This window comes from Ixodes scapularis, unplaced genomic scaffold, assembly GCF_016920785.2.
Source record: "Ixodes scapularis isolate PalLabHiFi unplaced genomic scaffold, ASM1692078v2 PGA_scaffold7__128_contigs__length_106722199, whole genome shotgun sequence".
Classification (NCBI taxonomy): domain Eukaryota; kingdom Metazoa; phylum Arthropoda; class Arachnida; order Ixodida; family Ixodidae; genus Ixodes; species Ixodes scapularis.
This window is the reverse complement of record NW_024609882.1, coordinates 74,028,215-74,172,393: the sequence shown is the minus strand read 5'-3', so window position 1 is coordinate 74,172,393 and position 144,179 is coordinate 74,028,215. Positions and strand designations below refer to the sequence as shown.

General features: G+C 44.9%; 1 protein-coding gene and 1 pseudogene across 1 annotated transcript; both read left to right on the top strand.

Moving 5' to 3' along the window:
• Positions 1 to 47,233: 47,233 nt before the first annotated feature.
• On the top strand, positions 47,234 to 94,297 carry LOC120842854. The gene is made up of 5 exons (XM_042286276.1): positions 47,234 to 47,288; positions 53,765 to 53,859; positions 76,011 to 76,112; positions 93,818 to 93,874; positions 94,223 to 94,297. Exons 1-5 carry the CDS (start codon positions 47,237 to 47,239, stop codon positions 94,295 to 94,297), a joined length of 381 nt encoding a protein of 126 aa, XP_042142210.1. The 5' UTR covers positions 47,234 to 47,236.
• A 33,187-nt stretch (positions 94,298 to 127,484) lies between these two features.
• LOC121833164 lies at positions 127,485 to 128,039 on the top strand (annotated as a pseudogene).
• The last annotated feature ends 16,140 nt before the right edge of the window (positions 128,040 to 144,179 follow it).

Genomic DNA, 144,179 nt, shown 5'->3' with positions numbered 1-144,179 from the left:
CTTGTGGGCCGCATCGTGTTGAAACTTCCAAGAAGCCGTTCCCTCTCATTTGTGTTTGTGTGGTTGTCATGCTTTGACCGTGTCGACAAATATCACGGATTACATCTTTCAAGTCCGCTATTTTTATGGTAAGTGCACTGCAACCTTACTTCTTGGCAACGATTGACCGTTCTTCTACTCGTACTCTTCCAGATTATCTATATAATTATGCAGCCACTATTCTCGCGGCAGCCGGGCGAATAATTTCCCGAAAGTCTACCTTCATAGTCTAGAATTACCTCGGTTCTTGTTTGGTTTGCTATCTTCTCAGTTGTATAAAAGCTTAGAGTGCCTCTCACATTTCACAGATCGCTTGCACGTTTGTACTTGTCTACAGAAGACGTAATAAGCTTTGACGAGAATTGAAAACAATCTATTGTGTCTGTTTTCCTGTCCATTTGCAAGCACCTACGTGAGCACATTTGTTCTACGTGTTTCCTCTATGTTATAAATAGGTTTATGAGTTTCGGAACGGCTTACTTAAGTTTAAGATAACCAACCTACCAGACGATCCCCGTTTAGGGCTAGCGCATAATTTCCCGATTCGAATGGCACGTTCAAACCTGTGGTCACGTGCAAGGTCGAACGGGCACCTGTATCAAACGGGCACCTGTATCAAATGGGTACCGTTTCGAGCGGGTACCGTTTCAAACGGCTACCCGTATCCCATAATCACGTTTGATCCAAACGGGTCGACAAGTTTGCACCCGTTTGATTTACCAGTTTGCCACCCGTTTGAATTTCAAATGGTTTTTTTCAGTAGGAGTGGCCTTTTCTTCTACTATCCCCTCTTTCTATTTTTTCTCCCCTTCCCTCTCCCTCACTTTCACCTTCTTTGGCGGCAAGGGCCAACCTTGTGTGGTAGCAGATACCCTTATCCTAACCACTCTTGGGTATAGCACCTGGGCAAGTGCTAGTAGATCAGCGGTTCCAGCAAAGCCCATTTTGTTATGGGCTGCTGACTACTCCCTAAGTTGGGCTCGATGGTGGGCGGCACACCGCAGGTGCCGAAATCCTTTTCCCATTCTCTAAAAACACTGACCCTGCCATATACATCCTTAATGATATACCATTAGATGCTGTTGCTTCATACAAGTATCTTGGTATTCACATAACTCATAACCTTTCCTGGAACATGCACGTCGACTATGTCTCTAATAATGCTAATCGTATGCTTGGGTTTTTGCGGCGCCATTTTCGTTCCGCTAATCTTCCCGTCAAACTGCAATTATATAAAGCCTTAGTCAGGCCAAAACTCGAATACGCCTGTTCCGTTTGGGATCCGGGTCATGTAACATTATCACACATTCTCGAATCAGTCCAGAACCGAGCAGCCCGTTTTATCCTTTCTAATTATTCTCGTACTGCTAGTGTTTCATCAATGAAGACAACTTTGGACTTACCTGACCTTGCTTTACGCCGTAAATACTTTCGTCTTTGTCTTTTCCATAAAGTCTATTATTCTAATCCAATTCTAAAAGATCAACTACTTTTTCATCCGTCATATGTGTCACCTCGCCACGATCACCAGTGTAAGGTTGGCACGCCGACATGTCATACGAACATCTATTTTGACTCTTTTATTCCAAGAACATCTAGCGAATGGAACCACCTCCCTGCCTCCATCGTGTCCATCCAGGACGTCACATACTTCAAAAAGCTTGCCAACAATTTCATCTGTACCACCCACTCCTCTCTGTAGAGCCTCCGGGCATTGAGAGTATGAAAATAAATAAATAAATAAATATTGGTACTAAAGCTAAATCTTTCCTTGATCGGGCCCCGAAAAGGGTCCGCACCGAAGAGACAACATCAACAAGCCTAACCTTGCCAGTCATGAATTTTCCCAAATTTATACTAATGCACTCGGAGAACGAAGATCAACCACTTGAAAAGCTTTCCCCGTTCTTAGTCGCAAAGACCCTAGAAACTGTAATTGGAAAATCTTTTAAAGCCAAAAAACTTCCATCTGGCGACCTGCTTGTGGAGGTCACAAATGCCGAACAAAGCAAAGCACTTCTTGCACTCAACCAAGTAAGAGACTACAAAGTAACAGTGACTCCACATCGCTCACTGAACAGCACGCAGGGTGTCATCTCTGAAGATGATCTACTTGGAATATCTAGCGACGAGATACTTGAGGGACTTCGAGATCAAGGGGTGGTCGCTGTGCGACGTATCACTATCCGTTGCGACGGTGAAGAACGGGACACAAAGCACATTGTACTAACGTTCAACTCGACAACGCTTCCCCCCACAGTTAAAGCCGGGTATCTCAACTGCAAAGTTCGCCCCTACATCCCCAATCCAAGGCGTTGCTTCCGCAGCCAGCGCTTTGGACATGGGTCACTAACCTGCAGAGGAAAAGCCACCTGTGCAAAATGTGCAAGCACTGACCACCCTTCCGACAACTGTGGCAACAATACCCATCTTTGCGTCAACTGCCGAGGAACACACCCAGCATATTCTCGCAGCTGTCCCCTGTGGAAGAGAGAGAAGGAAATTCTCTCGCTAAAGGCCAAAGAAAATATTTCTTACTCAGAAGCACGGAAAAGATATTCTTTTATTTCCAAAGGCTCTTATGCCGAGGCCGCGCGCAGGGGACCGGCGCGGTCGACGGCGTCAACGGGAACGCAGACGTCAACGGACGACCTGCGTCCCCCCCCCCCCCCCACCCCTCAGTCCCCCTAAACCTCATCTGGAGTGGCACAAACCCGTTCAACCCCAAAGCGAAAGGTAGATCCTATCGCTTCGGGGTCCATTGAAGCGCAGGGTTCTTCAATCCCTGCGCCATCCAAAATCCAGGCGCCTCGAGGTCGGGGACTTCCTTCTCGTCCCTCTGAAGGCGCCCGAAAACCTGGTGAGCCGTCGGGGTCACAGGCCGTTAGGGGTCAGCCAGAGGCGGCCCCCGATGAGCCGATGGACGAGAGCGGGCCCAAGTCCAAGGACGACAGGCCATTCTCAAGCTCGGAGTCCTTACCTTCGACTTCCTCTGGTAACACAGATAGGCCGAAGAACACATCTAAAAAGAAACCTGCACCCCGCATCAAAATTGATTTTTAGGTCTTGATGAATGGTCTTTCTTCTAATTCATGCATAATGGCAGCATTCCTGCAGTGGAACTGTCGAGGGTTGCTTCGAAACTACGATGACGTGCACTCTCTGTTAGACCAGCATCACCCTATAGCATTTTGTCTTCAGGAAACAAACTTAAACAATAGTCACTCTAATATCCTAAGGCGCTTTCAGGTTTTTCGCAAGGACAGACCTCTTTTGTCGCACAATTCTGGTGGAGTAGCTATAGTTGTCCAGCCGTCTACCCTATGTATTGAGTTTCCTTTGAATACCACTCTGGAAGCCGTGGCAGTTCGTGTTTTGTTGGACCGTTTAATAACCGTCTGCTCACTTTACATTCCCCCAAGCTATCCTGTATCCCGCGAAGAGCTTGAATCACTTCACGACCAATTACCCCAACCTGCCCTAATTCTCGGTGACTTCAACGCTCATAATCCTCTTTGGGGTAGTAGAAGACGAGATACACGTGGCTCGATGATAGAACGTTTTCTTTCCTCAACAGCTATATGCTTGCTGAACAAAGCAGAGTCTACGTATTTCAGTGCCTCAACTCATTCTTTTACATCTATTGATCTTTCTCTTTGCGATCCGACATTATTTCCTTTGTTTTCCTGGGCTGTCGATCCCAACCCCTATGGGAGCGATCACTCTCCTATCATTCTGAACCGGCTAAATCCACCTGTTACAGTGCCTACACGAACTCCCCGTTGGAAGTTTGAGGAAGCAAACTGGTCTGTCTTCAGCCAGGCAACCCAGCTCGCTTGTACTCCGCTTAACAAACTCTCTATCGATGAAGTCACCAATTTGCTTAGCGCCCACATCCTCAATGCTGACATTTTAGCAATCCCTATGACTTCATCGCTTACCACGCCGCCCTAAACCATGGTGGAATGCCGACTGTGAAAAATCAAGAAAAAATCAGAACAGAGCATGGGGCATATTTAGACGTTACCCAACAGTGACTAATCTCATCAGTTTCAAGCGGATGAAGGCTCATGCGAGATACATCCGCCGCGTCTCACAGCGTCAAAGTTTCCAAGGTTATGCTTCCTCTATTAACAGCACCGCCACCACCAAGGAAGTATGGGATAGAGTACATAAAGTCAATGGGCATTACCGGGCTTACTCAGTACCGCTTCTTTCCGAAAACGGACTGTGCCCTGAGGGCCTAGAAGAACAGGCAGATCTCCTTAGGAAACACTTTGAACGTGTTTCTAGCTCTCAGAATTGTTCATCTGCCTTTCTGAAACACAAGAGACAAGCAGAACTCCAATCCGTGCGGACATCCGGCGGAGCTCGAGAAGCATACAACTTACCTCTCACACTGAATGAACTGGAACGGGTACTTCATGAAACTAAACCTTCGTCTGCTGGACCAGATGGAATTAACTACCATATGCTTACTCACCTTCACAATTCCACACTCGACATAATTTTGTATTTGTTTAATCGCATTTGGCAGGAAAGCACATTTCCATCGTCTTGGAGAGTGGCAACCGTCATTCCTTTCCTAAAGCCTGGAAAGGATGCATCGTGTGCATCCAGTTACTGCCCAATAGCGCTAACAAGCTGTCTTAGCAAAACTCTGGAGAGAATGCTTAACAAACGACTTATGTACTTTTTAGAAAAATAAAATATTCTTGATAAATATCAGTGTGGCTTCCGTTCATCACGATCTACATTGGACCACCTTGTCAGCTTGGAGTCTACCATCCGTGAGGCCTTCGTAAATAAACAGTACTGCCTCTCTGTCCTTTTCGATTTAGAAAAGGCTTACCACACTGCCTGGCGGCATGGCATCTTACAAGATATGTATAACTATGGCCTTCGAGGCAGGATGCTAGCATTCGTAAAGAGCTATTCGGCGATACGTACCTTTCGTGTCAAATTAGGCACTACCTACTCTCGAGAGTTCTGCCAGGAAAACGGTGTTCCCCAGGGAGGCGTATTGAGTGTCACCCTTTTTATAATAAAAATAAACTCGATAGCCCGGGCCATCCCATCATCCGTACAGTATTCACTTTATGTTGATGATCTTCAGATATCCGTCTCATCCTGTAACATTGCTTTCTGTGAACGTAGGATCCAATTAGCAGTAAACAATCTGCTCAAGTGGGCTGATCAAAACGGCTTTAGGTTTTCACAAGAGAAAACAGTTTCTGTTTGCTTTTCTCGCTTATGGGGAGCTACAGTAGATCTATCGGTGACCATGCACTCAATTCCAATTCCAACAAAACCGGAACAGAGGTTCCTAGGGCTTATTTTTGATAGTAAACTGTCCTTTTTTTCTCATATTAAGTATCTTAAGGTAAAATGCCAGAAAGCACTAAACATTCTTAAAGTCCTTTCTCATACCTCATGGGGCTCTGACCGTCTCTGCCTTCTCCGAATTTACAGTTCGGTGGTTCGCTCATGCCTCGACTATGGTAGCTGTGTATATGTATCGGCAAGGCCCTCAGCTCTTCGAATGCTTGATCCCATTCATCACCAGGGATTGCAACTGTCTACAGGTGCACTTCGCACGTCGCCTATTCCCAGCCTTTATGCAGAGACAAATGAATGGTCTCTGGAAAAGCGAAGGTTTGCTTTGGGGTTTATGTATCCCCTTAGAATACGTTCATTCACCCTACATCCTGCACGCGAGGCTGTAGAAGAAACAAGGTATAAGCGCACCTTTGACAACAAGCCCTCTGTAATCCCGCCTTTTAGTATAAGAAATGCAGCTGCAGCAGATTCGGTTGGACTGAGCACTACAATGCCCGCGACCCCCGTACCTCAAGCAATAGCTCCGTGGGAATATAGCCTCATTTTGTGTGACTTTTCACTGACTAAGTACAGAAAGAAAGACACCCCACCAGAATGCATCAAACAGGAATTTTATGAAATCCAAAGTAGATACGCTGCACACATCTCGTATTACACAGATGGCACCAAGACAGAAACGTTCGTTGGATGTGCTGTGGTTGGCCCCTCTGTTCGCTATGTTCAACGAATTGCATATACAGCCAATATTTTAACAGCTGAACTATGTGGTATCCGCCTGGCAGTTAATCATATTATAGAAACGAAGAGCATGAAGTCAGTTGTGTATACTGATTCACTTAGTTCACTGAGAGCGCTCTCATCATTAGATACTTCTAAACATCCAATAATCATAGAGTTGCAGAATAAAATCATCGATGCTTCCAAAAAGAACATTAAAATAGTCTTTTGCTGGGTCCCTAGCCATGTTAGTATACCGGGTAATGAGGAAGCAGACCTTGCAGCCAGTTCTGCTGGTGACAAAGAAGTTGAACTGCATGACATTCCATATAAAGACTATCACAGACTTTAAGGCATCGTATAAGAGAAAAGTGGCAGCAAGAATGGAATGAAGAAGTAAATAACAAGCTGCATACTGTAAAGCCACTGCTTAGTGAGTGGGAGAGTGCAAGACACCGTGAACGCTTTTATGAGGTTGTCCTGTGTCGGCTAAGGATAGGGAATACGCACCTCACCCATGGCCACCTTCTGCGCAGTCTGGAAGCCCCAGAGTGCGAGCACTGCAATAATCCTTTAACTGTCGCACACATATTACTAGAATGCCCTGCTTATGACCTAGACCGACGGAAACATTTTTCTCAGCTATATAAAGAGCATACGCCTTTAAACCTCCCTATTTTGCTTGACAACGAACCATTAGTTCCGAATCACTGCGTTTTTAGCTCCTTGAAAACTATCGGCCTTTTACACCGACTATGATTTTACACGCAACGTCATGCCCATAACTATTTACAAGTCATACACATAGCTTTAACCTATCATCAACTACTAAAGTCCTATCCTCTTCGAAACCCTATCTGCCATAGTGTATGTACCTGGCGCATCATAGCCTAAGATGCTTTTGCGCCATAAAAACCCCAACCAACCAACCAACCAACCGTTTGATTCAAACGGGTCAACCAGTTTGCCACCCGTTTGAATTTCAAATTGTTTTTTTTTTCAGTAGGGATGTGGGACACGTGGGCTGTCCACTGGGGACCAACCTCGGCATCCTTTTCAGAGTCACTTTGAAAATGTCCCTAAACAAGAGTGTAGGGGGGCTGACCATGTAGGCCCCCCTGCATGCTCCACGAGGGGTTGGCCGTTCCCAAGTAGCAAATAGAGAGCTTCAAAATACGGGTAGATGAGGATTTCACGTGGGCAGACTACGGGGGTCGCACGTCGGTTTTGCAACTCGAACTCAAATCGGCGCAACTTCGGCTGCCTACCGGGAATCCCTTGTGAGGCCCAGAGCGGGCCTACTTCGGCAGTCCACCTTGGAATAACTCGTGAGACCTACACGGGGCATACTTGGTAAGCCCACATGTGTTTCCCTCGCGGTTCCCATGGGGGCCTACTTGGGAAGACCACATGGGGGTTCCCTCGGGGGACCTGCAGGTGGCATACTAGGGCAGTTCACCAAGGCTAATGTTTTGGGACCGCTAGCACAAAGTGGGTTCTAAAAAGGCGGCCGACGTCGACCCAACTTGGCAAGCCCACGTGGGTGCCACGCCTGGTATGCAAGCCGGGCCTTAGTGGGGCTCGCTTGGGCAGCCCGATTAGGCTGCCTTGGGGGACCTACAGTGGGCCTTCTTGGGCAGCCCACATGGGCTCCTTTTTTGGGACCTATAGTGGACCTACTTTGGCGGCCGACAAGGGCTTTTTTTGTGGGGCCCAAAAGGGGCCCACAGGAGGCCTAGGTGGGCAGCACACATTGGTCCTCATCATGGGGCTCACAATGGGCCTACGTAGGCAGCCCACATGAGATCGCCTCGGAAACCTAATTTATGTCGTGGTCATTTCCTAATTTTTTTAACGGGGGGAGGGGGAAGGTTTGTTTAGTGCATACCAAATGTTACATGCCTCGCTTTCCCCGTGCGCCTAGTGGAAATATTTACATTTGTATTCAGCAATAAATTGTGTTGAGGAATTCAAAGTAAAATCGAGTTTTTCAAAAATGCAAAATGGAAAAAATACTGTGCATTTTTGAATACAAAATCTTCATTCATTCGGCTATTCGGAGTACATAGCCAGCTTGACTCGTTAATGACACCGAATTTGAGAACAGATATGTTATTCTGAGGAGAGTTTTTTTAAATTCACGCACAAATACAATACCCTGTGCAAAAAAATGCCATCCTACGAAAAACGGCCTTCTCGATGAACACACTGTATAGCAAGTTAGTAAAAAGTTTAACAGGGCTACAGATTCGCACTCACACTTAGAATTACAATTCTGGGTGATTTGGTAATAACTTAATTCGATCTTCTAAATTTGATATCCAGAACATGCTGTAAATATTTTCAATATTAGCGGAAAGAGCCGTTTTTTTAGTTCCACGGGTATGCATAGTTGGTGATGCCTACGCTTTACCCCTCTTGGAGCTTACATCTATGTTAACCATGCCCCCATAGAACCGAGGTGGTAGCCAGGGGGCATCGCATGCACCTCCCAAGTTAGGTATGACTATGCGGTGCCCTCGGGGAGCCTATCTTTGTGGTAACTCCGCTCGCGAATCAACGAGGTGGGACCAACGGCGGCATCAAACGGGCGGCGCAAGTTGGTTATGCCCACGATTTGCCAATGTGGAGCCCACACTATTTCTAACGTGGCCCTCGCACAACCTAAGTAGGACCCACGGCAGTTTTACATTGGCAGCCCAAGTCGGGCATGTCCATGCTCTGTCACTGTGGAGGCAGCACATTACTAACATGGCCCACGCACAACCTAGGTGAGATCTATATGGATTTTACATGGAGAGCTCTTGTTAGGCATGCCTACGTGTTTCCGTCATCGAGCACCCAACTTCGTTATCTTGAGACCTGCACTGTCGAGGTTGGACCCACAGGGGTTTTACAAGTGCCAAACAAGGTAGGAATGCCCGCACTTTACCGAAATGAAGCCCCGAACTTCATAAACTTGCACCCCCCCCCCCCCCCCCCCCCCGCGAGCCGACCCCACAGAAAAACCCAGTGAAGCATTTCGGTATCTGGAATATGAAACTGTAAATATATCTAAACCCTATCTGCATTTCGTGTTTTTGTATTTTTTTCTTCTTTTGTATGCGACGTGAATTTCAGGTTCCAGCCAAGTTTTTAGTTATATTTCCAGTTCCGCAATCCACATAGTAAAACGTTATACTGGGTTTTTCGTTAAGAAAAATGGAACCCACGTTTTCTTTCGTTTTTTTTTTTTATTATGGACAGCCCATTTCGGGAAAGCTCCCTCTAAGCCACCGTGGAGCCCACAGTGGTAAAACCATCTACGGTGGAATTACATGGATCGCCGAGTGCGGGCATGCCTACGCTTCGCCATCGTGCAACTTACATCATACCAACTTCGCCCCCGCTGAACCGAGGAGGGCCACAGGCAGCCCAATTTGGGCACGCACACGGTTTCGCTGCCGTAGAACACCATCTTTGTAAACTTGGCCCCTGCAAGGGCGAGGTGGGACCCACTGGGGGATTACATAGGCTGCCCAGCTCGGGCACGAAAGCGCTTTGCCGCCGTGGAGCCCTCATATCACATTTGGGCCCCGAAGAGTCAAAAAGGCCCTCATGATGGTTTTACATAAACAGCCAAGTCTGACATGCACAAGCTTCGCCGCACTGGAACCTTCATGTCGCATGTGGTCCCGTAGAGTAAAGGTAATCCACATGGGAGTTATCCACGAGCACGCCATGGGGGCATATCCACGCTCAGTGGCGTTGGCAAGGGGGCGGGGTTCGTGGGCCGTTCCCCCCCCCCCCCCCCCCATGAAAGGCCGAAGCACCCCCCCCCCCCCCGCCCCCTGCTCCCGCAGTCGGTCTTGCACGTAGCAAAGAGGGAGCGCGGATTATCTCCAATTTTTATGCTTGCGGGAGGAACGTTTGTGAGGTAGAAAATGTTTGAATAATTAAATTAGTAAATATGTCTTCATTCATGCCTATTTGATGAGATGCGGAATTTGATCTCAGATATTTAGAGAACGGATATTTTGAAACATTCGTGCGATGAAGGATGGCAATTTCAAGGCAAAGCATAACGAACTATCCTCACTGAAATACATAGTTAAACCAAACTAAACTAGACATAAAAAAACGAGTACATGGGGCTAATATAAAACAATGTCAGTGATGTAAGGAATATTAAATTAATTGTAAGTGCCATTGCACTGTAAGCAACAGGTGGCGCTGCGCTCAGGCACACCTTGTGTACTGAGTAGAATTACGTGCTTTGGACTAAAAATTACCGCGAATAAAAAAGTAGCTGTGGCTACCTATTTCAGAAAGCAATTTACAGTCTCTCTTGATCATTTTATTAATGCCAAGCGCCTACATTTTAAGATTCAGCTGCCTGCGTTTTCGGCAAAAAATATCCAGGATGTCCACCACTTGAACTTCAATGTCGCGGTGAACATTCAAAAGCACTAGACTAAGCAGTCGCTCATTCGAAGTGAACTCTTGCAGGTATGTTTTCAACCGTCGTAGTGAAGAGAACCAGCGCTTACCTTCCGCTGTTGTTACGAGCAGATTCGTTAGGATTTTGAGGAGACGATAGACGTTTAGGAAGAGGGCCTGCGGACAGAGGGCGTCCGCCTGTAGCGCAGACACGACGGGCGTTTCATGTTTTTCCCTCGGTCATTGGATGCCTAATATTGTCACGGGTGGTGACCAGAATAACAATAAATAAACATAAAGAACTAAACGTTTAATGTGGCGAACTTGTGCCAAAACAAAAAGAGAATAGAAAATAATAACAAAGCGTCGCGAGCGTCGAGGTCGGCGAGACAGCAGAGTCGAGTGCTGGGGCGAAACTGACTCGACAAGGTCGTGGGCGGCCTCTTATCTTGAGTGAGTCACTATCTCGAAGATTCGGCGGAGGTTCTAGCGTAGCGCGCTCGGGGCGAGAATGAACAAGCACTTTCTAGAACAACAAAAGCAGGGATAAACGATAGTTATGTCCGCAGCAAGAATAAACGAGAACTTTCTACAAGTCTGTGACCCTGCGCGCGGCATTATCCCTCCCTTTTAAAAAAGTGCATCGTCCCGATGCAGCACAAAACGAAAAAAAGAACAAACAAAAACAAATCCAAAACAAAAAGGCAGCAGAATCGCGAGCCGCAGTTCACCGTTCACAGTTTACCCGTCGACGAGAGTGGAAAGTTCTATCGTTCGTAATACGGCTCCAGCCGGACGACGTGCACCACCTCGGGTAGCGGCTGACGTCTTGCAGATGGGCGCGTTCCGTCGGGAAGGACTTCGTAGTTAAGATCGCCGAGGCGTCGGATGATCTTGTAGGGTCCGAAGTAGCGTTTCAGAAGTTTCTCGCTGAGACCGCGGCGCCGTATTGGTGTCCAAACCCATACCCGGTCTCCGGGTTGAAAGTGGACGTCCCGGCGACGAAGGTTATACCGGCGTGCGTCGACTCGCTGTTGGTCTTGAATCTTGACTCTTGCCAGTTGACGAGCTTCCTCCGCGCGCTGGGAGATCAGTTAAGCGTCGTCGTTGCCATCACCGGTTGGCACGTGAGGCAGCATGGCGTCGAGCGTCGTGGTAACCGTCCGGCCGTGTACCAGTTGGAACGGTGTCATTCCCGTGGTTTCTTGAACCGCTGTGTTGTACGCAAACGTGGCGTACGGCAGCACCTCGTCCCATGTCTTGTGCTCTACGTCGACGTACATGGAAATCATGTCGGCGATGGTTTTGTTGAGTCTCTCCGTCAGCCCGTTGGTCTGCGGGTGGTACGCCGTGGTGCGACGATGGCTGGTGTGACTGAGACGAAGGACTTCTTGCGTCAGCTGGGCCATGAAGGATGACCCGCGACCTGTAATCAGTACTTCAGGTGCGCCGTGTCGAAGGAGAATGGACTCGACGAAAAATTTGGCGACTTCCACGGCTGTTCCCAATGGCAGGGCTTTCGTCTCGGCGTATCCGTGTAACATAATCGGTCGCGACGATAATCCACCGATTTCCTTGCGTAGATGTTGGGAACGGCCCAAGCAAATCCATTCCGACCTGCTGGAAAGGCCTAGTCGGGGCAGGTATCGGCTGCAGGAGTCCTGCTGGCTTCGTCGGAGGCCTCTTACGTCGTTGGCACTCATGGCACGACCTTGTGTACAGATGGACTGATTTCGGGAGTCTCGGCCAGTAGTACTTGTCACGAATCCGGGCGAGCGTCCGGCTGCAGACAAGGTGTCCAGCCGTCGGGTCGTCGTGGCATGCTTGAACGATTTCTTCTCACAGGCTGGCCGGAACAACCAGAAGCCAAGCAGGGTTACTCGTTCCGAAGTTCTTCTTGAAGAGCACGCCTCGCCGCAGAACGAAGCTTGACAAGTCTCGGGCCAAGACTCGCGGAACTGAACTTCCTTGGCCTTCGAGGTGTTCGATCACGGCGCGAAGTTCCCGGTCGTCTCGTTGAAGTGCTCCCATGTCGGCATCTGTCACTGCACCGAGAAAACGGGCGTCGTCGTCGTCGTCAGTGCTTTCGGGAGGAGATTCGACTGGGGCCCTAGACAAACAGTCGGCGTCGTTATGCTTGCGGCCAGACTTATGCACAATGGTCACGTCGAATTCTTGCAGTCGCAGACTCCAGCGAGCGAGGCGTCCTGACGGGTCCTTGAGGTTGGCGAGCCAACAGAGAGCGTGGTGGTCCGCGACAACGCGAAACGGGATCCCGTACAGGTACGGGCGGAACTTGGTTAACGCCCAGATGACAGCGAGACATTCCTTGTCGGTCATCGAGTAATTTTTCTCTGCCTTGGACAGTGCCCGGCTTGCGTAAGCGATCACCCTCTCTGCTCCGTCTTGTCTTTGGACGAGTACCGCGCCGAGTCCGGCGTTGCTATAGTCCGTGTGAACTTCCGTTTCCGCTGATGGATCGAAGTGTCCGAGGATAGGGGGCGACTGAAGTTTTTCCCTCAGTTCGTTGAACGCTTGTTCTTGCTCCTCCCCCCACTGGAAGTTCACGTCGTCCTTGGTCAGATGCGTGAGTGGTGCAGAAATCTTGGCAAAATCGCGAACAAAACGCCTGTAGTAAGCGCACAGTCAAAGAAATCTTCTTACGGCTTTCTTGTCTGATGGCTTGGGAAATTCTGCAACAGCAGATGTCTTGGAAGGATCAGGGCTTACACCTTGTGCACTCACGACATGGCCCAGGAATTTGAGCTCGCCGTAAGCGAACCGACATTTTGACGGCTTTAGTGTCAGTCCAGCATTCTGGATAGCCTGTAGCGCGGCTCGCAAACGTCTCAGGTGCTCGTCGAAGTTGCTTGCGAATACCACGACGTCGTCGAGATGGACGAGGCAGCTTTGCCATTTCAAGCCGGAAAGAACGGTGTCCATTACGCGCTGGAACGTCGCCGGTGCTGTGCACAGTCCGAATGGCATCACTTTAAATTCGTACAGTCCGTCCGGCGTGACGAAGGCAGTCTTCTCTCGATCCCGTTCGTCGACCTCGATCTGCCTATACCCACACTTCAGGTCCATCGACGAAAAGTATCGGGCATGGCGCAGCCGGTCCAGAGTGTCGTCGATGCGTGGCAGCGGTTAGACGTCCTTTTTTGTTACGGCGTTTAGTCGGCGATAGTCCACGCAGAACCGAAAAGTCCCGTCTTTCTTTTTCACCAGGACTACCGGTGAAGCCCACGGGCTGCTTGAGGGCTGGACAATGTCGTCACCGAGCATTTCTTGGACCTGCTTCTGGATGACTTTTCTTTCTTTCACGGAAAGACGGTACGGCGACCGATGCACAGGAAGCGCGTTGTCTTCAGTGACAATTCGATGTTTCGCAACGGTCGTTTGGCGCACCTTTGACGACGTGAAGAAGCACTCATTGAACTCGGCGAGAAGGTCACTGAGTTGTCGTCGTTGTGGGGTAGGCAGGGTTGGGTCGATGTCAAACTGCGAAGGCGGCGTTGTCTTAGGTGGCCACGAAGAGAGGTCTTATGTCCGTCTTGCTTTCTGCTTTGCATGTCTAGGTACCCTATGGAAAATTCCGTTAAGGTACGTAATTTGGGACATTGACTGCCAGTCAGCAGTCTTGGTGGAACGTGATGGACCATCAGACGTCATCTGATGGTCCATCAGATGACGTCTGACTGCCACTGCCAAGGGAATTTCATCAACAAGGGCAGCATTTATATAAGAGTAAAGCTATACGCACTCATAAATATCGCCAAATGCCTCGATAAAACAAAATGTTCGAGAAAAAAAAAGAAAAAAAAAGCAGATTACCGCGCATCGAACCCGCGACCGCTTGCGTACAAGTCGGGCACCTTAACAACTATGCTATGCCTCCGCTTTGGAAATTCGATTTGACTATCCAATTTATACGAGATGCTTCGGCTGCAAATGCAGTTAAGTCGTCAGCGTGTTATGCAAAGCACTCGTACATCACTCGCCGTACTTCAGTTCCACTCACCTGCCATGTAGAGTACTTTCGCGTCGTAGAACGATCCTTTTGTTCGCGCGTCACCGGCCCAGTAGACCTGGTACACCTTGTCGTCTTCAACTACACCGCTAAAGTCCCTTACATCGTCGGAACTCACAACAGGCTGGGTCTTGTCGAGTAGAAATTCTACTAAAACATAAGACATTGTAGAGCCCGGGCCGGATCGACAGGTTGGAGCAAGCGGGCAAACAAAACGAGTCGAGAGCGATCGTTCATGAAAGCTCGGCGAAGTCTATATGGGCGAAGCGAAGTGTCGTGTTCGGCGCTTCGGCGGGCTTCTGATCAAGGTTGTCGGTCGGTTGCGTGTCATATCTCTAACGTCAGCGGTTTTATGGGCTCACGTCCCGAAATCGTTTTCTCGTGCATAGATTACTTTTTGTATTCATAGATTTGACGAAATAGTGGTATCCGTACGAACTTTACGTCCTTTGACCGAACGTCTGTCTGCACGTCAAAGCTTTTTGACGTACAGTCAGAGACAATCGATGTACAGTCAGAATCGCCACCAAGACATCCTGATGGCATTTCGCGGCGGCCGACTGCCACCAGGAAACCATCAGAAAGCCGACAAGCGGAGTCTGACTGGAGTTTGACTGTCGGTCAGAGTAACTTGTTGGCCAATCAGACATGCTTGACGTACAGTCAGGCACAGTCAGCGGTCCACTAGAAAACATTGACTGCCAAACAGGGTTACATAGATGGATGTTTCCTTCGGGTAACATTCGATGCAATTCGTTTAAGGTTAATCTTTTTGTTGCACGCAACATCAGAAACTCTGAAGAGCCTTCATGTTCTCACTGCGCATACGCGCAAGAGCATTCAAGTTCGTTGCCACGTTCGGCGTGTCGTTTGCGTGTTTGTGGGTGATGTGCGATGTCATTTCTCCGAGTGACGGAGTGACGAGTTCGGACTGACGACTCCTCAAGGCCCCAAAGACATGACGCTGCTGCCTTTGGACCACACTGCAAGGTAAAGCGTCCAAGCAAAAATAAGACTCTCTTTCCTTCGGCATCTTGTTCTGTAGCCCGAATTTGTTAAAGCTTTAATAGATAATATATTTTGGTGTTGTATTAGTTTAGAATTACCCTCGCCCTATATGTAGGCCCCTATGTATTTGTGCAGAACGATTGCTCTAATTTCTCATGGTCGATATTTTTTTTTATGCCGCTTAATTTCTTGTGACTGTATTTCCTTCCGGTAACATCCAGGTGATGCCAGTACAGTGAGAGCTCAAGGTTATACCCTGCCTCGCAGTAACTTGGCAAAGAGTGAACGATAAGCCTCCCATTGCGTGCTGACGGATTCGATATCCGCTACGTATACGATCGCAACGCGCCCATATTGGAGCATGACACAGCGAAAAGCCTGATACTTCGCAGTAAAAGCGCACTGCGGTGATGCTCAGTCACATTCCGATTGGCCCGCCAGGCCGTAGCTTCCGCCGTGCTTGCATTTTATGCGATCACGGCTTCCTGGCCTACCCAGTATTTCTCGCTTCAGAGACTAGGCATTAGCGGCGCCACCGGAGTAATAGCTCAGGTTTGAACAATGCAGCTGCCACCTCCCTGGCATACATGTTTCTTGCTTCAGCCGCTAGATAGAGCCAAACACAACAGCATTGCAGGTTGCCTATAGACCATTGTCCAAAATCCTCGCCACCAGCGATAAAATTGTGAAACACTCATCTCAAGCGCAGGCTCTTGTGAAGAGACGGCTGCGCATAAAACAAGGTTTTTGACCGTTATAGCACTCTTGGCGTTGGTGTTGCTCTTGGAGCTTCGTGACTATGCCTCTCCGACGTTCTTGCACTACGGTATGCGCGAAGGTTTCTAAAAAAACGGAGTCTCGCGAAAAGCACAGCCGCCGCCCCCCCCCCCCCCCCCCCCCCGCCCATCTTTACCGTGTCATTTCGTCAGCATAAACAAACATGGTGGCGCCCATGGAACAGAGCAGACACTGGTGCATAGGTATCCTTGTATTTTCTCTGGCCTTCACGCGATGGTAATGCAGTGCTACCTCAAAAAACGTGGGAATGTTCTAATTGGGACCATGCGTCTATTTTCGCTAACTAAATATTTAATCAAAACTTTTTTTCGCAGCAGACTGATCGTTACAGTTAGCCCTCTATACTATGTCACCCTGGCCGTATACTTACTTACGCAAACGGCATAAAGGTAGTTTCACGGCTCTTAAAAAACAAGGCTCTTACGTTTAAGAGTTCATCGTGTACTTAAGATAGCAGGCAGGAATATATTCGCAGTAAGGGTAACAAGAGTAAATGAAGTGTCGATACTAAAAAGTGTATGCGCCCTACTAAAAGACGGTATCAGTGACAAAATTTCATGAATTAAGGAAATACCTGAGAGATGTACCAGGTGATTCAAGGAGACGGCAGGTGGCAGGCTATTTAAATCGACCGGATAATTTGGTTTCCTAACCTATCGCGCTACGACTTTGTGCAACGCTGCCCACAGATGGTGCATTTTTTTTTTTTTTTGTAAAATTTTCAAAGAGCGAATTTACCTGAGGAAAAAGTAAAAAAAAGAAAAAGGCATAGCTCCTATGGAAACGCAGCGACGCCACCGGTCTTCAAACAACACGGCGCCGTTTCGCACGGGACACAAGAGATGGCGCAACGAACGCCGCCAGTGAACGAGCATATGGCGCCGAGAGCCAGCGTCTTTAGCAGACAATCTTTTCGACTCAAAAGCGGAGCGCGTTCCGCGGGCGGCGACATTTGCAGAAACAAAAGCAGGCGCGGTAACAACAAGGAACTGCAGTTCCTTGTCTGCTAAATACGCCGGCTCTCGGCGTCGTCTGCTCGTTCGTTGGCGGCAGTTGGCGTCGCGACCGCTTGCGCCATCTCTTGTCTCCCGTGCGAAACGGCGCCGTGTTGTTTGCAGACCGGTGGCGTCGCTGCGTTTTCATAGGAGCTAAGGCTTTTTCTTTCTTTACTTTTTCCTCAGGTAAGTTCGCACTTTGCAAATTTTACAAAAAAAAAAAAAAAAATGCACCATTTGTGAGCAACGCTGCACAAAGTCGTAACGCGATAGGTTAAGAAACCGAATTTCGCGGTCGATTTAAAGAGCCTGCCGTCTCCTTGAATCACCCGGTAGAACGCTTCCGTATATAATATTAGTCGCTTTCAAAGAAAAAAACGCATTGAATGAGAAGGAACCAGACGAAAGGAGTGATACTTTTGTACATTTTCGCCCACAGGTGAAGGTTCATTATTTGAGGGGGTACTCCGACTGAATTCCCTGGGCTACACCAGCCAACCATATTTTTGAGTCACAGGCCTTTACCCTCTTTGGTATCTTATATTGTATCGCAAATTTAAAAATAGGGTTCTTATGCATTGCATGTTAAAGGCTGCCAGGCTTCGTAAGTATCGAGGAGGCAATGGTTCTGCCGTACAACGCTTAAAAACAGCGACCTCAAAATATCGCGGTGTTGGGCATTGGCTGCAGTTTCAGCTCCAGGGCCCTTCTGCAACGTGCATTCTACATCATCGAGTTCGCCGTTCTTTACAGAATTAGGTAGGAGCTTCACAGGAAGATGAGGGGATCTCTGCCAGGACAGTAAGATGCCATTGGTGTGTACTGACGTCTACTTCTACTTACTGGTTCTCTCGAGCCACTACTACGGCATGAAAAAAACACAGTGAAGCGAACGCTCGTGGCACACAAAGTCCCGGCATGTTAGAAAATAATGTTACGGCCAAGCAAGGTATAGGTCCTAGGGTGTACAGTCCTCGGACATTACTACGAGGCGAGATTGTGACGCCTTGACGCCACCAAGCGATAAGGCTCGCAACTGCAGTACTCTTGACCGTGCATGAACTATTGACGTCACGAGCGCTATACGCAGTGAGCTCCACGCTGGCCGTTTTCGAATCGAGGGGAAAAAAGCTCGCGCTCACGTTATTTCATTTCCGTAGCCTTTTAAGAAAATGAATCGCCTGCGTGAAACATAAACAAAAAATTTTGAAATCACTTGAAGCATCTTTACAGCCAAATCGTTTTACAGGAAGAACGCATTTTTAGTGCAATATTTACGCCGATACCCGCAATTCCGCTGGGGGTAGCTCTTCTCGATGACGCGCCCAAGAGCAGCAGGTGCTTTTTTATAGAAAAAAAACGTCTCTCATTGTCGAAAAAAAAAATGGCATGTGGAATGTCAGTTTTAAAATAGTGCGTCTATTCCGCGATAGAATTTGTTTTAAATATATTTTTATATTTGTGGAACAAAAGATGCAGATTAAGTAATGTGTCTCTATTTATAAAACTAATTGTCACTTCCACTTCTTTTACCCTTTACTCCAAACCCTTTGTTTTAATATTGCAAATACGAGTCAGCTCACATTCACCGATGTAGTCAGAGGAAGATTTTCTCAACCGACGTAGTTCGCACCAAACATTTTTCTAAAGTAATCGCCTTGAGAGGTGTTGTACGACTGCGATTTTAGTAGCAAGATCAACTTAAGCGTAGCGCCATATGTCACCTGCTTTATTATTTTGCCTTGATTTTCTAATTTCCGTGCGCGCACATTGTGATTAAATATGTCGTTTTATTTAAAACAGGACCCGCTATTCTGTGAATTGTGCAAATGCTGTAATATCCACAATAGTTCTAAAATAGAACGTGAACTTGCAGGAAAGAATTTTCGAGCCATTTGGCTACATGCAATCGGGTGTTCGACTACTAGCTTCAGGTTTGTCCGGGTACATTACCGTTGTAATAATTCGCAGTGCAAACACTAGACTTATAGCTTATTTTCGGTGGGAGTGAATGACACGCAAGTTTCATTATAGCGAATAAAGCACGGGTTGGCGATCAATCTCATTGCTCGGCTCATTCGGGCCGCTCTCAAAAGTACGGGTTCTGCAAAACATATGCGGCACGTGGCACTGTGTCGTGTCTAGGAGGCGAGTCAGTGCGTCGTCGCGGTCAAAGTCTGCGTCGACTGCGCGCATCATGCAGCTGTGTCGCGGTGGCTGCTGTTGCGTTGGGAGCCGACTGTTTGCAGCTGTGTAGTGGTGGCCGCTGCTTTTTATTTTGCGCAGCTCGCTTGTTTGTAGGGTTCGTCCGAGACGCCGCTTTATTGTCTGCCTCTGTGTCTGGATCTCAGTGCCGCATATTTCTCTCCAGCTGCCCGGTATCTCTTTCTATTCCACTTGTTTCCTCCGACAGTGCCCCTCGACCGCGTCTCCCTTCTCCTCTTCTCCGCCGCGCTATGGAATAGTTCTCTATATTAACAAGGCATTGACGATCTTCCTGCATGGTCACGCCAAGCGACCGTCGAGCGCCGAAGAAGAGCGCGGAAATAAAGGAAACGCGCGTCTATTTAAAGTCGTAACAACGTTTTTGTTTTTAATTTTTAAAGGCATGATTAAACGATAAAAGTGTCTATTTTACACTACATTTGCTCAAATAATGTGATTGAAGAACACAGGCATAGTATTAGTGTATACATTTAGTGGAGTAGAAAGTAGAAACGCGGCATTCATGCCTTAAAGTTTCCAAATAAGGCTTTCTTTTAAGTAGCGCATTTAGAGTGGGAGAATCATCCTTGGAAATGGATTGTTTTATACAAAATATTAGTTCTAAAATGATTCGATTAGAAATTATTGTAAACGATAGAAATAGTACCGTACAAACAAGACGGCATTATAAACGCATGTAACCTGGTTCTTGCATAAAACTAAAATTGCGGTATTTGAAAATTATAACTATTCGTCTGTGCGCAAAAACGTAATTCACGGGAAAACGAGCGCTTGTTTAATATAATTTCTATCTAATATTTTTTCTCTTATTTTCTGGCTTATTAATGGATAAAAGCTTTTGAACGAGTGAAAGCTTTACTCAAAAGCATAAGCTTTAAGCCAAAAAAACATTTGTGTCACACGATGCGTATAAATGAAAACTACCTAACTTAGCCATTATAATACATAACCAGGTCAAGCTACGTGGACTCATTTCATCGACAGCCGTCCATCACTCTTGTAAAAGGTGAGCAAATATATTAATATAATGAGTCAAGGTTTTCAATAGCCGTCACTAGGAAATTCGAACATGTGCCTGGAGCATGTTCAAATTTTCGCTCTAAAATTTTCCGACACCATGGAAAAAATCACGTGTACGTCGGTTCTATTTTAATATCGTAGCACCACCGTAATCCTAGTCAAATAGCAAGGATGAAAGAAAATACTTCTAGCGACACTCATGGCTTGCTCAGGCCACGACAAGGGTGACGAAAACGATGCAAATATACGTGTGCAGGTAGACTTAGGAAGTAATCTGTTGCAAGTAGCACATCACTTGTAATCTGTTACTTCTTCAAGTATTTGTATTTGCCGCGTCACTTTTTTTAAAGTAATTTGTAATTTAATTTCATACAAAAATATTGGTAACGGCTTAGTTTAATTACATGTTACTTTTTAAAAGTATCAGCATAATACAGTAACTGGTGCAATACGAGCAGAATATTGAGCAGCAGAAAGAGAGCAAGCTTAACAAAATAAGAAACATCAGTAATTGGGAAATAGCCGAAAAGAAAACTCGATTTTTTGTATGACCGGTCACTACAACCGCTAGAAAAACGAGCGAGGCACGAACAAATATACGAAATACAAAGATCAAGTAATACAACGCCGATTAGGCTCACCGCCGAATTCCATCGTGCTTTTTTTTTTTCTTCCCTCGGGCGGCAGGAATCTCTTCATGTTTATTTTTTTTATTACACCGTTTCACTCTTTTCAACTTCGCGAACGTCTCCCGCCACCTGCACAGACATCAAACTCGGGCCCGTACCCCCTCGATTCGCGGGTTCACAACTGGCGTAACAGACGATGTAGACTCGTGCGAGGAGGTCGAATTCTCTTTTTCTTTGATGTACACCATTGTATTCTAGCGGGCTTTTGAGGCACGGCTGAGGGAACCCGGCGCGAGGCTAAGATCTTCGTCTTCGTGAGTACGGACAACACTTTTTTTTGGTTTACTTGTCAATTCCTGGTGGTCGACTCCACTTCTCACTTTGCAGTCAACTGTCATCCTAAAAACGGGGGGGAGGGGGGGGGGCGTACCCATCTAACGAGTGCTGACAGAGAGAGAGAGAACTCGTAAAAGTGATGTGATCCTCTATTGTTTTGTGAGACCGATGGCCACCGCTTCTTTCGCTCTCTATGCCCTCCCCTCCCCTGGTATTCACGAATGTTAGTATCAAAGTGAGAACCGATGAACACCTAACTCTGTTTGGAGAGACGTGTTTGTTCTTTGTCCCCCTTGTTCCCCTTCTTCAGGGATTTTTGTCATTCTAGTCCAACTCGCTTGCACCTTTGCATTTAATTGCATTTTGAATCATAACATAAAAATGCAAGCCATTCACCCTTATTGGTGTTAGACTGGTAGCAGCGAATAAAACTATTTTGCGCTACTAATATCTAACTCGGTAAGCTCAGTTGGTAGAGCGCTCCACTGGAAATAGAGAGGCGTGTGTTTCGATACCGGAACCAGGCGGACTTTTTCGGTCGCGCACCAGTCACCTAGCTGTCTTTGGAGATTCGTTTTGGTCCTTTGTCTTCCTTGTTCTTCTTCACCAGAGATTGTTCTCGTCCACCGATGAACAATCGATAACCCGCAAAACCGCCACCTTTTCTTTGAGTGGTCGAGTTTTTGGTCATGAAGTGTCCGTCGTCTCCATGGTCATTTCTTAATGAGATGTTCAAAATTCATTGCATTACGGAGAACGGAAACCTAGTGTTTCAGTGCATACTTTGCTTGCCAAAACAACATATTTATATCAGCAAGAACAACACACTCTAATCTACGGAAGCAGATCATGGTAAGCTGGGACACCTGCATTCTGCATTGGCTATACATTGTAACCTAAGAAAAGTGTTTTTATTTTCTTGTGACTAACAGGCGAAACACCCGCGCCGAAAGGTGGCTTTCGTAGATCGCTTCTTTAGCTCCGAATCACGTATTGGAGGTACACGTTGCTACTGAGCATGCGCACCTCTACCTTTGTCTGTGCAATTTCAGGAATTATTTCTGGAGGCCGTAAGCTTACGGGATGGCGGGTGTGGTTGCAGCTTTCCGTGCCTTGTCAGCTTACATGTGAACGGATTGCACCTACACTCTTTCTCCTTAATACAATACTTTATTTTCCCAAGGACTAACATAATATGGGCGTGAAAAAAATGAAAAGTAGTGTTGCAGAACATGTAAAAAATATCAAAATTGCGTTTCTATTGTTTTCTGGATAAGTGTACGGAAAAAGTAACGTGAAAGTAATTTGTAACGTGTGTAAAGTAATCCGTTACTTTTCAGCAAAGTAATTTGCCAACGTAATTCATTACATTTGAGGCTCGCTAATTTGAAATCGTATTACATCACATGTTTCAAGTGACGAGCATAAGTCTGGTCTGCAGCGCAAGTAATAAAAACGGAAGTTGGAATTTAAACGATATACGTGATGATTCTCTTCGTCCCAATTCTTACTGATTCGGTGAACCATAATCTTACTTGCTCATTCAAAGCCTGTTACTACAATGACTAGTGCGGGTTAGTCACAAGCTCCTGACTGCCACACCCTACCATCACATTTCGCAGCGGTCCAGAATTTTCGGATGCCACCATTTTGGCCGAAATACCCTACCGTAAGTCAAATTCATTCTGAGGCCCAGATCCGTCTTGAAAACATTACAAATCAAAGGACCCAATATCTATAAGCCCTCCTCATTGCGACAAGACATCACCGAAGAGCTAGCCTACATACTTGACAGACGGGATCCTTCGACCAACTGAAGACCGCCATCCTAGACATCAAAACCGAATGGAAAGCAGCAGGCTCCAGCAGCTCCTTTACACATAGGAGCCCGGTGACAGCTTCTCCTAGCTTTTCCACTTAATTCGTGAGCTTCTAGAAGCCCAGAACCACGACACAAACAACCAGCTCCTACAAGAGTTGCTTTTGCAACGCCTTTCACAACTCATAATACTGATTCCAGCAGCCGCGGAATACCTGTCGCTCGACAAGTTGTCTGAGCTTGCCGACATTGTCGCAGCCTACTTCCGGTAACCTACCATCAACACTATTGCTAATCCATCGCCAACAACACCGGAATACCCCAGAATATCTCGCCTTGAGGACCAAACCCAGGCCTTGTTGTGAAATTTTTACCCTCTCACCATTCTCACGGCGTCGCCGAAAACGGTGCCACTCTCGCTGGCACTCGCGATCTCACTCACATGCAGCAGAGTACTCTGTCTCCTGCTCAACGGCCAGATAGACTCGGGCTCCGGCATTTCTTGGTATCAATGCCCGTTCGGCCGCACACCCCGCGAGGGCAGCGAATCTAGTTCTTGGTCGGAAAACTTAAAGGACGCGCACTGGCGTGAGCTTGTGATAACGGTGGACAGAAAAATCCGCTTCTTCTATTTCGTTTACAAGGTAGCTGCACATCGCTTTCTTTTTGACACGGGAGCCGAGTTCAGTGCTCTTCCGTTCTCTCTTTTTGAACCCGCAATGCAAGCAAAATTCCTCCCCGCTCTACGCGATTAACAATTCACTCATCGGCAACAACGTTCAGCGGTCCCTCACACTCAACCTCGGACTGAACTGCACGCTCTGGTGGCTGATAATCGTCTCTAATATCAAGCACGCCACAGGGATTGCAATTTCTTGCTCAGCTTTCACAGGTTGGCAGTTGACATGTATTCACGGCGTCTAAATCACTTGACGACACAGCAATTCGCGTACGGCGTGATCTCCGGGACTATGGCGATTAGGCTTCGAGTGTTTTCACCATCATTGAACAATAAGAAACATCACGCGAAGTTTTCTAATATCACGATGCCACGCAGCAGAGAATAAACAGTGAAGCACACCATCACCCACTAAATCGTCACCTCCCCCCTCCCCCACTCCCCAGTTTTCGCGCGTCCGCGTTGGTTGTCTAGAAAACACCTTGCCATTCGACGTCGCGACTTAGAGCATATGCTCAAACTTAGTTGCTCGCACATAGGACCTAGCCCCCACATAGTTTGTTCCCACATTTTCTCTAAGGTTGACTTAAAGAAGGCGTACTACCAGACTCCGGTGGAGCCTACCGACATTCAAAAAACAGCTATCACCAAGCCATTTGCTTATTGGAACTAAACAGCCCGCAAAAAATACGGACAATGACAAGAGGGAAGATGCGAACTACATAAGCGCTTGACGCACAACTGAACATTTATTGAAAAGACATCAACGAAGTATACCGCACTATCGCTTCAGCGCGTCTCAAGATGAGAAATTTAGTTTTTGTCAAGAAAAAAAAACAATGTATGGCTGATACATGAATCTTGCCCATTTTTTGTTATCGCAGACGCTTCCAATAATGATTTCGTCGTTTTCTCTGTACCCTTCCCGATGATGGTGATGTTGAATTTAAGCTGGCATTTGCAAGCAGCACAACGCACATGCAAGTGACCACCAGCTGTTTAACGGAGTTACAAGTCATATTCACAGGCTCTGTCTATAACATCGGGCAGTTTGGCGGCTGTACACACTTCCGCAGCTTATTGGAATCTTATATGCCACACCAAACACAATTGACAGATTTGTTCCTATTCTTTACGGCACATTGGTTCTAGCCCCTAGCCGTTTCCGCAATTCTGGGGCAGAGGGGCTCAACTTCCAAGGTGCCAAAAACAAAATTGTGAACGTGAAACCGCTCGGCTACCTTTTTTAATTGTTTGAAATCTTGTGCAGCTAAGGGAGAACCTGGTGTGTCGTGTTGGATCTTTGTTTTTTTACTTTACCCTTCCTTAACCATTTTTAACCACATCTCCGCCACTGCCAGAATAACTGACGCTGGGAAGCCAGCATCTGTCAGCCAGTGTACACCTTCATCCAATACCTTACCGACATTGAATGGTAGCAGGACTTTTCCAAGCTGGTCTGGAGGCATGAGGGCACAATGATGCTTTTTACAAGTTTTGAGTGGGCGGAATCATAAGGGAGGAGTTCCTGTTTAGAACGTGGTTAGCAATACCACCACACGGAAGTTTCTTTTTATAAATTCTAGTCTAATGTGTACAAATTGAAGGTGTGCACACTCTGCAGTTCATGGGAAAACCTTAGCCATCCCAGAATACTGAGTGAACACATCTGACCCTGCTTTTACAGCCATGTCGCCACAGGCACCTTCAGACTTTCTTGTAACCACTGGATAACCGTCAACATATCTTAACACTTCGTTAGCACACTCCGCTTTTAATTTTTCTTGATTGCCTGAGCACATTTGGCCAAGAACATGTCACAAAGTACCGGTGTAGCTCAAAGCCCGATGCAAATTCCTTATTTTTGCACATAGCAATCATCGCCATGGATAATTAATGTCAACTGGAAATAAAACTTGCGTAGTTCCTAAAAAAACTATCGGCTCCTACACCACTCTGATGAATAATTATACCGTTTTCATCAATACATTCGCGCACCGACACAAAACGCTCTCGTGAGGTACGGTGAAGACGAGGTCCTCCACATGTGTAGACTACGCCGGTGTATCTGCCCGTTCGCCTGCACCAAGATATTACACAAACGCATGCGAATTTCACGATAGAAACCGGTCGCAGAGCTCTAGGGTCCTTAAGACGACACAGCAGGAACTAGCTGACTTGTTTCTGCCACGCTACATTTCCGCTATAATAGCCCGGAAGGGTCAGCGCACCTGATGCGTGTTTTTATGGATAATAAAACCTTTAAGTGGCCTTCCTTACTCTTCTTTATGTATTTTACTAATTTTGTAAACTCTTCAGTACCGTGCAACTTCAGTGCTGCGCTCTTGACATTTTTTTTTGTCGAATGAGGTCGGTTTAAAGTTCTAACAAACCACTGTTCCATAATTCCTCCTTAGCATATCCTGGGGTCGAACAACGAATGACTGTTTTGAGCAAACCAAGGTCGCTTTCGTGAAAAGATTAAAATTTTTCTCAGTTTGCCCCCCGCAGACACTGTTCACCTTTCTGAAGAGCTTCGTAACAAACAACCAAGCCCTCCAAAGCGCACCTTTTTTTTATCTTCCTTCTCAGTCTTTTCCGACACCCGCCGCACCAAAGCCAGCGGTTCACGGGGTCTTAAAAGAGCACTGACACCACAAAGGTCGTATTTTTTTGTACTTTAAAAAAATTCAAGTTATAGTCATGAACACGCAGAAAATAACAGAACACATTCTGCTCTGTCATTCGAACCCGTTCGACGACTGCAATGGAGACAAAAAAAAAAAAAAAACATATATGCGCCGAACAAATGAGATAAAGGAGAAGAGAACATCGCGCGGGGAGGTTAAAGAAGTTATCTTTGGTTCGAATGAATGGTGGGTAGATATCAAGCTGGCTACTTTAGTCTTCATTGCACTCGTCGAACGAATTCAATTGTCAGAGCCAAAGCCGGACCGCGACGTTCCGCGTTTTCACGCGTTCAACCTGTACAATGAAGCCAAAGGCAGCTAGCGCTTGAAGAGTTGAAAATACCCGCAAATGACGGCCGGTTTTAGAAACTGACCAGCAACCGGTCTGCTATTTAAAAAAAAAAAAAAAAAGAACACACGTCGTATTTGTTGAAAACCGTTCAGGAGGCAATACTAATATAAATTGATGAATAGGAGGAGACAGAGCGCGCGGGAACGTCAGAACACCGAGGTTTGGTTCACAGGATTGGTAAATAGCCGTAACACTAAATCTCTGTCTCCTTTCACGCTCCGAACGTGAACACCGAACGCCAGACGCCGTCGTTTGGCGTTCTAACGGGATCGAAGAGTAAGTAATTACAAAGACAGCTAGCTTTGCGTCTATCCACTGTTCATTCCAACCAGAGCTCGGTGTACTGAAGTCCCCGCGAGCTCATGTCTTCTCCAAACTGTCCGTATCTGCTCGTAAAGCGACAGCACGCCCAGCTGCAACTTTGCGAGTTTCTCTTCTTCTTGAAGCCTGCGACACCTGAACCAGGTGCGGATACGCTTTGGCAGCTGACGCCGACGTAACACCGACAGCGTAGGCGTTACGTCGAAGAGAGAAGGACTAGCCGGTAAAGGGTGGTCTAACCTAAAAATGATTTCTTCATACGGGCGGGTGCGGGAGTGGTTAGAAACGATTAGCTAAACTTTACCGTATTCCGTGTACCGCACTACGGGAACATTTGAAGCATGCTCCTAAGCGCACGCCCCGCTGTCACGGTATGACTCGGGCGCGCCCTTAAACGCACTCTTCAAAGGCTTCGGTAGAGCAACTCACGAAACACGGTAACCGTTTGCTAAAGTTCTCTTTATTTACTAATTCCGTATCCAGTCCTGCTTGAAAGTATGCGGTTGTGTTCGGACGACGCTGCCAGCGGTTTGACAAATAGAGCGGCCGATGAAGGGACATCAAGACGTTTCCCCAGACAGTCAATCACACTCTGTCCAAAAAGCAAAAAAGAAATTGAAGGAAATTGTTAGCAAACTTAAAACAATGCAAACAACAAGAAATAATTTTGAGCCACACACTGCATAAATTAATCGCAGGAAACACTTAAGAAAGCCAAGTAGCAACCATTGTGCAGTACCGAGAACTGACGGCAGCGGTGCCGGCTTGCTAGAATCGTCTCGTCTAAGGCTGTGTAAAAGAAAGCACTACCAAAGCTAGCGAAACAGCAGGGTGGCAAGTCGAGTCGAGTGTCAGGCGCTTGCGCGCCCAATGTTTGAAAGGTTTTCCTTCACAGTGTCTAAACTCATACGCTGACTCCAGCAAGCTGGCCCAGATTCTCGACATTAATGAAAGAACAGTGAGGGTGCAGGCCTCTGATAATTATTCGCAAATTCATATATGAGGCAGTTATATGAAAAATTATGAATATTTATATCGAAGAAAAAGACAAGAGTATGAGAGCGTCTCCCTACGAGACGTTTTTCCCGTTATCAGTTTCTTCGACTTAAAGGTGTATAAATTGTTTCGCAACACAGTCTGCTTTGTTACATCATGATAAACTGAGTATATTACTGAAGAAATAGAAAGATATGAAGGCGGCAAAAACTAGACAATTTACATATCACGCAGGAACACCGCACATATGTACCATGTGAGGCAAAGGCTCGATGACTATTTAAATTGATCACCTAAATCGTTTTTTTAACGTATCACGATTTTATTCACTATATAGGTGCTCGAATGTGGTAGAAGCTTTTTCTCAAATTGTAGAGATTGGCTCACATGAGTGAATATGAAAAGTAAAAAACTATGTTTTTCATATACTTTGCATGTACACTTGAAACAGTATGTTATTTTGAGTGTGGGGCTTACTTGGGGAAAATTAAAATGAATATAATTTAAGCCAAATGTATTTGATTTATATTTCAACAAAATTTACTCAACATAATCGCCTGAATAGCCCAGCATGATTTTCTAATGACTTTGATAAAAAAGGCCTAGCGAAAATATATTCATTGGAAAAACCAGTTTTGATATTTTCTCTTTTGACTCAAAAGATTCTATGTTGTCAAAGATACAACATTGAATGCACTACCTTTAAGCACCTCTGTAGTAAGTTAAAAAAAAAAAAAACTTTTGCAGTACGTTGGCGTTAGTACTATAAAAAATATCAACTTTGAGCTCGAAATTGGGCTTAAATTTAAATATTATAGTCGTCTACAAGAAGAACGTATTTTTTTGTATGTTTTGTATTTAAGCGCCAACATCGTAGAAAAACCTTTGTACGGCTCAGACTTGAACCGTACGCATTACAAGTAATCAAATTACTTGTAATCGATTACTTTTTGGAGTAATTTTGTAATTAGTTGATTACTTTTATTAGGCAGTAATCACAAGAGTAATCTGATTACTTTTTGAAGTAATAAAATTAATTGTAACCGTTACGTTTTGTCCACGGGACTCCCCCCCCCCCCCCTCCCGGGCACACGCCGTTTTTTTTATGAAATGACAAAAATAAAATCCTCTTTTTTTTTTTCCGAACGGAAAAAAGAAAGATTTTTGCGGAGCTGTAGGAAACGAGGTCAGTCTCTTTCAATGTAAAGTTCCTGTGGAATGTCCTTTTTCTCGAGCTGGGATTGGGAATGGGAAGCCCCGGGGAAGCCACAGTGCGTGACAAAGGCCTTTCAGGGCGAAGTTTGAGGAAGCATAATGTAGCTTTGTGAGTCCTTCGTTCAAACTAGCCCCCTAACGCCCACACACACAGAAATAAAAAAAAATTAAAAAATCCTGCTTAGGGTACCTACTCGCAGCCTGTAGGAGAACCAGAACCCAAGAATGCCCAAAGCGGATGCAAGTTATACCAAAGGCAGTTGAAATATTTCCCCTTTTCCCTTACGTGGTCTTTGTGACATGCAATGTTTCGAGTTGAAAAGTGGTCGGGGCGATCTCTTCCGCTAATGGATAGTACACATGATCCGTTTCAAATCCTAGAGCTGCTGCTCTTTTGTATAGCATGCGAGCTCATCCACATGTGAATAATAAAATGAGCGACGCAAACTTTCAGCGACAACCCTTGCTCAAGCTTAACAAGATCTAGAACCCCCTCCGCCCCCCAACCCCCCCCCCCCCCCCCCCCCCCCCCACACACACACTGGCGAACGCCCAAATCATTAAACGTCTTCAAACGAATTATATGCTTGTGTCCGCATTGTGAAGGTGCAACGACCACGAAGAGGGAGCCAGTTTTTCTTCTTAAATACTTGCGCAAATGTGAAATATAGGTTGGAAGTAGTTCATTGTTATGAGCGTTAAAGATGTGTCTTCACGCATTAAAGTAATCGGAAAAGTAACGATTACTTCTTTAAGTAATGTCCAATTACTTTTGCCGTCGAGTAATCAAGTAATCTAATCGAATACTTTTTTAGCCAAGAGTAATAGTAATTGTAATCGATTAACGACCAATGATGAAAATAATCCTTGGAGAAGGGGAACAAGGGGGACAAAGGACAAACATAAATCTCCAAACACAGCTAGTGACTGATGCGCGACCGAAAAAATCCGCCTGGTTCGGGTATTGAACCCGGGACCTCTCCATTACAAGTGGAGCGCTCTACCAACTGAGCTAACCAGGGGTTAGACGTTAGTAGAGCAAACGGGTTTTATCAGCTGCCACCAGTCGTACCACCAACAAGGGTGAAGCTTGCAATTTAATGTTATAATTATAATGCAATTAAATGCAAAGGTGCAAGCGAGCTGGACAAGAATGACGAAAATAATCCCTGGAGAAGGGGAACAAGGGGGACAAAGGACAAACATAAATCTCCAAACACAGCTAGGTGACTGGTGCGCGACAAGAAAAAATTTGCCTGGTCCGGGTATTGAACCCGGGACCTCTTCATTACAAGTGGAGCGCTCTACCAACTGTCGCGCACCAGTCACCTAGCTATGTTTGGAGATTTATGTTTGTCCTTTGTCCCCCTTGTTCCCCTTCTCCAGGGATTACTTCCTCATTCTTGTCCAGCTCGCTTGTACGTTTGCATTTAATTGCATTATAATTATAAAGTAATCGATTACTTTTTTTCAGTAACGTGTACAAGACTGGTACGGCTCGAAACGGACCTGCCATATGCCGTATTTACAAACTTCAAAATAGGAAATATACTTGCCTTTTTTTAACGTTCTCTGATAAAAATGAAGTAGTTCCCCCATGTTATATTCATTCCTCATTTTAATTTATTCAAAGGCAGCAAGCTGCATTTGAGCAGTTAAAAATACAAAGTAAAACTTATTAACAGACCAGGGGATATTCTGATATTTTTATGTGTAGAAATTGGCAGACGTCACATTGATTCGGGACCTTGATTGACCTAGATGAATGTCCCGACATTTTGGAGCCAGCTGATGACCATGACCTTTCGCGCTCGTTGTGTGAGATAAGACGGCCCATGACAGTGAAGTCAGCACGGAACCCTGTGTCACGATGAGAGAAATGGCACGAATGTGCGTTGACTCGATATACAGTGACGACAACCCAGTATGAGTCAGTCGCTCACAACACTGCAGAAGGAAAGCAAATGAAGTTTTGCCCAGGAGGATAAGGACACCACCTAAACCTTACGAGATCGGCGCTTAACAGTTCTGCCGGAAAAAACAACGCCGCGTGAGCGCTAAAACCGGCGGCACGGGACAAAAATCGCTTAGTCGCAGACACGAAGATGGGCTAGTTCCGATAAGTATGTGAGAAAATCTTGAATCAAGTCATCCGTGCACGTGAGAAACGATGCCGCGTAGTTGTCCAAAATTATGAGCGCCTCCTCGTCTCTCTACCGCGTATACATCAAGGTAATTTGCTGAGTCGCAAAAAAGAACCGCGTTTCAGTGGTCGACAGGGGGCCCGTTTGTCGTGGTGCATGAAGACCAATCGCCAATTAGAAAACTGAAATTCGCTCCATGTGCTTACTCCGTGAAGAAACAACAATACACAGTCCAGGCGACCAGGGCTGAGCGATAATGGCAGAGAAACAAGCCAACCTTATCCCTGAAACGACCCTGCTCTATCTCTGCTTTATCCACGGGTATCCGATAGCATCGAAGGGTTATCTCATTTGGAAAAAGCAAAGCATGGAGACTAACTGCGTCGAAATCTACCCTGTTAACGATAACCGATTGTGAAGACTGGTCTGCTTCCGAGAAGAAAAGTTAGCGTCGGCTGACTTGTTCTGGAGTTCTGAAGACGCGCTCTGCATGAATTGCTGTAGGAGATTCCGCAGCGACATTGAAGAACTTCAGTGAGGGCAAAACACGCCATCATTGACCTCATCCTTGCCATCTCTCCCACCAGCGGACACCTCGTTCAACGACGTGAAATTCCTGCTCCAAGGTGGGACTGAGACAATTAATCCTGCAGAAGCTAGTGTCACTCCATTGAAGCTTCCATCTAACGAAAGTCCTACCATTCGCACGACCTAGGTTAAGCGAAAACAGTTGGAGGCTACGGAAGATTTTCAAAACAAAATTGGCCGTATACGAAGCAACGTCTACAAAACACCCAGAGTTGTGGATAAGAGGGAGCCATGATCCTGGTGCGAGAAATGATTGAGCAATTTTCCGCGTTGCCTATGCCAAGTGCACGTCACAGCAAAAACGACACCGCGTCCTATCCCTCTTTCCATCTCATATTTCAAAAGAAGATATTCTGAAAAGTATCCCCGAAGCCACGACGCACACTTTGGATAAGTCAAAGAAGCTGAAGAAAGAAGTGGGGGTTTGGGCGGCAGCTGACCCGTACGAGGAACATCCTCTGGGCGAAAAGGATATTGCACTGGAGATTTCTTATTGCACATCTGATGAAACTGACTGCCCGAGGCAAAGCACTAATAAGAAAGACGTGCATAATTTTATCGACGGTTAAGACAAATTTGTCACTAAGCGGTTTTGACACGATCCATTAGGGAAAACTATATTGAATTCAAAACAGCTCATCCGCAGTCACAGATCGGCTTAACAAAGTCTTATTATCTTCCTCCCAAATGAGTAAAGAACGCCTAGCTAACTAATAACTTTGCGGTGCTAACATTTCGCTCTGTCTTACCTCTATCTCAAAGGCAACTAGATGGTCTGTGATTTTGAAGACGTTCAGAAACGTTTCCTCTATGAAAACCATTCTAAAATCTGTTTCCTGCGCGCATGCGAAATCTGCTCCAACAAGAAGGATGTAGCGCTTGCTATGCTACGAGTCGAACTCGAATATCAACTGGAATTGACCTTGTAGAAGTTTGGTGGCGAGTTGGTTGAAAAACATTCATGAGCTATGGCATTCTTCAACGAGTTCCGAAAGTGGGTTAACAAATATATTCCCCATAGTTACATCCGATGCACTCAAAGAAAAGCCATGTGGTTCAAGAAAGCACACGTAAGGCTACAAACTCGGATTTAGCACTTCGAGTTTGCTGAAAACTGGAGTGTCGTGATCTAACTCGCCGTACAGGAATATCATTGCAAAAAATTATAGCTTTACCTGCTTCGCTACGACCAAGCAAGGAAGTCTAAGCTTAGGCATTGTGAGCGACGGGATTTGCCACGACACGGCACATGCGGTGCTTGCACTGAACATCATCCACGGGAACTGGAGGAACTTCGACGTATTTTCTTTGAGCTCGTTTATATTTTGTTTGGCGCTTCGAGCCACTTCAAAATGAGGCACCAGGTGTATGAGTTTAAGAAGAATATTGCCACCAGATGGATACCCGGAGCGTCAGGGCATGAAAAAAGCGCGTGCGACTGAGTTGGCCGCTTGCTCAAGCATCATGTATCAATTCATAACTCGTCGACTACATAGGTGAATTCTATAGCAAACCAGCAAACGTTCATTTAAGTGCTCAGCTAGAAAATAAAAGCAATCCTTCTACTCTCGATATGCCAAGAGCAGATCACCCGTTTTCTGGAAATCAAAGAAAACATACTGAGAAAAAGAAAGTCCCCCAAGCGAAATTCGATCCTGACACGTGTGGAGGAAGGAGAAATGTTGCTTCACCGGTTGTCTTTAAGAATGTTTGTAGAAACACAGGAGTGACCAAACATATGTGGTGAGACTGTGGAATAAAATAACATATACTGCTTCCTGTCCAGAAGGGTCGCTAGTCACCAAGGAGTGCATGCCGGGAGACTCAACAGTGAAACTGTAGCCAGTGTAGCTCATTGGACACTGCCAAAAGCCCCGAAATAATTGACAATCAGATCGAAATTGTTTAATAATATGCTCTCTTGGAAGAATATGCCGTGTATCTCTTCCTGTGTTTTCAACCGTTTCTGTCTCCTCACGTCTGGTTATTACGGAAGTAAAAAGCCGTACCGTCAACAGCTGGTGATCTGTGCCTGAGCAGTGAACAAATCCTCGTGCTTGGCTTCAGAAAAGCTTTATATAAAGTATCAATCACGTGGTGAAGTTCTATGTCTTAGTAGTATGACAGATAATAGCTTATAATGCTAGTTTACATTGAGCGTTATATAAATCAAAACAATACAACGTCTGTGCCTCTTCGATATTGAAAGTCTACTACGCCTGAGTATATAATTACATATTTTGCTTGCCGTTTCCCGATCTTACAAAAAAAACATTATTCAATACCAATAGATACGGTTTATGTTTCACTTCAACAATCAGGCAAAAATGCAACAACCCTTTTTTTCACAATTCAAAGAAACACAGACGTCCGTATGTACGACATAGGTCTCACAAAACGATCAGGTTTTTTTTTTTTACAATATTGAGGGTTAAGTATTGAATATACAAAAAATACACACGTTCTCAACTTGTTTTTCTAGTCGACCAATCGTATATCAATTCTAGCAAAAAAAATATAAAATATAATTTTAAATTTGATACATTTCGGTTTTTGCATCATATTAACGTCAACGTACTGCAAAGGGAAATTTACACACCTAGGTGATATAATAATATATATAAAAAGTGTTACTCGATCGATCTCTCCATTGACATAAAAAAATGTTTCCTAAGTGAATCACAAATATATAACTATCAAACATTTATCAACAATTAACCGAAGTTGAGTTTTTAAATTTTTTAAGCGAAATAGGTAAAAGTCCTTAAATTATTTTATTGCATTAGAGCATTTTCTCTGCAGTCACAGAGTGGTTAAAAAAAGGGTAAAATAATGTACAGGGTGTCACAAAAGAAAATTTACACGGTCTTTTTTACCGCAAAAATAAACTAGGCATCCCCGAACGCTCATTCTCCGCCCATAGGTAGAGCTAGAGGTCACAACCAGGTGCCAAAGTTTCAGCCCGATCCGATAACTTAATCAAAAGTTACAAGTCATTTTCTGAAAAGTTCAATGGGAAATTGGAGCCCATTTTTGCCTGTTTTCGGTTTCTGGTGCCATAGAGCCTCATGTGTTCGAAAACTCCGTCATCCTCCATTTTCCCATTAAAAGTTTCAGAAAATCACTTATAACTTTTGATTAAGTTATCGGATCGGGCTGAAACTTTGGCATCTGGTTGTGACCTCTAGAGCTACCTTTGGGCGGAGAATGAGCGTTCGGCGATGCGTAATTTATTTTTGCGGTAAAAAATACCGTGTAAATTTTCTTTTGTGACACCCTGTACACTGAAAATCGACGGGGGGCGATTGAGTGCAACATACGACCCACGGCGGACGTCAAAAACACTGCTCTCCTCCGCGGCTTCTTTTAAGACTCATATGTCGAGAACAAAAAAAAACAAAAAAAAAACGATAACTGTTTGTGGCAACTGTGTTTTTAGAGACGACGCCTTAACATATATATTTTGTAGAAAAATTAAAATTCGGTCTTTTTTGCCTGCACGATTTGAAATGAAATCACCCATATCTGTGGTTATGTATTTCATATTTCCTGCCTACATCTTAAATCGCCACATTGCAGAGGGGCTGTCATTTGTTGAATCTTTTAAGTACTACACGGTGCCTATAACTCCTGATCACCACTATATGTGGTTGGTTAGAGGAAAAGGTAACGGAATGGGAGCAACACCAGTTACCCAAATTATTTAAGCTAAATAAACGGCTGTGATGGCCGTAACTAGTGTTGCCGTTACAGCTCTCTTGTTGCGAAAACCACCTAGAGTCTTTTCAAAGAATAAAAAAAAAATCAACATATGGAAAACGAAAACCTAACCAAACAAACACCTGTTCTGAAAAACAAAAACAAGCCATCAAGGTGTGAATTTTATTAGTAGACCCCAAGGGTGCAGGAGGCGCCTAGTTCACTTGTGGGAACCTTAGGGCCTTAAAAGGGCGACTCTTTTTGCTTAGGCAGTTTGAAAGACGATAGCGGGCTTTAGCAATCCGTTTGTCATCGGGCACAGCCGTCTTCGTTTTCTTCACGTAGTGAGATAAGCTAGCTGCAAAAATTGAAGAGACAATCTCATCAAACACAGTAAATTCCAAATGTTTTGGAATTATATTTTTGAAAAGGACTGTCTCAAAAGGGCGGAACGTTTGTTTTCACTGAATAAAATAAGAGAAACCAAAAAGAAAAATAACATGTAAAGATAGCAGGGTGTCCATGGAGGCTTGTCAAACTTAAAGATGTTTTCGCTATTAGCCTAGTGATAATTTTTGGATACAGGGTTGTAGATTCTAAATGGAATGAAAAAAAACAACTTTTTTAACCAGTTACAGTCATGTGTTGGACACTGTGCAGGTTTGTTAAAGGCATCAAGGGCAGACCTTCACGTTTTTAATAAGTCTCGATATTCTCAGGATTGGCAAATAATGAGGCGGCAAATAACTGGGGAACTAAGCGTTTAATTGGGAGAACATGTGCCCAAAACAATATACAAGAAGGTTAGCGTCGCAGGCGTCAATGTCGGCAAAACAGGATCGCACGCTGGGGCGAGACTAACAGAGCCTCACCACGCAGAGCCCCTTATTTAGACGCGTGGGCTTCTGGAACAATAGGCATAGAAAGTTCGGCGAGTCTAACATCCAATTAGCGATAGGGTTCGCAAATATTTTTGAGAACGCTACATCACGGAAACAGCAAAAAGATGTGTCCGCCACCTGGCATCGAACCTCGGTTTTTTCGCGCGGGAAGCAAGCACGATAACCGTTAGGCCGTGGCAGCGCTGCCAACTAGGCCAGCTGAGCGCGCGGCAATATTTCCCAATTTTCAAAACCCCAATGGGTTTTGTGGAACTCAAGTAAATCCCAATTTTCTTCTTAAAGCCCGCCTACCTCAGAGGTGAAAACCAGTTAAAAGTATGTAAATTATGAAACATTCAGGATCAATTTCATAAGTGCCTCCATGGTCACCCGAAAAGAAAAAGAAACAAGGGACCTAATTATGGTTATAATAAACAATATTTAAGAATCTTATTTTTTTTATTTTTGCGCTCCACGCCTTGTTTGTGGTTGAGGAGACTCAAGGAACAAAGTCTATTTAAATTAGACAAGGCGCAGAACACTTGAATATGTATGGTGGCACTTCGTGGAGGTAAACGAGCGCCTTCGATGACATTACGTATTTGGCTTCCCGATTGGCCGCAGCCAATAAATATTTCCCTCTAAGCGCAAAGTAATAAGTATGATTGTGAATTCACCATCCTAACTCTTTATGGAAGTAGTTATATCCAGGTTTGAGAGCGATAAAGTAAACATATAGGGTTTGAAAATAAGGGAAAACACGAGAACAGCACCTAGTTGACGCGCCTTCTCGAGGAGTGGGGCAACAGTCCCAACACTGGAGGGGCCGTATCATGTAAAGGGAAATCACTTTTTTTCCCTTGAATTTTGGTTTACTTGTCTGGGCATGGCGATCGAGACTACTCCTCAACTGTCAACATAAAGACGGGGGGGGGGGGGGGGGGGGCAGGCCATCTGAGGAAGGCTGGCAGAAAGAGAGAGCGCGTAAAAGTGGTGTGGTCCTGTATAGTTTCATGAGACCTATGGCCACAGCTACTCTTGCTCTCTATGCCCTTCCCTCCCCTGGCCTCCAGGAATATTGGTATGAAAGTGAGAACTGACGAACGATCGATAATCCGGAACCGCCACTTTTTTTCTGGCTGCTCGAACTTTCGGTCATCGAATATCCGTCGTCTCCATGGCCATTTCTTAATGAAATGTTCAGTATTTAGGGCATTGAGGCGAACGGAAACCTAGAGTTTCAGTGCACACTTTGCTTGCCAAACAAATACACATTGTCGTCAACAAGAATAACAAACTCTAATCTACGGAAACAAATCTAGGCACGCTGGGACACATGCATTCTGCATTGCCTATACATTGTAAAGTTAGAAACACGTTTTTATTTTCTTCTGATAATAAGGCAAAACACCAAGTCAAAAGGGAGCTTTCGTAAATCACTTCTTTAGCTCCAAATCTTGTAGCAGAGGTAGACGTTGATACTGAGCATGCGCACCGCTAGCTTTGTGTGCACGATGCCAGGGATCATTTCTGGAGGCCGTAAGCTAGCAGGATGGCGGGTGTGGATGCGGCTTTCGGTTACTTGTCAGATTGCAGGTGAACGGAGTGCACCTACACCCTTTCTCTTGAATACAATATTTTATTTTTACAAGGACTACCATAATACAAGCGTATAAGAAATGAAAAATATTGTTGCAAAACTTTTTTTGGAAAAATTTCAAATTTTTTCTGTTTCATGCATAAGGGCATGGGGAAAGTAACGTGAATGTAAGTTGTAACGTAAGGAGTAAAGTAATCCATAACTTTTCTGCAAAAGTAATTTGTAACGGTTATTCTTTACATTTGAGGCTCGATAATTTGTAATTCTAATCCATTCAATTGTTCAAGTAAGGAGCACAAACCTGCATAGGATAGGCCGTCGAGAAGCTAGGCAGGGGAGTTGTAATCTCAGGCCACTGAGTGTACATAAACGTGCTCTCCTAGACACGGCTCTGGAGGAGATGTTGGAGAAGGTAGGGTTCGGCCGTCGCAGAGTCCCTGATCGTTTCCAGTAGTCTAGGCGCCAAACAAAAAGGGCACCGCTGGCCTTTGGATTGATTGCCGGATACTTAAAGATATCACTAGAAAGGGTGCATATCATTTTCTCTATTTGCGTCTATAATGGATCGCTGGGGGTGTGAGGATTTTCACAACGCTGGATATTAGCAGGTTTTTTTTCTATATCTAGGCGGGACCAGACAACGTCCAAAATAAAGCATTTAGCTTTTACACAGGTTTTTTTTCAGTTTACATCTCTTCTGTTTGGGTTGTTTAACTCTCCGTCGTGTTGGCAACGGCTCATGGACATCGTGCTGGGTAATGCGGAATCTAGCTTCGCTATGGCCAACTTGGACGACGTTGTGGTATTCTCCCAGTCATCTAAATAACCCCATTCTTACCCCGAGATTGTCATGAGTCGAACGAATGAGGCCGGTGTCACATTTAACTGAAAGGAAAGGTGTAAGTGGACGCCTCAAGAGTGAATTTCTTAGGCTTTGTAATGGACAACGGTACTGTGATGCCGAACGACAATACATTGAGTGCCGCTCTCAATTTTCCACCACTGTACCTTGTAAAGATCCTTCAAATGTTTCCATGGATGATTAATTTTTTCCAGCAATTCATCCTAATGTGCGCGGAGCTGGGACGGCCATTGCATCTACTACTCCTGAAAGGCTCGTGATGGGTCTGGGGTTGAGAGCAAGTTGCTGGCTTCCCTTCTCTTGCGAGGGCAATAGCGACCAGCGCTAGCTTTGCTTGCCAGATCTTGATCGACATTTCGTTCTACCGAAATGTCGATTTGTAGTCGAAATGTAGGAACATCGCTCCAACACCGCGAGTGATCACGGTGTGGGAGTGGTGTTCCTACAGGAGCACGGTAGACAGTTGCGCCCTGTGGTATTCGCGAACTAAATGATCACACCGTTTGAGCGCCATACAATGGAACGGGAAGGGAGGGGTTGGCCGTCATATGTGCACTGAAGAAGTTTGACCTATAATTAGCCGCTACCCTTTTTGCCATTGAGACAAATCACGCAGCTCTTAGCTGAACTCAGGGGTTAAAAAAGCCGGCGGGAAGGCTCGCTCTCTTGGTACTAACCTTGAAATTCTACTTATTCACACTATAGTACCGAAAGGGCTCGACCAACAAGGTTGCAGAGGCGCTCATTTGGGCGACCTAGGATGACGGTTGGAAGGAGGTGACGCAACCGCCACTTGTAGCAGCTTTAGCACGCATCACAAGGACAAAAATAATCGTCGCTTGGGGTGAAGCGATAAGCAAGAAAGAGATCGCAGAAATCCAGAAAGCAGATGGTTTTCATCAGCGGGTGTTAGAAAAACTATCTAAAATTGCGGCTGATACCGGGAAGACAGGTGGCCGAGTGAGAGAACAATTCAAATTATATATATTACGCGAATACGGCTTATTGCTTCGCTACACCCAACGATCCATTAAGCGGAGGTTCGATCAGTTTCCCTTTAGGTTTGTGAATCCAGGGAAGCAACCAAAGAGGTATATCTGGGACTTTCACTATCCACCCAGCCAGGACATGGCAGTGTCAGCAAGACTATCCATAAGCGATGCCGCGCTGTAGCCAGACCGGGGTTGACGCAGGACGCACACCGGTACCCCCCACAGTTGTCCAGCCTGTCAAAAAAAAAGAAAAAAGGTGGGACTTTTTGGGGTTGACGCAGTCAGTTGAGAGTCAACAGCAGTGGAAGAGCGTCGCTTGCGACATTATCGGCACAGTGCCGAGAAGTCCGTAGCAAAACTTGTGTCCCTTGGTTATTATCAATCTTTTTTTGAAGTGGATCAAGCTGCACTTATTGAGAAAGCTGGCGTCAGAGCGAATATAGGAAAAGTTGCTAGACACTTTTTTTCCACTTCGGCACACCCAGGTGTGTCAGTGATAACGTTAGTTTTTTTAATAGTAAAATATTTGCAGACTCCTGCTAGGCGCTGAACATCAGGCACTAGAGGAAAACACCGTATTATTCCCAGGCCATTGATGTTCAAAAGTTCAAACTCCGACTGAAAAGACTGCGGCACCGAAACCAAAAGGCAAACCTTGCGGGTGGTGTGGTTGGGAAGCTCACCCGAGGAGCGTGTGTCTGGCGAAAAACGCAGGCTGCAACAGGTGTCGGAAAAAGGAACATTTTTCAACAGTCTGCAAATCTACAAGTACCATGAACTCCCTCGTACACGAACAAGGTTTCGTAGGAGCTGCAGCTTCTCTACAAACAGCGAAATAGGACATCAAAATATTCGTCAACAAAGCTCCTTTTTTTTTGGGGGGGGGGGGGGGGGTTTCTCGAATTGACATTAGAGCAGATGAAACGCTGTTACCAGCTGCCATCTTTCAAAAGGCCGTCACAAATTGTCACAGCTCTTGGAGCCCCAAGGCCGACTTCATGGTCCTGATGGACGGCCCCTCAAAGTCATGAGATAAGCTTGGATGAAGCTGAACTGCCATGGGCAACAAGCACTTGAAGAAGTCTACATCGTGAAAGAGCTTCGCAAACCTCTCTTGGGTAAGCCAGCTATCGAAAAGTTTCGCTTTTGCCCTCAAATCTGCACGACTGTGAAAAAAGCTCGCGAACCGAAGAGTTAGCTCACATGTTCCTAGGACTGAGATCTCTCAAAGGTGCTCGCGTTTTTAAGTTGAAACCTAACGTGACACCGTTCGTAATCGCATCACCGAGGAGAGTACCGCTTTCGCTGTATCGAAAAAACGAAGAAAGAAGTGGAAAACATGCAATCGCAGGCTGTCATGTCTCCAGTAGAAGAACCTAATTAATGGTGCGCGCCGATGGTCATCATCTGCGAACCGTCTGGCAGAATTTGCACTTGTGTTGATCTCACACAACTAAACGAGCACATTCAATGCGAATATCACCCTATCCCTTCATTGGAGCACACGCTGGGAAGGCTAGCGAGAGCCAAGGTCTTCTAAAGCTGGGCGCGAATTCTGGGTTCTGGCAGATCCCTTTAGAAGTCACGACTCTTGACGACATTCATCACTCCGTTTCAAATAATTTGATTCAATAGCCTACCATTCGGAATCACGTCGGCTCCGGAACACTTCCAGTGACGTGTTTCTCAACTTATTCAAGGATTGGAAGGAGCACTTTGCCACATGGCCGGTGTCTTGAAACGGATGTGATCACCGAGCACAAAAAAGAACGTCTGCGTGAAGTTCTCAGGCGACTCTCATCAGCAGGATTCACGCTCAACGAGGATCAATGAGTATTTTGAGTCACAAGTATCAAGCTCCTAGGTCGTCAACTAGACAGCGATGGTGTTCGTTCAGACGAGACGATTGTCAACGTAGTGAAACATGGTTAAAAAAAAACCCGAGACTGCGGGTAAACGACACAACACTAAAAAGTCTCTGTCGTTTACCCGCAGTCTCGGGTTTTTTTCAACCATGTGCAATGTACACCAGCTCGTTTGCGCCCTTACTTAGTAAAACAGATGTCCATACCGTCTTCAGAGCAGGAAGTCAAACGCATCATGTGTATGGCGACATCTCTAGGACGATTCGTGCCAAACCCGACTGACCTACTGCCTTCACTATCGTCGCTGCTAAGCTCCAAAGTGTACTTCGTGTGCGATCATCCTCAGCAAAAAAACCTTGGCAAAGTCAAAGGAAATCCTCTCAACCTGCCCCGTTCTCGGAATTTACGACGCCAACAAAGGATCTATTGTATCGGCAGACGCGTCATCCTACGGCCTGGGAGCAGTGCTGCGTCAAGAGCACGAGGGTGGATCATATTGTGTCATCACCTATGCGTTCAGAGCACTCCCCGAAACTGAGAAGAGGTACGGCCAAATCTAAAAAAAAAAAGGTTTGGCACTCACGAGCGCATGCGAAAAAATTCAGATTATATCGTGGAATCGCACTTAGTACTGGAAACCGATCACGAACATCTAATTTCTCTGTTCGGGTCAAAGTCATTGGACGACCCAACTCTACGTCTTCAGAAACTGCGCATGCGTCTAATGCGCTGCTCATTTGAACTTGTCCACGTTTCGGGCATGGAACTCCAAGCAGCTGACTTGTTGTCAAGAAGCCCTCTTCCATAGCGACAAAAGAAAGAGATGCAAGAAAAAATCGATTGTTTCATTCGACACATAGAAATGCCCTACCCGCAACGCAAGCGAGTCTCCAATCGCTAACGGCAGAACAAAAAAAAAAAAGACCATGTTTGCCAAAGACTCGCCAGCTACAGTCATAAAGGGTGGCCGATTCGTCGATATGTCGGAACAGACCTCAAAGACTGCAACGAGTATCGTCATCACATTGCCGTGCTAAACAGCCTTCCCAGAAATGGTTTGGAATAGGGGTAGCAGTATCCTGCCGTCCACATATCGTGTAACCACTTCATGAAGGACACTTGGGCATACAAAAATGCAAAGAACGGACAAATGTATCAGTGTGGTGGCCGAGGATAAACAAGCACATCGAAACCCTGGTCAAGAAGTGGGAAAAATGCGTTCAAACTGGCAAGAACCGAAAGCTTCCCCTCAACAAGTCAGAGTTTCCTTGTCGACCGTGGCGGAGTGGTGATAGACCTCTTCTCTTTTCACGGAAAATGGTGGTTGGTCGTCGTCGACTACTACTCTGGCTACCCCGAAATCACCCGCATGGAACCTCTGACAGCAACCTGCGTAATAATGCACTGCAAATCGATATTTGCGAGGCATGGCATCCCAGAAATTGTGCTGTCCGATAGTGGTCCACCGTTTGTGGGATCCACAAGTCCAGCATTCACAAAGTTCTCACAGGCCTGCGAATTTAAGCACATCACATAAAGCCCTCGCTACGCGCAAAGCAATGGCACGGCAGAAGGTACGGTGAAGATCATAAACAGATCACTCAGCAAAACGAAAGGGCGGTGCGAGACACTCATGATCTACCGTTTAACGCCCCTGCCCAACGGACACAGTCCGACAGAACTTATCATGGAGAGAAGAAGGCATGAAACCTTACAGATCGCCACTCTGCTCCCGGAACCAAAGATTCCCGACCAAAAAGAACTGCGTCACTATAAACTAGAAAGCAGGAACCGACAAAAGCAATACCTCTACCGGCGACACGGACTGCGTCAACTAGATTCGCTGGGCTCTGGAGAGCGAGTTTGGGTCATTGTCCTATGGAGCGAACTGGAGTTGTTCAGAGCAAGGCCCATACGCCACGATCTTAGTGGATAACGTCCAAAGGTCAAAAGCTCCGAAGAAATCGAACGCGTGTGAATCCTTTCCTCGATCAAGAAGACAAACAATGCATCGAAGAGTTCCCCGCAGCAACCACGAGGCCCAAGGAAACGTGTTCCGACATCTCCCATAAACATACTCGACATGGCCGATGTGTAAAAGAGAAAGACCGTTTTGGCACTTCTTCAAAGCTCCCTTAGAAAGAGGGATATTATGGAGTCTCCGACGCTCGTGAGCTCCAAATCCAGAACGACCGAGAACCACCGTCCGCGCGGAGCCCGAGATAAACATCCGTTCCACGCTTCGCACGTAACCTGAGCGTCCCGCACCCGAGGCGTCTTTGTTTTATTTAGATTCATTTTTAATAAACTAGATCTCTCTCCTCAACCTGACTTCGGCACGGAAGGTGGCATCTGTGTTCTCTTCGCCAAACTAACATAAAATGAAACTCTCATCACGTGTTAAAGCACCTCTATTGGATTTGGCATAGTGTCCAGAAGGGTGATTTTAATGGACAATCGATGAAACACTTAAAAAACTGCATTACTTTTTGTTTCTAATACCCGTTAGGTGATGAAGTTTTAAGTAGGTCATAATGTTGCTTGAGTACAATGTCTGTCCAATCGGTACTCTTTTACAATCTAATAATTTTATTTACGTCTACTCCAAAGCTTTTGTTTGTAGTTTTCGTCGTTAAAATCTCCTGTGCGATAAAAAATATCAGCATCAAATTGTTGATCCAGATTTCAGCATAATTCTTGTGATATAATACAAGTTTTTTCATTACAATATACTGCTGGTTCTTCGGTAGTATATCGTAAGCTTAAGACGTTTTGACTGAGGGGTTGGAGCGGTGATCTGTCGTAGTTTCTAGGGCCGGAAAATAAATCCTACAAGAAAGGGACAAATATTAAACGCAATTTAACCGTAAAAAATGAAATCTTGTGATAGACTGCTGCGCTGCAATATGTTTCGATGTACCACAAGAGCGAGCTTGCGCGCTACCCTGGTGACGTGATGGGAAATGGGACGTAACCATAGCACTTTCAAAAGGTCCGCCTCCTTGTTAACATATACGAGGAAGGAGCAGCGTTCGGTTATCCGAATTTTTGGGCGAAGAGCACGAAAATTCTGCGAATATTTATCGCAGGATGCTAAAGCTGTGCGGAGATGCCTGTGTATCTCTTCCGCAGTTGTACAAGTGGCACAAAAAGTTTCGAAGTAGAGCGTCCAGTTTCACGGTCGCACCTTGCTCCGGCAGGGCTCACACTTCAACGACGCCGGACGCAATATTTGCAGTGGAACGGCTCAAACACGGGAACCAGCATGTCACCATCGATGACGTGGTTGACGAAAATAATATTAGTCACGACTAGGCGCACCATATGATTCATGATATTCCAAAGTACCACAAAGTAGCCGCCAGGTGAGTACGAATACAACTTAGGCTGGACCTTAAGAAGCAGCATGTGGATACTTGTGGGGCGCTACTGCGACGCTACGAAGTCGAGGGGATGAGTTTCTTCGACGGATTGTCACCATTGGTGAATGCTGTATACACTACGCTCAGCCAGACACAAAGCGAGCAAGCAATGATTGGTGACGCACAACGTCACCAAGTCTGAAGTTCAAGACAGCGCCAACGAGGGGAAACCTAATGCTCAAGCACGTTTGGGACCATAAAGGCCCGGTAGTTGAACATTTCATGCCAAAGGGACTCAGTGCAAACAAAGCAGCATACCGCAAGATGCTTGCGAACCACTTAAAGCATGCAGTAAAGTTGAAGCGTCGCAGATTGCTCCCCGCAGGGGTGATCCTGCAACACGACAATTCGCCCCCTCACACGGCACGTGCGAGAGCGGTAAAATGCAAAAACTGCTCTCCGAGTGTATTCCGCACCCAACATACTTGCCAGACCTCATAGCTCGTGATTTGTACCTATTCTTTACCCTCAAAAGGGTTCTCGGGGTAAAAAGTTTGATACAAATGATGACCTGTAAACGGCGGTGCATTCCTGGCACCAAGGTCAGCCGCAAGATACACGAAAAAGAATACATATAAAAAAGGAAAATCATTTTGTCACAGTTACGCAACCATGGAGCAGGAAACAACCATTATTCATGCAATCTATATGACGCAGGACACAAAGCACGATATACATAAGAAAGCAAATAAATTGTGTCATAGTTACGCAGACATGGGGCAGAGAACAGCCACTAGTAATGCAGGTGATATCAGTGCACAATAAATAGTCTGCGCAAAACCCGCGTTTTTGGGTAGTTTTCTTTTATTCTTTCTGATATCTTCTTTTTCGCGTTAGGTGTGCGTCGCGGCGCCATTTTTTCTAAGCGCGTTTATTTTTACGTTTATAGTAGTGGGTCGTGTCCCGCGCATCACTGGTAAGGTTGCGGCCATTTACGGTCCAGCCGGTACACTTTCGTGCAGAAAATTTGGACCGTGTGCAGGGCTTTGGAGAAATTTATTAAGAATAAAAAGTGTAAAATAAGGCTTTCAGCAAAACTGTTCATGAACTTTATCACGAAATTCGTATAAGGCCTGGAATGCAAAACAATTACCCAGCTATTTGGTTAATTTCTTTAGAGGGCATAGAGGTTTTTGGAGGGGAATTTATGGAAATAATTTTGTTGATTATTTGATGTCACGTAAACTGGTATCACGAGACGTGGTCGCGGAATATGATGTTAAAGCATCCAGTCATACTCTCACATTAGACGCGACCTAGAACGTTGTAAAATTACTCTTGAATTCTACTTACCCGCTAAACTTATCGGAAACATATATGCTCAGCCTGACGCATAGAGAGACGGACAGGTATTTGTGAGAGTTTGTGCTTTGTTATAAAAATGTTTCCATGCTTTCTAATAACAAACAAAATAAGGTTCGAACAAATTATTTTTCAATGGTGACTTACACCACAGCAATTTGGAGTTTATTTATAAATGTGAACTCGTAACAGTGGGCAATTTCTTTTTTCAGATAAACGTTAATGGGAACTGATTTTCTTCTTATATAAAGAATGTTACTCATAACTTTCCTCTCGATGCTTCTTATGTGCACATTTCAAAAAGGTAAGTTGAATTCAAATGAAACACATATGCAGTTGCCTTCAAACACTTAGCTATTTACACTCTTAAGCGTGTAACAAGGATGTTTTAGTCACACAAACATCTACAAGCTTAACAAAATCTTCTTTTAAATAATATTTATTTATGTTAATGAAGTAGGATTCTATTGAACTTTCATTATTCATTGTTGCAGGGTGTAAAAGAGCGTTGAAAAGTGTGTTCTACGTTCAGGGTGCGACAACATATCCACTTCAGATATCTATGGCGGAGGTTCTTTTAGCGACAGCATTGAATAATTATTGCTGTACCCATCCTTGTACGCAAGACATACGTTCCTTAAACTTTGAGACATTAAGTTTTCTAGAAAATATTCACGATCATCAAGCACATAACCCTAACCTTTATATTTTAAACTTCGTGTAATATAGCGGTTGAGCACTCAAAAGTTACATGATTGCAGTCTTCTCCGCGCTCCATTGCGTATCCATTTTCTGGTCACGTCCATATATTACCTGTATGAGGTGCGTTCTCCTTGCGTATTTGATGCTCGAAAAAATGATATGAGTCGCCAGAAGCCTATTTTGAGGTGTTAACCAGTGCACTTAAAATGTTCCTGCGAGAAGCTGAATCACACCTTAAATGAAAGAGTAAAAACCCTCCCCTTCTAGCCTTTAACCATCTAAACATAATATGTACGTTCAAATTTAGCACAGCCCCCCCCCCCCAAAAAAAAAAGAATAAGTAAAATAGCCATATAAGTTTGCGTCTTATTTGAGCCATTCGGATAATATGTGTCATTTATGGATCAATGTATTTAAATAGGAGCATGTTCGTAAAACTTCTAAAGTCAAAATGAACCCGCAACGTAAATAGTGAGTGATTCTTTTTTACGAAACTTTCGCACGTGCCATACCAACGCACTCTAATAAATTTGGAAATTCAGAATCCCTAGGAGCAAGTTGGAAACATGCTCCCATTTCTGGGTTAACGTCACACATAGAGACATGTTTTGCAATTGCTCTGTGCTCAATATATGTTTAGAAACGTAAACATAGCGCAGATTTGCTTTGTAAGTACTGTTTACTTTGTAACATCTCGAAATAATAAAAGAATATTTTGTACAATTTTTTTTTTGACTGCAAAAAAAGAAAAAAGGAAAAAAAATACGCATCGCCGATAGCTTATTTTCTATACAAATTTAAACCTCACGGTCCGAACCAGAATCCATAGTTTCAGAACGCTCCGTTACCTTATTCAGAAGTTACAAGTTATTTTCTTAAATTTTCAATTTTCAACTTGCGTCCCAATGAGTATTTGAATGCGTGGTGTTGAATGGCCACGACCAACATAGAATGGGAGATAACGAGCTTCATTTTGCCACTGAAAGTTTCATGAAATTACTTAAGTTTGAGTCAGAAAACAATTAGGTCTGAAACTTTGGCATCTAGGTCTAGGCATTAGCTCTACATTTAGGCGGAGAGTGCAGTTCCAGAGATCTCTCTCTCTCAGCGCCGTACCTCACACATACAGACCAACTACAGCAATGCTTTGCCGTACCTCACACATACACACCAACTACAGCAATGCTTTTCCCCCCTCCCCCAGTCCCTCCCTTTCCTTCCTGTTGGCCGCCGCTGTTCCGAAATAAAGAGAAGATCACAGGATATAGCGCTATCCGCGTCCCCATGTTTCCTGCTACATTCACGCACTCTCCGGGGAGGCACACATTTTCTCCTCCAATCCGGCAGCCCACCGTCGCGAAATACCCCTGTGGCCATGCTGGGGCGACCGGCCCTCTCGCCTTGCCATGGTCTCTGCCCGGTTTTCATTGCAAACATTGTACAGTATAAAGGCTTAAAGTACATCTTCCACGTGCCTTTATATAACGCAGCAGCTGCCGCTGTCAATCCTAGCAACACTTTGTGTGGTCGTTTGCATTTTTTTTTTTTTTTTTTTTGCGGTGCAAAAAGCATTTTTTGTTTGAGAGGAGACATTGCACACTTCGAACCACGCACTTAAAAATATGCTGGAAATTGCAGTGTCACTCTAAATTGACACTGAAATCTAGAGAGTGTTTAACTGTCCGGATGAAAGAGGTATCTAAAAAGTACGCCCTCAAAAAGAAGGAAACCAAACATTTAGCACAATATTGAGGTCGCGATACCGAGTAATATCGTGGGGTATTCTATAATATGATTCTGTTAAGGGTAGATGTGACGAAGGAGAAGGCCTTGTTGGGAACGGCTTTTCACTGAAAATATTTCTAACGAAAACATATCGCTCTTTACTTGTTTTCGGGGAGAGTTGTTTCTGTGACATGCTTGTCATAATTCATGTTTCAACGATACTGTTGGAAAGCTAAGTCAAAATGAAAGCGATTTCAAAGGTTTACTATTTCGTGCTAAATAGTAGCACGTTTCGGAATCGCTCCTCAATCTTAAGATGTCTCGTTACCTAAATATTGCGGAAGAACGTATTTTTAGAGAGCTGCTATTAGACAAGCGTTTCTGCGAATGGCGGCGTCGCCGTCGCCGTCGGCGCAACCGCCTTGCTAACTTTAGCGGGAAATTAAATTGGTGTTGAGGTCACGTGATGTCAATTTTGCTGCTAAACATAGCGTAGAAAATCATTTTGTTCATAGGTGACGTGACACGATGTCATGGGACGTTATATTCCACGCTAACTTTAGCAGGGAAACTGAAGGTTTGTTGAGGTACCGCGGCGTCCATTTTCCAGCTAAATTTAGCGGGAAAACGGTGGGAGAAAGGGAGAGTGTAAAGGAGAAGGAGGAGAGGGTACGTATTAGGGGGAGGGCAGGAGGTGGAGAAGAGGAGAGAAGGGGGAGTAGAGAAGGATGACGGGAGGAGAATGAGAAGGAAAGGAGGGCAGGAGGGGTGGATGAGGATAGGAGGAGGAGAGCCGGAGGGGAGGAGGAGAGGAGAAGGGGAGGGTACGGAATAGGAGGGGTGTACCCCCTCTGTACCCTAAACTCTTCCTCCTCAAAAGCTGCGCTCTGATTTCGCATTACAGATATTTGTAAACGTCTTTCATTTCTTAGAGGGCAGCCCTTAGGAGCCCATTTCCGAGTTGAGCCGCGTCGGCGTTTCTGTCGCCGTTGGCGTAAGCGCAACCGCGCTAAATTTAGCGGAAAAAATGACATCAAGTGACTTCAACACCAATTCCATTCCCCGCTAAATTTCGAGGGGAAAATGACAACACATGACATGATGTCACGTCAACTTTGAACAAATTCAGTTTCTTCGCTAGATTTAGCGGGAAAATTGACATCGCGTGACCCCAAGAGCAATTCGATTTCCCGCTAAATTTAGCACGAAAATGGAGCTCACGGGACCTCAACGCCAGTACAGTTTCCCCGCTAAATATAGAGGGGAAAATGACGTCAAATGACTTGGTGTCATGTCAACTTGGAGCGAATTCGGTTTTTCCGCTAGGTTTAGCGGGAAAATTGACGCCGCGTGCGGAGGAGGAGAAGGGGAAGGTATCGCGGAAGGTGAGGGGAGAGGAGGAAAATGAATGAAGAAAGCGGCGACGAAGAGGAGAGTAGGAGGATGGCTTGAGGAGAAGAATGGGAGAGGAGGAGGACCGGTGGAGGAAGAGGGGCTAGAAGGAGGAGCAGCAGAAGCAAGACAGGTGGATGAGGAGGAAAAGTGGAGGGGTGTAGGAAATAACTGGAGGTCTAATAAAGGAGGAGGAGGAGGAGGAAAAGGATTAGTTTGGAGGAGGAGAAGGGGGAGAGGAGGAGGATTAGGGCAACATTTTCTAGAAATAAGGCCGTAGCGCTCTTCCCGTGACGTGGCGAAGGAAGGCCATCGGGGCGCGAGTCGAAGCGAAGGCAACGCGCGTAGATCGACCGTCGTAACGCGCTTTTCATCAAATACGTGTGTCTTATTAGCTAAATTAAAGCTGCACATTGCAACGGGTCTAAGAAACACTTTATTACACGGGCAAACATTACACCGCTAAATAATCGATGCGAAATGGCACGAGGTATGCGTAGAAGTCTATAGAAAATTGTGAGTGTTTTAAGTAGAAAATATTGAGTCACGCAATTATTGCTGTAGGAATGCATATTTTATACGCAAATATTTCAACAAAATGGCGAGACACGCAGTGATTGGACACAGCAATACAGATCAGTTCAAAATCAGGCAGACGTAGCCAACGCGGACACGGCTCGACAAGTGATCGTAAGTGACACACTTACGATCATGTAAGCGCTGTTATCGCGTGCAGTCACTGAATTAAAATTAATGTAATTTAGATCGAATGACAATATGGGTCCGACAAATCAGCTTGGGACGCTCATATGATCACTCAAAACAGCGAGCTGATTAAATGGCAGGGGTACTAAACTTACTATTTACAGTCAACAAATTTAATTCTCCCTATGGGCTCAAGTTGCCTAAGAACAAAATATAACCTATTTTGCATACAATAATAATATTACCTTAAAACAGTTAAGATTCTAGTATAAACGCAGTAAACGCAACAAAATAACATTAGTATAAATAAACAGATAAACACAAACAATGCACTTTTAATAATCACACAAACTTGTTATTTACATTCCAGTAAAAACTAGAATATTACCACGCATATTTACAAATGTCGACGCAATAGCAAACGGATAACGACGAGGAACAAAATTACATTCTATCACGAGATGAAGAAAAAAAAACAAAAAACGACTGCAGTACTTTACTTGCGTCTTACATGACCAAGAAAGCCCGTAAATAAGTTGTTCCTCACCTGTCGATCGTATCCGTACGTCCCACACGATCCATCACGAAAATATTTGAACACGAACTTCTAGAAGTATCTCTCTGTCGAGAGAGAAGTCACCGACCAGTGTCATCGTTGACTAGTTGCCAAACATGTCACTCAAAGCGTAGCTGGACTTGTTTCGCGAATCCACGTAAATGCCGTAATATCAAGCGGACGCACACAAAAAAAAAAAAAAAAAAAAATCTACCCGAGATTGCGGTGACGACAAAAAAAAACAACAAAAAACGACGGGTAGGAGGATCAAAAGAACCTCACACACACGCGAGAGCAGCACCAGCAGTGTGGGACGAGAGGCTTAACATTATCGACCCATCTCTTGCTCGTGTGCGCTCCCTCCCTGTGGCGATGAATGGATATTTTTTTCGGTTCCTTTCCCTTGTGAAATGTCTCAGCGTGCCTTTGCAGGCAGTCAGCAGCTCACACACAACGTAAATTTACCTGAATCAGAGCTCGTACGAGGGAAGAGGATGTCGCATAGGAAATTCGGAGCCGGTTCATTCGAAAAGTGTGGGGAGCTGCGGGACTGCGCGTAGTCCCGCGGTTACGGGGATAATCATAAATATAAATTTGGTACTTTCAAACTTGGTAAAGCGTTGTATATTACGTTTATATTATATATATATAATAAATTGTACAAGACTCCGCTTTTAAAACGTGTATTAATGTCGGATAAACGCGCACAGACATTACCGCGCCGCTCGAGAAGAATCCCTTTTTTCACGTCGAGACGCGTCGACAGCAGACATTTTCTCACGTAATTGCGCCATTGCCTTCCTTCTTCCGACATTGTGACGTGCCCACTCGGAGCGCTACGGTCTTATTTCTAGGAGGTGTTGGTTAGGGTAGAAGGGAAGAGGAGGAGAAGAAAACGAGGAGAGGGGAAGGAAGAAAGGATGTGAGGACGAGGAGCAGAGGAGGAGGGGAGGAGGACGGGTGGACAAGGAGAACAAGGAAGAGGGAAATATCCTCCACCTCTGTACTCTCCCCTCTTCTTCAAACGCTGCGCTTTAAGTTCGAGTTACAAAGATTTGTAAACATCTTTAAATATTTTTACGGGGGCTTTAAATTTTGACATGCGTTTCCTACCGCTTCACTGAGCAAAAATAAGGCGGGAGAGTTCATTTTTAATGGGCTCGAAACACTTAGTTTTATAGATAAATAAATAAAAAAAAGTCGCAAGGAATCAAAAACTTAGTCGTCCCCCCCCCCTTTTTTCCGTTTTCATAACGTTTAATAAATTTATATGATGATAATTGTAAAGCCTTTTGTCGATGTTGAAAGAGTGCCTCCAGTGTAAAGCTGTTAGAGAAATGTAAAAACAAAGCAAAACTTCATAGATGAAGAAATAATAAATGCACTTTTAGTCACTTATACGAGTTAACTGGTGGCAAGCGTTCGAGGCGAATCAAGGAGTTCCAAGATAAACATTGATACTCTACCTTCAGCACTTCAACTGCAGAAAACAAAAAAAAAGGTGAGACTGGAGATGCCAAGAGTAATGACATCCTAAACTTTGCATTAAACTTTACGTGTTTTCTTTGCGTCGTACGTATTACAACTTGAAATATCTCTATTGTGTTTGTAGCCATTTGCTACACAAGGTTTAGTGCAGTGCTCAATAATTGAGTCGTGTTCAGTGCAAGTTATGGCTATGTATCATTGTTCCGTTTTAGGGGAGTCGTCTTCGTGGCCCCTTGACATAGAGAACGAGTGCACGAAACTTATCAAAGAAGGAGGAAAAATTGCATGCAATCTCACAGGAGAAGGAGTAAGTTTCCGAGCATAATACACATAGTAAATTTTAAGTAAAATATTTTTGCAATGGCAGAATATGCCTATCGTTTTATTTTGATTTTCTTCCGAACACCGGAACACATTTGAAGCAAAGACTGGCATATTCCAAAACAACTTAAAATGTACCTCGTCGCCGGCTATAAAACATCGAGACATGACACCGTGACAATGAAAAAACTGCATAGAACATAAAATAATTTAGTTCTGCGGAAATGAATAAAACCCAATTTTGTATATCGAGTTCATTCCAAACTTACCGACTCTCTCGGCGAACTTCAAGACAGAACAGATTCGCCGTAGAACGCCTCTCAAGAATTTTTAAATAGAGCATCACTCCAGAAATGATGTTTGCTCGCGGAATAGATGCGCCATGTGGATATTTCTTGTTATATATTATAAAGTCGAAAACCTAATTTTACTAGATTTTTTCGAGTAAATCATCCATTCCTCTCACATTGTGTTAAGCGTGACAGTAAACATAGAGTCTTACCATAACTTAATGTGCAATTTGCGACAATGCAACAGAAGTCTAGACAACTCTTAACACCACCAGATCAAATTGACCGCAAACGTTAAATAACACACGCGTTGTTTTCTCTATCTTGCTTTTCTCGAGCATGCCGTTGATAAGTGCTTCCTGCAACGATTGCGGATATGGTCACAGAACGCGACTACATTAGTTGAGGGAGGGTTCAGATGAGAGGGAAGGGCTCAAACCTTTTATGGTTGGCACGGACTCATGCTTAAGTGAATCACGAAAACAATCATTTAGTGAAATAATCCGCAATTACTGGAGGCCGATTACCTCATGAAATTTCTGCTGGTGGCCCGACCACGTCGATAGGCACCCACTCAAATGGCACACCGACGTTGTACCCCATCTTCTTCCGACAACTGCACGGACGTCCTTTGCGCAGTGCACCGTGCTCACTCCTTTTGCCTCACTAGCACACATCATGGCTGGTGCCAAACCAGCAGATTTTGTGACAAACCCATTGTAGGGTTTTGTGAACCCCAACATGTCCACCGGTACGCCTATCATTGAGTTTCTGTGGCACAGATTTGAGTGCACTTGAGTCAGCACTAGATAAAGGGACACGTGTACTTCGTCGCTGCTTTCGCAGCAACGAAAAAGGAGGTCCTTTCCTATAAAGAGAGAATTTATCCTTGGTGGGTGCCCATTGACGTGGTAGTGGGCCTACCGTGTCAATGGGCACCCACTCAAATGGCACACCAACGTTGTAGCCTATCTTCTTCCGACAACTGCACGGACGTCCTCTGCGCAGTGCAAAGTGGTCACTCCTTTTGCCTCACTAGCACACATCATGGCTGGTGCCAAACCAGCAGATTTTGTGACAAACACATTGTAGGGTTTTGTGAACCCCATGTCCGCCGGTACGCCTATCATTGAGTTCGTGTAGCACGAATTTGACTGGCACTTGAGGCAGCACTAGATAAAGGGACACGTGTACTTCATCGCTGCTTTCGCAGCAACGAAAAAAGAGGTCGTTTCTGATAAAAAAAGAATTTCATTAGACCCGTTAGGTTTGACAATGGAATTGTTTGGCACAACAAGGCAGCATTCTTGGTTTAGTCACTCTATTCAGAGGGATAGTCGTCTGTTACTGGTCGCGTCAATACCGCCTGCTGTGTGACGGTTGACTTAAATTGTAAACTTGTGTGGCTGGTGTCGGAGCGCATTTCAGTATAGATACACAAGAGACGAATTTTTTTTTTGAGCAACCCAAGCAGCACACCATTGTTGGACCAAGATGGGCCTTCTGCTGGCAAACATTGGCTCGAATATTGGCCTTACGTTGCTTTTCCCGAAAGCGCTGCCCGGTCAAATTCTAGACCTTTCACAAATTCCAACAATTCGACCAATATTTAAATCAATATTGGACTGTCATTCGTGCCATTTTATCCCCGCAGGGGGCACCTGTGAAAGCAGGTGTTTGGAGAGTGGCGTCTTCACGGACCCCGAGCCATGCGGGTTCGCCCGCCCACGTATGGCTGTGCGTGGCTTTCCCGTGTCCGGGGAAAAGGGCGTCCTGGTGGTTGAGCCGAGCGCGGGGTAGGTTTGGACTCTTCGGGACCCCCCGGGTGAGGCAATACACCACTTCGGCCCCTGCTTCTCGTAGACGGGAGTCCTGGTAAGGCCCGGCAAGGATGATTCAGTCTAGTCGCCACTTCTACTATCCCCTCTCTACTTTCACCCTTGTTTTCTCCTCCTTTTCACTCTTCCCATTTCTCTTCTTTCCTTTTCAACTCCTTTGGCTGCAAAGACTAACCTTGGGTGGCGACAGACACCTTGTCCAGAACCACTCTTGGTTATAGAGACTGGGCAGCACTAATAGAGTAACGTCTTCAGCCAAGCCATTCTTGTTATGGAGCGTTACCTATTCCCTTGTGGCGGGCGGTGCACCACAGTTTCCGAAAACTCTCCCCCTTCATATGGGTTCCAAGCTTAAACCCTTTGATCGGCCCCCCAAAAGGGGTCGCACCGAAGCACTGAACACGATGAAACAATCTTTTGTACTGCAGAAATTCCCGGAGTTCCTTGTTATGCACTCAGAAGGTGACAAGCCACTTGGCAAACTTTCTCCCTTTCTGGTCTCCTAAGTTCTTGAGGGTGTTATTGGCGCCAATTACAATGCAAAGAAGATGGGATCTGATGATCTCCTTGTCGAGGTCAACACAAAGCAGCAAAGTGATGCCGTTCTTAAACTCAACCTTGTCTCCGACTAGAAAGTAAGCGTCAGTCATTAACGCAAACTGAACAGTGTTCAAGGGGTCATTTCTGAGGATGACTTGCTTAACTCACCTGAGCCAGAGATAACTGAGGGCCCCTCTGGTCAAGGAGTTATAGATGCACGACGGATCACTATCCGCCGTGATGGTGTGGAACGGAAGACAAAACATATCATTTTGACTTTCGATTCAACCATTCTGCCGCAGACTGTAAAGGCAGGTTACCTCCAATGCCGGGTTCGACCTTATGTGACGAACCCTCAACGGTGCTTTAAGTGCCAGAGGTTCGGCCATGGGTCACGGAACTGTCGGGGAAGGGACACCTGTGCAAAGTGCTCCAGCAAGGAGCACGTCGCAGATGTGTGCGATAATGAGCCTCATTGTGCGAACTGTAGTGGCAAGCACCCGGCATACTCTCGATCTTGCCCTGTGTGGAAAGACGAGAAAGAAGTTCTTCCATTAAAAGTTACTGAAAACATCACCTACACTGAGGCAAAGAAGCGTTTTGCTTTTGTATCTAAAAGGTCTCATGCCGAGGCCGTGCGCATGGGACCAGCGCTGCCAGTGGTTTCGATGGGAACGCAGACGTCTCCGGACGACCTGCATCTCCCGTCACGGTCCCCCTCTCAACCCCCGAGAGCGGCGCCAGTGGCCCCGCCTCCGAACCGAGAGGTGAGTGCTGCTTTGCCAGCATCCACCCCAGAACAGGAGATGACTTCTCCTGCTCAACCAGCTGCTTCGACCTCTCGGGGCAGGGGACTACCTCCGCACACCTCTGCTCCCCAGAGGAAGCCTGGGGAAGTGCCAAGGCAGTCGACCTCCAAGGGCCAGCTGCCGGCAGCTGCAGACGAGCCCATGGACGAGGGTGGGTCGAGATCTGATGAGGAGGCTCTCCTCTCAAGATCAGAGTCCACCCCCTCTGCCTCCGGTGACTCTAATCGGAGGCAGAATAACCCCCCCCCCCCCCCAAAAAAAAAAAAAAAGAACAAAAAAAAACAAAGTGCACCGCGTGTGAAAATAGATTTTAAACCTTAAGGAATATAGCTTTTTAATATAATTTGTATGTTATACTTATTTTGTTTTAAACGGTTAAAAATATAGGTATAATGCAGTGGAACTGCCGCCGTCTTTTTCGTAATGTTTATGATGTCAACTTTTTTTCTCGATGAGCTCCAGCCTGTTGCCATCTGTTTACAGGAGACTCATCTTAATGAAACACATACACAGGTACTACGGCGACATCAGGTTTTTAGAGAAGACCGTGTTTCTTGCAACACCTCTTCTGGTGGAGTAGCTGTGGTTGTGCAGAGTGGTATTGCCTGTGCGCCTGTCCCTCTCGCAACCACCTTAGAGACAGTAGTAGTTCGTGTTCTGCTTGACCGCCTAATTACTATTGTTTCGCTTTACCTTCCACCAAACTTTCCAGTGCATTTACATGACCTGCAAGGACTTGTGGGCCAACTCCCACAGCCTTTTTTAATCTAAGGAGATTTTAATGCACACCACCCCATGTGGGGCAGTGCTCGTCAAGACTCCCGTGGCGGTGTCATAGAACGTTTTTTACTGTCATCTGGTCTTTGCCTTCTAAACAAGAGACAACCAACTTTTTTTTAGTGCACCTCATAATACTTTTACTTCCATTGACGTTTCCATAACATCACCTACTTTACTTTCTTGTTTTTCTTGGAAGGTTTTAGAAAATCCTTTTGGTAGTGACCATTTTCCTGTAATTTTAGAAAGTTCAGTATCCCTTCCTTCTCTTCGAGCTTGTGCTCCCAACTGGAAGTCAAATAAAGCCGACTGGGCTTTATTTTCTCTGCAGGCAGTCGTCGATCCTGCTGTTTTTTTAGCTATGTCTCCTGAGGAAGCGACTCTTTACCTTCCTGAAAAAAAATATAAATGCCGCTTCTCTGTCAGTTCACCGAACTTCTGGAAATATTCCCAAGAAATGCAAGCCTCGGTGGAACAAGGACTGTACAACCACCATAAAAGCTCAGGATAAGGCTTGGGGAAGGTTTCGGCGGTATCCGACTGTTCAGAACAAGATCGAATTCAAACAGTGTAAAGCAAAAGCTCGTTGGACACGAAAACAAGCCAAGAAGACCTCACGGGTGAAATATGTATCCTCTCTAAACAGTTTTGTTCCTGCAAAAGAGGTATGGGATCGTGTTCGGAAAATTCGGGGTACTTACCACTCCTTCAGCGTTCCCCTCTTTCCTTCATCATCCCCATCCCTGAAGGATCAGGCTGACATTCTTGCTGATCATTTTCGAGATGTCTCCAGTTCTTCAAATTACACTACTAAATTAAAAAAAATCAGGTCCTTGGCAGGAAAACAGCCAATTGATTTCTCTGGAAGTGATACTGGTTACAACCGGCCGTTCACAATGTGTGAGCTTGAAATAGCCCTTGCAGTAAGGAAGCAGTCAGCACCTGGTCTAGATATGACTCATTATGAACTCCTGAGGCACTTGTCGGCTGAGTCCTTGGTGAATTTGTTGTTTTTCTTTAATCATTTATGGGAAGCTTCTTGTTTTCCACATTGCTGGAAGCGAGCACACATCATTCCCATCTTGAAGCCTGGCAAAGACCCTTCCCTACCAGCAAGTTATCGGCCTATAGCACTGACTAGTTGTCTAGGAAAAACTTATGAACGGCTGATAAACAGAAGGCTAGTATACATTGTGGAACAAAAGAAAATTTCCGATAAAAACCAGTGGGGTTTTAGAAGAGGTCGCTGAACCTTAGATCACCTTGTCCGGTTGGAGACTTTCGTACGTGAGGCTTTTGTGAACCGGCAGCATTGAGTTTCTGTCTTTTTTGATTTACAGAAAGCTTACGATACGGCATGGTTGTACGGAATACTTTAGGACCTGTATAGGTGCGGTGTTCGTGGTCGCATGCTGCGTTGCTTAAAGGACTTCTTGACAGACCGTTTCTTTCAGGTCCGCCTGGGATCCACATCCACGCTCTCGAATGTTTTACACAAGAAAACGGCGTCCCATAAGGAGGTGTCTTGAGTGTTACCTCGTTCGCAATTAAGATCAACAGCCTCGCTGCGGTTATACCACCATCAGTTTTTTATTCATTGTACGTAGACGATGTCCAGATCGCTTTCTCCTCATGGAACTTGTCAATTTGTGAGCGCCAATTACAGATAGCAATAAATAGGATGAGAAAGTGGGCCGATGAAAATGGCTTCCGGCTTGCACCATAAAAGACAGTGTGCGTGCCTTTTTCATTACGTCGAGGGTTGTCGCTAGATCCCAGCTTGCAGATGAATGGCACTGACGTAACCGTTAGGCATGAACACAAATTCTTGGGTGTTATTTTTGATAAGAAGCTCACTTTTCAGACCCATCTAAAATAACTGAAGCGAAAGTGTCTTAAATCTGCCAACGTCCTCAGGATGCTTGCACACATGTCCTGGGGTTCTGACAGGAGGTGCCTCCTGCGACTCTTCAACTCGCTGGTTCGTTCCCGTCTCGACTATGGTGCGGTTGTATATGGCTCGGCACGACCGTCATCTTCAAAAATGCTAGATCCTGTGCATCACCTTGGACTTCGACTTGCCACGGGGGCCTTCCGAACGTCGCCTGTCCTGAGTTTGTATGCAGGGACGTACCAAATGGCACTAAAAAAGCGAAGACAGTTCCTCAGCCTATGCTATAGTTATAAAGTCACATCTGACCCTGAACACTCATCCTTCCGTTGTTTGCAGGTATCTCCTTTTTTACGTCTTTTTGAGAACAAGCCAAGTATAGTACGGCCTTTAAGCCTCCGCATTCAATGCATGTCTGAATCCCCTCAGCTTGCGCTTCCTGAGCGTAGCTTGATGACGAGAGTTCGAAGCATTGCTCCTTGGAAGGCGGTGCACTATACCTGTGACTGGTCGCTAGCGAAATACTATAAGCGAACTGTTGCACCACTAGTCCTTCAGCAAGAGTTTATGACCTTGCAAGCTAAGTATAAGGACCATGCACAATTCTTCACTGATGGTGCAAAAACTCCACACTTTGTCGGTTCGGCTTTATATTCAGAACACTTTGTAAAAGCTCGACGGCTTCACTCTGTTGCCAGCATTTTTACTGCAGAACTTTATGGTGTGCTCATGGTCATTGAATATATATTAGGCAAGAACATCAGGAAAGCTATCTTGTTTGTAGACTCTCAGAGTGCTATCATCTCTCTCTGTTCCCTCAATGATTCTAAGAATCGGCACGTGCAACAAGTACGGATAGAGTTAAACCTGGCTTTCCAAATGGGATACAATATCAAGCTGTGCTGGGTACCAAGCCATGTGGGAATTTCAGGTAATTAGAAAGCGGATAGGCTAGCAGCCTCTGTTAAGGATGCTCTGGAAACATCCGTTCAGCTGCCTCAAGAAGATTTTAAACAAGTTCTTAAAAAAACAATTTATTATGCCTGGCAGCAAGACTGAGACAAAGAAATACATAATAAGCTACACGTCATCAAACCACGTTTGGAGGTATGGGAGAGTTCGCACCATAGAGACCGTCGCCATAAAGCTTTAATGTGTCGTTTGAGAATTGGACATTTACGTGTCACCCATCGACATCTTTTTTGTGGTGAGGACACCCCAGTCTGCGAGCATTGCGGTGAATTGCTAAAAATACAGCATATTCTATGGCACTGCAAATTCTTTGATCAAGAACGTCGAACAAGTTTCCCTTCACTTTCTGGATACCTTCCATTTCATCCAGCCTTTTTACTGGGAGATGAACCTTTAGTTCCTTTTGGTCATATTTTAGATTTTCTTAAAAAAACTGGCTACCTGCACCAGTTATAGATCCTCTGCATAGTAATTCCTTCCTTTTACTATAGAGTCTTTTAATTATTTCTTTGGTGCAGCATGGCCTATGCTGCTTTTTGCGCCATTAAGCACCTAATAATCAATCAATCAATCGTGCCATTTTATGACCGCCCTTTAACCAACACTGACAACGTTGGGAAAAACTTTAACCAACACCTAAGCCATTATTGGACCACTATTGATTACGGCACTTACAACCAATATTGGCATTCAAATTTAATAATTTGCTGATTTAATATTTGCTCCCAACATAATGCTCTGTCCGTTTCAATTTCAGCATCTAATTTGAAGCGCGGTCTGCACGTTTGTGCGGCAGATATTTTAGTAGCCATGCAGCATTGTTTTCGGGTGTATTTAGGATGTTCAATAGAACACTCTATATTAGTACGATCATAAAAGAATAAGACGACCGGAATTGAGAACGGGACGGCTCCTCTCAGTAACAGAGGCAGATTATCGCTATAGTTTTGGTTGCAGCGGTGGGATATGCCTCTCACCCGCTCTCACTCCCACGTCGATGAGGACGACGACGACGACGATTGAGACGTGGAAGATCGATATGCCATGGGCGCTGATGCCAGGATCGCACGGAAATCCAGGTGCGCCATTTACAATTAAAATTCCAGGCCCTCCATTCTCAACTACAACAAGCCGAGCCCTTACCACAACTTTCCCGGGGAGGTGGTGCTCCTCACGGTAGTGCACCACACAGCGCTTTTCTATTGAAACCACACCCATTTGACGAAACGGTTTACTGGAAACCCTATCAGATGCAGTCTGAAACGATCGCAGAAGCCAGCGGCTGGAACGTCTCAATCCAAGCAAGCGCCCTAGTGGCCTACCTCCAGGGGAAGGCCGTCGAAATCTTAGAGACTATCCCAGGGAACTTCCTTCACGACTTACCTATCTTGATCGCTGCCCTGACGCTCGATTCGGCGACTCTCACCTTGAGCAACTTCCCTTTGCGGAACTACGCTCTCGCCGTCAACGTTGTGGCGAGGTTATCGCAGAGCTGGCAGCCAGCATCGAACGTCTTGCACGTAAATCCTTTCCAAGCTCTTTCCCCAACACGATAAGTACCTTGGCTACCGCTTCATTTCTGGACACAATTAATGATGTCCATATTCAACAAATTGCCCGCCTTGGACGCCCAATGACCCTGCGAGCAGCTTTAGTCCGAACAGTTGAAACAGAAGCGGCTTTTTGTTCTACAGAAAGGGCAGCACGTACTACGGCTATCGGCAACTTCTCCATGTTGAACCGCCACGAGTCGTCGCGGCCGCAAACTTCCTTCCGCTGTGGTGCCACGGACATATTGCTCGACAGTGCCTGAATGAACCCCATGAAACATCACATCCGGTAAACGCTTCCGCGAGCCATCGGGGCAGGGCTCGCTGGTAGCTCATCCAGCCCCCAACGTTACATTAGGCATAAGTGCAGGAACACAAACATCAGTAGAGATGCCTAAACCTTACTCGCCACCATGTGTATCTATACATATTGTGGCACTAAACCAGCAGTTTAGTTATCTTGTGCGCACTGGGTCAGGAGTAGGCATCACTGATAGTCGAGTTGTATCTAGCTTTCTAACAAATCTCAAGGCAACAACTACCATCAAGCCCCTTTCTGCCAATGGTTTCGCTTTAAATTCCGCAGGCGTAAGCAACACAACTGCTACATGTTTTTATTGTCCTCACAAATGTAATACATCCGGTCATTCTTGGGTGTGATTGGTGCTAAAACATCGGGCTTACTATCAATATCAAACCAGATATAACCCTTATTGAGACAACAACGATGGTTCTCCCAAATACCCCGAAGTCAAAAAACGTTAGTTTCGCAAGAGGAACCTAAAATATATCAAAATACCCTGCCGGCCCACTTTGGTGTGTTCATCACTTGGTTCATCGCATTTTTACTTACTTTCGGCCAATATTGTTGGCAAGTAATTAAAAACCGCGTCATCAATTAACATAGGTGTACCCCAAAAGGCACTAGACTTACTGCAGTCGTCTCATACGAACAATTGACCCAGCAAACACTGGAGTAGGGTGAACGCCGTTGTGTCGGAACGATTTTGTCGAGATGCAATATTCGATCCTTATCTGAAGTGCTTTCCCTGTCACGAAATGGCAGCTCCGAGAAGCATTCTTCCCTGCAAAGATGGTCACACAAAAATCCTCGTTATAAACTTCAGATCTACCGACACAAGCATTAGTCTCGGAGGAAAGTTGTGAACAGTAACTCAGCAAACCCATTTCCGGACTGTTTCGACTGTTATCCCCGTCGACAGCATGGGTTTTTCAAGTATCTAACAAAACAGCATGGAACGAATTGAATTTCGGTCCTAACCTGACGGAGGAACAAGTTCGGTCCCTCCACGCTTTACTTCGAGAATTTCGACACGTTACAGCAACAACCTCCAATGACTTTGCTTGCGCTTCTCTGCTTGAACATAAAATTGATACAGGAATGTATCACCCCATTCACCGGCATCCTCGTTGGGTTGCCCCTTCGGAACGACAGATCATCAACGAACGAGTGCAAAAAATGCTCGAGCACGACGTCACATCACCATCTAATAACCAATGGTCATCACCGGTGGTTCTAGCTTAACCCCCAAAAAAATAACGGATCCATTCGTGTTTATGTCGACTACAGAAAACTCAACAGCGTCACTAAACAAGATGTCTACCCACAACCTCGGTTAGACGATGTCTTAGATTGTCTCATGAACGCAAAACGTTTTACCACCCTTGATTTGATATCGGGGTACTGGCAAGTCCCCATAAACCCGAGGACGCAGAGAAACCCACATTCGTAACATGCGACGGCCTATTTCAATTATATCGGTTACCATTCGGACTCACCAATGCTCCAGCCACATTTTAGCGGCTAATGGAAAAGTGCTTGGTCATCTCAAATGGACAATGCCCTAGTCTACCTAGACGATACAATCATGTATGCCCTTACATTCATTGAGCAAAGGCGCTGACTCCATCTTGTGCTTCAGGTTTTATCGGATCTTGGACTTAAACTGAAGGCAAAAAAGTGTTTTTTCGGCTTTGGACAAGTCACATATTTAGGACACTAGATCACTTCGGAAGGCATCCTTCATGATTCTGAGAAAGTGCTATGAATTGCAGAATATCAACCTCCGACAACGATCAAAGAGCTAAGAAGCTTTATAAGATTCGCGTCCTATTTTCGGCGTTGCATAAAAGATTTCGCGAGACGCACACGACCGGTACCCATCTTACTGCTGAAAACAACCACCTGGACTTGGAGGAGGCTCAAACACGGGAATTTGCAGACATCAAGCATGCCTTGCTAAACCCTCCCATTCTAGCACACTTTAACGAGACTAATGAGACAAACCTACACATCGATGCTAGCAGTGATGGTTTGGGGGCAGTCTTGCTCCAAAAGGATTCATTCGACACCGAAAGATTCTTGGCCTTCGCAAGACAACATTTAGACGATTGTGAGAGCAGCCTCAATTCCTCCAAACTAGAATGTCTGGCCGTGGTGTGGGCCGTCAGCAAATTTCGTCCTTATCTCTATGGTCGTCATTTCACGGTAGTAACGGAAATGCCGTATTGAAATGGTTGAAATCCAAGCTGGTCTTGACGCCAAAGCTTACAAGGTCCAGCTGCAGGAATACAAATTCTCGCTTCGTCATCACAGTGGATCATGTCACCAAGATGCGGACTTTCCTTTGCCCAACCCTGTGGGAATTTCTGCTGCTCAAGACTTGTACATGGCACAGGAACCGGTTTGAACCGGTTTGAATCAGCTTGAATTGGTTCGAAACGCTAAACTTAAAATATATTTTCCGCGTTTTTTTTTTTAATTATAGACACTATATTAATAGTCAAACCAGCAATTATATAGATCTTTGTCATTCGTAGAATTCACTTTTATTTTCAGGTACCAAAAATAAATTTTGTTATTTAATTTCGATGACAGTAAGAAAAAAGCTAGATTGACTTTTGAATCAACGCCTTTTTTTGTTTGTTTTTTCACCTCAGTCGAGAATATTTTACGTGAATCGAAAGGTTATCTGTGTGGTAAGCCGAGTAAAATACCGGTGATTGGTACAATTTTGCTTGACACTTTTGAAAGTAGAATCTTGTTGTGCTGTTGAAACATACGAAACAATTACAGTGCGTAAAATCATCAAATGGGAACGTCCCATGAAATGGGACGTTCCCATATATATTTTGATATGTAGTTTACATAGCACCTTTCATAATATATATGATGACGACGCCACCGAGCTAAAACCAAAATTATTTTCAAAATGTCAGGAAAGGTTTCGGGCACACCCTTTCGGTGTACAATTTATCGAAGCACTGAGCGGCAGTCACAATGCTTGCTTCCTGACTAATATTGCTTACACTAACCAGCGTGTTGCAGGCAAATAATTATGTATAAAAGAGTGACCTTCGTACTCAAATTGGATCTCGCAAAAAATTGCGAGTACCGAAGTGAACATTTTCGACGTAGCTAGGCGTTTTAAGGTTTGTGCTTGACAAAATGCCGGTCAGTTCCATGTATTTGCAAATAAGCGTCACACTTGCATTTTTTTAATATAGCAAAGTAGTATTTTGTATTCTATTCGACATTGCAGCTACTTAATTGTTCACTTTCTGACGGTCTGCGTGCGTGATTATCAAAGTTCCGCCACGTGCCACTGTGTACTTTGCATTTGTTCATCAACTACATCAAATATTGTTGTTGATCCCATAAAAAATGCAACATACTTCTATATGTTTCAGAAGTTGAATATGCGTCAGGAACACGTGTTATTTAAATCAGATTCAAACAAAATATGGTTTAAGGTTCTCCAAAATCATTTATAGACGTGCCTATCGAGAATTAAAAAAAAGCCGGAAAAGATTTATAGCGCGAATTTCATATAATTTTGGGGTTCATTTAGTTATGATGTATACCTTTAGAATGATCGGCTCTTTTTTATGTTGTCATGTCTTCAGCCAGTAACAATTTTTGAGAGCGCAGCTCTTAGGCGTCCGTTTCCGGCTTGAGCGGCGTCGGAGTCGGCGTCGCCGTAACCGCGCGGTACATTACGGGAAATGTCCCATAATGCACCGCGCGAGTCCCCCTCGGGGTCACCTGACCTACGTGACCCCCCCCCCCCCCGAGATCACGTTACCCCCAAGTCGCATGACACCCCCGCGGTCACGTGGCCTCCCAGGTCACGTGGTCCCCTCCCCGAGGTCACGTGCCTCCCCCCCCCCCCCCCCCCGAGGTCACGTAACCACCCCTCCCCCCGGACGAGATTGAAAAATGAGGGGAAGAGGAGGATAAGGAGGTGAGAAGGATGGAGGAGGGGTATACTTTCCCCTCAGTACTTTTCCCTCGTCCTCCTCAAGAGCTGCGCTCTAATTCGACGTTACAGGGGGTTGTAAACGGCTTCCATTTTTTTTTTCATTGTCATAAATAAATTTTGCTCTATGAAACTCAAATGACCGCTTAAGAAGGACACGAGAGGAAGATACTCGAAAATACGCCATCTGTTCAGTCCGCGGAAAGCTGTATTTAAGTTCGTTGTTTGGCAGTGTGAAAGGAGAATTGAACCAAAATTTCAAGCTCGGAAAAACAAGGCTGGGCGCATATGCGGGACACTGCACAACACCCCCCCCCCCCCCACCAAAAAAAAACACACTTACACTGCTATGTCTCTAAAGGAACACCGTATATTTTGGAAAAGAAGTACGCGATTGAGGACGGCCGACGAGGCCGACGAGACAAGTCACGTCACGATTCCCTTTCCCTCTACTCCTCGCTACGTCCCGTCGTGCTGGTGAACCGAAGCGAAAAGGAGAGAAGCGAGGCCACTTCCCCTCATTTTTGAAATCTCCCGGAGGACAATGACGTCAAATACCTCGCTTGATCGCGCCCTTCTTCTCCAAAAGTACGGCCATCCGTTTGAGATATCGATGTACGAGTGACGTTTTAGAGTTCGTACCGTCCCGTTCAACGCTTCAGCTGCCGTATTTTGCGAAATCCAAATTTCGGTTCATTATCGCTTAAAACACCGGGTCTCGGGGTATGCCAAAGAGGACCGTGTCTACACATTATAGATGTAAAGGCAAATACACGAAATATGCATAAAGAGAGATAATAAATGTTATTATTCTGGATAATTCCATACACGACGCCTCACTGCAAAAATAAATATATAGAGAGGCATGTTTGAAACGTAAACACGCATGAAGGAACTTCGACTGGTTGGGTGAAATATTTGAGATATACAGACCTTCACCATCCAAGTCCTTAACAGTTAGAAGCCCCAGGCTTCAATACGTCTGGTTAAATAGGTTTAACGGAACTTAACCATCGGCGTATGTCAACGGACTAGGGCACTTGAACACATGTGAATGAAGCCAAGGACACACTGTAGATGGAAAAGAAGCTGCTCACTCTAAAAAATGTTTGTGCGTCTACTTTCACGCACAACACTCGGACAGCCAATCAGCGCAACTTAAGGAGGCAGCTCACCGAATGATGATGCCGAAACATGTGTTTAGACAAAAAAAAAATCACAGTCTAAGTTATGACATTAAGCAGTGCAAAACATCACACTTGCACTGCGTAATGTTACAACTCTGCTTCTTTTGGCCTAAGCAGATGTTTCGGCATCGTCATTCGCTGAGCTGCCTCCGTAAGTTGCACTCATTGGTTCTCAAAGTGTTGTGCGTGAAAGTAGACACACATACCTTTTTAGAGTGCGCTCGCCACGTGCAAATAGTTGCCCCTGATGAAAAAAACAACAACAAAAAATTCGGCTTTGAAACGTCCTAACCTAACTGTGTAATACTTGCCTGGTTATGGTTCGTATTTCTGTAAAAGAGATACATGGAATGATATTCCTAATTACGCATAAATAGCGCGAAAAACAGGCAATATATTTCTAATTTAAATCGCATTTGGACATCAGCTTACACGAGATCAAAACTTGCAAGATACTGTCTCCGGAGGCTAAAGATATATTCGATTTTACGTGCACTTGTTTTTGGACCTAAATTTACAACTGTGTGCTTTATCAGTCATGCACGTTCTAACATTTTATTAGGCTGCCATATATCCTCCCCAGACTGCTATATATATACTGCACAACTTTACAATTTGGATATCCTTGTTTGATAATACTTCGTTTCAGCTTAAAGGGGTATTGCAAATACACAAAGAAAACCAAATGCTGCTTCGAAATGCGTGTGTATCAGTGCCAAACACGAGCGTTCAGTGACGACATTAGTCTAGAGCGTCGGATAATGACGTCATACAATTCTAGAAGTAGGACTGGCTAAATAGGCCCAAGTGAGCCCTTCTGATTCTTTGAAGCACGTGACTCTTAATCAAATGTTTGCTTGGAACGGCCGTAAATCCGTTGGGCATTCGCATCTTCATAAATGGATATTAATTTCTAACACTTGGAAAGATCGCGCATGGTTGTAGCACGCCCCTGTCGGTTTGGTTCTCTGATGGTTCAGACCTACAAAAAAAAGACAATTCACAAAAAAAAAAATGCGCTCAAAATTTTGAACTAGTTTTACCTATTATATTCAAAATATTTTAGATTTCTTATTTTTGTTCTGTTTATTGTGTTGCTAGGGTACCCACTTGCTAGTTAGAGCGAACGCTAAGCAAAGTAAAGAATCGCTAGAAACGCTTTGCAGGGCCCCTTTAAGTCCAGACGCAACCGATGCTAAAAGCGCTAGCATGTGGTCCTGAGCGGTGCTTGAACTGCACGAGCGCGCGTGCTTGGCAAGGATACTGAAAGCCCGGAGCTCGTTCTTGTAGCTTCTGCTACGCTGACACTTAAAGTGAAACGGGGTATTGCGTTGAGAACATCACATTTCACCAGAAAACTGAGCTGCTTAACATTGTTTGCACCTGACATCATCGTAGAAGATGCTAGTGGTCTTTGATATATTTTTTTGTGTGAAAATCAAATTTCCTTCTGCGAAATGCACGCTCCGTGCAACTGATGAATTCAGAAACAAAAATTACCTTGCTTGGTACAGCGTCGTGAGTAATGGCGCGAACGTCTGCCACCACGAAAATGCTTTTTCTGGCAGGAGCGATTTTGCAAACGAAGTAGTTTTGCGGGATCACGATGTCTGGTCTGTGCTGAAGATGCGGAGCAGAGGAACCTTTACAACAAAGTATTTTTATTTTAAACTTCACCCTTTTTCTTTTTACGAGGCTCCTCTAGAGAATACTTTTTTTTAAAATTTCTGATGGACTTTCTCTTTCGTTTGGGAGAGCCAAATTGACAATTACATTTGTGTAATTTCTTAAGAATAGTTCTTCATTCTTCTTATTCTGCACTCAAAAATCTCTGGAGTTTACATAAAACTGCAAGAATTTGAGCGGCTGCCTACGAACGGCTGTCCCTCTGAGGCCACTCGAGTCTTTCTTTTCAAGTATCCCTGCCGTACGCAATTGTAGTTCTATTTTCCGTCTGATTATTAAGCCATATTTCGTCCTTTCATTGCTTCTATTTTCTAGGACAACTGTCTGAGACAGTTCAGCTACAACGATAACATGTTTGGGTGGATCAATGATGTGTGTGTAACTGTAAAATGGTCTGTGCAACAAGTTTTGTACTTGCAGTAAATAGCGCTAAGAGCTAATACTCGACGTTCAGAACTTGCAAAAACACCCATTAGTTTTCCTCTCTGCTCAATGCCAGAGGCAGAAAAAATAAGGAAGCAAACAGCTTTCTCCTCAACTCGCTCATAGAAAAAGCCGCGATGTGACTTGATGCTGATTGTGTGCCACCAGTGTTCATTATACTCAAGCACTGGGGTTGAAAAAAAAGAAACTATGGGTTGAGATTTAGACATTGTTAGAGTTCGGCTATTCTCATTTTTTTTTAATTCAACACGCCACCAATACGAATGTTTGTGGATTCTGATTGTCAAGAACCCGTACACTCGGCTCGGGCTCATGACATTCGAGTATATCACGGTGTCACTTGACTTGCGGGGAGAAGTTGTGATATAATGAGACGTCACGGTGTCAACAACACTATACATAGTGTGACGATCTCAATTTAAGTGGACTTGACGTGGAGACTCACGCGACTACGTCACGGGGTCACGTGCCGTGAAATTATTTGACTGCAGGTCTTGGCATTATGTCGTCAGGTCACCAGGTGACAAATGATTGATCGTAGTTCCAACAGAAAAGCGCCAGGCAAACGCACAATTTCTGATACATTGCAAATCGGGACATGACAATTTGATGACAACATACAAATGCAGCAGCCGAGTTTTGCTTCTCAACCACTCATTATTTTGTAATTAAAACAAAATTACCCTGAACCGTTCTGAACCGGTTAGCTTTATATTTTTCCGGTTCAATTCCGCTTCAGTTTCATGAGAGCGGTGAAGATTTCGGTTCGGCTGAATTCCAGTTCGGCTAACAATAACGGTTCGGTTTCGTCTTTCGGTTCATTCGATGCCGATTCGGCACTCTGCCTTGAATATGAAATTGTTCCTTGCGTTGAATATGTTTTCCGAAATTATCTTCATTTGTGCCGTAAGTTACCTTCTACATGTCCGCTTCATTATTTACATTTTTCTCTTTATGGCTGTTTTGTTTCTCTTTTAGTAGACCGCCTTCAGTTTTGCTTTAAGGATGCGAAGAAAAACTTGTTTTACACTCTCTGCAAGAACGAAATGACTTGCTTGTTGGTCAATTTATGGGATGTAGTTTCGATTTAACTTTTTTTTTTCATGCAACAATCGTCTAGTGGATAGTTGGTGACATCACACACTGCAGTTGCTGCGCGTCTGTGCTGCGTTTGTGGGGCTGATTGGTCGTCTTTATCAAGCAGGTCTCCGGCGTAGTCGGTGGACACTATGGAGACAGTTCCTGCCACTTGATCCTTGGAACGGGTAGTCAAGTGAAGTTGACTTGGTCTCACGAGGTATTGTCTGGTGGTTCTCGTATTCGAAGAATTAAGGCTGAACTCTATGGAGCGAATTATGCGACGAATAATTGACGAACGTCGCCCGACGGCACTCTCGCTTTGCGCGCGACGTAGCAGCCAGTGTACTGATGCCACGCGCAGAGCAAAAGCCGCCGGGCCAAATTCCTTCATATTTCGCTGCATATTCGTCCCATGGAGGATTTGAGGAGTGCAGTTTTCTTTACTTTTTTGTCAACTACTGATATCTTAATTAAGCATTGGACTTCAAAATTGATAGCGAATCCACATTGTTGTCGCTTTTGCTAAGCAGTACAGTAATACTAAAGCCCTCTTCGAGACGTCCGGTAGGTATAAATGTTTCGATGGCATCGTCTATGCATTTCATGTGGCAATCCTATGTTGTTACCCTCTCAATGATATTGTTAAATTATCTTACTGTAGTTGTTTACGGTATGTCTTCCTCGAGTTAATCAGACTCGTTATTTTCATGCGTTATGGAGATTTGTGTTAGACACGGCGTTCGTGGGTATCGCTGCGTTCGATAATTCCATGGACACCAGGTGCAGTGGTTTCAGCCTCATTCATGTTGGAGGTCGATCGTTGGCCTGTTGGCTTGTATTACCTTTTGTTGATGCTGACATTCAGGTTCTCACCATTTGTTTTGCAAAATTGGATAACTGAATTATTTACACAAAGAATAGGAAGCTGCTTGTGTGGTTCATCGCAAAGTTCGGCTTCTATTCTTCCCTGATTTTCTTTCCCACTTCTACATCTTCCTCGTTTTCCTTTTTCACGTATTTCTCTTGTACTGGATGACTTTGTTAATCCGAAGAGAGTGGTCAAGGTCACAAATCCAATACGCGACACCCCATAATAAAGAATGCACTTGCTCCCTTTCATGATGCACCGTTTTCTCTTAGATCGATTTCCTCTAAATGTGTAGCCAGGTTCCCGCAGTACATACCCACAATCAAAAGTCGGTCTAGTTTTAGTAGTCCGAGTTCAATTTTGCTACAAGGGTACGCAGGAAACTTGTTTTCCACTCTGCAAGAACTTACTTGATTGTTGGTCAATTCATGGAGACGCAGTTTTTATTTGAGACTGATTTTCACATGCAACAATCGTCAACTGGATAGTTTGTGATATCAGAAACTACAGTGTAGCCGCGTCTCTGCTGTGTTTGTTTCGCTGATTGGTCTTCTAACACCTAAAAAAACCTTCAGAGTAGTATGAAACGTGTACAAACTCGCAAATGGACCAATCGCAGCGCAGGAGGGCGGAGCCAAACCCGATCGTACAGCCCAGGAATGCGGGGCTTTCTACCCCCTCTTCCATTCCATTGTCCAATAACAGGCCGCGGGTATCGATGGCCCAGCACACAGCGATCCCCGACATAGATAGCCCGCCCACAGGCCATTGGCCAGTAATCATTCGGAAGTCGTCGAGGTCCAGCCTCCGAGTCACGTACCCTTTGTAGGAATGAACTCACGTCCGCGGCGCCTGACTGACGTGAGCAAGGTGCGTGGGAAAGACAGGTAGGAGGGGGGTGGCTGTCAATCACAGCGGATGTCATCATTCCATTACCGCTGGTGACAACCCGATGACATCACAAGGGGATGTCACCGGGTTGTCATCGGTGACATCACAACTTCACCAATGACATCGCGTTGTGATGGCATCGGGTTCGAGCTGCATCCGACAGAGGGCGCTAGGCGCAATGAGATTTACACTGAAGCGCGGGAAAGCGGTTTTGCGGGGCGTCATTGCTAGGATTACATGACAAAGTTCATGTGATATTATTTGAATAGCTGGATGGTAAAGGTTTTATTCGCTAAAATAGGATTCTGCGGCGGCTGTAAGTCGCTCACGACACCTTATGCAGAGCAGTCCGACACTCTACCGCTATAGCCACCAGCACAGCGCTTCCTCAACCGCTTCACTCGTGCTAGTTATCCGTATGTCGCATGCGCGCGCAATTCAGATCGCGTGTTAAAGCTGTCCTGCTAGTTGGCTATTGTTACCTGTTTAAAAAAATAAAGGCGTAAATCGACGGTGTATGCGTCAATAAATGAACGCTATCAGTTGTTATCCTGTAAGCCGTGTGTTGACCTGAGAGCTGTCGACTCAAGTAGCATCCTCCAGGAAGATATGGATGCGTCATTGCACTCAAACCTTGTCAGTCGTAGTCGTGCTACTCGAGCTGTTGACTCGAGTAGCATCCTCCAACAAGTTTTGAATGCGTCATTGCTGCAGGTCATGTGACCAAGGTCGTGTGACGTAATAATATTTAAATCGTCGCGCAAATGTGTTTGATTGGTCGTATTCCTATCGCGTGATTTCGCGACCGATTCAAACAATGCTCGCGGATTCGTCACGTCGACGAATCCGCGATTGTTTACGCAATGACCTATATATAGGGTGTTTCACGAAAGGTGGACAAATTGAATATTGCGAAAACTACGCATCGCAACAGAAAAATGCTTGTGTCGTTTTGGTCCTGGGCCGGCGGCCTATCGAAGAAAATTATGAAAGTTCGGGATAATTATAGTGTTCATTATTTTTGCGTAATTAACTTTTTAATATTGTGCTTAAGGGCATGGTTTCAATTAGAAAAATGCTCAGCATCATTGAAAAACACTAAATTAACAAATTGCTGAACAATAGAAGGCAGACGCAGCATTTTACGGCTTCTGAAAAACCGCACAAATTCGATTGGTTTTTAAGTTTCGGTTTGCAGTCGGAGCGCCTCTCGGCCCCGCCGGCACCGCGCCCCGTGGAGAAATAGTCTCTCCTGCCTTGCAGTCTCTCCTGCCTTGCGCGAGGACAGCACAGCAGAGGTTGGTGGCACGATTTGTCCACGGGATGCGGTGCCTTCGGGGTCGAGGTGCGCTCCGATTTCAAACCGAAAGTTAAAAACCCGACGAATTTGCGCGGTTTTTCAGAAAGTCGTAAAATGCTGCGCGTGCCTTCTATCGTTCTGCAAATTGTTGATATAGCATTTTTCGATGATGCTGAGCAATTTTCTAATTGAATCCATGACTTTACCCTACCGAAAAATCCGGTATAACTTTTCGCTATCCGGATAATGGAACCGGAAGTCTATCTGGATTCTATCTGGAGTCTATCTGGAATTTAGGTTTTCAGAAATTATTCCTTTGTCTTCAATCTTGATTTCGGTTTTCCGGTAACAAATTTCCGGTTCCATAATCCGGATAGTGATACCGGATTTTTCGGTAGGGTAATTATCCCGGACCTTAATCATATTCTTAAATAAGCCTCTGGACCAGGGTCAAAACGACAGAAGCATTTTTCTGTTCCGATGTGTAGTTTTCGCAATATTGATCTTGTTGTCAATTCCTATATACATTACAGTATATAGGTTCCTGGCGCGATAGTATTCTTTCTCTTAATCTATCTCTCTTTCAGTATCCCAAACATATTTCGTTTTCGATGCGCTTTTAATGCTGCGTGATATTTTCGGAGTTCCGTTTTCATTTTTGTGGGTTTCTTTGTAACACTACTGTAATTATGTAATTAGACAAGTTAATGTTTCCTCGACAGTATACGGATAATAATGCGCACGGTAGCAAGTTGAAGAATAACACACACGACGTAAAAATTTATGCAAACACAATACGGCCATTTTGACAATATTTAGATACGTTTAGTGTGGTAATTCATTTAACAGTTAGAAAAAAACATAAATGTTTGAAACATATTTTAATTTGGAGCTTGTGTTTCGGACTGTTTTACGACGATGCTACCACTCCCTAGCTTAAAGGCGAGTCGCTAGCGGGTTTTCCATTCTAACGGAAGCTTTGGACCTCAAATACCAATACAAGATTATATATATGAGAAAATGACGCGGATAGAAAAAAAAGAAACCTTGACGAGCGAGAACTGAAAATAAGGGTTTAGTAGGCGACATTGTGCCAGAAACCAAGAGAAACATTGAGGTTCGAAGCAAAAGTCGCGGCGTCGGCGTGACAGCTCGGTTATGCAAGAAAGTGCGTGAGTGAGATTGTGCCTCGAAGTCGTGAGAGAGTCTGAGAGAGTCGGCAGGGCCACGGTCAGCTCCTTGTTTACTACACTCGGCATCTCGAACATTCAACCAATAGTTCATTTTAGCGTAAGTCAAAACGCAGCCGACGCTACGAGTAAATTGAACCGATCAAGCAAACTCAAAAGCGCAGGTCACAAGTCCTTTACTGTTTGATTGGTTCAGCCATGATAGACACGTACAGAAAGATGAGGAACACCATGATGCTGCGCTTTTGACGCTGTCTGATTGGTTCCATCAGCTAATAGCGTCGGGCGCTGCGAGACGTAAGATCAAACAGAATATAGAATGTTTGGATGTGAGCTACGGCGAGACTGGCTAGGCAAGGCTCTTTTATCAATATGGTTTACACTCGTGGTAAGAGTAACCACGAATCTTCTAGATGTACGGAGGACGGTTCCTTCTATAGTATAATGGACGCGTCAGTATTTTATGTGCACTTTAGACATTCTTATATTATAGATATACCAACAAAATCTTATTAAATAGGCTCATAACGTTACATTGTTTTAGGATTATGACCGGATGAGTATCTCAAATTGTTGGGTGACTTGCAAGCAAGGCTCCAATATGTTCATGTTACCACATGTTGAATGCCAACGAGTCCTGGGATCTGTAAGTCACTTTTTAAATTATCTTTTTACTTTGCGCACTTTGAAATGCAAGTTATCGTTTGGGTCTCTCTCCTATATTAGATGCATTAAGGATTTTTACCTTTGATTAATATTTTCTTCTTTTTCCTCAAGGATGATTTAAACATGGCGTATTTTCGATTTACTCCGAAGTTAGAACCACGTTAGAATCACTTAAATGTATTTTGACAACCCCACATTTTCTGATTTGAGTTGTGCGTTAGTTATGCACGTCGGCGGCCTCCGTTTGCAAACGCGTCGTTTCGTGAGAGATGGAGCCACTCATGCAACTGACGCCTAGACTACACGCACCAGCCTCGGCGGCGTTTGTTGCTTGGTCGTCGCATAGAGGTTGCTGCTGACGAATAGGCGGCTGCAGATCGTAATGCGTCCATAAACTGAAGGAAAAGAGGAGACAAGTTTCTTTGATTTAGTGGCGAGACCATTGGCTTAGAGATACGAGTTGACTGAGCAAATTTTGTCGGTAATTTTGCGTGAGCGAGAAAGGGAAGGTTAGTCAAAAAACTTGAGGAGTCTTTTAGCGACGGTGATCTTTTGACGTATAATTAGGCATAATGGTCATTATGGTGTCTCAGACGTGCCTTCATTAGTTGTAAAGCAGCATTATCCAAGATTCGGTTGAGACGCTTTCTGAGGGCCGGATGTCGGTACTATTTAGGAACAACAGTACAATGCGTTAGAAAGCGGGATGCCACTTTCGGCCGTTTATCTCTCACAATCAAGCGCGCTTGACGAGTGTTGTGAAGACAAAGGCTGTGCGCCGAAAAATTTGTCATGTAAAGCGTCTCGCGGTCTGGGATGCGTTTAAGAAAAGAAAAAAATAACACGTGTTGTGTGCATGCGCGAGGTATTAACGCGGCGGTGCTCTAGTTCATCTTGCCCTCGGCTGTTCTTTACATACCACTCGTTCACACGACATGGTGGCAGCGGTGGCATTCGGCCACCGGGCAAAATCGTCTCCGAGAAAGTTCGAAGCACCAGAGTTTGAGGAGGCCGAACGAGAACAGTAAAATGTTTCACCTGGCCAGCGCCATCAACGGGAAGAGTGACGGCTTCGGCACATCTACCTACCAAGCGACTAGCGTCCAAACGAACAGCGGTCCTCCTTTTCTAAAACCCTTCGCGGTCGAGCTCCCGGGAAAGTTTGATTTCAGAAATCGCCACGACTGGACAAGGTAGATCACTCACTGGAAAAGATACCGGAGTATCTCTGGACTCCTTCAAAGGGACGCCGCGACACATGTAAGCACATTGTTGTAAGCCATGGGGAGACAGGAGGAAGACGTTGTCACGTAACTCCATCTACCAGAAGCAGAGCTAAATTACTACGGCGTAGTGAACAGCAAGTTTGAAGTACACTTCATTTTCCGCCTAAACGTCATCTTGTAAAGAGGGAAATCTGACACGACGAAGCAACAACCCCACGAGACAGTGGAGGCCTTCTGTACGGTCTTATAGAGTTCAGCGGACTCCTGCGACTACGGACTACTTCGCGAGCGGCAAATCCGTGGTCGCATCGTCGTAGGTCTTCAGGACACGAAGCTGAGCGAAGAGCTCCAGCTTGACGCGAAGCTCACGCTTCAAAGTGCGACAGCATCAGCGCAGTCTTTCGAGACCGTGAAACGAGAGCAAGCGGAGCTCCACAGCGATAAGACGGAGTTCAGGGAAATCGAGGAGCTCCGTTAAAGGTACCAAAAATAGAAAGGCAAGAAAAAGGCACACGCTCTCGGGGTACATCAAATCATTATGGAGATTCTAACAGTGCGGCATGGAAATGCCGATGGTGAGGCAGTTCGTGCAAACATAAAAACACAATGCGCTGCAAGAGGCCAGAAATACAACGCTGGCAAAAGGGTAGGACAATTTGAGAGCCTATGGTTCTCCAAGCTTGCAGCAGGGTCTCACATGTGACAAGTGCACAGACAAGGTCTGAACGAAGTGTTCCTGGGTGCACTTGTACACGCACATAGCGGAGAGTTCTGGTACATCAAAGCAAAAGTCAACAACCATGAGATCACATTCAAGGTGGACACTGAGGTTGATGTTACCCTATTGAAAATAATTCTAAAGGGCCCATCAGCCTTGAAGGATTATGGGACCGCACAGGCCTTCAAAACCCTTCAAAACTACCCTTCAGGTATACCCCTCAGAAAAAACCCTCCAGTCCCACAGACCTTCAACCCAAACCCCTTAGCCCATCAACCCTTTAGACGCCCAAATGACTGTGAACCATAGACAAAAATTCAGTTCAAAACGTTATTGAAAATTTATTGCGGTCATTGAGTTTGATATGCGCATTAAAACTAAAAAAAGCGATAAAAACCAACGCTTGTTCAAATCCGGGCGCCAGCAGCTGTCGAAAAAGAGATCATATCAAATAGGAACAACTAACTTCTTTAACACAACGAAAAATATCTTTCAAAGTACTCACAATGCCGTTGGGTAAATTCCTGACGTACGGTAGTTCAGCTAATAAAACGGAGCAGGTGCACCTCACGTACACATACACAGTCTCAGTAAGCACGTTTAGCGAAAACCACGAACTCGCAAGCAGATCCCGTCACCGTTGAGAAATTCCGAGCACAGTCACGGTTTCGTCCACGATGTCGTCGGAGCGGCGTTTTCCGCGTATTTTTCGCTCGCTGGATGCTTCTGAGGCCGGTCGGACGAAGAGGCGCAAGGAACAAGGCGGGACAGCGGCCGTCATCCACCGTCCCAGGATGCCAGGACCCAAAGTGCTATGATCCCGGTGCACAGGCACTGCGAGTAGACCGACACCGGCCACCATCTCCTTGAATGCGCTGAACACGATGGTGCTCGAGCGGTGCTGAAGGCGGCCAACGCCGAACTGGGGTTCACCTGCGGAACCAAGGAAGAAACGGCACGGATTAAAACAGACCAAGGAGCAAGCCCTCAAAGCAGTGCTTACCTTTCTGGATGTAGGAAAACGGTCCGTTCCAGATCTCCATGGCGGTAAGAAACACACCGCCCACGAGCGGAAAGAAAATGGCTATAGCGGCCTCCTGACTTCTTCGGCTTCCTCATACCACTCTCTCCCACCGACCATTGGAGAAGCGTGCTGTCCGGAACTGGCGGTATTGCACCCTCTCCCCATTGCCGGGCGGAGAGAAGCGCAGTGTGTGTGTGTAGGCATTGTAAAAGGGGGGGGGGGGATTTGAGTTGCCTGTTCGTGTTTTTGGCGACGACGAAAAAGAGAGGACTTCCGACTCTGGTAAAAAGCAAAATGGTTTTGTTTATTTTTTTTTCCTTTTTGTGGACCGTCCCCCGCGGGGAAACCGGTTCCCGGCACGAGTCGCTGCCGCTTCGCCCTCGGAATCTCCCCAGCGTCCCTGAATTTGGGCAACGCGCTGCTCTCGGCTTGCCCTTTTTTATTATTATTAGTGCAACAAGTAAAGCTTGTTCGCCTCAAAACGCCGCTTGGCCAACAACACTCGGCCCGCGCCTTGTCGATTCTCCACATGGGGCGATCGAACCCGGGTGTTCCGCCGCCAAGGGGGCAACCCCCTTGGCGACGGAACACCCGGCCAGTGACAGACGGGTCGAGGAGCCCAGTTGTGTTTGATAGAAGAGCAGTAATAAAAAACTCACCGTACACACATACGATCGACATTCTCCAGATAATTATTTGTTTTCCCTTTGTGAACAATACGTAGCTATGTTCTAATTCTGCGACATGTATTTTCTCCACCTAGGCCGTGTCCCCACAGACATCTCAAGCAGCCTGAAAGTTTTCCCGACCCCATTAGAAAAGTCCTTGACAGGCTTTCAGACATTTCAAGGCATTGTAAAGGGGACTTCAGACATTTCAAGAGAGCCTCTGACGGGGCCAAGGAACCCACCAGGAAATATCGGTGCACCCTTCAGACATTACAAGAATTCCTGAAGTTCCCTTCACACCCTTTAAAGAATTCCTGAAGTCCCTTCAGAGAGCGATTTTCAATAGGGTATCGCCATTCCTCCTAGCGAGTACGAGATCAGAGAGATAGCGTAACTGGAGCCAGCCGGAAAATATCTTCGGGGGGCAGGCGACTCGCCGTTGACAACACTCGGGAACTTCCAGGTGACGATAACTTCTACCGGCAAAACAACGAGAGAAACTGTCTACAGATAGGAAAGACTCCGACATCCTCTACTCGGTCTTCCGGCGATTTAAGCTCCGCAAGTACTGTTAAGCCTAAACAAAATCAAGGCTGACAACCAACTGGAGCATGATCGCGTACTTACCAAGTACCCATAAATATTTCAGAGAGTGGGGAAGATGAAGGTACTTTATACCATCTCTCTTTACCCAGATGTTGAGCCTTTCGCCATCACGTACCCCAGACGAGCACCCATCGCACGTCTGCCCCGAGTAGAGCTGAAATTTAAAAGAATGCAAGAGATAGACGTCATCGAGAAACTGGAACACGTCACAGTCTGGTACCTACCCATGGTGGTGGCCAAAAAGCAAGAAGCTCTCCGGCTCTGTGTGGACTATACGCAGTAAAACTAACAGATCGTACGGGGACGAGTCATCATGCCGACGGTGGAGGAAAGCCTAGCCAAACTCACAGGATCGACTGTCTTCAGCAAGCTGGATCCTAGAAAAAACTGAAAGGCGAGTGTAGAAAATTTATTCTACGAAATTGACTACGTCATAGGAGAAACCACAACCCTGCTGACGGGCGACCATCCTCGGTTACGCCGTCAAAGACCCGAGCGATCATGCACTCGTGCACCACAAGTACCAACCATACGGCAGTGCAAGCGCTCCCGTCGCTTGCGCTGCGCAACAAAAAAAAATATAAAAAAAGTATTTGTTCTTTAACGTTTAAAAACATAATATTTTTTTTAATACGCGGAAGAACTTTTAGTGATGAGAACAAGGGGGAATTTTGTTTTGTGTTTGAATGAAAGTAAGACGGTTTTTCTTTATCCTTCGCACGTAAAAAGAGAAAAAGCTTCTTTTTTTAGTATTTTTTTTTATGAAAGTGTTTTAAACAAAAAGGCTCCGAAGTTAACACGCGTCACCCGACACCCAAAGTGGGGCGCTTCCTCGAACCGATCCCGAACCGCGCGTACACCCGTCGTAACCACTGTGGTCTTGGTTGTGGCGGCCAGAGACCCCTAAGTAACACTCAGAGTGTTGTGTCCTCGCGGAGCACGCCTTAAGTCGAGTTCGAGATCACGTGACATTTAAACGCCCCAAGTTATTTTTTTTTACTGCAATAAATAACAAGCGAATAAGTTGTACTCCGTCTTCTAACGGTTTCCCTTCCCTCCCTCGCGGCTATGTACCTACCCCTATTTTTGTGACGTGTACGATTCTTGCTTGTTCCTTGCCGTTTTTCGCGTCTATCACTTGAAGAAGGGCGTCCGCCCTAAACGTTGTGTATACCTTTTGGTGCACATCTTTTTACGAGTAGTACAACCATATATTTTTAATTATATGTTGGGATAAAGTTCACTTGGCAGTTGCTAGCCATTTTAAGAGATTTGTTTACTTTTGCTTCACACTGCAGCCTCATTGCAGCTGTAGCATCCGGGTGCGTTCCATAAACTACTCTACTAATATGGGGACATAACATAAAACTTTATATATACCTTGGATAATGTTACATAGCAGATTTCTTTACAGTGCAGAATATTTACATACAGGTACACTTGTGAGGAAAGATAGTGTGGGTGCAAGTAAGGGAAGAAAGGAAGGTAAATTTTAAGGTTTCCTTTGCTTTACCTTGCGTGCATTCCTGGCTCACCAAATGCCCGAAACTGCAAGGAAGATCCGGCAACCAGGATTTTGAACGATTCCATGGAGTAGGTCTGGCAGACAGGCGACAGATCCTTGATCTTTTTTGAAAGACGTGGGCTTGACACGATTGCCCGAAGCCTTCTCTAAAGTGGACTGTCTGGAATACGAGTATGAGGGCAATATTCTGATAGGTACCACTCTACAAATTGTATTCTTCCCCCACATCAGGTACACAGGTCTATGCCGCACGTGGTGCAAGTTTAATGAACTTACCTTGGGCTAATCTTGGGCGATCACAGAGTGGCTCGTGTATGCGCTCGGTGTAGGGTTCATCATGGCTGTCTAGCTTCTCGGCGACCTGGTTCAGGAGGCACACCGACATGCTTATATGATGGGTTCGCTGACTTTGCCAGTCAAGACACACAAGTAGAGGCGCGTGGTTACGGGTTGCTTCCATACCTCAAGCACTTTGCGGAGTTCACTCCGACTGGCTGCATGAGTCCACTTGTCTACGCCTAAATAGATCCACTAGTTAGCTATGCCTCGAAGTGTCAACTGCCATGCGGGATTCCAACGTGTAAGGACCACTTCGCTCAACCGACCTTTGGAGATGTGCTATGGTCAAAGTAATGCTTAGTTCCTCCCTCCATGGTCCTCATATAGCACTCTATACCCTGATGACGGTCAGCATTGCGAGGTTGATTTTAATGCAGTGCTTAAAACACTAGACAGATTGGCAATCAATATAGCAGTTTGCACGTATGTGACATAAAAAAAGCCAACGGTGATATTCTTCTGGTTGAGCTTGCTGAAGCCACAAAGATATGCCACCCTTTCCATGGCGTTGCTTGACGTCATCTCATCCGACTGGTCACAACATGTATACATTAATTTCTTGGAACAGACAACTTTGTATGCTCTTATATGTGCAGGGCGTATAGCTGGTATCACCCGGAAGATTAGGGTGACCACTTTGCTGCTAGCGAAATGCGGGACACGCGGGGCAAGGGGGGGGGGGGAGAGGAAATATATTAACACGCACACAACGGACCTAGGCTCTGTTAACACATTTATTATCCTGCACTGTTTATACACCTGCTAACTGTATTGCAGCAGTCAAGCTCAAATAAGTTCCACTCCCAGTGATAAATTTATTTTAATTCCAAACATCTCATTACACGTCTCGAAGTTGAAAATATAAAAATGGACGATATCAGAACTCAATGCATTAAATATAAATAAGAAACAGGAAATCTTATTCGGGTTATTGTCTCCTGCCAACGCTTACTTTTACCAACATGGTCATACACAATGTTTTTACATCATGTTCTTTTTCGACCGTTGCAAATGTGGCTGCCTTCACTAGAAAAAAAAATATCCACAGAAACCCTTTCGCATTGACACAGCAATGTGAAAATTATTACAGTATCTTATATTTAAACATTTGGCGAGCAATTTTTCTTACGATATTTTGCCACCAAAGGGCATGCGCGTCGAATCTCCTACAAGAACAAAGGTCGCTTCCTCCAATGCTTGGATAGAAAATGGCATATCATTGCGATTCACACGAATACCATGCGAACTCCGCGCTTTCCCGTCCCCGTTGTCTGGTAGCACCATGAGCTGCGGAGTGAATTTTACGACAGTGTGAAGTGCGGGACATTTTGATGATTTTGGAATTTCTCGCGGGACGCGGGACGCGAGCAGTCCCGCGAGTCGCGGGACGGGTGGTCACCCTACGGAAAATGCCTCTCCTCCATGTCGTTCTCCTCGTCTGCATAGCAAGGACATTTTAGGGACGTTTTAGAAGGCCAGGCACTGATTTGTTTGCCATTATTGTTAATATGGTGGGTAACTGTGGCCAACGCTCACCCGAGTCACTGCCGTCCTCAGCAGACTCATCCTCCACATCGGTGCTGGTGTCGCTGTCAGAGCTACATGAGCCACGTATCTTCGTTTTGCTGTCGGAGTCCCATGGGTCATGTGGTGTATCTTCTGGATCATCACTGGCGCTTGTGTAAAAAGGCCTATCGAGCCCATTCCTGCAACTTACCTAATCATCAGGTGGTATGGGAGTCGAACTGCGATGATGACTATCATAGGCCCTTAATTTGGGGGTTGTCCTCTAGACTGGATATGGTAGTCGAGCGTGCAGTGCTGTGGCATGCTGCAAATGTAGCGTTCCAGCACCGCACAATTGGTTCACCTGTGCAGCTGCAGATGTTATACACATTTCAAACAGATGCTTCATTTCCACTTAAGCTAAACAATGCCGAGGTTCTCTCGTATTAATCTATACAACATTTCAGTTTTTAATCAGACTTACGCAATGTTGTAGTGCCTACTTGTGTGCTTGTATATGCAGGATCTGTCTGTGTACTAAACGGTGCACGAGGGGCGAAACAGGAGTAATTGGAAATTCGCAACAAAGATTGCAAAACAAAGTGTGTAGGGTCTAACGATATTTAACCGGTGTGAATGCACTCATAGTCAACTGAAAGTGTCAGCACCGTATATGAAAGACCTATTTTTGCAAATATCGCCTGGAGTGCAATTTGCACTGAGAGTCTGTAACAGAGTTGAATGGATGTGGCAAAAGAGGTCACCACAATTATTTGACGCAGTGCTTTGTATGGCTGGTCCAACCATGTCAGTCGTGTCGAGCTGACCAGATGCAGTAGTTTGTCCGTCACACGACCCTGCCAGTGTCTTAGGATTGAAAATAAAATAATAGTGCAACATGGAGCCTGCGCATGATGAACACTACGTCCTGGCAATCGGGTTGGCCATAATACTGAACCCACAGGAGAAGAACCTCGAACAGGGCAGTTATGGCTTGATGCAGTTGCTGGCCTCTTCAGGCCACTTGAAACCGTCGGCTATTGGTTGAATTGCACACAACAAATTCGCATTGATGATAGACTAAAGATATAGCTCGTTCATTATATACTCGACAACACTCCAACTGTCCGGCAGCCTTATTTGACAATCATGTCACACAGGCGAAATGTACTGAGTTATTGTTAATAGGCAATCCCAGATCTCAAGCTAGCGTTGCGGGCTGTACAGGAGTTGGTGCCCCAATTCTCAAAAACCCTTAACGAAAAATTTACGTTTACGCTAATTGAGCATGCCTTGTTTGACACCCTACAACCATGAACCGAATTGTTCAATTAAGCAACAAAGTAACGGCATAAAGTCGACTTTGCTTCACTCATCAGTAGGGCGGCAGGGTTTTGTTTCCTCTTTGAGGAACAACGTATATACAGCTCCAAATTTCAGTCGCACCTGCTTCTCGGAGTCAACAGGGCCCCGGAAAGCCTCCGGGGTGAAGTGTCGCGAATATACTTTGGCACCCACACAGCTAGGCGGACTCCCGATCGTCTCTAGACAAACAGCAAGCAAACTGCCGCCTGTCAGTACCTTGAAAATACTGAAAACTTGGCAAAAATGACCAACCTTTCAGCCCTCCACGGAGCAGCGAGGACATTTCCCGGGAACTGACATCTGAAAAGCGTCGTCTCCACATGGAAACCAATATAGTTGAGGTGGGGTGACATGGCTTCGCTCGAAATAGCCAAAATTATGCCTCACTGCCTTTGCTACGTGAGTTCTCAGGAAGTTTACGGGCTGTGAAAACTAAAGAATTAAGTCGGGAGATGTGTGAACCACCACACGGGAAGGCAAGCAACCGGTTTGTAAGTATTTGCAAGGCTTGTTTGTTAATGGTGCAAAGCAAAATAAGTGACGGACTTTTCATATATTTTGAACAACAGCTTCTGCTAGATAATTTCTTCCTTCTGCAGAAAACCAAATTGGCAGAATGTTTCTCACAACGCATAAAGTTATCATAAAACAAGTGATATGTCAATCAATCAATAGTAAGAATGTTTTAAAAGGTCATGCATTTGTATGGCGAGCATGACCATTAGCTTGTGGAACTGGGCGAACTGCTCGCTCAAGCCAATGCTGCTCTCAGCTTCAGTAGGCATGTGCGACTCCACTTCCATATCAATGTCCGTTTTTCCCTTCACGTCCCGGGGGTTCTCGCCCATGTCTTTCGAATCGCCGTTCCTGCCTTCGTCGCAAGTCCTCTCCAGCACATTGCTGACACGTATCCCGTCATCAAGTTGTACGGAAGTTGATCTGCAAGGACAGTCGTCCTCAGCGGTGAATTGATCTTGGCCATACTAAAGGCCAATATTTGCAGCTTCCGTCTGATAACAGATACAATGCACACTGAGAGTCAGTGACAGAGTTTAATGGGTTTATAAAAAAACGCACCATACTGGTGTCTTATGCCATTTTTGTACGCCTAAACCAACAACGTCAGTTGTGTCCAGCTGACCAGATGCAGCAGTTTGGCCGTCCAACCGTCCTGCCAGCACCTAAGGGTAGAATAGTAAATAGATCAATGCGCAAGTTGTGCATAATGTACACTCCATGCTGAGAACCGAGATGACCACGGTACCAAGCTCACAAGATTAGGACCCCCAAAGGGGTTGTAAAATATCGGTAAAAGAGGAGTAATCAAAAGGATTTATATACAATATATATATTTGGAAGGCGTTGACGTCCGTTGAGGCGTTTCTTTGCGATCACGCCTTCCTCCCCCTCGTCATTTCGTTTGAATTTTCGCGATCAAGTATTTGTCTTCTTCTTTGTCTTCAATGAAACCGATATAGGTTCATATAAATATTCTACACACTTCCGCCCCCGCAATGAGCAGCTCTGCTTATTCATTAAGTGACTTTAATGGGTTCAAAAGTTGTATAGGCCGTTTGATAACTTTGCCGTATGGCAGCCTTATCGAACAAGATCTCACCTTGCCGTCACGTCCAGGAAACGTTTGTGCTATTCGACCCATTTTCCAACATTGTCAGGGAAGTAAATGTTCATCTACTAACACAAAATCCCCCTCTTTCAAAGTGTGTGACAGGACGGGAAGAGAATGGTGGGCAGACCGGCGTTCGTTAAAGTCAAATTTGGAGGTTTTACGTGCCAAACCTACGACGGGCATCTGGCACGCCCCAGTGGAGGACTGAGGATTAATTTCGACCACCTGGGGATCTTTTGACGTGAATCCGAAAGCTCGTTTACACGGCGCCTTCTCCGCAATAAGCCTCCGTCATATTGCGGGCACCTCGGACCGGAGTTCGTTAAGGTATTCTCTTCGCCATCTATTCCAAAAGTGATCTGTTACCTTTTGTCTGTGCTTCCACCGCCTCTGAATGTCAAGGTAACTTGCACTTACAATACTCGGAGGTTCGCTGCGGGGGAGTGAGGTAAGTCGCTTTCCAACAAGGAAGTGCGCTGGTGTAAGAGGGATGGTTCTGAAACCTCTGAATATACAAAAGTCAACGGTCTGGAGTTAAGCACTGCTTCGATCTCCGTTAATACCGTGATCAACTCCTCAAAATTCAGGGAACTACGTCCTAAAACCTTTTTCAGGGAAGTTTTCCCACAACGAACCATACGCTCCCAAAATCCCTCGACCAAGCTGCCTTTTCTACTATAAAACGCCACTCAATTCGGAAAGACGCGAACATGGCTGCGACTTCCTCTCGACGTATGCAGTTCCACAGTTCTGACAATTCACGATTTGCGCGGCGGAATGTCTGTGCATTATCCGCCATTACCACACGGCGAACTCCTCTGCGAGAAATGAATTGTCTGAAAGCTAGAATAAATGTTTGGGTAGTCAAGTCGCTTACAAGTTCGAGATGTACCGCTCGGGTCACAGCGCAAGTAATGATAAGAATGTAGCACTTGCTAACACTGCCACATTCCTTAGAGAAGAGGGGATCCGCGAAGTCCATGCCAGAGATTTCGAAGGGATCAGCTTGGTTCACCCTCATACTCGGTAGCGGTGCCGTTGTTTCGCTAGCTGGCTTGCATCAAAAGCGATCGCAGGTTACACATTGCTTGATTATTCTTTTAGTAACTTGCCGTGCTCTTGCTATCCAGTATTTTTCTCGGAGACTGGTTAAGGTGTCACAAGTACCAGCGTGCAGAAGCCTCTCGTGAGTATATCTTATTAATAATTCCGTGAACTTATGTGTGCTGGGCAGAATAAAGGGATGTTTTTCTTCTATTTTTTGCTGTGTCTTCTGTAGTCTTCCGCCCACTCGTATGATGTCACTGGAGTCGAGAATCGGTGTGAGAGAACTCAAAGGTGATGGTTTGTCAAAAGTCTTCCTTTCTTTGAAAGTAATGAGTTCATTGGCGTATTCTTCACGTTGGGCTTGTTTTGTCAATGTGATTTCGGCTTCTTTTATTTCGATGGCAGTCAAGCCTTCCTGTCTCCTGGTCAATCTTTTGCAGTTGTGTACAAAGCGGAGAATCCAGGCCGTTTCACGTAAAAGGCGATTAAGGTTGTTTTGAGTTTCTAATGAGATCAGGGGTTCTACAATCAAGAAAGTCGTGCAAGGAGCTGTTTGTCTTCGTTCTAGACATATGTTATCCTCCATTAGCTCATCTTTCGTCGACTGTTCAGGCCATTCTCGCAATGGTTTTTGTAACCAATGTGGCCCAGTGCACCATATTGCACTGGACGCAAGTGGAAGAGGAGTAACACCCCTAGTTAGGAGAACAGCTATATTTTCGGTACCTGGACAATGTCTCCACTGTATAGGATTCGTTAGTTGTTGGGTCTCTTCTACTCTGTTCGCAATGAAAGGTTTCCATTTTGACTTCAAACCCTTGACCAGTGCGAAGTGATACTTGAATCGGTCCACAGGAGGACGGCTTGTATGTGTATGTGTAAATTCTCGATAAGATAGCGTTGTAACCTAGCCGCTAACAAGGCCCCGATAAGTTCAATCTTGGAAGTGTAAGATCCTTCATGGGCGCTACTCTAGATTTGGATACGATCAGACCAGTCGTGACATGTTTCTCATTGTCGATCTTGAGGTATGCTGCCGTATCGTATGCCCTTGGACTTGCGTCTCAAAACACATGAAGTTCTACGACTGTACCATCGCTCTCGGTGTCTAGGTTTGAGTATCTCCGGTGTATCGTTAATTCGTGAATAGTTGACCAATGCGAGCACCAATCTACCCATTCTCTGGTGATGTGACCTGGAAAATCGTCGTTCCATCCTACTATCTGTTCCCAGAGTCGTTGAAACAGCAACTTCACCCTCACGGTCACCGGCGCGATCCATCCAAGAGGGTCAAATATTCTCGCTGAAGTCAGTAAAATGCTGCGTTTGGTTAGCTTCGCAAGGTTTACGAAACCCAGAATGTTGTCAACGTTAATAGTAAGTTGATCGCTGGCCCTGGTTCCAAAGAAGGCCTAGTATTTTCGTAAATTTCCTTGTAGAGTCGTCTGGTGAAAATTGTGTTTCCTCTAACGATTTGCTCTTATAAAAGATTGATTGTAAATCTTTGTCATTTGTGCACCACTTAGGCAGGTTCATGCCGGCTTCACCCATGATAACCTTAGACTTTCGTGAAGCACTTGAGCTTGTTTGACTGTTTTCGATCCAGTGAGTGAATCGTCAACGTAAAGACCGCTAGATAAGTTCATGGTGGTTTCTGGAAACCGGCCTCGGACACTCTCCAAATGATATCGTATAGTGGCTGCAATGAGGAACGGGCTGCAGGTTGCTACAAACGGGATTCTTGTCATTCTTCAGATTTCTGGAGGGTAGTGCGGTTGAGCAGTTCTTGGGATGTCTCGAAACCAGAAAAAACGAAGAGCGTTTCGATCTTTGGGTACAAGAAAAACTTGTAGAAAAGCCATCTCAATATCAGCGCAAAGGGCGATCGGGTACCTTCTAAAATTTAACAGCACTTGCATCAGGTCAAGATTTAAGTTTGGTCCTGCATAGAGGTTTTGATTTAGAAAAGTACAACGTGGGGCATGAGACGATGCATCGAAAACTATGCGGACCTTGGTTGTCTGTCGATAATTTTTTATCACGGCTCTTTGGGGCAAGTAATACGTTTTATCACTGTGTCCCTCGTCATCATCACGTTGGACTCGTTCGGCGAACCCTTTAATAAGGTACTCCCTCACAGCCTTGTCATACTGCATCAGCAGACAGTCATCTCTACGTAGTTTTCTGAGTAACGCAGCTAAGCGAGTTTCTCAACATCCTTATTGTCTTGTAACAAAGGTTCAGGGGACTTCCATAATAGCCGGGCTTCGTATATGCCGTCTATCTTCTTCACGGAGGAGTCGAACGATTTTAGTAAATACAGAAAAGAGCCACACTCTTGGTCGTTCGATGGTGAGCCCCTAATTCCCAGACTTTCTAGTTCCCAAATTTTGCGCAGTTCTAAGCAGATGTCGTTAGATGCCTCGACGACGCTCATCGTGAACATAGTAGTGGCGGTACATAAACTAGAGGCGTTACTCACTTTTACGGGACCTTGCAAAGACGAGCCAAATATGGTCTCCACAGCCGCCAGACACGAGTAGATACGTTTGACACTCCCAGTCGTTACTTTCCAATATTAATCAGACCCGATGAGGATGTTAACTCCAGGTTCTGGCATTTCGTTCTTTAAGGGAAGGTCCGCCAGAGTCATACCCTTCGACTGTAGATTTTGTATGAGGCTGGTGTCTGTTACGCAGAGAATTTCTCCACAAATCTCGGGGACTTCCAAAGCCTCTGTGACAATCTGTGTTCTGTTGTGATGGCTTTTCAGAATAATCTCGACGCGGCGACACCTTCTTTTCGTTCCTTGTGCAGAGTCACCGAAGGCGAAAATGGAGAGGTCTTCTTAACCAACGGGTCGGCAATGGAGCTTTTCTGAGGCAGTCTGGTTTACAAAGGAACGCTGGCTCCCCCCGTCAATAAGGACTCGAAGTGTTGTCTCAATTTGACTCTTAGCTAGTACTTTAGCAGTCTGAAGTAACACCTATTGGGGGCTACTTGATCCTGCTCTAGATATCCCGATGAACTGCAAAGGCCCTCCAGGAACGTTAGGCGATGGTCGGAGTGCAGCCCATTCTGGATCACACAACACTGTCAGGTGTCTGCCGCCGCAACTCGCGCAAGAAAGCTTTCGTGCGCTTCGACGCTCTCTTGCTCTGGGAAATTGTTTTCCACATCGAAAACATCTGTTGTCATGTTTAAGTTTCTCTTTCTTCTCTTGTAATGTCAGGTGTGTCGAGCATTCCTGCAGCGCGTGGTCATCAGAGCCACAGAAAACACAGCAGTGAACGTTCACTTTTTCTAATGTAGGGAGAGCCGATGCAGAACTTATCTTGTCAACAATAGACCCTTGTGATGGACGGAACTTTTCTTTTTTGAGAGTGTGTGGAGAGTTGAAAGCACTTCTCGCTTGTTATAACTTCTGTATCAATGAATGCAAGAAGTACTGTGAGATCGTCTTCCCCGTCCCCTGAAGGCCCTTTAGCATCCAGCTTCCGATTGTACCTCAGCAGAAGATCAGAAGGGAGAGCTCTTTGGAGCACGGTGTGCAGAAGAACACTGTAAGATTGTACATCCACTCCTAGACTTTGTAGGCTCCTGATCCTTGTCACTACATCATCGTGGAGTTACCTGAGTCCCTCTGTGTCGTCTGAGGATCTTATTGGTTTGGTGTTCATGAGATGAGAAAGATGGTTATTAACTATCACAGTGGGCTGACCGAATCTTCTCTTTAAGAGTTCAATCGCAACGCTGTAATTGTCACTGGTCACGGGAATCCCCTTAACTGCAGCATCGGCTTTTCCGACCAGGTAGATCTTCAGATATTTGAACTTGTCGACTGGATACAGTGTTGGATTGTGGTCTATAGATGACTGAAACTGGCCCCAGAACGTTTGCCAGTCTTCAAGATCTCCGTTGTATTTTGGAAGTTCTAGTCGTGGAAGCTTGACGTTAGGTCCACTTGCTTGACGTTGTCTAAGGTCATTTCCTTAAGGGTCGTTGTTAGAAAAAACTCTTTCGTTGCAGTGCTGTTTTCGTAACGCTCGGGCCGTACTTGTTTTAACGTTGCTTATAGTCTCTTCGTACGTGGTACAAGTTTGTGTTTCTTCTTCTATTTCGTCCTGGTCAATGAGGTCTGCGATCTCCGCATCTAGTTGGTGTAGCGACGTTTCTTTCAATGTGATGAAGTTGAGCTTCTTTTCTATGTCACCTTCTGGTAGCGGAGTCAGCTCTAATGCCGAGGAAATGTCGTAGACAAGCTTGGTAGCAGTGGACAGTATCACTCCTCGTCTTCACCTGAGCCGTTCCATTTTTTTTTTCGTTATATTCCCGGGCTTCGGCACCAAGCATTTTGTAAAATATCGGTACAGGAGGAGTAATCAAAAGGATTTATATACAATATTTACATTTGGAAGGCGTTGAGGTCCGTTGAGGTCTGTTGCGTTTCTTTGCGATCACGTCTTCCTCCTCCTCGTCATTTCGTTTGAATTTTCGCGATCAAGTATTTGTCCTCTTCTTTGTCTTGAATGAAACCGATATAAGTTCATATAAATATTCTACAGGGGTTATCATTTCTTGATGCAGCTGCTGGCCTCTTCAAGCAACTCGATCCCGTCGGCAGCTGGTTGACTTGCATCCAAGAAATGTGCATTGGTGGTGCACTACAAATATAGCTTTACTATTATATACTAGACAACACTCGAACTGTGCGGCAGCCTAGTCAGCGAGTCTGTCGTATAGGTAAAATCTACTCAATTTTTTTAATAGGCAACAGTAGATAACCAGCCAGCTTTGCGGGTTGTAAGAAAGTTAGCGCTCCAGTGGCTAAAAAAACGTGATCCAAGAATTCGGGCATCAACAACATAAAAAATAGGCACAGTACGGACGAGAAACACAAACGAGGAATGTGCTAGTCTGTGTTTTTGTCCGTTATGTGTTTACTTTTTCTGTTGTTGCAACCGTTACGTACGCGCTCGTTGCGCAATTAATAGTTAAGGGTGACGCTAACTGAGCAAACCTAACTTGACATTTTACAGCCATGAGCAGAATATCTTCAGTAAGCCACATTGTAACGACAGAACGTCTAAATTTGCTCCACTTACCACTATTCGCGCCACTACTCTCTTTGGCTGAGATATTAGCAGCGTAGAGGCAACCCCCGTCTCATTTGCGCACGTTCGTGTACGTTAGCGGAAGTCTGGAAGACTTCCGGAGCGAAGTGACGTGAAGATTACCTGCCAAACGTTTGATTCGGTGGACGCCCGATTGCATGCATGCAAACAACTCGCGATCGTCTGTCTGTACCACGTGGTTACAAGCACCGTATTCTTGTTCGTGCGTCTTGTAGCCCAACACGGAGCAACTGCACCGTGTTGGGCTGTTGGGATTTATCGAATGAAGCCCAACAAACAATATGGCATCAAAAACAGGCTACTGCAAAACAAAACCATTTGATTACTTTTTTTTTTTTTTTAAGTTTGCCAGAAGTAAGTTAGAAGCAGGCTTTTTTTGGCTAAAGAAGGGCTCATGTCCAATCAGAAAAGCACTTTTTTAACACAAGTATAAGTCGAACGCGGGCGCATGACTCGTTCCTAAATAGTGCGCCGTGCTCATTGCGGAGGTTATTTAAATTGTGGAGTCTTCTGGCCTCGTGTTGGGTAAACAATAAGGTATGGAAACGAAGCTGTACAAAGCACCCTATTATTTCTTCTTTCGCCAGTTCCCTAATCTGTTTGTGTTTTTTATGTCAAAGTCTCCAGGCTATTTTATCATTCTCCATTGACCGCGCTTATCACTTACAGACTGTAGCACATATTGACAAGAACTCTCGATGATTTACCCCACGTTGTGTAAATATGCTGTAAAGAATTTTGGATAAAGGTATTAAAATCAACAGTTGATTCGGCGTCTACACAAATGTTATAATATGCATTTGAAGTGAGCACGTGACCGTGTGTAGTTCCTGTCAATGATTTACTTGAAATAGATTAACTAAGAAACAGTTACAGAAGTTCTTTCTTTCAAATAGGAATCCTGGGCGGGATACCAGAAGGTGTACGGTGAACTACCGCCATACGGATTTCAGGTTGGTTTAAGACTACTTTTATTCATATCAGGCTGCTCCATTCGCACAATCCAGCAATGTTATATTAACATGACGCTCCCTTCAAGACGATGTCAATCAAGCCATCTATTGATTTAAAGTCGTGAATATGGAGTGGGTCGGCTATCAGACATTTTCTCAATCTTCGAAGTAAAACGATAACAAAATGTTGTTACTGGTAAGAGACTGCTTTTAGGTTTAACATAGTATCGTATACGATGATGTTCTAAAACTCACATAGGGAATAGATTTTTTCTGCAAAGTTTTTGTCAGTAAGTCATTCTTTACCTTTAGTTCTTACTAAACAAATTTTTATATTTTTACTTTCAGCGAAATATTTTAGATGCCAAATCTGTAGGAAAGAAAACCTTCACAAGCAAGAGCGATTTACCACAAAATTTATAAATTATAAATTAAGATTTAAAGGGGTACTCAAGCGTTTGCTTGATGGTCCCCGACTTGTTTAAAATGTTTTGAACATAGCAGCACACATTCCCTAAATAGTATTCCAAATTTAGTTCAAAATAAAAAAAATTTTCGCGGAATTATCGAATATACACTTTTGGAACTCATCGTGTTTTTAAGATAGAAAGTCCACACTGGCAACAAAGAAAAGGTGACACCAGCGGCAGGCATGGGTTCGCACTTTAGACTGTAAGGTTGGCTATAACTGATTACATGCAGTTTCATGGAGTGAAATGAATGTCTTGAAAACTATATTCAGCACCTGCGCAGCAGAAAAGAACAAATACTCGCAATGGTCAATTTTTTATACTCCCTGCTCGACCGGAGTCCCCGCCTGCCATTGATATCGCGGCAGAGAAAGGGGAGGGTGTATTTGAATGTTCATTCAGATCTAATTTTCGTTTGCGGATTTTATAATAAAAGCTTCGCGATACTAAATATTATACTCGAAAGGATAAAAGCGGGAATTTAAAGAAATACAGTGAAATTGGGTAGCTTAAAAATTTGCCAGAGTATTCCTTTGAAGGTTCCATGCTTAAGCCAACAAGTTACAGCTTAACCGCTGTGCATAGCACAAAAACATTTTTAAATTTAGTATGTATTAAACTACTTAACAATAATAGTCTTAGCACCTCCTAAGAAACCTGCTGCTGTAGCAGGACTACTTATTGATTTTGATCAAAAATAAAGAGCAGAAGAGAAGACTGAGCAATCTATCTGCAGGATATTATAATAGGCGTATCATTTGGGCAGGCAACCAAATCTCGCGCATCGAGTGGTGTGTTTTTTCATGCCCTTTTTTTAATTTACGCATCTGCCATACCTTAGAAACCTAAACCCAGTTTCTGTATGCAACAACGTCATCGAAAAGATGTACTCGTTTCCGGTCAGGATGCGTCTCGACCTAACTTCGCATCGCGGGATGACCAATCGCCCTTTTTTCTCAGTTGTGCGGAATCTGCCCGTCTTCAGGCTAGGAAACAATTACCCCTCTATTTTATTAAGCTTGGGAAGAACGAATACCAAGCATCAAAAGTACAGAACAACCAGCTACGTCACGATCTGCTCGGAAGGAGTGTGCTCTCATCATGCCTTCCGCCGGATATCGACAACGCTATGGCCCGTTGTGAAGCAGCTCGTGATTCTACAATGCATGAACGCTGGTTGACGGGTGCGTTCGTGTAAAGTGTGAGCCTTTTGGGAAGCGTAACGTTGAGGGCAGGGCACAGTTGCTTCGACGCTTCGTCCCGCGGTATGAGCTCACAAACTTTTAGTCAGAAGTCTCTTCCTCTTTAGGGGAGGAAAAAGATATTCATTATAAATTGAAGTGTAGCGCACCATCGTGTGCTTCGTACTGATGTAAATAGGCATTAAGCAGTACGCTTTTCTTAAGAAACCTAGCTCTTATTTCGTGATTGGACCCCTACCCTGGTCCTGCCCCCCACCGAGATGCAGTCCGACTAGTCGGCAACCGGAATAATAGCCAAGTCACAAGAATCACACATTAAATGCGATATCATTTTTGGGCAGTCGCTACGCACTTTTGTATTCGTCTTTTGGTCTGTGAGCAAAGAAGTTGCCAATTTATACTGTGGAGTATCCACGTGATTTGCAAAGCCTCCGTTCCAAGGGAGGAGAGCCTCTGCAGATGCTGCAATCATGCCGCCGAGGCGCAAGTAGTTCTCGGGCGAGAAACGTCTCAAATATTTGCATAAGCATACCTAGGCGATGTGATAGAAACATGCAGACGACAGTGTTTAACATCGTTGGATTTGTTTGAGTAAAGCTCGAGCGGCTAGAAGCCAAAAGGCCAGCGAAACGGACCAAGTACGACAACTTCGGCTGCAACGCAATCGAGACGCGAAGCAGGCGAAGTCCTCTCAAGGAAGGGGCTATAAGAGGCAACTGAACAGCCGCTGAAGCCTTAATAACTGTTAATCTATTTTTTGATAGATAGTGCGTTAGGTGCGGAAGGCCACGCGCTCGGCAGGTATATTTCATATCGTCCCGGAGAGTATGTGCTAGTGAGCCCGAGAAGAATTTTTTCAACAAATTATTTGGGATGGTTGCTGCGTGTGAAACCATCGAATAAGCAGCCACGACAGGAGTAATAAAAATCGCCACAAAGGCAACTATAAAATATACACAAAGAAAACTACAACACACATCATGGACATAGAAAAAAAATAATCCTCCAATTGTACTGCCGTTCTAAAGCAGTTCAATAAGACACGTTTACGCAGTACAAGCCTCTGCATTGCGTTCACGTTTATATCAAAATCTCCAAAACAATTTTGGCAAAAAAAAAATATTTGTTGACCATGCACCTTCGAGCTTAATCAAATCCCTTAGAAAAGCTCACCCGAGTCTCGCTCGCAGAAGGAAAGCGCATTCAAGTTTTGGAGGGTCCGGAGAAGCGCCCACTCATGTTGTGACTAATCCCTAGAAAAGCTCGGCTTGAATTCGATATTTTGGCAAGTGTTAAAAATAAAATACAAAAGGCTTTATTTTCGCGTGTTTTCTTTTTTTTTTTGTTATACTTCAATATTCATTAACCAACATTATTGTTCTTAGATTCGAAAAGCACCAGAAAACAAGGATAACAGAAGGAATAGACGTCTATTCCTTCTGTTGTCCTTGTTTTCTGGCGCTTTTCGAATCTAAGATGTACCAACTTGCCCAACTTCAGATTCTTCTACAAATTATTGTTCTTTTTGTGCGTGACTTACGCCGATGGTCAGACAAGGCTGTTTCGAGCGACGTAATCATTTCTTGTTGGTAGCACAAGGTGCTCGGTACCACCTCCCACGCAGGTGGTACACATCTTATAGTAGGGCGCTCTGCTATCGTCCTTCTCGACCACCTTCGCGACACTGTTGTGTATTTAATACTTGGGTAGCCGGAAAAACAAAAAAAACTTAACTCAGGGAAGTGGAGGCATTTCAAATACAGACCTTATGCAACCTTTCAAGTTTAGAGGAGACATCGGCATTTCCCTTGTCAACGTTGAAAGGACATGCCGTAAAATGAAGTGATCACGTAATACTTCGCCTCAGCTCTTGCTCACATTGCTACCTAGTGAGGCGGCCTTGGATGCCTTTAAACTGAGCGCGAAGGACGCAGCTGATTATGAGGACGTAGAATCGGTCTTTAAACATTGTATCGGCTGCCAGCTGAGACTTTTCAACCGCACTTTTTTGGTGCTAAATAAAAAAAAACAGAAGATTTGTGTATCACGTTTGACGGAATGGTGAAACTTGGTACAGGGGTAAATATTGCTGACGTGACCACAATAACATTGTTGAATTCTTCCGTCTTGATCACTTCTATATAAGCATGTTGGATGCTACTTGATGATGGGTTCAGGACAAAAATTCTGACACGACGCGGGCTACTGAGTTGGGCGAGGAGGTTGCGGGGCGCCGCCCAAAACCCAAAAGATGACACACAAAGGGGTACTTTCGTAGGACGCAGAGACTATCGCGATTTAGTTTCCAGACAATACATCAAAGGAAGCAAAAGACAAACAAAATATCTTTCAAAAAGCCCTCGACAATTAAGCTTGGCTACAACGAGAACGAAACAAAACGGGAAAACCGTTGTTAGGGGAAGCAGAGTAACGCAGACGATACAGCTAAGAAGGGGTTTTAATCAAGAGATACGATCCGTTGTTTTTGTTGCAACAAAACAGGCAGTACCTCTGCCGAACGCTGAAAACGTCGGTGTGTTTTTCTTATGTTCTGCTAATAAGAAGTTGTTTTCTTATGCGAATAAGAAGTTGTTAGAACGTTATATGAGCAAACTCCGTATAAACGGCAAGACCAGCAATGCCCTCAGGGACTGCGCCGCCACCCTAGACGTCGTGCATCCATCAATCCTAAAACCGAAGAACTAAACGGTTGACTTTTCGTGGATACCTAAGGTAATAGAACAGCCGATCGCCCGTCCTCCCGTAGCCAGGGAAGTGTATGAAATACCAGAGCCCTGTTCTTTAATTATTCCCAGCAAAAACGTCAGGCCATGGGCAAGCGTCTGGCTGTCGGTGTAATAAGGGCACTAACAAAATCTATAGCGCTGAACTTGCTAACAAGCTTACGTACAAAGACGAGCCCACCAGCTCAAAGGAATCGGAGGGTAATGTGGAAACAACCATTAATTTGGTAACGATTGGGATATGGGATGCTGTTCCGGTCAGGGGGACGGGGTTGAATTCGACGAGAAAAGAGAACGCCATCTGAATGTCGATTCGCATTTACATTGATGTGACCCCAATGACTCGTCAAAGAGAGTCTTGATGGACATATTGTTCGACCAGTCATTGGAGAATATTTTAGCGTACTAAGAGTTAAGGCAGACAGTACTGCTGTCTGAACGGAAGCTTTGTCTCAGATTTCAGTGCCTTACCGAGACGGAGAAAAACGTAACTCGGAAAAAAAAAAAACTTTCAATTGTTGAAAGGGTGGTCTGCTGTATATGAAGCATGAGTATAGGCTAGGAAAAAGGAAGGGAGAGGAGAACATAACGGCTGCACAACACAAGGCCAAATCTTGGTGTGACAGAACAATTCTTGAAAGGAGTTAAAAAGTGCACCAATAGATAATAGTTCCAAGGTGATTCAAACACAATAAATTAGAAGAACATTTGGAGGGTTTGGCAAAAGTTATTCAGAATTTACCTGTCATCAACTATGCTGTATAGATGAGCGTAAGACGAACGAAAGTAACGCTCATACCACGCCAATTTGATGAAGCCCTTCATCGAACGCGAACCAATTTTATTTATAGCCCTCAATTTGCGAGAAGTTTCGGTGTAAATTCTGTCTATTGGAATGAAATCTTCAGAGAATGACATCGTGGCTGACGTAACGCTAAAGCCGATAAACACGGAGAAGCTTTTAACCTGATTATGTGAAGGGTTCGAAACAGCTGTTGACCAGACTTGTACGTAGTTCAACCACTCTACTCAAGCTACTGTAGTTTAACTACTTTCCTGAATAGTTTAGTAATTTTCAATTACATTTTTATTTCGGTAATTAGTAGTATACTTTAATTACTTTTTTTAATAAGTTATACTCACGTTACAAGTTACTTTCGAATTTTAGTGATTGTTTTCCCTATAAACAAGCATTCCTGCACAAAGGAGATAAGATGTTGGAAGACCACCTGATATTTGCATAGGGGGGCAAGCATGTGGCGTAGGAGGGGGGGGGGAATGAATCGGAAAGTCCGAAACCCCCCTCCCCAAAAATTTTCAGAAGCCCCCCCCCCCCCCCCCCCAACACACACACACAATGCAACAACACTGCTACGATCGGCGCGGGGAGCGAACAGACACGACGGAAGTGAGGCCTAGTAACTGCGGCATTAGTGGCGAAGACTGGCGTTTCTCTGTGCCCTAAAGCTCAAGGAGACTTGACCCATTGAAAAAGGGCTGGTCCCCGCTTTTCCCCAACGTAGAAACTCTCGCCCACTACAGGTAGTGCACACACTGCATCCTCATTCAAAAGAGGCAAGAAAATGCAGCACCTGCTCTGAAACGCATCTGGTGGTCCCGTGCTGTGTGCTGTACTCGAAGAATCGCGTGCGAAAGGACAACGCAAAAATTAGATTTTTTCGTCGGCTTCCCTCCCAAAATAAGAATATCCAGATATTTAAAGATGAATACATCGTTTGAGAAACCTGTAGTTATTCCCTAAACGTTTTTATATAAAAATATTAAACAAGCAGTGCTGGGGAGTGCTCTATTTACATAGTACTTGTAGTACTACGGTTTTGAAAAAAAAATTACATTACTTGAAGTAAAATGTTTGATCGTGTACTTGTATTTTTTGAGGAAAGTCAAACTCTTTACTTCAATGGACATATCCCGAACTTGAAAACAAAACAAATGGCGGTATCGTCGTGTGAAACGCCCTTTTCGAGACGTCATCTGGTCGATTCTCTGAGTGAAGTAGTAATGGAGGCTGCAAGACCGATGGAAATAATTTCCTTATAAGTTTATTGTGTCAGATTGCTCGTCAGCAAGAATAAAACAACTACTCTGCTGCGACTTGACCTTATAAAATGTTTGCTGCCATTTTCCTAAAAAACTGACGCACCTCCAATCACCGCTGGAGCAATGCATACCAGTTAAAAACACTATATAGTGAATGAAAAGGCATCATGATAGATTGTCTTAAAAGTTCTTCTACTTTACCTTAAAACCTTAAAATATATTGTATTTATATACGTCACCTGAAGTACATTGCACTCTGTGTACTTACTACTCTAATTGAAGTAAGGTGCACCCCAAACATAACGCCGCCACGAGATGGTCCGGTTACTTCACTTTTTGAGCTACTCCTGAAACCTAGCGGTCGACCTATTTGGTGAAGATTTGCGTCCCCAATGAAAACCCAACTAGGGGAAGGGATTCAAGCAGCTGCAGTATTCAATTCATCTTTGGGTAGCATGCAATAGATCAATATTTGCGAAACCGAGTAGCGGCGTTAAGTTTGAGGGGCACTACATACATTTACTTTCTACTTTACTTTGAGTACTTTTTAGCTTTACGCAACACTGTAAACAAGCGAACACTTTCTAAAAATCAAACTCAGACAGCGCCAAACCTTAAAGTAGAAATGATACATTCGCAGTAAATCATTGACCAAACAAGCAAGAAAGTACAAAACAATTAGACACGCAGAAGCAGAATAAGCTATTAAAGCATTTTGGTGAAAAAAAAACAAGCCGATTTATAATCGGCTAGCACAATTTCGCTAACTGATTAAAACCTCTGTACTTTTTTTTTTATCATAAAAGACATGTAAAAGTACCTTCAAAAGTAATTTGCTACTTTTCACGGTAATTAGTAATTTTCTCAAATACTTTCTTTTTGAGTAATTACTGCTCCACTCCAATTACGTAGGACGTCAATTCTCAGTAACTTAACTTAATCACTTTTTTGAGTAACTTGTACATATCTGCTGTTGCCAGAGGGTGAGAATTTGTTTTCTGGGCGGCCAGGCCTAACCTTGTGGGTAACACAACAGTAAGCTCAACTGTTACCAGCATTTCAGGGCAAGATCCCGCGGTGTGTCTCGTAGACAGCGAGATTTATTGAATATTGAAGTAGACATAATCTTAGAACTAGGAGTGGTAGCACCTGGCGGGAGTGACTTCAACTATTCCGTGATTATGATCGAAATGCCTGGAGAGAATCGGCGTCCTTAAATTCAATACCGTCACCTAAACCAGATAATGAAGGATCAAATCTATTCGACACCTAAAATCGAACAAGGTTTCCGCACATTCTGCATAGCAAAGTTGATCTCCACACTTGATTTGGTTCGCGAATGTATTCAGGTTACTTGTTGCAGAGTCGGCCCTTTGGTTTTATGCTTATGTTTGTTCCCTGGGAACGTTTCACCCTTTGATGCTGAGTGTCGGGTTAAATATTAATCTCATTTGGTTTTCGAGAGTGATAAATCGCGTGTTGAGAGGGCTTAGCTATTTGACCTCACAATTTTAGACAACATACCTTATTTTCCTAATACCTGGAAGATCATTTCAATCACATGGGGGGCGGTATTGAGCCGGCTACAAGAAGCAAGTCTAACTGTAAAGCAAACAAATTTCATGTGGGACGAGATGAGATCGCGCATTCGGGCGCATGCTCTGGAAAAGGGATGTCGTCGGCAGTTCAACAATAAAGTGAAAGCTGTAGCAAACTATCTCCGACCTAGGACTCAGACAGGTATTAGAGCGTTCCTCGTACTTGCCGGATAATATAAGCTATATTTCACGGGAAATTTAGACCTGGCCAGCCCCCTTTCAAATATGCTTGGATAGACGCCGTAAACTATAGTCAACTGGGACGAACCAAAAAAAAAAACAAAAAAAAGGCAGCCAGAGCTCACCTAACTGCGACAAACCTATTGAGGTTCAGTGCAATGCTGGTGATCGGAAAATGGGCGCCTGCTGTGCCAGAGGCATGGTGAGGGCGTTCAGCACTACGTTCGTACGCAAGCCGGAGCTCAGCGTTAGCGAAGATGCATATAGTGCAAGAGAAAAGGAATGCCCTAGCGTGGTCTGGACGGCTCAGAAGTTCTCGTGCTACCTCTTGGGTGAAAAACTCACATTTTACACTAAACACTGTCTTTTTTTACATAGTTGCATATTATGGTTCTCGAGTTATGAACGCCACCGGCGCGAAAGCGTTGTGCTGCAACAGTTGAATTTGGACTTTGTCTAAAAAAGAAGCAAGCGTAATGACAGCGCCGGTGGTTGAGTCAGGCCTTCAGACTGGGAAGTGTGTTCTGCTAGATGGAGTTATTCTAATTGTATATGGTTAGCCTGAAGCTTTGTGTAATTTTCCTAAATATTTTGCTTTAGTGACTTTCGTTAAGGGTATTTGTATATATATGTGTTCCCTTGATTTACTTATATTTCGCAAATCTTGTGTGAACTCTTCTGCATTTTGCTCAAGAGTTACCCTGTACTTACGGAACACTCTAAGTGGAGTCAAGGTTATAATCTTGTTTTATATATTTTTTGTGTTTTTCTATTAGTTCGTTTAGGGGCTTACGTACGTTCTGCTAATGGTGCTACGGTTCTTTTTTGTCACTGTTGAATATATATTTTGCGAGCAAAGACGACAAAATTTAAGGACCCGCAACAAAGCACGTCGTCTTCAGCGGACCAAGATTCTGCTTACCTTCTGAACGCCTTTCCCGGCAGATTGAACGCTTTCAAGATCGGCGGTGGATTTCTTATTCGTTAAAAACGGCGGCAGAATTCTCGAATTGTCCTGAATCACTTTAGCGACTTGTTCTATAGTGGCGAAAGAATACTCAAAACCTCTGTCTCGATATGCCACCACAGGTGTGTGGCCAACTTCCTCGAACTCTGATCTCTATGAAATCGTCCGAATGGCGTCGTTAACCCTTGGTGTAGTCTTCACCCCCCCTCCCCTTCCCCCTAACGCTTGAAATGTGAGATAGAGTTAACAGGGCTACCTAATTAAGGATCATGGCGTCCGAGCAATAGAATAATACGATGTTTGCGAGACATTCTGTAACACATGAATGGGTCGCGACAAAAGAATAGTAAAAACCTGAGTGCACTGAGATTGGCTGCCTTCTGACAACATAGGTGTCTCTACCTGCGACATAGGGCAAATCTGGGTCCTTAAAAAGAACTGATTAATATTTTGAGCCGACTCTCGTCTCTCGGCTGTCGATCCACTATTCAAAATTCCACCAAGTACCCAATTCGAGACACTGACTGCCAGTCAGGAACTCCCCTTGTGAAACGAAACTTCATTTTCAACAGACGGCGTCCGATAGTCACTGATGGAATCTCCCAAAGTACGTATCGGGTGGTCATTGAAGGAGCAGACTTGATTGTGTATGTGATTGTGGACGTTTGTTGTTGCATAAAACGCAGCCTTTATTAAATGAATGTTGGTATATAAAACCGTTTTGTAGAACGCGAACCACAAGGAGAACATCTTAAGCAGTTCAAGCCTCATGGCGACTGTAGGCTAGAAATCGGCTAGGACAGGGCCAATCTTTGTTGAAAGCAATGGGGCGGGTAAGTGTCAGGGTTGGGCAGTATCGCGATACAAATGTATCGCGATAGTATTTCAGAAATACATTTTGTATCAGTATTTCTGTATCGCGATACCTTTTTTTCACCAGTATCTGTATTCCTGTATCGAAATACATTTTGAATGTTTCTTTGTATCGCGATACAATCAGGGTGAAATGTATTTCGTTACATTTCGTGAAAAATGCACCCCCCCCCCCCAAAAAAAAAAAAATGCAGGTCCAATTTTTTTTTTTTTATTATACTTCTGAGGACATTAGGGTCAAGGAGATGCTAGGGCATTGTTACCATGCTGACGAAGGTTCCTTTCGATTCTCCAAACTAATTTTCTATGCGTCCTCTTCTCTCTTCTGAGAAGTGTTGCGTAGTCAGGGACTCGAACCAGGTGGCGTGCTAGGAGTGGAGGCAGAGCATCTTGTGCCGCAGGTCCTTAGGTAGGGGTTTCTTGAGTCATTGTTTGCTGGCGTCCAAAGCCCGCTGCTAACCGTCTCTTTTGGCTTAGCGTACACAGTACACCCAGCCGGTAAAGCTGATTCACAGTACATTGCAGCACGAGCCTGGCGGTGGCTGACTTGAAATATTAAGATGACTCACGCAGTGAAGTTCAAAACATATTCGAATGTGTCTGCGACTGCGCCCGTAATATTGCACGGCTCAAGGGTACGTCATCAGCCGACGTGAAAGTGACCCGCTGCTCTGGTGATCCGAAAAACAGGACGGAGGTCAGACGTGGCCTCGCTGTGCCGACCCAGACTTCGTACACCTGCGACTCGTCTCCAGCCCGCTGTTTCTCGAAGAGCTCGCACCTGTGCCGGCAATATCAGGTCGCAATTCACGAGGTTTCTATCTGGAGTATGCAAGCCGAAACTTGAGGACTGCAATTCATGCGTCGGTGGCGGAGGTTCGGTAGGAAGAACCTTCCCAGCAGGGATGTCATCGTATCGTTTTATCAACCGTAACAGACGACATGTGTTCCAGGACGCTTCAGGTGGCCCACTATTCTCAAATATTCCAAATGACACTGCCTGCGTGATCTTGAACGAGGTAACCTACAACGAAAGCACGTAATGTCCTTTCATACAACAGTGCGGTAAAGTTTCATGCTCAAGGCCATCACCTACAGACAAAAAATACCAGTTCATTCCACCGTGACTTCATGTGATAAATGTTGACAGGGACGTCCTTATTGGACAGGGGCATGGTGACATTTTGATGGAATTTAGGATGGCATAGAATTTATATAGGGGTCGAAGTCTTTTCGCATCCCTCGTCAGACAGACAGGATGTCAGGGAAGGGACCGCTGTCAGTCTTTGATAGAACGTTTTTTTGAGCCCACTGAAGACTGCTCGTTGTCCGAAATCACTACCTTCAAGGCAAAGTGCCAAGCCTACGGGAAAGTAATTTCAGAATCAAAAACTTCCACTTCTAACTTCAAGCTTCATCTCATTTGGCGTCTCAAACGAGTTTGAAAAAAATGTATTGCAGTATTAGTATTTCTGTATTTGTATTTCTGCCCTCCCTAAAATGTATTCCTGTATTTGTATTTCCAAATACTTTTTGCCTCTATTTAAAATGTATTTCCGATACGTATCGCGATACACTTTAACAGATATATTTCAGTATCAGTATTTTAGCTACCATTTTAATGTATCCCAGTATTTGTATTTCCAAATACATTTTTGAGTATTTCTGCCCAACCCTGGTAAGTGTATACCACTTTTAATCAGGTAATCTTTACATGGGAATACGAATTTGTAAATTTGTACTTTCCATAATAGAAATTGCAATGTAACTCCTAAAACTGTAACTTCTGCGTAGTGGTTACGTCTGCTCTCCGTCGGGTAACCATTTGTACAGGTTTCAAATTTGCAAATTTGTACTTTCTGAATATAAGTTACAATGTAACCATTATGTTGGTAACATCTGCTTCGTGATTAGATGGACACCTTTACATGAAGGTCACTGTAGTACCTGCCTTGTGACCTATAAAAAATAGCCACCTTTACTGGGCGTTTCTCGTGGTACGCGAGCATTACATGAGCAGATAACCTTTACGATTATTTAGCTTATTCACTAAAACGTGCTCACTCTTGGAATCGTGTCTTTGTGGGTGACGAGGCCTATGTCGCACTTGTACATTGAAAGAAAATCATTACAACAAACTTGGTTCTTGGCATTGGTTAACAACATCGATTTGGCGTTTTTTTTATTTATTTATTTATTTGTCATCAGGCACAGGATAATCTGCCTTGTTTCGGAGTCGGGGGGAAAACGAAAAACAATTTTCATAAGCAACTAGAAGCCCGTTCCTTTTTCGTGAATGACCAAACTAGGTTCATTATGATAATTTAATCTCAAAGTACACCCTTTGCTTTCTCACAAATGACAGAACTAGCTTATTTATAATGATTACTTACAACATAAAATTCAGATATAGGCCACATAACCCAAAAGGACAAGAGTTAAAGAGTTAACACAATTCCGGGGATTAGCAAAATTATTTTGAAGGTTATCTGCTCATGTAATATTCGCCAAGCCCAATAAGCACGCTGTGAAGGCAGGTATATGTCTTTGGGTCAAGGTGTGCTAACCACTGTGGAAGGGCTGCCGACAAGGCTGTAAATGACGGCGGAATACGCAGCATTGTTGTGGGCGAAACTTGTGGCTGAGGCTTTTCAAAATCGTTTGAGAAAAACATAAGATATATGCTATGAATATCACTAGCCAATTTACTCTTCGTAAATCTTTTAAATTAGGTCACCACCGGGTGCCAGCATTCACGACTACAATTACAACGTACATTAGGAGACCAAGAAGTCTACAGTCAATGTACACATTGTAGTTAAGTAGCCAAGTGATCATGACAGTGAAACTCTCCACCATCGGTCGGCCGAGCCCAGTGCGCAGAGTGAAGATAGTGTACGCGCAAAATGGTCCCTCCTTTCTTTAGGCTAAAATCTGTATAAATGAAGACAAATACCCTGTGTAAATTATAGTATATAAACTCCCGTGCAGATCATCCGGGGAAATCTGCGGTTGTCTTAAAGTATACCACTTGACCATTGAAAATCAACTTGAAGCACGTATTCCCTCTTTTCCTAAAAGCATACTGACAGCTGAATGCCTAATGCTTCTAAAAACGATTGTATTATTATGTTTTACCAATGGGTCAGCACAAACAAAAAAGTTAAATATCCTGAATACATTCCGCATGCTTCAAGGAAAAGTTCACATCAAAAAGAAAACTAATCATTGCAATATTAACGGCGGGGAACTCATTTGAGTGTCTCCTTAAGATGGCTATAAATATGACTTCTAAGGAGCAACTTCTAAGGAGCAACTTAAAAACAACTTCTAAGGAGCACTCAAATGAGTCTCATGCCTTTAAACTTGTTCTAATTATTTTGTGTGTGTGGTGTTTGGGGGGGGGGGGACGTTTGATTACATGCGGTCTGCATTCTGGCTGTTTAAAATATTGTTTCTTTGCAATATCTGTTCACGAGACACGTTGTTTGTAGTATGCATACGTTCTAAACAGAGGGCTACGCTTATGCATCATTCAGAAGAAAATATGTTTACAAAGTTATAGTCTTGATTGTGAAAACTTCAGTTTTTTTTTTAATTGTACACTCAAAATATCAACGAGCTTTTAAAGTTTAATCGTCGGAAGTTGAAAACTTGTTATTTATAAAACGCATATCGAACGTGTGTGCGTCGTACTTGACTAGTGACGTGACTACTGGTTAAATATTCACAACTGCACGAATAAAAGAGTTGCCTAACGTTTGGCTCAATGAATACAAGAAAAAAAACTTTATGCCTAGGAAAATGTTTCAGTGAGACGCAGTTGTGCTAAACAATAAAATAATAAAGTTGTGCATTGAAAATTATCGTCCGAAGCGAATTAATTCTTTCTGATAAGTCAATGAGTATCATACGACACACATGCTTCTTTATGGCGTCAACTTTGTCAAAATGTTTCAGTTTTTCACTTTGCAATTCTCTTGGGACGCTGTCCTTTGCCCACACCAACTTTGGAGCAGAATCAAAGGTGGTGCAAGTGAGAGCAGAGCGTGGAGATTCTAGGTGTAATAAATCGCAAGGCACATCACAAGAAATTTTTCCAATCCGCATAAATAATCCAGTTGCACAATGTCTCCCAGATATTCACCAAAATCCCGATGTTCCTATCTCTTTTGCATTTATGAGGGACGGACAAGGGGAATTTGTCAGGCAGCTCTACCTGAAGTGTGAACGAAAAACAAAAATAAAAAGCTTAGCGCTTAAAATTGTTCCTGTCACAGTTAATAGTTTGTTGGCATCAACATTACTACAACGCAACACTGCCTTCACGCAAGCAAAATAAATTGCTTTTTCTTTTCTAAACCGAAATTCATACACCTTTTTGCGACAATCTGACGTGTTACGTGTTCTGCGCTGATCGCTCATCAATGAGGCAAAGCACGAAAGCCTCGCTTTGATAATTGATTACGCGGTTCACCAAGTAGTGCTTTGTACCATCTTGCTGCACTTATCGCGCCATGTCAGGAAAGGCACAATGTTTTCCATGACAATTGGAAAACACGCTGACTGCGGTGACGAGGATGTCTTCGAGGGTTAACTTTTGTCTTTCGAATCTTAATTCAAACTCAAAAGCAAGCCTCATTACGAAAAGGAAAAAAAGTATTCTGTAGAACCTTGCAATGTATTCAATAGAAACCTTCTATATGCTAAGAACATTTGAATTGGTACTCATTAAAAAGGAAAGTCAATACAGCGTTCCATACATGCACATTAAAAAAGGAGGGAAGAAAATATAAAGATTTCAGGGGGAGGGGGAGAGAAGCCCTCCTGAAATGTGCATCGCATAGGGAGAGTGAAGGATAAATGGAAGTGAAAATGGGCAGCCGCCTTGTTGTAACAATCCAAAATGCCGGCCTACGGAGATCCATGTGATGGGTTCGAATATCGACCGAGGAGCCCGCAATCTGACGCAGGCTTATTGCGGATAAGGTGCAGTGTAACTGAGATTTCGGTTGCATGTCAAAAGATTCTCTCGTGGTCAAAATGAATCCCTAGTCTTCCCCTGATTCATACCAAATGCCCGTTTCCGGTTGGTCCCGCTAAACCATCAAATTTGGCATTTGAAGTGAAAATGCAGTATAAAAGAAAAACAAAATTTCAAAATCACGCCAAAAATATAGATACTGTAAAATAAATTTACAAAAACAAGACAGCAAAAAAGGATTAAAAAGCGGAACACAGATTAGGTAGATGTGAGATGTATTTGAGTTGTACAAATTGGATGTCTTCTAGGTGGAACATACTTTGTTTCTCTGCTTGAATCTGTAGTAGCAAAACAAAAATCCTGTGATATGTGTGGCCAGTAGAACCAAAACGAACGAGTATTGTTTATAATGCGGGTGCTAACTGCACTTTATGCTTTCTCGCTATCTTATCTTATGAAGGACTATGAAGCGTCTACTATCGCGTGGTGGAAACTTTACCATGACGGAAAAGACGAAGCCAAAACTGCCGACATCATGTGATGAAATAGACATTTCCGTGCTGCTGCGAGGCATCGGTGCTTTTCACACATGGACAACCGCACCAAACGAGGCATCGGCACCCTTTGCGCTGCCGTTAAATATAAAAGGGAACTTCCATAGGAGCGCTTTTCGTGGGCAGAGTGATTAGGCAGGGATGACGGCCACTAGCATGTTTTTGTTTATCGTTCTGGTGCTGACTGCAATTTATGTTTTCTCGTTTGGTCATCCTACGGACGTCCACCATGCGTCTGCTGTCTTGTGTTGTGAAGACTTTACTATGAAGAAAAAGACGACATCAGAAGTGCCAACATCCAGCAATGAAATGTAAACTTTCGTGATGGATGCGAGGCGTTGGTGCTCTTCACACATTGACCATGGAACCGATGCAAGGATTGACATCCCTTTCGCTACTAGAGGCTATTAAAGCGAATTTCCATCACCGCGCTTTTCGTGGAAACTGTGGTTGAGCAGAGATAATCGCCACTAAATCGTTCTTCTTCAATGAGCAGGGGGAAAAAATTTACACTAATGCGTCGCGAAGTAGGAAACAGTGCCTATTCTTGCTGTCGTGCCCACGGAGCCTACGTGTTGTTTGACGTTCCATTCACGAACCATGCAAAAAGCTGCTCTTGCTGTGTGGTGATGTTGAGAGCAACCCTGACTCGACTTTGGAAAACCGAATGAAAAAGCTAGATACAACTTGATGAACTCGGGAAAAGCAAAAGCAAACCAACAACCACATTAGCCTCAATTGATAATATCAAAAAGAATCTGAAAGTGCTTTGTAATTTTAAAACAAAAATCGGTCAATGCACTGCAAAAAGAGAACTTCTTGAAAATAATGTAACCACTCTTCAACACAAGTGTGAGGACTTATAAAAACGTAGTCGAATAAACAACTTGATTATATTTGGATTATAATAAACCGGTCGCAGGGACAGAAGGAAGCTCGAAGAAAGGGTAACGAAATATACTATAATGACCGCTACAACTCCCAGCAGCAGCAATAAAAAATATCAACGACTAGGCAAAGGTTCCCATTGGAGGAGCCGTCCAGTCAATCCGAAGCTCCTAAATTTTCGAAACGAGATGACTCTTCTCCGAAATTACCACAGGTTTAATGAATTAAACATTTTAGTAAACTTCGACTAAAAAAAAAAAACGTTTAAGAAGTTTGGAAGAAGCTACTGGACGGAACGCAACAAAACAAGGCGTCTTCATATACGGCAACCTTTATCTTTGATAAAGTTAAAATTAATTACCAGCTGTACATTTAGGATAGGATCAAGAGCGACATTGTTCCTGTCCCCGGAATCAAGGCTTGGAAATTACGGGGCTTTAAAGCTGCTAACAAATTTGCAATACTAAAAGTGAAGAACGTAAACGCCCGAAGCTTGCTGAATAAACTGGAGAAAGTTGAGGCGATGGTCATGACGCATGATCAGGCTGTTCTAGTTATAACGAATACCTGGCTCTTGTCGAATATTCAGGACAACAAAATGGCCATCACAAACTATTCAATAAGGGGAAAAGAAAGACGATCGCAGTTAGGAGACCTGGCGATCTTGTACAGGATGTGTATTAAGGATACAGAGATATCAAAGGTAATGGGCATCAAATCACGTTTGTGTAAACTTCTCTTAAATTATAGTTATGTATGTTGGTAACGTATATAGGCCCTGTTTTGAATTGTAATTTTGACACCTCCTACTCACGGGAAACAGCCGTACAGTGCTCATGTAAATATGCGGTTGACGAAAACAAGGAAGACGAAGGAACGGTTTGGCTCGATGGAGATCGAAGAAGAGGATGTACGGAACGACTGCGATGACCTACGCCCGTAGATTAACTTCGCCATGTAAATAGTAAGTCTATTTTGTTCCTTACTTTACGCCTTTGACGTTCAATTAACGCAACAACTGAATGGTGCCGAAACCCGGGACTTCAAGCCAGGAACGACCCTCAACGAAACAAAGTCAGTTGCTGAGCAGTGAAGGAGTGAACGCCCTAAACTAACCTCGAACGAAATTTGGATCGACATCGTAACATGTAAGCAACTCTGTTACTTGAAGCTTAGCAACCTCTCGATTTATTCAAACATGAAAAGGGTGCGAACGAAAAGGACTGCTCGCAGAGCACAAAACACCTGAATTGTCGGAGAGGCCACCGCTATTCTCCACACTGCGGATGTAATTCAAATCGAGGCCATAGCAAGTGTAAGGATCGGCGAGAGCTCCGCGGGTGGGCCGTTAGCACCAGGGAGATTTGACTGGGGGGAAAGTGCTGTTGTAAACACTTCCCTTGGCGGGCGACCTCGAGAGACAGGCGTACTTTACGACGCGGGGTTCGGGGCGCGCGTTTTCTGCCGAGAGAATCGGAGCGTGCGTTCCGGGCCGGAAAAAGTAAAGTTACACCACCACCGCCACCAGAGCGCAGTGGCTCTGGCCGGCGCTGTTTACACGGCGCGTTTACATCGGTTTAGTCTTTCTCGCCCGAGTGTGGGGGGTCGCGGCAGAACGGCAACGTCAGACCGCCTCTGGCAGAATGAATTGCGGGATGGCTCACTTGGTCGGCGCTATCCACACTGGGGTCGGTTGTCCACTTCGCCATGCGAGAAATGGTTTTGCTTGCATCCGAACCAGCCCGACCTTTGACCGTGAGATGTACGCAGACCGCGGGTTCCCACCCGGGAATACAAGCAATTCCCACGTGGCGAGAAAGTGAGCCGATTGGTTGGCGGTGGGAAACGCCTGTCTCACAACGCATCGAGGATTCGCCGGTCCACTAAAAGGGGACGGACCAACGAGTAACTTGGATTAGAAACTCAGCGAGTGAGTTTAGTTCGTGCTGGGGCTCGAGAGCTGTCGCTCCGTAATCGAGTCAGGTCGTGGGATTCCGAGGGACTTCTGTCCCCGTAATCGGGACGTAATCCCACGAGCCAGCCAACTCCCGAGCTTGGATAAGCTAACACCCGACCACCTCCTTCCCAACCCCGTACAGGGGAAGTTATCGTTTCGCAGTGTTGTTTATCTTTGTATTTTCATTCCCTACCAAAGTATTAAATTGTTTATTGAAAAGTAATCCCCAAATTCAACTGAATTAGTCGTCGACGGCCAAGGGAAGCAACTTCGTCTCCGGCAAGACCCGCCCAGCTTCCCACAACGAATCCCGTCACCCCATCCGGACCTGGCCGACCGGACGGCACAAGGTGACGGAGCAACGAAAGAACCCGTACTGGCGCAGTCGACAGGATTGGCTTCGACGACATCAAAATTCAAGAAACATCATCGAGCGGCAACGGAACGACTACCGCAGAGAGCCCACGCATCAGAGACCGACTAGCGTCAAGGGAGCCCACTGTCACCCCGTGCCATCCAGTCCAAGGGTGACTCCGCGGCGCCGGTGAGTGGAACCTTCACGTCTCTTTGGTGTGTGCGCAGACGTAGGAGTCAGTGTGCAGGAAAAGATGAAGAGATCGGGGGATAAAGCGAAAACTGCGGAAAGGGACAAAGGGACCGACGGAGGAGCGGAAGGGTCAGAAAGTCGGTCCGCCGACGAGCGCGCTGCCCATGCGCACGCGGAAGCCATGCGGCGCATGGAGCACGAGCACAAAATTGCCATATTAAAACTTAAGCTTGAGAGCGAGGAAAGAATAGCGGCAATGCGTGGACCGAGTGTCGGTGGGGCGGCTACCGTGACGACGGGAATGGGCAGGCTGGACCCTGTTTCGCAATGCGCGAAACTTCTTAAAAATCAGAAACTGCCACCTGACGCGGAAGTTCCTGTTTGGTTCGACGGTGTCGAAAAGATGTTCGCGGCCTACGGAGTGCCGAATGTGAGCCGAGTACATCTGATAATGCCGGCATTGTCAGAAAGAGTTAAATATCTTTTTACGAGGTTATCTGCGGAGGAGATAGCTAGCTACGACACGGTCAAGGCCGCCGTCCTGGACGAGCTCCAACTCACCCCTGGCGAGTACCGGAAGCGGTTTGCCGGCGCGCTTAAGCGAAAAGACGAGGGGTGGGCGCAGTTCGCCTCGAGGACGGCGAGCTATTTCAGCTACTACCTGGAGGCGCGCAATGTAGAGAGTAAAGAGGACCTGATTCATCTGATGGTCGCAGACCAGGTGAAGTCGAGCCTCAGTGAGGAGTGTCTCCGGCACATCACGCTGCGTGAAGAGACAAAGTGGCTGCAGGCGCACGAGCTAGCTAAGGTGGTACAGATGTACGAGGAGGCAGAGAGAGACGGACGAACGGCGAGGGGCATAGAAGTCAGAGGCGACGGCTCGAAGCCAGAGACCGACGCTTCTAAGCAGAGCCCTCCTCGCACTTCGCCTCGTTGCTTTGGCTGTAACCAAAGCGGGCACATTTCGCGAAACTGCCCTAACCGCAAAGAGCAAGACGAAACGGCTCGAAAGCCACTCGTACAGGGAGTGATGGTAGGGGACAGAACTGCTGTTTTGAGTTTCCCTCAACAGCCAACGGCTGCAGTAGATAAGAATGACAAGTGGGGACCCAGAAGTTTAGGACTGATCCTAGTCGAACTTTTCTCCGGCGACCAAGAGCTAACGGCCGTGCTAGACACCGGAAGTGAAATAACAGTCGTCAGAAAGAGCGCCGTTCCGCCGGAACTGGTCGAGCATAGCGGCACAGTTCGCCTTGTTTCTGCCTTTGGGCAACAGGTAACAGCAAAACTCGTGCGTTTGCCGCTGCAGGCCAGGCTCCGGGGAGGGGTTGCTCAGAGTGATCCGGTCACCGTACTGTGTGCGGTTACCGATACACTGACTATCACGGCAGATTGCTTACTTTCATCGTATGACTGGAAGTTGCTGAACCAGCACAAAGACCAAGATTTTGATGGGGGTGAACACAGGATAGCATCACCGAATGCTTTCGTGGCGGCTTCAGGTCCTGTGACTCGGGAGGGCGGAACCACAGTGGTTCGTGCGAGCCGGCTGAGAGACAGCCGTGCTCGAGTGGGACGTGTGGGAGTCATGCTTCACGAAGATGCTAACTTTGGAGAGGTAAACTGCGCGCCCCCCGAAAACGGCGCGACTGAACAAACAGGTGAGCTCATTCACGAGAAGTGTCAGGTTGCCGGGGGGTCAGTCACCCTCCCCGGGCACGTCGTGGGGTCTGGAACGAATAAACACGACCCAAATAAGGACGCCGCGACCGAGGGTTTAGATTACCCGCGTAATAAAAGGGAACCGCAGAGTGTCCTGGGACCGTGTGGCTACTTCCGAGAGTACGCAAAAGGCTACGCTGCTATCGCCGAGCTCTGCACGGCCCTTGCCAAAAAGGGCGAACTGAACGAAATACCTAGGCCGGAGGGGGCGGAGGGCGCATTCCCGCAGCTAAAGACAGCACTCTGTGAGGCGGCGATTTTTTCGACCCCGAGCTTGCAGGAGCCTTGCTGGCTTTTGACAGACGCGTCAGCAGTGGCACCAGGGTCGTGCCTGGGCCAGATCGGGAGTGGCGGAGCCGAGAAGCCGATCGCGTTCGCCAGCCATACGTTCACTCCTACTCAAACACGCTGGTCCACGATTGGGCGCGAGGCGTTCGCTCTCGTTTGGGCGCTTGTCACATTTTATGGCGGGCTCTTGGGCGCAAAAGTGCACATCGTGTCGGACCACAACCCTCTGTCCTACCTGACGTCCTGCAGACCGCATGGGGCAAAGCTATCAAAGTGGGCTCTAGCGCTACTGCGCTATGATGTGATCATGACCCACAGAAAGGGGTCCGCTAGCGGTAACGCAGACGCTTTGTCTCGCTTGCTGAACAGATTTTGGGGTACCACTGACTCAGCGCTGCGCCCACCCGAGAGCATGGGTGGTTCCGCCTACCGCGCGGCCTGACTTGTATACCCCAGGAGTGTGGTCTTGCTGCTGTGTCCGTGCGTGAAGAGACTTCGTCAAACTTCGTGGCTGCTGTGACTTGAGATTTTCCAGTGCACGAGCCTAGAGACAATTGTTTTGCGAAGCATTTTTCTTTTGTGTGTTCCGATGCGCGGTTATTGCAGCAGGCGTGTTCCGTTCAGCGTTCTTCTTTTTTTTTTCTTGTTCCTGGCGTAAACGTTGATGCCTGCATTGTAACATGTGCGCGTATTTTCTTTTATAGTGACGTACTGTCATTCAATATGGGGACATTGCATGGCGCGTGTCTAATGGCGTTTTTTTTTTTTTTGTATTTTTGGTTTTGCAGCGTTGAAGAGCTCGGTCATGTCACTTGTATACGTATTCATCTTCAGTATTATGCACTGATGTTTACGAAGATAATCTTTTTTTTTTACAACGCCACTTGCGTTTTTTCTTTGCGCATCGTATGTAGAAATGCGACTGATGTCTTCGATCCTTTTTTTCATGTTTGACTCTTAGATGTTCTTTCAGTCCAGCAAGAGTCTTGAGGGGGGAGGTGTAAGGATCGGCGAGAGCTCCGCGGGTGGGCCGTTAGCACCAGGGAGATTTGACTGGGGGGAAAGTGCTGTTGTAAACACTTCCCTTGGCGGGCGACCTCGAGAGACAGGCGTACTTTACGACGCGGGGTTCGGGGCGCGCGTTTTCTGCCGAGAGAATCGGAGCGTGCGTTCCGGGCCGGAAAAAGTAAAGTTACACCACCACCGCCACCAGAGCGCAGTGGCTCTGGCCGGCGCTGTTTACACGGCGCGTTTACATCGGTTTAGTCTTTCTCGCCCGAGTGTGGGGGGTCGCGGCAGAACGGCAACGTCAGACCGCCTCTGGCAGAATGAATTGCGGGATGGCTCACTTGGTCGGCGCTATCCACACTGGGGTCGGTTGTCCACTTCGCCATGCGAGAAATGGTTTTGCTTGCATCCGAACCAGCCCGACCTTTGACCGTGAGATGTACGCAGACCGCGGGTTCCCACCCGGGAATACAAGCAATTCCCACGTGGCGAGAAAGTGAGCCGATTGGTTGGCGGTGGGAAACGCCTGTCTCACAACGCATCGAGGATTCGCCGGTCCACTAAAAGGGGACGGACCAACGAGTAACTTGGATTAGAAACTCAGCGAGTGAGTTTAGTTCGTGCTGGGGCTCGAGAGCTGTCGCTCCGTAATCGAGTCAGGTCGTGGGATTCCGAGGGACTTCTGTCCCCGTAATCGGGACGTAATCCCACGAGCCAGCCAACTCCCGAGCTTGGATAAGCTAACACCCGACCACCTCCTTCCCAACCCCGTACAGGGGAAGTTATCGTTTCGCAGTGTTGTTTATCTTTGTATTTTCATTCCCTACCAAAGTATTAAATTGTTTATTGAAAAGTAATCCCCAAATTCAACTGAATTAGTCGTCGACGGCCAAGGGAAGCAACTTCGTCTCCGGCAAGACCCGCCCAGCTTCCCACAACGAATCCCGTCACCCCATCCGGACCTGGCCGTCCGGACGGCGCAAGGTGACGGAGCAACGAAAGAACCCGTACTGCAAGTAAGCTTGAGGTAAATTATGAAGAACTCAAGAAGCTGAACACCGAGCTCCAGCCCTTCATTGCTGATGGAGATCTCGAGAACGAATACCAGTCGGTAATTGAGTAGGAGGAAGAAGGCGACCCACACATTGAGCATGCTTCAAAGTCGAGCAGTGCAACTACATTCTGGCGAACCAGCGCGACCATCAACATCGACCATTGCCTCACGAAGCGAAGCACGAAGATGAAGCGGTATTAAAATACCGTAGTTGCAGCTGCAATCCCTTAAGGGCGAGCTTGGTGAGCGGCAGCCATTTTGGCAGCAATTCAACCGTGCCGTTCACGAAAACGGAAAGCTATCAAGCGGCGAGAAATTTCAATACTTAAGGACGCTGGTTAGTGGACGCTGGTCTCCAAGTGACGGATGCGTGCTACGACGACGCAATTGAAATTTTAACTAGACAGTTTGGAGACTACAGACAAATCCAGCAAGACCAGCTTACAAAGCTTCGACTCAAACGACACCAAAGGTTTGAGGAGACTTTACGTTCAGGTGCAAACTTACATCCGCGGTGTTCATGGACTTGGTGTCAGCTCAGACAGCTACTCGACCATGCTGATGGACATTGTCATCAAGGCTCTTCCATCTGAAATAGTGGTGGATTTCTACCGACATGCTGGCCATTCCGAAAGGAAGACCGTCCATCCGTACGAGGGAGACGTGGCTGCACATTCATCTCCACCCACATTACAAGCAGAAGAACTGTAGTCAATTTCTGGTACTTTCAGAACTGGTAAGCTGTCCACCAGACCAACACCTCGAACTGAGGACGTTCAACTGAACAGCAGAAGGGCGGAGAGAGATTTGCAGCAGTTGCTCGAATATCTGCTAATCGAGACCGAGACTAGAGAAAGATCTGGTGTCAGAGATGATCGTCCACCAAGAAAGAATCGAGAGCAACTACATCAACGAGCTCATCGTCCGACGTCTGCAGTTCTCCATGCCGGAGCTCAAGATAACAAGGAGTGCATTTTTTGCAACACTACAGGGCTCAGCACAAAAAACTGCACCAGTAGCACCTCTCTAATGGAGAAGAAGAAGCTCTCAGGAGAGATGCGATGTTTCCGGTGCACCCTACGAGGGCATAGGTCAAAGGACTGTCACAGGAAATCGTATTTCACTTCCTGTGCGGGGCGACACTCAACATTCACGAGCGATCCGACCTGGAAGCCTTCAGTGAACACTAGTGCAACACAAACCAAGAAGACTAGCGTTCAAAGCGCTGCACTGGTAGCACTGGGATTTCGATAGACGACGACGTCCTACTTCAGACCTTTCGGACCTGGGTGGTCGAGGATGGGAATACTGTCTACGAACGTGCAATCTTAGACGGTGGAAGTCAGCGAACATTCATACGAGAAGACGTTTCTCGCAAGTTGTATCTTAAGGTGCTAGAGTCCAGACTACGCTTGAACACCTTTGGAAGTTCTACTTCACTGCCGCAAAAACGAAGGCTGGTTCAAGTGAAGCTGCGTAGTCAGTACAACAACGCAGAATGCAACGTTGAAGCGGTAGAAATCCCATTTATATGAGAGGACATTGATTAGACACCTGTAAACCATGAGTTTGTTCGCAGCATTGAAGAAGACAGAGGCTGCATCGCTGACAAACTTCTCTTCCCCGGCGTTGGTTGGTTGGTTGATTTGGTGTTTATGACGCAAAAGCTACTAAGGCCATAGAGCGCCCAAAACGAGACTATTGCTGGAAAAGGTTTAGAGAGAAAAAAAGGTTTTAGGAGCCAGTGGTTAGATAAAAGATGGTAATGGGGTACCAAAAGGTAAAAGGGTGATGGGCATGATCTGTAGGTTAAGAAAGCTACATTCGGTGTAGAAGGCCGATACTATCTAAAAGTTTGAAAACATTGGTGTGTGTCACAAGAGAATCATCACTTAAGAGCAGAGCTGGGTGTAGGGGGACTTGTTCTTGATACAGTTGTGAAAAATACAAAAGCCGTTCTTCATGATAAGCAGCACATTCAACTAGAATATGAAGAATGCTTAAGGCATTGTCACACTGCTCACAAGTGGAGGCATCTTCCCCATGAAGGAGGTAGCCATGAGTCAAATGAGTGTGAACAATCCTGAGCCGCCAAAGGACAACCTCAAAAAAACGTTCCTGGTGGCGTGCACTCTGCCATTCCCTCAAAAGAGGTTTGATCATGTGCAACTTGTTGCCGATTTTTTGGTCCCATTCAGCCTGCCATTTGCACTAAACGTGACGCCTGAGAAGGCCTCTGTAGTCTGCATAAGGAATGCTGTGGAGGTCAATTGTTCGCTTTACGCAAGTACTTGCTGCGCGATCTGCTGCCTCATTGCCCGTAATGCCCACGTGGCTGGGAATCCAGCAAAATACAATTTCGTATCCCTGTCTTGAGGCAGCAACAACCTTATTTCGCAGTTCAAGGAGCAGGAAGTGTTTGAGGGGTGTTAGCGAAGACAGTGCATGCAATGCACTGAGGGAGTCGGTGTATACGATAGAGCGAGAGAGCTTTTTATCAAGAATGAAGCCTATGGTAAGAAGCAGACCATAGAGCTCTGCTGTAAAAATAGAAGCCGAGGAGTTGATTCGCCTAACAAGTTGAACTGTCGGGCCAATCATGGAACACCCAACAGCAGATTCCGTCTTTGTACCATCTGTGTAGAAGCTTACATATTCGGAATACTGACTTTGCAGTGTTAAGGATTCCTGAAGAAACACACCATTAGGAGTATCAGCTTTCTTGTATCGCGCGAGTGAAAGGTCACACTTAATGACAGGGTGCTCCCAAGGTACTCCCGCAACAGTAGACTGCACTACCGGAGGCCTCCAATCGAGTCCCATGTTCTCACTCGCACTTTTCAATCTCAAAGAGAAGGGAGGCACAATTCTGGCTTTGTTTTGAAACACCCTTTCAGAGCGCATGTATTCCACAGCCATTCGAGAAGACCTGACTCTGAGGGAATACATAAAGCCCAGTGAAAATCTTCTCAAGAGACAGCTCGTTGGCCTCTGCATACAGACTTGGCACAAGAGACGTGCGAAAGGCACCTGTCGCCAATCGCAACCCAAGATGATGGATAGGATCGAGCATATTGAGTGGAAGGCCTAGCTGAACCATAAACAATACTGCCATAGTCCAGTCGTGATCGCACTATCGAGCGATATATCCTTAAAAGGCACGTCCGATCAGAATCCTAGGATCGGTGGGACAGGACTTTAAGAATATTAAGTGATTTGTGAGCTCTTAATCTTAGATTCTTAATATGAGCACCAAAGGCTAGTTTGCTGTGAAATGTAAGACCCAGAAACTTGTGCTCAGGCTTCGCAGAAACTGTGGCATTGTTTAGTTCAAGAACAGGTTCTGGAAGTAGTCCGTCTTCCGAGAGAAGCACACACAAAATGTTTTATCTGAGGGAAACTTAAACCCATTTTGATTGGCCCATGTTGATAGCTTATGGATCGTCAGCTGAATTTGTCGCTCACACAGTGACAGATTGCAAGACGACACAGAGATCTGAAGATTGTGTACATAGAGCGAATATTGCACTGATGGGGGGATAGCCAATGCAAGGGAGTTCATTTTGACAATAAGCAAAGAGACACTAAGAACGCCTCCCTGAGGAACGCCATTTTCCTGGACACTTTAGATAAAGCTGTTCCTATCTGAGCACGGAAGGTGCGCCTTCTGAGGTAGCTCTCAATGGTATGAAGCATTCGACCACGGATACCCATATCATACAAGTCCCTCAGTGTACCAAAACGCCAGGCTGTATCGTAGGTTTCTTTGAGGTCGAAAAATACAGATAGGCAATTTTGTCGACCAACAAAGGCCTCACGCACGACTGTCTCCAGCCGTACTAAATGGTCAAGAGTGGACCGAGACGAACGATAGCCGCATTGGTTCACATCTAGATGTCTGTTTAGTTCAAGGGAATATATCAATCTTCTATTAATTATTCGTTCAAGAGTCTTCCCAAAGCAGCTAGTCAAAGCGATAGGCCTATAACTAGCCGCACAGGATGGCTCCTTACCGAGCTTGAGTATGGGTATGATTGTTGCCATTTTCTAGTCCAATAGAAAGTAGCACTCAAACCAAATACTATTTAAACGGTATAAAACAATATCAAATGTGGAAGGATGGAAATGTTGAAGCATATAGTAATGAATACCATCCGGACCAGGAGCCGATGACTTAGTTTTGGAGCACTATGTTCAGTTCGTGTGAGGTAAAGTGGGCATTATAAGCTTCGCGTTCACCACCGGATGTTATCAGTACCATACTTTCAGCTTTCTTTTTATGTTACAGAAAAGCAGGCGAGTGATGCTGTGAGCAGGAAATGAATTCAAAATGCTCGCCAAGGATGTTGCCCTGCTTTCCAAGATTGCTTGGCCATTTCCCATTTCTGGAAAGAAGTGGAATAGTGAAAGCATGACATGAGCCATTTACTTTATGAATCCTGTCCCATACTTCCTTGGAATAAGTACTACTATTTATAGAGGACGCATATTTTGCCAGCTCTCGCGTTTCGCTTTGCGACGAATGAACCTAGCACGAGCTTTCATTTTTCGGAAAGATATCAGGTTATCCCTAGTTGGAAAACGTCTTAGGACACTCCACACTTTGTTTTGCTGTTTTCGACTCTTTTCACAGTCTTCATTCCACCATGGCTTCGGTCGTCTAGGGAGCTGTCTGGGTGACCGAGGGATTCAAAGTGACGCTGCAGTGAGAATATGTGTTGTTAAAAGATGGTTGAGCTCATCAATCGAAAGCTGATTGAGGCGAGAACAGGCCAGGAGTGACGACTGCTTAAAAAGGCTACAGTCTGCTTTTTCAAACTTCCAGCGTGGATGGCGCGTAGGTGAAGACTGCGGAGTGTCGTTGCATTTTAAAATAATGGGGAAGTGGTCACTTCCATGGGGATTCTGATCTACAGTCCATGAAAAATCAGGTGGCAGATTTGCACTGCCAATAGAAAGATCGACGCATGTAGATGACAAGGATGAAGGACTAAAATAGGTAGGATGGCCAGCATTAAAAATGCATAGTGACTGTGAAAATAATATGGATTCGATTATCTTTCCACGTGTATGATCACTTCCCCAGAGGGTACTTTATGCGTTAAAATCACCGAGTAAAAGAAAGGGCTCTGGAAGCTGGCTTAAAAGAGAGTCGAGATTTTGTCGCTTCAGAGAAAGAGAAGGTGGAAAATATAGTGAACATACAGTTACGGCTTAATGCAACAAGAGCCAAACAGCGATGGCTTCGAGTGGCGTCTGAAGCGGAACATCTGCACACGGAATATGTTTCGGAAGCACCACCGCAACGCCGCCACAAGCAATGGACGTGCTAGGGCGGTCTTTACGAAACACACTGTAGCGTCTCAGAAAGTTAGTGTGAGATGTATTCAAGTGTGTTTCCTGCAAGCATAAGGCAGATGCCTTATACTCTTCTAAAAGGAACTTAACATCTGCAAGGTTAGTGAATAAGCCACGGCAGTTCCACTGAAGAATTACAGAGCACATTTGAAACGATAAAAGATTTCATAAATGAATTAAAACAATTCTGCATGTGCTACAGACTAAGGTTTAACCACCGGCTTTTTCCTTTTTGTTTTGATTTAGCAGTTTGCCAGTCCATGTCCTCCTGATCCGAGGAAGGAGCTGAAGAGTCGGCAATGTCAACAGCTGCCACTGCATCCTGAACCTTGGACGCAGGTTTGCCAGTTCCGACTTGGTCGGTGACCTGGTTCACGAGTTTCCTGCCATGGCCAGACCCCGCCGAAGGGGTCTTTGACGTAACAGGCCGGGACCCTCCCACATTCACGCTTTCAACGTCGTTTGACATTGATGGAGCAGCAGGTGGGCCCTGTTTCTCCGTAACAAGGCGGGCCGCCTTCGAGGGATTGGAACGACGGCCTCGCTCTCCATCTTGAGAAGAGCCACTGGCACGAGTCTGCCGGTCAGCCGGAGGTCGTGCCTGAATCGACTGGGGAGCCTGTGTGCTCCCAGCGTTACCTGGTTGTTTTGGGGCTTGAGAGGGGCCTGCCAAGTTCTCAAGAGAAAACTGAGTGGCCCTGGACTCCGTACGTGGTGCAGGGCCCCTGCGCGTGCATCGTAGAAGGTACCTTTGGAAATGAAAAAAACCTTTGTTTCGCTTCAGAGTACGATAAGTTCTCTTTGGCTCGTAAGGTAAGGATCTCCTTTTCTCGTCGCCACAGCGGGCAGGACCGAGAGTAAGCAGGGTGAGGACCCTTGCAGTTCGCGCAGGCAACTGAATCTTCACAGACGTCGGCCACATGGTCGTGGCTCCCACACTTTGCACACGTCTCCACCCTCCCCCCCCCCCCCCCCCCCCCGGACAGCTGCGCGACCCGTGACCCAAACGCTGGCAGCGGAAGCATCGCTGTGGGTTCGGGACGTACGGTCTGACACGACAATTCAAGTAGCCAGCTTTGACGAGTGCAGGAAGCGTGTGACGTTCGAACGTCAGGATAAAGTGTTTAGTTTTCACCTCTGCACCGTCACGCCTCGTCATAATGCGTTTGATCGCCACTACTCTAGATGCCCGCTGGCTTTCCAAGATCTCATCTTCACTACTGGAAAGAAGATCATCTTCTTAAATCACCGCTCAAATGGTGTTGAGAGTTCTATGTGTGCTCACTGTCACCTAGGGATGTCAATTTTAGAAGCGTAATGCTCTGGGACTTTTTGGCAACTTCTGGAAGCAGATCACCAGAAGGCAGTTTCTTTGCCTTGTAATCAGCACCAATCTGACTGTCTATAACCTTCGCTACAAGAAACGGTGACATCTAAGAGAGGGGTTTGTCGGGGACCTCGGAGTGGATCACCATGAATCTTGAAAAAGTTTCATCTTCTTTATCTTTTACTATGACTGTTCGTTCGGGACGATGCCTCTTAGCGGCACGTCCAGAACTGGGGGTTTTGGTTTAAGGGTTTCCCATAAGAGGCGAAGTTTGTTCGGAACCTGTGGTGTGCCGCCCACCACGGAGCCCAACAAGGGAATAGATAACGCACCATAACAAAAAGGGCTTCGCTGGAGACGTTATACTATTAGCACTGCCCAGGAACTATAACCGAGTGTGGTTCTGGACAAGGGGTCTGTCGCCACCAAAGGTTAGCCCTTGCCGCCAAAGAAGTTGAGGAAGGAAAGAAGAGAAATAAGAAGAGTGAAAAGAAGGAGAATACAAGTGTGAAAGAAGGGAGGGGATAGTAGAAGATGTTGCGACTAGACTGAATTATCCTGGGCGGGCCTTACCAGGACTCCCGTCTATGAGAAGTGGGAGCCGAAGTGGTGTATTGCCTCGCCCGGGGGGCCCCGAAGGGTCCAAACCTACCTCGGGCTTGGCTCAACCACCAGGATGCCCTTTTCCCCGGACACGGGAAAGCCACGCACAGCCAGACGTGGGCGGTCGAACCCGCATGGCTCGGGGTCCGTGGAGACGCCACTCTCCAAACACCTGGTTTCACAGATGCCCCCTGCGGGTGATCCCCGCCGTTCCTAATGAACCAAGCATAAGCCTGCTCATTGGGTCGGACCAAACCTAGAAAGTCGCCAGTGAGTGGGCGCGATGTTGTGAAAGCAACTGCAGCCTGATGTCTTTAGACACTAATATTGGGTGGACATTTCAAGGACCCGTAACGCTGCAGTGCTCGCTTACTGGCTGCGCCAACACGATGGTCTGTATACAAAAAATCAGAACCATCGAAACCGTAGATGATACGACCTTACGCAGATTTTAGGACATTGAAAGCATAGGAATAACACACAACGCATGTAGTTCAAGTGAAGAACAAAACGAGGTGTGGAACGATTTTGAACGAACTATTTCAAAAGTGAATGGACGGTATGAGGTGTGCTTGCCATGGAAACCTAACGCAGGGGAGCTAAACGGTAACCGAGACACAGCTATGAAACGACTCGAGGGATTGCAGAAAAGGCTATCACGCAACGAGTCCCTTTTCAAAGAATATAGCAACTTTATGCTCAACTACCTTAATGTTGAGCATGCGGAGAAGGTTCCCTCAGAGTTGCCATGCAGAAACTCACGCACCTACTACATGCCTCACCAAGCAGTGATCCGAATGGACTCTGAAACTGCAAAACAGCGAGTCGTGTTCGACGCGTCGTCCCATGCAAATGAAGCTGCTTCACTGAACGATCATCTAGAGGAGGGGCCCAACATGAACGCGGATCTAGTCGAGGTTCTAATACGCTTTCGAACGTATTCTATTCCTCTCACAGCATACATAAAAAAGGCCTCTCTTCATGTGAGCGTAAGACCCGAGGATCGTGACCACTCCATTTTTTGTGGTTTGACACTAAGTTCGAAACTTCAAACAAAGAGCCATTAACTGAAGAATGGAGGGTGACACGCGTACCATTTGCAACATCGGCAAGCCCATTCCTTCTATCGGCTACTCTGAAACATCATTTGCAAAGTGTGACAGGAGAGATGGAAGATACTGCAAGACTTCTTCAAAAGTCATTCTGTGTAGATGAATTGCTCTTGCGAACGGAAACAATAGAAAAGGCTGCGGATCTACATAAGCAAGCCAATGAGATTTTGAAATCTGCATGCATGAGACTTCGAAAATTGACAACCAACGCAAGGCATCTTCAGAATATGCTTAACGATGGTCATAACACGTCAACGTTTTCAGAGCCCAGAGGAATCCTTGGACTGCGATGGAGACGGGATAACGACACTTTGATGATTTCATTCAAGAATGTACTCAACTTCATCGACGGCAACAGCACAATAAAGCGTTGTGTACTACGTGCTGCAGCGAGTGTCTTCGACCCACTTGGACTTATTTCCCCGCTTGTAATAAGAGTGAAGGCTTTGTTTCAGCGATTGTGGGAACGCGGACTTAACTGGGACGAAGAACTTCCTGAAGGCCTCTCAGGAGACTGGCAACAATGGTGGAAAGAGGTTTTACAGATAGAAGATATTATCATTAACCGGTGTGTCATGAGCACACAAGAAGAGCACAAGACGTCTCTACAACTGCACGTCTCCTGTGATGCCAGTCCCCTCGCTTATGGAACCTGTGCCTACCCGAGGGTGAAAGAAACGATTGTAAAGACAAATGTCACTCTGGTATTCTCTAAGACTGGGGTAGCGCCGATAAAACGTTTGACACTTCCGCGCTTGGAGTTTATGGCGGCAGTGATTGGGAACCGAATAGGCAACTACCTGAAAAAGAATATGGACCTCCGGGAGATATTCTTCTGGACAGACAGCACTATTGCTCTTCACTGGATCAAGGGTTCAGCAGTAAAATGGAGACCTTTCGTGTCTAATAGGGTTACGGAAATTCAATCTGGAGGGGAACTGGCCAGTTGGAACCACTGCCCTGGACTTGACAACCATGCGGAGTTGATGACGCGAGGAATATCAATAGACACATTACGAACTAGCCAACTCTTGTGGAACGGCCCTAGGTAGGTCTCTGAAGACAGAGACACCTGGCCAGGTGTCATTTCGAGCGAAAATATCCCGACGGAAGTAGAAGAGGAACGAAAGAGTAAACATCAAGTGCTTTAGATACAAACCAAAGAACGACACCTCTTTTGAAGCTGGAACAATACAGTAGAATAGGACGACTACTACGAGTCACTGGTTGGATAATGAGGGTCGTTAATAACTGCAGAACGACCCAAAATCGCACCACAAATGTCCTCTAATAACCGAAAAGACTGAAAGGGCAGAACTGCATTGGGTCAGGTGAACGCAAGAGGAGGCTTACCCCAATGAGCTCAATGAACTGCTGGAGGGAGGGAGATTGAGCGAGAAATCCAGCATCATCACTCTCAACCCCTACGTCGACGTACACCGGCTAATGAGAGTCGGCGGGCGGCTATAAAATATGAACGAAGCAGTAGAGATCAAGCACCCATTACTACTGCCACCTGAACATCCTTACAATGAACTGCTGATTAACGAATGCATAGGCGTACACTTCATGCAGGACTTCAAGACACTGTGACACACTTACGTGAACTTTATTGGGTGCCAAGGGCACGACAATTTGTCGAGACGGTTTGGTTATAAACCGATGCAACGCCTGCGCAAGGTCAGGAGTCAAAAGAGCCTCAGCACCTACTGCACCACTTCCAAAAGACCGCGTAAATGAGGCGAGCCTATTTAAAGTATAGGAGTGGACTTTGCCGGACCTTTGTTAGTCAGATCCAGACACTCCGAGAAAAAAGCATATATAGCACAATTTACTTGTGCAGTTACTCGTGCTGTCCCCCTGGAACTAGTTACAAGCCTCGCAACTCCAACATTTCTCATGGCCTTCCAGAGATTTACAGCAAGGAGAGGGACATCTAGAGTGGTATACAGCGACAACGGCTGAACTTTCAAGAGAGCCGCAAAGGACGTCCGCGACTAATGGAACGTGCTGAAAGACAAAAGAGTGCAAGAACACTACACCGAACAACCAATACAGTGGAAATTTATTGTTGACCGAGCTGCCTGGGGGGCGGGGGTTCTTTTGAGAGCGTATGATACGCACTGTCAAAACAAGCCTTCGGAAAGTTGTAGGAAGAAATTTCACCAGTTTTCGAGAGCTTACCAATATACACCATAAAATTGAGGCAGTCATTAACTCACGACCCCTCTCATTCCTGTATGCCTCTCCCGACGAGCCCGAAGCGTTTACCCCGGTGCATTGTCTGACTGGAAAGCGACTGACAGCTCTTCCAACTGCGTGTGCTGAGAAACTCTAAACCTCTACGAGAGAAAATGTCACCCGGTGTTGGAGAAAGCATCAACAACTGCTAGACCACTTTTAGCAGCGGTGGTGAAAAGAATACTTGCTCCAGCTGCGATCAGCACACAAAACAACGCGTCACCGAAACAGCCAAGTTCAAGAAGGAGACCTGGTTCTAGTTGAGGAGAACGAAACGCCCAGACACCTGTGGCTGACTGGACGAAATGGGCAGGTATTCTACGGCCGGGATGGTGTAGTGCGATCCTGCGCTGTGAACTTGCCAGGCGGACAAGTGTTGAAAAGACCCGTTGAACTTGTATATCGCCTAGAGCTTTTTATTGAATGAGTGATCTAATAATGCTCATTTGGGGGCGGTGTGTTGTGAATTGTAATTTTGACACCTCCTACTCACGGGACACAGCCGTACAGTGCTCGTGTAAATATGCGGTTGACAAAAACCAGGAAGACGAAGGAACGGTTTAAGACGATGTAGGTCGAAGAAGAGGATGTACGGAACGACTGCGATGACCGACACCCGTAGATTTAACTTCGCCATGTAAATAGGAAATCCATTTTGTTTCGTACCTTAAGTCCTTGACGTTAAATTAACGCAACAGGCTTCTTAGAAAAATAAATAAGCATTTTCGAGACTCGCTTTTTTTCGTATATGGCGATAAAAATTCAAACAGATGATAAAAAAATATTGGCGGGCGATTTATTATTAACCTGGAATTTCTTGAACTGTCTGATGTTCAACCTCTGTGCCTGGGTGGCTCTAACCCATTTTGCGACATTAACTTTAATTACGAACTAACACAAACTGTTTCCAACTTCAAACGTTCCTAGGGTTCTTCGCAGATTGTACTAGATCTATTACTTGTGAGTGACCACTACTTGGAGGATATCGACGTGGACATAGCGGATGGCATATCCGACAACAATATTGTGGTGGCGTCCCTTGAATTAGACTGCACCTAAAGGCAAGTGTAAAAATCTCATATTGCAGACTATATTCGGACAAACGATGTGGCCGTCTTCGATTACTTTGATTAGCGTTTAGACACTTTTTATGAACTATCACATCGGGCAGATGGCAAATACAACTGACCTCTGGAAATCTTCGTACCTAGTTGTTTCCCATTGTATGAGCAAACATATGGCGAATAATATATAAAAGAAACGTAACGGATAACCCGTGAAGTAATTCGCATCAAACGGAAAATATACTTCAAAAGCAAAGTTAAGAAATACGCAACTAAAGGATTGCAAATAACGAACATAACTAAGGAACTGAAGTGCCAAATGGAAAGTACCAAAGAAACATCTCTACAGCGGGACCTCTCACTCATTCATTCGAACTGCGCCAGAAAATTGTTGGCAGTACACTAATCCGCGCGTAAAACAAAACCACAATGCAACAGTCAAAGGAAGTGAGGCTAAGGCTAGCTATTTGAACGCCTACATCCTTTCCGTATGTGTTCAAGATAACACCCTTTTGGGGAACAGTGCTGACAGTTCAGCACAGCCATTATTGCAAGGCATAACCATGTCGAAAATTGTCGTCCTCTCTCTCTTTCTAAACCTTGACCCACAAAAAAGCGCGGGGCCAGATACCATTTCTAATGCAATCTTGATAAGGTATTCTGAATTCTGCTAAAATTACTTATCACTGATATTTAAGGAATCGCTCAAGGAATCTGTAGAAGGGTAGTAAGCTGGGCGAGTTGGTAAACGTTGAACATGGTTAATAGTCGCGCACAAAGAGACGAGGACAAACGAGGAAGAACACAGAACAAACGAGGAAGGAACACAGATGACAGACAGGCGCGCATGTGTGTGTCCTGTGTTCCTTCTTCGTTTGTCCTCGTCTCTTTGTGAGCGATTTTTAATCATGTTCAAGGAATCTAATATATCACCAGACATGAACCGAGCGAAAATAATTGAAATTCACCAAACTGGTCATAGAAAAAAAAAGTTGTGAAATATAGACACATCTCACTAAGTCTACCTCTTGCAAGTGACTAGAACATATTATTTTAAAACATATTACGTCAATTGTTCAAAACAACGAAATTTAAGTCTCTACTAGAATGGTTTCCGCACTGGTGTATTGACTATAGCTTGACTAATACAACTACACACGATATTTTTTCAAAAATTCTTGGTAGGAGTCAGGCAGCTGTCATAACTTTAAATGTATCGAAAACCTTCAAAATCATGTCTCATACTAAACATTTTTTTTAATTAACTAGAACCCTAGGCGACGGACAGGTTGTTAACTAAGTAAAGGATTGGCTGACTAACCAAACACAAGACAACATATAACAACTTTTATATTTTACTCAGGTGAAACAACCTGCATTTGTAACCACCCTGCTACAACAATTATATGAACAATGGTAGTATTCATAAACAAAAACATAAATATTCAATACAATAAACAGTCTTACTTGACGCAAAAAACAACGCGCAGTGGGTTTTATTCATAGTTCGCACACGATTTTGTTTTCACAACCGTACTTACAGGCATATGTTGTTGTTTACTTCGGTTAGTGTCTTACACATGCCACCGACCAAATAGTTTGATCACAACCCCCGATTCTAAGGAAAACAAAACGCTGATTATTATTCTTAATTAAAAAAACGGAAAAGCCGCGCTTCGTAGCAGCGGCAGCAATAAAACAAATATACCGACAGCAACGGTATTTTTGTGCGATAACTTTACATCGTAGTACCAAAAACAATCGAGAGTTAAACAACAACAAATACATATTAACCACTATAATGGATTTAACGCATTCAATTCGAGGTCGTGCCAATCCACACATAGAATATATTTTTCGCATGAAATAACAGAATGATCAAATACGATTCCTTCCATCAAGAAGTGCCTTAGCAAGGGGTCTAGAAAAGTTGCTGCCCGCTGAACAAATGTCACCTTGAAAAACTATTATACTATCGCAATGTCCATGGTTGCCCGAGCGAAAGACGACGATCATTCAGCATGCAAAAATTAAGTGTTATCGATCAAAATTAGCCTTTATAAAGACAATCGAACCATCCACACAAGTAAGCGGCTCTTTACCGCTAGCTCGGCCGTCGCATTATATATTGTGACGGTGTTATTGCAGCCCTTGCTGATGCAGCTGCTATATTTTTTTCTGAACTTCCGAACTTTTATAGTCGTTAATAGTTTCCGCATGGATACAGTCTACAAGGCAATATACTTCTTTTTTTTAGAAATGCTCTGCCGCCTAGTTGAAGACCTACGTACATTCGATTTCGTTTGTTGCAGGTCTTGGTTCATGGGACAGGGTTTCTCCGTAAAGGAGATGGAAATATTCGACAAGCGCGTCTTCCAGCGTCTTATATTCCCGTCATTGCTGAGATTTTGATCCGGTTGTGATTATCTCATTTTTACTCCGAAATTACATAGGATACATAGAAAATATATTTGTTTATGTTTTATCTAAGGCGGTCATGCGATCAACCGAACATATTTATTTAGCGCTGTTATTTAAAGGAAAGACAAAGCAAACGGAACTCAAACGTGAAACGAAAACTTTTGACAGTCACTTATTTTAAGGAGAACAAAAGCTCATATCCGAGCTGTCGGCTCATTGTTCGTGTTTTTGTGCACTCCGAGGCGCAACATTGAGAAGTGGCTCCACAGAGTTTGAAAATTCTGGCATTCTTGATAAAGGTCATTCCTATATAAAATAGGGGTCAACATGAATATACTTTTTTATGCCATAGTATTGGTTCTTAATATTGTACGTCCAAAAAAGTCAAGGACACAATAAACGTCCAGGCTTTACTATAATTCAGTGTGAAGTTTCATGGAGAATGAACGCATTCAGTTTAACTGAAACACTACCAGCCACCAGGGTCTAACGGGCAAGGAATATTTGAAGTTTCCACAAAAATAATTTTATGAGCTTTTACAAAATCTGGCAGTTCAGATGGTTCGCCACTCATGATTGCGTCCGTAACACTTACAGACACATTGTAAGCTACGGATACGTTTTCCTCAACGGCAGTATTCCCAAGATCACTCTTATCCAATCCAGCTGTTAGGATGCCAGCTGTTTATATAAAAGGCCTTTCCCGAATTAGCAGCTTCATGAAATGCCTATTTCAGACATTCCTTCCATCTCAGAGCTTAAAAGAAGTGTCCAGCTGAGAATATTCACATACATATAGTGTCAGGTTTTAAAATTCCAGAACTCTTTAGCCTTCAGCAGTGCATTCTCATTTTAAAACCTCCTTGCCCAGTGATCAAGGGAAAACAAAACCCTTTAATCTGTTCAATAATGTGAACGAGCATGTGCAGGTTCAGAATGAAAGCGCTGCTTCCATAGCACTTTATATAAAGCCGGTTGTGTTGAGCGACCAGAAACTGCAAAATACTCAATCCATCCACTCAAATGATGGGTTACTGAACCATCTGCGTTGGAGTGCAGAGCGTCAGGAAGCACTTCGTATATGCTCCTTCTTGAGAAAAAAAAAACTTTTCAAGAACAAAGGGTAAATGAAGAAGTAGGGTGATTCCACGTCAGTTCATGCAATGATGGTCCGGGTCATAATTTAGATATTTTTGTTAAAAATATATATGAAAGCCATGTTCTTGGGAGGAACATTCAGCTGGATATGAACGCCGTAACAATTTTTTTCGCTGAGAAATAAAATAGAGAAGCTTGAGGCGTGGAAATTGAGAAGATTTCACAATGCTACTTTGCACAGTCGTCATTTCCTTATCGAACCTTTCACGGCACCATTACTTTTTTAATAGGTTTTACAAAGGTTATACAACGCATACGTAAAAAATTAAAAATATCCATAAAATATTTCAATGCAAACAAAAATATCAAACATGGCACAAAAACGCGTTTTAGAGACATATTCACAATTTTTTTGCAAATAAACCATCTTTCATAATACTTCACAAAACATATAAAAATGCGCGTATTTAAATATTCTTTACGAATATATAAAGATAATATGCCCACCCTTAAACATATTTTTGTTATCAACGCGGAAATTCGGCTGATTTCTCAAAATGTGGCAAGATTGGGCGTCGATATTTAAAAAACTCCACCTTTTATTTTCTTTAAACTCCCCTTGGCACTTTGCAGTGACTTGAACTAACCTGTGATGGCAAACGATTGAGTAGCATATGACCTCCAAGCGGGAAAAGCTACGACAAACCTTCACTCGGAGCGAGCCGACGTCTTCGTCATAGCGGCTTTGCCGCACAGCACCAAACGTTTGGGCGTTAGTTATGGCATGTATTTTATATTATTAAAATTCTTTTTTTATACGCGGTGAGTATTAGTGACGTGAAAAGGAGCTTTGAGCTGGAATGCCATTAATTAGCTTACAATTCACAGGAATAAAACGGCCCCACTCTGCAAATTCGCTACCTATGCATCATACATAAGCTTAAAACTCTCAGTTGCGCGAATGGCCATGTATACATCTGGCCTCTCGGCATATGATGACTTTCACAGATGAGTTTCCTGGATTCCTTTGACAGGTTTTACGGTGGTCCACTTTGCTTGCTTCACCGCACGAAACTCTCGAACTCGAAGAGAGTTGTGAGCACTGCGCAGAGTGGTTTGACGCGTTTTGCGAAGTGCTGAAGACATGTAGTTCCCACCAGGAACGCAAGCGATTGTACGTGTTTCTGCCACCAGTCATCCTGAAGAAAACAATATTGCGTCTGGTGTCGGTTGCGACTGCCTACATGATTGATCAAACATGAAAACAGAAGCGCAAATGTGGTGTTTGGGCAACCCCTGATCCCTACATGGGGAAAAAGGCGAATGCCGAAGACGTGGGGGTTGCAATTGAGTACTACACACGCGACAACCTCGCATGCTCTGTTCAAAGCCCCGACAAAAAGGACGTCGTCAAAGCCATGATCAACGACATGTTCAAAGTCATAAAAAGGTTTATGGCCCGCTCTATTAAGGAAGCTTACCAGCTGTTTAGGAAGGACCATCCCCAACCCGAACTAGGCATCTCCAAATTTTATTCCCTACGACCAAAATGGGTAAAAAAAAAAGTCCCGAGCACGAGGTGTGTGCATGCATATATTGCGTCAATTTTCAGTTGCTTTTAACGGCAATAACAAATGCCCCAAAGAAGACATTTACTGAAGACGACCTCAAGCGCATCTACCTCTTCTGCGCTCCACAGAACGATTGCTTTCTGCGCCGTTGCGAAAAGTGCCCAAAAACGCAGAGCATCTCGCTGCAGTCGCTTCATCTCGACGAAGACCAAGAGATCTGTTTCGCGTTATGGGACGCTGGCGAACTCGTCAAAGAGGTTATGGACACTTCTGCCTTCCTGCGGCAATAGGAGAGCGAAAAGTATATGAGGCATTCTTACATCCTTGACCTTGAACGAAGCCTGATACATGACACAAGAACCGCCTTACCACCCAAGGCAGTGATGTTCCACTTCGATTTTGCGGGAAAATGGACAGTACTCTTTCCAACCGAAGTGCAGAGTTTCCTTGAAAAAAAAACTCAAGTGTCTCTCTCCACAAGTGTGGTTACGTCCACGCAAGGCACGCAAAGCTTTGCCGTTGTCACCGATGGTACACGAAACATGACACAGCTCACGCTCTTCTAGCCACATAGGCCATAAAAGAGTATGTTAATGTTCATTTCCCAGTCTTTTTTGAAATAATTTTTGTATCAGGCGGAGCGGCGGCGCATTTCAAAAATCGCTTCCAATTCCACGAATTGTCTCGGAAGACGCACTCTTCGGCAAGATGGATCTTTTCAGCCACTGGACACGGAGAAAGCGCTTGTGATGAAGTAGGTGGAAGAACCAACGCTCACCAAGTTGAGATCTTCGCTCAACTCAACGATTGCCACCGCTAAAGACTTTGTGGAAGTGCTACGTAAAAAAATAACAAACTCTGCATGTTCCACCTGCCTGTGGAACGGGTTCGAGAGTTTCGTGCGGTAAAGCAAGCAGAGTGGACCACCATAAAACCTGTGAGAGGAATCCAGGCTTCTCATCTGTGGAAGTCATCATATGCCGAGAGGCCGGATGTATACATGGCCACTCGCATAACTGAGAGTTTTAAGCTTATCTATGCACAGTTAGCGAATTCGCACAGTGGGGCCGTTTTGTTCCTGTGAATTGTAAGCTAATTAATGGTATTCCAGCTCAAAGCCCATTTTCGTGTCACTAATACTCATCCCTTATGAAAAAAAGAATTTTAATAATATAAAATACCTGCCATAACTAACGCTCAAAACGTTTGGTGCTGTGCGGCAAAGCCGCTATGACGAAGACGTCGGCTCGCTCCGAGTGAAGGTTTGTCGTAGCTTTTCCCGCTTGGAGGTCATATGTTACTCAATCTTTTGCCATCACAGGTTAGTTCAAGTCACTGCAAAGTGCCAAGGGGAGTTTAAAGAAAATAAAAGATGGAGTTTTTTAAATATCGACGCCCAATCTTGCCACATTTTGAGAAATCAGCCGAATTTCCGCGTTGATAACAAAAATATGTTTAAGGGGGGGCATATTATGTTTATATATTCGTAAAGAATATTTAAATACGCGTATTTTGATATGTTTTGTGAAGTATTATGAAAGATGGTTTATTTGCAAAAAAATTGTGAATATGTCTCTAAAACGCGTTTTTGTGCCATGTTTGATATTTTTGTTTGCATTGAAATATTTTATGGATATTTTTAATCTTTTACGTATGTGTTGTATAACCTCTGTAAAACCTATTAAAAAAGTTATGGTGCCGTGAAAGTTTCGATAAGGAAATGACGACTGTGCAAAATAGCATTGTGAAATCTTCTCAATTTCCACGCCTTAAGCTTCTCTATTTTATATCTCAGCGAAAACAATTGTTACGGCGTTCATATCTAGCTGAATGTTCCTCCCCCAAAAACATGGCTTTCATATATATTTCTAACAAAAATATCTAAAATATGACCCGGACCATCATTGCATGAATTGACGTGGAATCACCCAGTAGCACAAGTGAACCACTCGCAACAGTTACGATCCGGACAAGTGAACCGCTCGCTAAAGTTACGATCCTCAGGTTTGTAAGGACTCGAGGTTAACCACTTTTGCTGACTGGCCTGCTGTTAAAAACGAATTAGGTCACGCTCGTATTGAACCCGTAAAGAGTGAAGTACTTCGCTCCTTGTAGCATGAAATGTACAAAATGGAATATTTCCTTTGGCCCAACTCCTTCTAAGAGAACGTGCATCGGACCGTACAAAAGATCAGACGAAAAAAAACACCGAGGATAATTCAATTCAATTCAATTCAATGTTTATTTACAATTTTTTACAATTCAATATTTAGTTACCATTTTTTACAATTCAATTCAATTAATACTGCTTATGTGTAGAAATGCGAAAACATTATAGGGCCGCGGGTAAAATGATTTCGAGCAATGTTTCTACCAGTATTACAGTTGTTTCTGCCGGTATTGTTTTCGGTGTGTGTGTTCGCGTATTCGTTTCCCTGCTTCCCCTGCTGAGGCGTGTTTTCGTGGGCGACCACGTTTGCCTGCGGAAGCCTCCTTAGATGTAGATGCTGTGGCCAATGTCAAGGCCGTAGATGTAGACGCGGTCGCCTAACAGTTCAGTCGCATGAAGCACACAACGAGCACAGATGAAGTCCGAAGCGAAGCTGACGCGCCGGAGGTGGCGCGCCACGTCTTCCATTTTACGCGACGCTCCGGCGGTGGCATCGCGCTCCCCCGCTGCGGAGGCGCGGTACCCCCGCCGGCCTCATGCCTTCCGTGAAAGCCTCTGCTTTGCTGTGCTTTTCTTTGTGTTTTATTTTTGAGGCGCGTCCGTTTTGAGCTTGAGTGGCGCGTGCTTGATGACGTATTTTTACGCCCATCTTTCGGGCACAACCCCGACGCCGCCTTTTCGCGTAATGGGACATATAAGGCTTTCACCTTATTAAATGAGTGACCTTTGACAAAACCTATAGAGTTGAAACCAAACTTTGGAGTCACCTGCCGCCGATCTTTTTTTGGTTTTGGTACTGTTCAACTGCCTCATCTAGCGGTTAAGCTCTTCCCTCGTACGGGGTGGGCACTGAGCACTGTAGTGATACTTGAACAAAGAACTTGTTGGGACCTTCCACGTCCGGCAAGCCAGATGCGCATTTGGATAAAAATACTCCTTAAACCCATCCATGGTGTGACAGGCCATACAGTCTCCAGTGGAGGCTGGTAAGCATGCATAAAATAACTTTGGCCCTGTTCTTGTCACAATTTCACATTCTCTCGCCAAGTTATAGAACATGCTAAACAAATCATGAAGCAGTTCACTTTTTGCTTGGCACGATTTCAGAGCTTTGACGTTACCTGCTGCCAGCAATAATATATGCTTAACTTTAGATGCCTGTGACACTAAAATGTTTAAAACTGCAAAATAAATCCTTGAAAGTTCTCCTCGAATGCCACGCTTTATGCCAAGAAGATGGTCGATTTTAAGGTCTTCACAATACTGCAAGGTGGGATCGAGTGGATCTCTGCAGACTTCTGAATAACCGGGCGCGACTGGAAGCGTAGACCGCCTTCCAATTTTCCTAACACCATAGCAGAAGTAGGAACCAAGGGCATTTGGAAAAAATTCGTAAAACTATGGGTACTACAGAACATTTCCCAGTATCTTCATCAGCGTGATATAGTGCACCTTTTCCCCAGATGTCAAGTTGAGTTTTTGTGGGTTTAAGAAGATGCCTCGTTACTCACACAGTGCCCTTCATGGAAATATTGATTTTCAAGTAAAGATACTTCAATATGTAAATAACTTCAAACAAGTCTTTAAAGCTCTTTACGACTGTGTTCATGGCAGTCTTTAATTATATTTGGTGCCCCCCAAGCTCCCTCCACAATTTGGAAACTATTCCCTGAATCTTCTCAGCTCCGCTAAAGACACTTCCTTCCTGAAAAAAATAGTCAATCTGGTTTACAGCATTATCAGCATCATCATCGAAATGCATTTCTTCTGCACAGCGTTGCTTTGCAGCATACTCATCAAAGTGTTTTTTGTATCGCGACATATGTAGAAATGCAGCGCCTCAAGAACAAATTTTTAAGGCGTAGCTTCAACCGTAAAACTCTCGAACATGCTATCGAAATCTTTGAGATAATCTAGTAGAAAACTTGCATGCGGCATTAATATTGTGAGAAACGTTGGCCTTTGGAAGATTTCTGCTGCCGGTACAGTCGAGCTTCTGCATAAATAAGAAGAAAATATAAACCACCTTGGAAATTATTTTTCTGGACTTTTAAATCTATCTGGCTTAGCACATTTGTTTCGGTTCCGAAGAAAGGTCTCCGGAAAATATGTCCCCGAAAAAAAACGTCCCCGTGAAAAAAAAAGTCCCCGGAAAATATGTCACCCGAAAAAAAAAAGGACCCATCTGGAAAGTTGAAAAAAATGTCCCCAAAAGGTTTTGTATCGCTGAATTTTCTTCCGATTCTCATAGCCTTCAGGCGGTCCGGTCAATATACGGTCACAAATGACCTGACTCACATAGAGGTATAAAGGGAGACTGGAAGTCACGCAAAGCAACCGAAATGATCTATTTTGGGGTATTTTAAAAACCAAAATATTGTGTTTGCGAAAACGAAATAACTGTTTTGTTTTGTTTTTGTCATTGTAAAATAAACATTTAGAACACTTCGAGCCAAAATTAAATTAATGTGTTTGGGGAAGTTTGAGAGGTGCTTGTGTACTATTTCCAAATAGGTAGAAAGCGTGACACCGTTAAAACAAACACGAAATCGCTAGTTTGTTTTTTCTCGTTTTCTTATCGAAACGAAAGGTTGTCATCAAAGTTATCATAGGTACTGAAAGTGTTGTAATGAGGATATAATGCAGACGGTAAGATTTCGCTCCCACTAATACTCTTTCTAAGTAAACTGTGAAAATGCCCCGATGTCGTGTTCGCGCTAACAGTGTCGCGATGTGTACCTCGGGAAATCGTATATTTCATTATTTGTTAGGACTGTTTTTTTCTACTTGCCACAGTGTGCCCTTTTTCCCAAGAGCATATGACCGGACCGCCCGAAGCCTATGAGGATCAGGGAAACCCAGAAATAGAGAATCCCTTGGGGATATTTTTTCCTACTTCCCACATCGGGACTTTTTTTTTCGGCGACATTTATCCCGGGGACATTTTTTCCTATACCCCATTTGTTTACCTTGAGACTGAGGCTCTTCTGAATCGGTAACTCTTTATTCTTTCTGGACTAACTCCATAGGTGCCATGCGGGCCACATATGCAGTGGTGTTAAAGGTTTAAGCTGGCTAACAAAAATCTTCAAGTTATTTTTGTTTGTGTTTTTGTTTGCTTTGGCACCGCGAAATTTATTGTTTTCGACCAGGATAGAGTGCAAGCTTGAAGAGGCTTAAACTAAACTAAAAAATGAACGAGGTAGGAAATCGTAGGTAGGAAACAAATAATAAAACACAACTCAATTCTTTTTTTGCATATTTACTTTTTGTGAGAAATCCCTACTGTAATAATGTTACTTGCCTCTACCGGAACTGCATCAGGAAATTTCCGGGGAATCAGTGTTGTGTTTTGTCAGTAGTTGTATTCTGTGGCACACGAAACAGCTATTGATGCTATTTTTTACTTTATTTATAGATATTCAACATTGAGATTGTGGCGTTGAGAGTGGAATGCTTGTTGCAATGAATGATAGGGCGCAGGCGAGCTGGTTTACGTTCATGATTTACGACAACCCTGAGACTGGGGAAAACAAGAAGGAAAAACACAACGAAATCTCAAGACACAGCTGCAAATTTAGTTTTCTGACTCGTCCTTTTTATAGTTCGCGCCCACCGTCACTGGAATTCCCTATCGTCAACCCCAAAATACACGTCATATGGGCAAGACACAACAATCCCGAATCGAAGAACCGAACCAAAACCGAACGAACTTCCACTGAAATAGAACAATAGAACATCCACCTTCACCCCGACACTCACCGAAAGGCACCCCAACACACTCGCGGGAAGACAACCCCAACACACATTCGGTGTGTTGGGTTTGCCTTCCGGCGAGTGTCAGGGGTGAAGGCGGGTGTACTGTTGTTCCATTGTTGTGGAATTTCGTTCGGTTTTGGTTCGGTTCTTTGAATCGGGGTCGTTGGGTTGCCCATTTGAGGGGTGTTGTGGGGTTGACGGTAGGAAGTTCTAGTGATGGTGCCGGCGTTCTATAAAAAAGGACGAGTCGGAAAAATAAATTCGCAGCTGTGTTTTGAGATTTCGTCGAGTTTGCCCTTCTTGTTTTCCCCAGTCTCAGGGTTAGCTTAAATTATGCTCCTTTTTCTTTCCTGCTTTAGCCATCGTATTACATGCTGAAGTTTATATGATAATTGTGCAGTATTAAGCACGCCGACTGCATTTAGGCTGATAATGGACTACTCGAGCATTGTTTCATAGCTAAAAGTGTATCCCTCGCATACATTTGACGAAGACTGTCATAGTCTCACGCGTGAACTATTTCAGATAATTTTATATATATGTTGCTAGTATTATGACACTAAGGACTTCTGGTTTATTTAAATTTTATGCTGAGTGTTATGTATATTACACTAAAGGTTTTTACACTACACGTTTATCATTTGGTACACTCTAAGCAAACGTTCGCAAACTATTTCCAGCTAGGAGTTCAGGTGGCCTTTAAGAAAATATTAATTGCAATAAAGTATTTTTACAGCTTGAGCCTGCGGTCGTCAATGCTTCATCACACAGTTAGCAGTGGTCATTACTTTGTTGTCTCGTTCAAAATCGAACACTCATATTTTGTTAGGTATTTAAATTTTTCTGGTATGAATATGTATATTATCTAGACCCCTAACCGCTGTATACATTAAGTTCTTTTCTCCCCCAGAACACCCAGTACAGCAAAGGTAAATTAAAATTAAGGCACGCAACGTTCTCAAGTAACTTTGTCGTCTGTGTCTCGCGACTTCATGACTGTCGCGACTGCTTTGACAGAAAGTAAGCACCAAAATGTGATAGCCTTCTAGAGCTGTAAAAACTTAAGAATAATTGGATAACATTTCAATAAAATAATACCTTTCTTGATCAAGCAGGTTTAAATTTAAAATAAATAACATTTGATGCATAATTTTTAGTTATGATAAAGTATTTCGTGATTTTATATTCATCAAATGTAATACCAGCATACAACCCACTATGATATTGCGTGCAAATAGTGCATAATACGCGGCATTTATGATGCATCATGATTTACGATGTATAAGTTTCCAAATGCATACGACACGAGAATGTCAGAGGTATGGGTTTAGCTATTTTTATCAATCTGCAATGTATGTAAAAGAGTTTTTTTTTTAAATGACGAAATAGGTGGTGTGCCTAGAATTGGACCAAAATATATTTTTTTTTCGTTTTGTTTTACGTTTCGCATTTCTTCCTTCCAAAAGAACAGCGTACGAAACGCGATGGTCCCAAATACAAATTTCACCCGTCTTCCCTTATTGCTGTTCCCCATTTGCGCGGGAAACAAATACCGAAAAAGCATTCTTGTTTTTTACGAATATACAGATATTATAAATATTTGACCGAGGAAACATGATTTGCTCTCCGCTTTATTCAAGCCAGCCTGCACACAAAAACGCACTGCCAAAGACTTTAGAAATTCAGAGCGAAATCATTTCAACAGACCGGAAGGTGCCTTCTGCTTACGTCACAAGTTAGGCATTCAATGATGCAAAACTAACGCAGCCGATAAAAATAGTAAGTTATCCGTCATAAAGAATTACATTAGTTGAAAAACAAACGCTTTTAAATTTATAAACACCATGATACTTCGTGGTCTTGACCTAAAATGCACGCCCTCCCCCTCCCCCCCCCCCAAAAAAAAAGGCGGAAAACAATCATACGCGATGACTTAAAAAGGCCGCAAAAGACACTTTGTGGTAAAAACAGCGTAACTGGACGAGGCCTAAAAAAACGTACAGACCTGACACAGCGCTAAGTATTTACTGTTATTTTTCTTCGCCTTCGTCCAGATGCGCTGTTTATATATCAAGATGTCAAATAACTTGCTAGCCCCTAAAAATATTTTAACAAAAAAAGCTCCTAAAAACTTGATTTATTATAATGACCCTGCGGTACATTGCGCCCATAATTTTAATTGTTTTAACAGAAGTTTCAAGATAGAACGTTCACTTGTAAACGCTTTTAAATGAATGCCTAATGTGTTGCGTAAATTCACCTCCGATTAAACAAAAACATTCTAAAACAAAAATCCTAAATTGAAGCCCCTTTTAGCGTGTCTCTTAAGTAAACATCCGCTCTACAATTCAGTTCATGTATACATGCTCATATTATCAAGTTACGTATGGTCAAATGGGAAAAAATTATTGCCTTCTGTATACCTGGTCAGGTTTGCGACGGAATGCTCTTCATCGAATGACGTTTTATCGAATGACACTTCACCGAATAACATTTTAGCCTCTGACGGATGATGAATCAGCGAATGGTTCTAGCGCAGAGGCAATCAATTTATAAAACTACGTTGGTTGTGAAATTACTTCATTAAATGCAGCGGTGATTAAGTGACCCAACGGTACTTCGACAGCTCGGATTAGCTTGCTCAGTGATGAGCTGCCGAAGAACGGGGCCGGAAAGCAATGGGAGCTGGTAGGTTTTGTGGGAAAAAAGGAGGCCCGGCGATACACGTGAGAAGAAAGGTAACAATAGCGTGCAATTGGTGACGAGTCTGAATGTGTCCACAATCTCGACGAAATGTGTGTCTGTGAAACATGTTTCCATTTTAGCGATCTATTTGTGCCACAAATTGAATTCGCTCAAACCCCAATTTGATCAAATGACCTTTGTTCACTAAAATGTCATTCGCACAAGCCATAAGCACCTGCTGAAGACGAATAACATCATGACACGTCATCGGCGTTTGATACTTGATCTCTTCATCGCGGCAAAACGCTGGGATGCAGGAACGTAAACATGTGACTGCGTTCAAGTTGGTGACAAATCGATTTCTGTACCCGTGAAGCATCGCTTCCAGCTGTGTGAATACCCCCTTTACAAATATTAATTCAAGGCGACAATTGGAGGCTCCCGCGAACTGCACAAATAAAGAAACAAATACTTCAATAAAAAATCTGGCTGCGGCATGCCGTGCGGGGAGGCAGATCCATGGTTTGAAACCGCAGGGGAGGGTTTTTTTTTTTAATGGTTTTCATTTATTTACAGCCTGGGCGTTTACTTCTTATTGGGGAATAAATTCCCTGAGCCTTTAAAATCCTCTCAGAGGTATGAAATTACTGAAAAATATCAACATGCTGGGAATATTTTGTATTGCACAGGTGGTCGTCAAGAAACTCCTTACTTTCAAAACGACGAGTATAAAAGGCAGAAACGCAGAGCTCGGAAGTAGTAATCGGGTTAGTGTGCTGTTGTACTGATGTTTCTGTCTCCCATATCTGTATGCGCTCAATGTATATGCCCAGATAATGCTTGTACTATGCATATTGTACCATGCCTGTGTGTATGATGAAGGCGCCTAAAGGGCCCGAACCGCAATATTAGCAAAAAAAATATTTTTTTTTTTGTACCATGGAACGTATATTTTATTTACTTGCATTTACTCTGCCTGGCCCTGTCATCTGGTTGCTACCAATTCAATGTTCGTGCATGATTCGCAATACTTACTGGTTAACGTGCAACGTTGGGCCAAGTAGGCTGCTTCGAATTTGCTCTTTTGAGAGCGGCTCTTGTTTTTGCGAATGGTTTACCATCTCTCCGTGATGTTTGATTGACAAATGAATTTAGTCTCGTCGAATAGCAAAGTTAAGACGTGAAGCGTGCGAAGTAACTGCGTATCGGTTTTCTCCGTTTAATATCGCAGTGCTGACAAGGAGAAGAGTGGGAGACTTTTTGCGAAATGCAAGATTTTTACTTGTGGTGGAAAGCTGGTTTCGGAAATCAATACAGTTCACGAAAAGCTCGATGAACGCTTTAATTTGCTGGTTTTCTTGCCCCGTAGAATACACGCAGCGTCCTCGCTAAGTTATATTGAGCTCGATTTGCTCAATTCGCATTTCCAAAAACCAAATTCAGTTGACGGAGGAACTTTGCTCCCCTGCTCTTAGGAGGGACGTTTCCTCATGTCTGAAAAACATGGTTACAAGAGCGTTCCTCCCTTCAAAGAGTACTATAGAAACCCTTTTTTCTAGGAGTGCACTCGCCGCAAACCATATGCATACCGCAAACTGGGCAATGTGCTGCTTAATCAGCAATCTCAGTTCCGCTGAGTCATCTGCTCCACTCGTGCCCTCTCCTTTTTTGGTAGTTGCTCTGTCGTAGAAAACGCCGATGAAACAATCGCCACCTATATTTAGTTCGTTAGAAAGCCTCCGTGATTTTTGTTCCTCCCTCTGACGCAATGGCTCCCTCTGACGCAATGTAGACCACGT

Excerpts from the sequence above, each read along its gene's own strand:
- LOC120842854 (XM_042286276.1), top strand. The coding sequence starts at position 47,237 with ATGTTACTCATAACTTTCCTCTCGATGCTTCTTATGTGCACATTTCAA. Across the intron at positions 47,289-53,764 it reads TATGTGCACATTTCAAAAAG|GGGAGTCGTCTTCGTGGCCC; the intron begins GTAAGTTGAATT and ends GTTCCGTTTTAG. Across the intron at positions 53,860-76,010 it reads GCAATCTCACAGGAGAAGGA|GATTATGACCGGATGAGTAT; the intron begins GTAAGTTTCCGA and ends ACATTGTTTTAG.